This window comes from Dermacentor variabilis, chromosome 4 (genome assembly GCF_050947875.1).
Source record: "Dermacentor variabilis isolate Ectoservices chromosome 4, ASM5094787v1, whole genome shotgun sequence".
Classification (NCBI taxonomy): Eukaryota; Metazoa; Arthropoda; class Arachnida; order Ixodida; family Ixodidae; genus Dermacentor; species Dermacentor variabilis.
In genome coordinates, this window is record NC_134571.1 from 203,206,528 (window position 1) to 203,350,706 (window position 144,179).

Sequence of the window (144,179 nt, forward strand, 5' to 3'; positions counted from 1 at the left end):
TCAGCTTTTAAGAAACTTTGCTTCCTCAGGCACAAAAAATAAAAGCTGCCCCTACTAGCGCAAACCTCTTATCCTACACCTAAATCATCAGACCTAAACTCGAATATGCATGTACTGTCTGGGACCCTTACGCAAAACATAACAATGAGGCGTTAGAAATCATCCAGCGAAAATCTGTTCGACCTATCTTTAACAAATACCGCTCTACTGACTCCCTCACCGCTCTCGTGGCACAACATAACATACAGACACTGGAAATACGAAGGAAAATTCAAAGATTGAAGTTACTTTTCTTTATCAAAAATAACAAGCTCTCCATGAGTCCTGGTCCATTTATTAAGTCTACCGCAATACGCCTAACAAGAAATCATCAAGCGGAATCCCTAACACCGTACCACGCTAGAGTCAATGATTTTAAATACTCTTTCTTTCCGTGCACAATAACTCAATGGAATTTACTCCCGACTGATCTACTAACCATTATTTATGCATTTGACAAAATTACTTATTGACAGTTGCAGAGTTATTGTATTGTGTTCCTGCTATGTGTCAATGTTTATGTGTTATCTTTACTGCAATGTAATTTGCTGTGCTTCTTGCAGTTGTTATTGTCGTTATCTTTTTGTTTTAGCCCTCCTGCTAGGACCCGTTTAGGGTCTGCAGTGAGCTGTAAATAAATAAAAAATGCCTCCACTCCTTTTCAACCTGGTCATGCTGGGTCTCCCCAGTACGGGAAATCGAAGGAATCCACCACGCTATATACGCAGACGATATAACGATCTTGGCGGACCGCGGCAGTGACGGCCAAATTGAGAACGCACTACAAACGGCCATTCGCAAACTCGAAGAGTACTTCCAAGAAACGGGACTCAAATGCTCCTCGAGCAAATCCAAACTGCTCCTTTACCGGCCCACGCGCAGAGGCATGTCACCAAAGAGCTACACAGAACCCCGGGAGTACGAGGAAATCGGCCTGTAGACCCAAGACGGAAACTCAATCCCCAAAGCTAACAAGATCAAAATCCTCGGAATGATCATCGAGGTTAACGGAGCTAACGGCGACACCGTGAGGAAGATGGAAAGCAAAGCCACCAGCGCCACGAGACTCATAAACAGGATAACCAACAGACACGCGGGCACGAAGGAAGAAAACGTTATTCGACTGATCCAGTCCTTCATTGTCAGCCACATTGCCTACATAGCCACATACCACAAGTGGTACGTCGCGGAAAAGTACACGATCAACACGCTCATCAGGAAAATGTACAAGATAGCCCTGGTCCTCCCGGAATGAACGATCGCCAAGTCCTGGCCCAGCTGGGCATACACAACACCCTGGAAGAAATAGCCAAAGCACAAGGCCTCTCACAGCTCGATGGCCTGTCGCCCACCACGACGGTAAGGCACATTATGAACAAGCTCGGCATAACAGACCACAACCAGCATGCTCAGCAAATGCAAATCCCCAACAAAATTAGAGGCATCGTTACGGTCGCAAACATCCCAAGAAACGCCCACCCCGATTACAACCGAGGCAGAAGAAAGGCAAGAGCCGAGTCTCTGCTCCGTTCGCTCAGCAAAGAGTGAAACGCGTGCTTTGTCGACGCAGCCGAATATCTGCGGCCACAAATATACAGCCGTAGTGATACACATAGACTACAAAATCAGAATCGCATGCAGTGTATACACCAAACACTCGGAAATAGCGAAGGAAGTAGCGATCGCACTGGCCCTCAAAGAACAGGAATACGAAATCGTACTAAGCGACTCGCAAACGGCTATAAAAAACTACGCCAAAGTTAGAATTTCCAAGGAAGCCCTGGCCATTCTGGCCCAATCGGGCAGATCCAAAACCGCGAGCTCGATGATCGAATGATTCCTCGCGCACGTCAGCACGGAAGGCGACGCGGTCCCGAACCTAAACGAGACGGCGCGCCGGACGGCGCGAGACACGACCCACCGCGCCGAACATGACAACGCCCCTGGTACGATTGCGAACGCTTCTCGCGCAGAATGAGACAGGTTCAATAAATACAATGCCATAACCAGTGCACATCTAAACGCCAGTAGGATATACTCACCGCCTAGTCTCAATTTGAACAGGAGACAGGCCGTCACCTGAAGACAGCTCCAGACGAACATCTTCCCTAACCCATTCCATCTGAAACGTATCTTCCCAGATAAGCATAAGGACCACACGTGCATATTCTGCCATAAAGAACAAGCAACAGTCAACCACATGCCGTGGGAGTGCAATGTGGTTATAGGAAGGATGGCAGTTCCTCCTGAGACCCTGACATCGAGGTGGGCCGCCGCTCTTCGCAGCTTAGATCTCGGTGTCCAGACGTGGGCAGTGCAGCAAGCCCGTGAGGCGGTGTTCAGACAGGGCCTTGTCTACTCGAAGCAGCGAATAATACTTGCACAAGAAATCGAGATGGAAAACCGACTAAATAATAAAAATTCACCCATTATGTTTCTAACTAATTACATTACGGCTTATGTTGCAATTTACAAATTCTAGCAGTGGAGATCGCAAAGCGGATGCACTTTGAAAGAATTTTCAAGGTGACACCAGTTTTGAAATTTAAATTCCCGAACATTGCGGAGAAATGCATTGGCTGTCCAGTTAATTTTTAACAAAACATCGTTTCATGCACTCAAGCACACAAGTAATGGAACGCCAATGCATTTTTCCCCAATTTTCGGGAATTTATATCTCGAGACTGGTGGCGTCCTGAGAATTCGTTCCAAGTGGATCCGCCTTGCGAAGTCCACTGCTAGAATTTGTAAATTGCAATATGGGTCATAATATATTTGGCTAAAACTTAATAAGTGAACTCTTCTTAATTAGTCGATTTCGCATTTCATTTTTGTGCAAGTAGTATCCACCGCTTCGAGCAGACCGGCTCATAAACTAGAGTTGTGATATTTTTCATAGGCAACCTTCAAAAAATATCGAAATTCTTCGCTGGAACACCCTGTATATGGCTCGTCACTCAGCACGTTGCTTGGAAGTTCGAATATATATAAGAACTGTGCCCCACATATTTTACCGATAATACCGAGGCAAAAGAATTAATGCGTCAATAACACACAAAAATGGTAGAAAGTGACTATTGGTTCAGCAAACGTTTTCAGAGCACATAAGCAACCTAAACAGTGCAAATGCTAGGTACAACCTAACCAAAAAGTGGCCATAATTTTTTTTCTTTTCAAAATACGAAATATCTGCTGTTCTTGCTCCTTGCTGGAAACAAGTAATAGTCTAGCTCTGATTTATGAACAACCTGAAAATGTGTCACCTGAGGCTCACATGACTTTAGGAAAGATTTTTTACTGTTCCATTAATGTTGGCATGGTTCTGCTGGTTAGACCAAAGTCATTTTCACGAGAATATGTATAATAAGTCATGATTGCACAATGAAATTGGACAGGTAAACCTGTGCCAGGTTTGATTAGATTTTTGACGGTGATAAGGTACTGAGACTGCAGCGCTATGTAAGCTATCTCTGGACAGATATTACATAGCTCCAGCACTTTATAATCTAAATAGTTGCCGCACTTGGTAATCCAATTGTTTCATGCCATAAGGAACACCAGTCTTTGGGCGGTGCTGAGTATGATACTGTATCCGGACCTCCCCCTCACCCGCAGGTTAAATCTAGCAGGCCTATTCGAATGCAGATATAGTGGTCCCAAAAAAGTGGACGTGATGCAAGCTGCACAAGCTCACACTTGTTAGGGCGGGAACTGCTAGCGCCAGGCGTTCTCTGCAACGTGAGCGTGTACGGTGAATCCCGCGCGTGTACCGCTACAGGGCCTCCCGATAAGACACAAAAGACAATCCTCGCTGTCCAAGCAGAGGATGCGCACTAAAGATAAAGCATCAATTATGTGGTCACTCTAGTCAGAAAGAAAATGTAGCTTGAGCTGTAGTTTTGTTGGACTTTCCAGCGTGCAGTCGAAAGTCGACGACTGGGATTGGGAGAAGACCACCTTCATTACACCGGACGGCCTTTATGAGTTCAAGGTCATGCTATTCAGTCTTTGCTCATCGCCTGCAATGTTCCAGAGCGTCATAGACATGGTGTTAGCAGGGTTGAAGTGGCAGACCTGTCTCATCTACTTAGATGGCGTCGTTGCCTTAGCCGGGAATTTCGATGATCACCCCAGGCGTCTTGGATAGTACTAGACGCCACCAAGTCATCTGGTCTCACACTGGATCCAGAAAAGTACCGCTTCACTTAAGACGAGCTTCTGTTCTTGTGCCACGTCATGAGGAAACATGGAGTACGTTCTCATACGCAGAAGACATCTGTCATCGTGAACTTCCCACAGACAACAAGAGAGTGCGCAGATTTCTTGACTTGTGTGCCTGTTGCAGACGCTTCGTCAAGAACTTTTCGTGCATCGCTGGGCCATTACCTGCTCTCACGAAATGAGACGTCGATTTCAAGTGGCAAGTCCCGCAAGCCGAAGCCTTCCGAGAGCTTAAAGAGCGCCAGCAGTCACCACCATTGCTTGCCAGTTTCGACGAAGGCGCGGACACCGAAATCCCCACGGATGCAAGTAGCCTATAAGCTTCAACGCCGCCTTAGAGCAAAGGAAAGACGGATTTAAAATAGTCATTGCTTACGCTTGTCGGTCGCTGTCAAAAGCACAAGCCAATTATTCTATGGCGGAAAAATAGTGCATTGCCATCATTTGGGCTAGCATGAAATTCCGGCCATACCTTTCTGGCAGGCCATTTAAAATCGTAAGCGAGCACCCCGCCTTGTGTTGGATGGAAAATTTAAAGGACCCTTCCGGACGCCTCACACTATGGAAGCTGAGACTCCACGAATTTTACGCAACTGTGGTTTACAAATACCTACGGAAGCCCTCTGACGCCGACTGCCTATCATGTGGCTCCCATACACCCGCCGCCGCAAGGCGACGAGGATGACGACGCCTTCATAGAAACAATAAGCGCGGACGACTTCGCTGAACGGCAACGAACACACGCGGAGCTAAAAAACCTTGTCGAGAATTTGGAAGGCAACACTAACGTTATACCTAGGGTATTTAGAGGTATTTAGATGAGGATTGCCTTCGTTTTCCCTGCAAAAGAACGTAATCATAAAGAAGAACTTCTCACCAGTCCGCGTCAACTACCTTCTTGTTGTTCCTCCAGCCCTGCGTCCGGAAGTAATGCACGCCCTACATGACGATCCGACCACTAGGGACTTGGGTTTCTCCCGGATGCTATTGAGGATACGGGAAAGGTATTGCTCACTTCGCCTGACCGCCGACGTCGCACGTTAGGTAAAGACATGCCGAGACTGTCAACGACACCGCTGGCAAGACCACCGGGATTACTACAGCCGATTGAGCCTCCTTGCCGACCATTTCAGCCGATAGGGATGGATTTTGGGGATCCTGTCCGACGTTAACATCTGCAAATAAGTGGATCGTCGTGGCTACCAACTACCTCACCCGCTACGCCGAAACGAATGCTCTGCCTGAAGATAGTGCGGGCGAAGCTGATAAATTCTTCGTCGAGAACATCCTACTGCGAAATGGTGCCCCAGAAATCCTTACCACAGAAAGAGGAAGGGCCTACTCTGCAGAGCTCACCCAAGCTATTTTTGCAAAACAGCCAGAGAAGCCACAGAATTGCCTACCACCTGCAGATCGCGATCTTACGGAGCTACAGAACGAGACCCTCGCCTACAGGCTTGCAACGTAAGTCGACGTCGAGCACAACACATGGAATGCCGTGTTGCCGTACGTAACCTTTGCTTACGACACGGTGGTGCAAGTAACAACGGAGGTCGCGCCGTTCAAGTTGGTTTATGGAAGAAACCCAGCGACGGCCCTCGGCGCCTTGCTGCTGCAAGTCACCGACGAAGAGAATCTCGACGTCGCCGCCTATCTCCAGCGCGCCAAAGAAGCCCAACTCCGCGCACGCCTGCGCCTCAAGAACCAGCAGAGGACCAACAGCCGACACAACAATCTTCGATCACGATAAGTGGAATACGAACTTGGTGACCATGTTTAGGTTTGGACCCTGATACACCGACGAGGAATGAGCGCGAAACTATTACGACGATATATCAGACCCTACAAGATCAGCCGACCTATTGGCGCACTGGATTATCAGGTTGTGCAAGATTGCATCTCGCAATCACAGTGCCGTGGCGCACGACTTGAAGTCGTCCACGTGGTGCTTCTTAAGCCTTTCTGCGTCCGCTCACCAACTTAGGTACTTTCTTTGTTGCTGTTGTTGTGTTATCTTTATTATGCGTGGTTTTATTTTATTTTTGGTGATTGTATCACCGGGCCAACGCTTTTAAGGGGGAGGTATTGACATGTCTACTTCTCTGTCTTTCTCGGCTGATCGCTTTTCACCGTCTAACAAATGTTATCGCTTAACACACGACCTGGCCACATGTATCGCATGTTTTAGGAATGTTATCGATGGTTGTGTCCACTGTCGTCAGTGGACCTTGTGTAATCTGATTGTACGCGTGACGCGAATTGTTTAGCACTTTCTAGAAGGCACGCATGTACGAGCGATTACTCTCGAACATCCGATGACTCATGTATCAAAGTCGACGCGCTTGACCCGCTAATGAAATTTTTGACGATGGCCGACTGGTTTTCCCCGCTATCGTTGTGCTTTGAGTGTAACTTGTTTTTCTGAGCACAGGTTCGCCCAAAAGAGAGTTAGTTTCGCCATTTGCAGTTTTTCTATTGTGCTCTTCACCGCCCCTGCCACGTAACATTATACAGTCTAGCGACCGGCCCAGTCCGCGTGTCCGGCGGCGCTCGGTGCGCTTCAGCGCCAATGACATAGGAATAGAAGACGTCATATCTCACGACAGAGCAACTAAACCGGAGTGCATCGTGCGCTAACTCTAGCTCTAGACGGTAACATGCTCTCCTACAGTTTGGCTTCATTGTAGCGAGCCTGCTGAAGTTGCGCCTTCGCCAAACCCAAAAACGTCAGCTCGCATCGCAAGTGTGCACATACTTTGCCTCAATTACTTCTCACTGTGCTCCTGCAGGCCACCTTCAACGTGCAGCACTATGCAGGGGGAAACTTTTGTCGGTGCTGGCGTCGCCGCCGTGACGTATCGGCTTCGCTAGCCGCGCTGCCTGGAAAGCTTGAAACGCCGTACGCGAAAAACCATAAGAAACGAGCGTGGCACTGCTGTGTTGGCAACTGACCGGACATGTGATCACGTGGACTTAAAAATCGGTGACGTTGAGGACGCGCTTGTTGGACAGCGAGTTGCAAATTTTGTTTGCTAGCCGCAAGCATGTGACACCATGTCCGCGGCGTCATGCAGGACAGTGGCCGTCGTCATCGTCAAGTGACGCCCACAACATTGTGAAAGCTGGAATCGCTGCCATAGTGCAGATGTAGCGAGCCATATTTAGTCTGGCCCCTGCAGAGCAGCCGGTCGGAAATTGACAAGCTTGTAAGAAGGGGAAGATGGAAACTTGTGCATTGGCCACCCAAAAAATGAACTTTGAGCCAGTGTAGAGGAAAAAAACCAGATGAGAGGGTGGGGAGGGGCAAATTCGGCTGCTCTTTCCTCCATGCAGTGCAATTATTCCGACCATTGTTGTAAGCAATGTTGGCCAACTGTTGCCGGCGTCCCGCATGCGAAAACCAGTGATATAGCTACTGCTTTGCCATCTCTTCGGTACGCTGGAGAGTGCTGCACCCTGCACGAAAGTGTATACTATAGACGTTACTGTTATACTTCTACTCCGCCCCCCCCCCCCCACAGTGTGAAGACTATACTGCTACGCAGGGTACGATTTCACGTGCCATCCTTACAACGCGTGCGCTTGGACTTCCCGCATACGACTTAGGGTTCGGTACTCATGGAACAACACTGCGAGCAAGTAAGCGGCTCTGGAGAGATCCGGCAACATACATGCGCCATCGCTGCATTTAGGTACACACGGACAAATTCGTATCGTCGCCAGGAAGTACAAAACAAATTTCTTTGTGCAGCGTTTCTTTGTTGGATCAAAGCGTCGTCACAGCGAGCGACAAAAGGTTCACGACGACGCGTCATCCACTCACGTACGGCTGAGATGACAACCCACCGATCGCGCCAGTATAGACCACCTCGCTGGCCGCCGCTACCGGCGGCGCTTGCGACCCGGCCGTAGCTCGTCAGCAGACGTTTATTGTTGTCTAGAAGAGCAAGTTCGTACAAATGTTTTGTTCTTGAACAAATTAATTAAATTCTTGTTGTTGTGATGTCACTGATAGGAAGAGCGAGCGTGTAAGCCGGGCGATCTGCTTCACCGAGACAATCGGCGTGCGCTCTCTGTCCCCGAGGCGAAGTGCCCTTGCAAACGCGGCTCCCGGTCATGACGGTGCTTTAGTACGGCCGGCGCTGCTGCGCACTTTCAAACATAACTTTATTCAATCAATTACAATTTCTTGTCGCAAGCAAACTGTACTCGAGTTTTGTGTCTTCACAAGCGGCGACAGATGTGAGCTCTCTCACCTGTGATGACGGACCCTCGAAAAGCCAGCTGGCCGCCTGCGCCGGCTGTGTTGCAGGTCCGACTCAGTTTGAGAGAGTTGGTTGCTCGCACGGCATCTGATACGATGGTGCATTCTGTCGGAACATGGAAATGGCTCGGCGTGCTAGTTAGTACTAGTTTGACGCCAGATGGGTCACCCGATCGTACCACGTGTCTCATGGATGCAGACAACTAGCCCGAGATCTAAGCGAGGATGGAAGAGGCGAACCAGCGTCTCGTTGTGCTCCGCGCAAGTACCCCAATGAATGACGTCGCAAATATTCGCGGAGCCGGTAAAGCATCACAGAGAGCTCGAGAAGCCTCTAAATGCGTCATATTCATGACGACGCCGCGGTTTGCTGCCCACTCTGACCCGCTGCTACGTTGATTTTAAACCCTGAAAAATGAATATCTTCAGGGCAAGGTTCGTGATTAATACTCGGTGTGAGGTACGTGTGTATGCAGAATTGAACAACACAAATATGTCGACTTTGAAATTTTGGTGTCAGTGGTCCTTCAAAAGTTCAGCATGGGGAAAACGTGTAAGCAGCCGATATCAAAAGAACGTCGAACTCTACAAAGGCATGACGTTCATTAAATTATTAGTCGCGAATAAGGTGTCACATATCCCGGCTAGTGGAGAAAAATGGCTGTTTGCCTTGGCGAGGTACTTCTTATATCGCGGTATTCAATTTTTTCTTTGGTTTCATAGGTCAAAGTGTATCGGCGTGTCCAGATAAAAAATATGTTATTCATTAGAAGGAATGAATATTGGCTAATTTATGTGCCTCATCACTATGTTGAGTTAGCTGAGAGCGCTGGAACAGGCGAGAACGCAAGTGTTAGTTCTTGTCTGTTTTGTGGTAAAATGTCACTAAAGACTAAATGAACCATCCCGGGCTTCCATACCCGGAGAGGTGCTTCATGGTGTTTTTTTCCGCATCAATATGCCGATCATGTTGTGTTATCTACATCTGCTATACCTTTCAAGCCCAGCTAACGACTGTGGCGTCGAGTTTTGATGGCTAGCCGCATCTCTCCGTTTATTATATGATTAATTCATTCTTTGATTCATTTGTTCCTCGACATGCCCATAAGTCTAACAACGAAAGCGTTTTCTGCCAGCCGCCCTCACTTGAGTGCCGCTGTCACTGTAGAAGATATAACACAAGTAAAACCAGCAATCTCAGGTTTTGCCGCAAAAATACATCGCCGTTGAGCACTTGTGGTTTGTGCACTCATCACATAGTATAGGGCAAGGCAAATGCACAATTATTCTCCATTTTCAACCAGAACTATATTCTACCTTTGTGCACTGGGATCAAGTGTCGAATCCTCAAGCGCTTTCATATAATCTTGTGTCACGCTGGAATTTACATTCGTTTTATTCTTGTATCGAAATTGGACCTCTTCAATTTCTTGAGCGCTTTGCAGGTTGTCGGGCCCGCAGATGAGGACATATAACGTTCTCGAAACTACTGCGTACGGAGGATCTGCGAAGTCTGCGCCTTGCCACTTCATATAATGTATGTATGCAATGCACTCTCATGCGTTAAGAACGTTTCTTGTGCAGTTGTCATAGCAGCAGGGATGCTAGCACTCTTACACAGCATTTTAATGCTTCCTAGGAAAAAATTATGCGTGGTTCTGTTATCGCAAACACCAGAGACCAGCGGAGCTGGGGGAAGGCCAGTACGGCAGTGCCATTTTTTGCACTGCGAAAAACAGGCCTGCCGAAGCGAGGGCACGGGTTTTTATCGAAGAGCAATGACGTCACGCCACCTATGTTCCCGCCGCGCCGCTCCTTCTCCCCCGCTAGGCGGCAGCGAACCTTGACGCGTCTCTATGTTGCGCTATGCTATATTTATGCTGTCCTTTCAATCTCTCTCAGCTCTCTCTCTCTCCTCCAGTTCGGCGAAGCTGCGGACGTCAAGAGAAACCCAGCGAGCTTCTAACAGCTCCAGTGTAAAACTTATTTGATACTGTCATCTGGAAAATGCTTGCATTGTTGCAAAACTTTGTGTAAAAAATTACTGTCGCAAACATGCGGTGAAATTCATTGGCTTACCGACTTTCATTTTCCAACAAAACGCTCCCTGCATTCTTCAGACCTGAATTTTATGAAAGGCGGAACTCCAATTTATTCTGGATGAACATTCTTAAGCTAGTGCTAGTGTCGACACATACGAAGTACGATAGGAGGACGGCAACCGCTAACCTCCACCAGAATGTTACGTGTGAATAGACACAGACGAAAGAAGCTATTTACAGGCTATTTACTTTGGAGCCAGACAGCCAGGCTGACATTCGCTCGCGCCAAGGGCACAGACCCACTTCGTCGTTCTCGCGGCGGCTCGTCTCTTGAGCATCTCGCGGATAATATCTTAATACAATGTATACTAAATGCATTGATTATTGGCCTGACTGAACCCGAGAATCGCAACATCCGCACAAAAGCAATTACCAGTGCAAGTTTGTGCGACCTCACAGAATGAAAACAGAGCCAATAAACGCACTAAAATCGATTGCCACCGCTACCTGCAACTACAGAGCAGGCTTCAATTCCTTCTATAGACAGTTAGTGGAGAGCTGCGTCTTGTATCAATTTCTTCCATCACTTGCTGGCGCATGCTATTTCATTTATTTATATGATTGAACTAAGAACTAACATGTACTAATATGAAGCAATTGTTGTATTGCTCTTTTCGCGACAGCACGCTAGCGACCCAATCTGCTGCAGTGCCAACGTCATGCGAATGTCATTATGATGCAGTAGTCTCTAGTATCATAGCTGTTAAGCGCATTGTCGATTTATCCCACCCTCCAGAGATAACTAGTTTGGCAATCCATACTATGCTGGTCACAAGATGGGATCCAGCGCATTGTCAAGTGTCCGCAATAAACAGCTATTACTCTTGCACTCAGGAAAAATTTTTTTCTTGCATTCAAAGCATAGGCATTCTACAAGAATATTACGTTTAATGTCAATTGAACACACTGTCACTCGTGTCCTGTGTTCTCCTGCATGGAAGGCGAGTCATGGTTGGGTCGTGCTTAACATACATATCAGGTGCGAAGGATAATTAACCGTAAAGGTTTGGCACGGGCTTGAAACTGGGTGCTCCGCCACCGTAGGGGCCCATCATGGGCCGCACGTTAGCGCCGTATCCGCCGTAGTTGTTGGCAGGTTCCACGGGCCCACCGCCGTAGCCGCCAGATTCATAGCCTCCTCCGGATTCATAGCTTCCTCCGGATTCATAGCCTCCTCCTCCAGATTCATAGCCACCTCCTGATCCATAGCCTCCTCCTCCTCCCGACTTGAAGCCCCCAGATCCGAACCCGCCTCCGTACTGCGCCGTAGACTGGCCGAACAGTAGGGCCATGGCTGTTAGCACAAACCCCACGAGCATTCTTCCCATGGTCTCCTGCGAGGCGTGCACACAGATAGCATGCAAAAAAAGCTAAATTATGTAGCGAAAAAATTCGAAAGCTCACAAAAGAAAAATGACAAAACACAGCCGTTTACTCTACACTTGGTAAGCAGTTATTTTCCAACTAAAGTGCAGTTTACTGCACCTGCGAAGGTGACGGTCATGTCAGGAATACTGAGACGATGGCCACATTCATAGGTAGCGCAAAAAGCTATTCGTGCACTAGCGCACTTCTTGAAATTTAACGGCCTGAGTGATCGTTCCTAGTCCCTGTGCATCTTTTCGCGTGCACGGAGTGTTCACGCTGTCCATCTTTTCTTCTTTTTGCTGGCACTCGCTTTCGCACTCAGTCTAGGATAGTTATCCGGTTTATCTCCCTGCACTCCTACTTTCTCTCTCTCTCTGACCGCCGTATTCCAAGAATACAGGGGGGCGAAAGGGACGAATGCGAATGCTTGAGCTTGTAGTAAGATGGTTGTTGGCAGGCCAATTCTCATTCCTATGTTTTTCTTTCTTTTTTATTTTGAATATGGCCATTTATTGCGGCTTTCCATAGAGGTAATTCATCAGATTCATCCGCTGTAACTTATTTCATAGCAGCACACTTTATGCAACTACCATTCCCCTTGGGTCGTCAAGAATGAGGGCCACAAATCTCCCCAATTTTCAACTGGAATGCTTGTTACGTCTCACGCTCGAAATCTTACACAAATTAATCCTTTCGGCTGTAGTGATTATTGGTGGAATCATAACGCCTAGCGAAAGAAATATCCAGCAGGTATAAAAACAAATGCGAACTGATTTTTTTCATTCCGATCAATGAAAGTTTTTTTTTTATTTTAGCAATACAATTAAACCCGAGCGAGAAAGTGTGAAAAGAGCTTGCGCAGGGGCTCAGTTTTGAAGTGCGTAGGGAATTTGAGTACAACAGTTGGCATGCCTATATATTTCGGCGAGTTGTGCAATCTGCGGCGAGCGTGACTTGTTCCATATAAACTTGTTCCACTGTAAAGTGCCTGTAGAATTTCGCCTATCTTAACTACTGCTGCTTAATGTAGCGTTGTCTATCAGAAGACGCCAAGGCATTCTCTGTGAGCCTCCTTTCTGTTCAGAGCGCCAAATAGCCCTGCATTAGAACAGGTTTGCTCACATGCGTTAACAGCGCTGACAATATTCACCTTTTGAATTCACACACACAATCCATACCATTGCTGCTCTTTATGATCTTGTGGATAATACCAACGGAACCACATTTAGCGCTTCCAATCATCAGTGCTGCGTTCATCACACTACTATGTTTTACATGATGCCACCGATTTACTTACATCCCGTTTTAAAATGAGGCGAGCTTATATGATAGCCCTGCATTCAGAATACGTCACAGCGACGGGAAATGAGACAGTATTTCAACCTTGTTTTAGACAATAGAATAATTTATTATGAGTGAAACCGCTGATTTAACTCTTTAGGTAACGTAAGTGCGGCATAAAATTGTTACTTAAATGAACGCTTATCTGTGCTTTAAGAAGCCTGCATGTGCAGACACTTACAATCTTACGCCGCTATTTGGAAACAGCTATACAATGCGTCAGTGCTAGCGCCTTTCTGTTCTGTAAAATAATAAAGTAGGTTGGATTACTGGACTCAGTTCACGGTAAATATAGAGAGCGCCATAAAAGTCATATTCCGTATTTTTATGTTGGTACATAAACGTGTTTTGACATTAGCTACCTTATCGCTTTCCGGCCGTGTTATTGCTTTTACGTGACGAAAAGCCCAGCTGCAGCAATAAAGTAACACTCGGGGCTTAAAGAACAAAAAAAAACACATAAAAATATGCGGATCCTTTTGCCTCACTGGCAAGTTTTGAATGAGTAATCTTTTGTTCAGGCTTGGCTGTAACTTACAACACACTGCGTGGCACTTGAGAATGGATGGGCTAACACAATTACGGCAGCCACTTCTGCGGCGTGCAAGTATGCTGCCCAGAAATTATGCTTTGCTAAAAACGTAGGTAGCACAAACCACTGGCTGACCAAGGATGACACATACATCCACATGAACAAAATGAACATGCTAGGCAATGAAATTGACATTCAGTGACCGTGCATAAGCTCGTAGACAATTTCTTAATAATAATTTTCGCAGGCAAAGCTTCGTTTCTTTCTTGATGCACCTCGCATTGTACCTCAATAGACAGCCTCGTTCGTTTGATAAGCCCATCTGGTGATGTAGTAATTTCATTGAACTGAATTTTCATAATTTAATAATTTCACTGACATTATTCGAACTCATGTTACAATGCCTACCTCTTATATTTGTTGCGTTTCTAAAATACATTAAAGAAACTAAAATAGCAGCGGCTAACAACTCATGTGAAGTAACGCCGGCGCCCAATCAGTTTCACTGCTATAGGTGCAGGCGCCCATGACAAACCGAAGCAGAGAAGCATTTCCAGTTCCATGTGAGACTCACCTATCGTCGAAACAAAGCAGAAACTACGCATCGAAGAGACATGCAGGCAGTTTTATACCTTTCAATCATACGTCATAACTCTGAACTAAATACAAAGAGCGAGACAACGCGAGAAAAGCCTTAGGAATGGCGACATCCCGGAGGCAAGTTGTCGTCAACGGCCCGTAGAGGCATGACGAATTGATGTTTATCTTCTCTGTCCAACCTTACCGAACACCCGAAACCACCAATTTGTATTCGCCGGCTTTTGCGTGCTCGGTCTGAAGGCGAATTATGGTCTTGCGAGCGAAAGCATCCTGGAAAGTCACTTAGCCTTACGCTTGACGGCTGCTCTATCCTGCACATAGAAGGAAGGACTATTACTGCCGGCTTCTACAAGACGACGGCACTATGTCGTTGCGTTGGATACTTCAGCGTGACCCAAATGATAGCTCATACAATGGCGCTAAGTGATGGATTGATATTCCGCCATCAGGAAACCACGAGAACTTGCACAATTTTTGACATACTTCCTTCCAAGATTTGTGTCCAGAAATATGCATGGCATACGAAGCATTTTGTTTGCTCTTATGTACCGCTACGGAATGTGAAATTCTATTTATGAGTAGGACGCAACGTGAGGCCAGTTGGTTCGACATTACTTTCTTAAGAAATTCAGAGCACACAATATGGAGAGCATGAAAGAAAGGAATACAATGACTGGACCGCTGAGCCAAAACCATGATTCCTCTCTATTTTTTCATGGTTTCATGATTTGCCCTATTTTTTATGTGATCAATATTGTTAGGATACTTCAAGCACTTTATGGGTGTTGTCTGTCTGTCTGTCCGTCCATGCGTCCATCCGTCCGTCCGTCCGTCCGTCCGTCCGTCCGTCTGTCTGTCTGTCTGTCTGTCTGTCTGTCTGTCTGTCTGTCTGTCTGTCTGTCTGTCTGTCTGTCTGTCTGTCTGTCTGTCTGTCTGTCTGTCTGTCCGTCCGTCCGTCCGCCTGTCCTTCTGCCTGCCGGTCTGTCTGTCTGTCTGTCTGTCTGTCTGTCTGTCTGTCTGTCTGTCTGTCTGTCTGTCTGTCTGTCTGTCTGTCTGTCTGTCTGTCTGTCTGTCTGTCTGTCTCCGTAACCTTCATCCCGCCAACGGCGGGTCAGTGGGAGTGGGTAGTCCATGATCTAATGGGTAGCGCCACGCGATGATGCGCTGAGGGAAATAGTGTTCGAAACCATTCGCCAGACTAACTTGAGTCACTGGGTATGTTTCACTGGGTTATGTGCCGCTTTTCAATGAACCTGGCGCCAACTTGGGTCGCTATGTACATGCCTCTAGGTGAGTGCCGCTCTTCGGTAAACCTGTTTGACGTCAGCTTGGGTAACTGCGCGTGTGCAGCTGTGCATATTCGGCTCTTGAATAACAAAATAAACTTGTGGCAAAGCCAACGTCACGATCAGTGCCGTCGTTACTGTGTTAGCATTGAATCAACATAGCGAGACAACGCATAGCTAGACAAATATAGCGAGACAACGTGCGCTGCAGCGGCATCCCTCTTTCGCGTTTCCCTAAGAACAATCAGCACCATCTAGTGCAGCCGCCTCGAAGGCTGTGCGTGGCCTCTGAAATGTGTGCCGGTGCAAGCGAACGCTGAGAAACGTGTCATGGGGCACCCCGCTTATCTCGCGCTTTTTATCTGGACACTCTGCGTCATCCACTGGTGCTACCTAGAATTCCGCCCATGGTCTCCGAGACGAGAAGCGCGGCGTGCCGTTGCCGGCGAAAGCTGAGAATTGTTTCCTCCCTCGCTTGCCGCACACTCAGTGGTGTATACACAGTGACCAAAGTTGGCGAGAGGTTCATTGCAGAGCGGTACATACCCAGTCCCATTCATGGCACAGCTCGCTAAAGCGTTGGCGGTGAACGTCTTTTATTGAAAAGAGGCACATATGGAGTGCATTCGTTGCGCAGTAAGCTTATGCGTCGGGTCGCTGTATTTGAGGTACCCTTGTGACCTGGTTTCGTTTCAGCTCAGCATCGGAGACAACGAGGGATGTTTCCGTCATTGTGGAGCAGCACATTCGCAATGGCACATACCGACTGACCGAATTTGGCGTCGAGGGTGTTTATTGAAGTGTAGCACGCACCTACTTGCACATACCCATGGATCGAAGTTGGCATGAGAGTGGTTCAGTGAAGCCCGAATGGCACATACCCAGTGCTCCAAGCCGGCGTAAAAGAGTTTCTTCCTACCCAGTCCTACCCAGTCCCGTACCTACCCAGTCCCGCACATACAGTGGCCTAAGTCCACTTGAAAGAAGCTTGGTATAGTCTGGCACGTATGTACACATTGCCGAACCCTCAGTGGCACAACTTGGTCTCATGGTTGACCTCGAACCCTGATCACAGCAGACCGATGCGCTACCCACTCGACCACGGACAACCCAGGGACACGCGTAGTCGGCAAAGTGCTTAGATACACAGATACACAGCTCCCAGAAAGTGCTTGAAGTGCTCTAAAATTACTAATGCCATTCAATTATCCTTTAAGTTTCTCTCCTGCGTCGCAAAAAAGAACCCACGCCGTACGCGAACATGGCGCTGCGCCAGCAGTGGGAAGCGCTTGGAAACCGACATTACACGCTTCACCGCTGGCAATACGGCGTGGCTACATTTCTTCAATGCTAATTGCATTAACAACATTCATCGTGAGATCAGTTTTACAGGATTGTTTCGGGAACTAAATAAAATAAGTAGCGCGCCAGTGATCCCGTCCATGGGCTGGTTCCCTTTAATGCGTCAGAATTCTCAGTGTACTTCTCCACTTTCCGGGGGCTGGGTTTGTTTGCATGTAGCTCACGGTTGTGTCAGAGGAAGCTTCAGCTCGGCTGCTCCTATCTGAATACATGTAAAAGGAGAATTCGTTTTTCTCGGCAACCACTGAACCAAATTTCACGAGGTTTGCTGCATTTAGAGGAAAAACTTAAAAGCTAGTGACTCTTTGTTTCGAATGTTTGATTTATGCCGTCAATTCTTATTAAAATTGGCAAAATAAAAATTTTCAAATACCAAGACTATCAAGTTTACAACTCTGTAACTCATCAACGAAAAATGATGATACAATTGTGTGAAATGCATCTAATAGTACATACAAAGCAGACAAAATTTATATGTTACACATAAATCTCAAGGAATTTAATAACATGGCCATATAGCTTTTGCAGAACCCTTGTAAACAACGTAAAACATTCATTTAGGATGTGAAATGACAAATCCAATTTGTCGGCTTTCAGTGATCTAACGGATGCCGTTCACAGAATCACGATATCTGTTTTTGATGCAGAGCTATAAATTTTCAAACTTCGTGCTTCTATTTTTTTCAAACTTCAGAATATTTGAAAATTCTTGTGACGAAATTCAGGCCCTAAATCGAAATTCCGCTTCCAACAGTCACTATAATTTAACTTTCTCTATCAAATGCAATAAACTTCATGAAAATCAGTTCAGGGGTTATCATAGAAAAACGTTTCTTTTTGCTTTTTACATGTATTTGAATAGGCCGCGCCGGAATTGGGCTTGAGCTTAAGCTTCCTCTTAAGCAAACGTCTTTGATGCCAACTTGGGTAACTAGGTATGTACCACTGGGAATGTGTATGTGTATAAGGAGAAAAAAGATCCTTTACATTTCTCTGATAGTAGGGGAAATCGAATCCAGGTCACAAGCGCTATTCAAGCACAGCAATTCTATGCTTTAAGAGACCGTGTCAGAAACTCACTGAGTGTGTGCCGTTTTTCAATGAGCCTCTCGCCAACTTGGGTGGCTGGGAATGTGCCACTGGGTGTGCGACAAGCGTTAGCACGCACTGATCCCCCAATGCTCTCGTCTCCAAGCCACACGATGATTTCTCGGCAGAGCTACCACATGGCTCTGCATGTCCAGAAAAAAAGAGAGAGAACGGAGCCCGGCTGCTGCGTGACGCGTTTCTCAGCGTTTGCACGCACCACCGCTCTAGCGGTTCGTAGTCCACGCGCAGGCTTCGAGACGGCGCCGCTAGATGGCACCGAGTGTATTTAGGGGCGCTCAAAAGGCGGTCCTTCTGCAGTGCCCGCCCTATGTCTAACACGTTTGGACAGTGGCAATAACTTCGCATTCCATTAGAACGTTCTGAGTTATCTCCAAATTTTTGCTGTAGCTCACACATGCGTCATGTTGCGAGAATTTGCTGCGGTATGTATTTGTCCTTGGGCAACCACCTCGAACTTCAAATAGCTAGGCACTGTCCTTCGAGTTATATTGCAGAATTTCCTGTCGAATTTCTTTCTTGCCATTCGTGTCGCTCCACATGTTTCTTTCTTCTTTCCATTCTTTGCACACATTTCACTGTCTCTGTTTCTCACACTACATTTCTGATGACTCCTGGCTGCATATTAACACTTTCAATGGGCCTGTTGCCAACATTCTTGACCTCTTACTCTATTCTGTGCCCACTGCTTCCGAGGCATAGATATTTGTGCACTTTAGCCACACATTTATTTTCGTTCAAGTTATTGAGTCTTTCCTCAAAATTAATTTCTCTGCGCCTCTCTGACTTCAAAAGAGCCTCCCCCCCCCCCATGTCTCGCCGCCCGGTCTCATGAGTATTTTTACCGAGGGTTGACAAGACCAATGGGTTTGCCGACCTTTGGCTTACTTCCAGCACTGACACGATGTCTCACTTTAAGCACACAAGTGTATTTACAAACAATAGCGCGGACACCATTATTCCTTTCCTGGTTCTTCGCGTAGCCATATTTATTGTAGCCCCAAAGTGCTCTTTGTTTCATTATTGCTTTATTCCACCTCTCCTTCATTCTTACATTATCTTAGTGCATGCTTGAGTTCGTCTTTCACTCGTTTATGTATACACCCAAGCATTTACCTTGCTTGACTATGAATATGACTTGCTGCTGAACCAAGCGCGGCACCGTTGCGGTGGCAACTAACCAGACACGTGATCCTGTGGGCTTAAACATCGGTGACGTTGAGGGCGCGCTTGTTGGATTGCCAGTTCCAGAATGCGTTTGCTAGCCGCAAGCGTGTTACACCATGTCCGCGGCGTCATCCAAGACAGTGATCGTCGTCATCGTCAAGTGAGGCCCACGACTTCGCGAAAGCTGGGGCCCTATAACGTAAAACTATTCCAATCTGTTTCTATTCCAATATCCTGACGTCAAATTTGCGTAACCACCAGCGCAAGCACCGGGATGTCACCCGCAGGGTTGTCCGAACAGACCAATCAAACGCTCTCCTCGTTCATAGGAGGTCACTTTCGTTTGCTTGAAAAACGAATAACATTGCCTACACTGAGCGGCTTGTCGTATCTAATTGGTTGACAAGAGGCGAGGAGAACGCTCAAGTGGAGAGGGATTCGATGGGGCCGAGTCACTGCACTGAATGTCGATAACCGGATGAAGAGGGTGGTGCCGGCGTCTACGATTGGTCGGCTTTTCCTTACTTAGCTTGCGGTGGCTGGTCGAAAATCGCGGCGGCATGCAACGGAAGCTCAAGAATGACGCTAAAACGGACCTTCAGCAAAGAAGAGTTGGCAGAATGAGGAGATAAACGTGCCGAAAGTGCTCGAAAACGTTACACGGCCACGCAAGAAATTTTATTATACGCAAATACACCCATGCTCTCCGGCAGGTGCGAGTAGCCAGCGTCTGAGCGATCGGCGGCAGCTATCTTTTATTCCTTTCGGAACGGGGCAGCCTGCGGCTATTCCGAAGAAAATTCAGTTTTGTTCGGCATAATAATGCATCTTTATCGCGTACACGTCACTTTGACGCGCCGAGTTCTTGCGGTTTTGTGACGTCGCGTGACAGGCAGGTGAAGTGGGTGCAGCCCGAAAACTCTTTACCAATAGCCGAGGGCTAACGGCGAAGAGGGGTCGAATCAGATATAACTGTTTTTCTTTTTTTCTGTCAAATCATGCATAATCAGTGTGTACACATCATATCAGATGGGGAGGTATCGCGGTTTTCGTGACGTCGCGTGACAGACAGGTGAAGTGGGGGTGGTCGAAAAAAGTTTTTGACCAATCGTGGAGGGCTGATAGCAGAATTGGAATAGAAAAGTTTGGAATAGTTTTACGTTATAGTGCCCCTGGAATCGCTGCCATAGTGCGACTGTAGCGAGTCATTTTAGTCTGGCCCCTGCAGAGCAGCCGGTTGGAAATGGATAGCACTGCAAGCAGCTGGGAAGACGGAAACTTGTGCATTGGCCACCGCAGCATGAATTTTAGAGCGGTGCAGAGGAAACGAAACAAGACGAGGCGGGCAAATTCGGCTGGTTTTCCTGCATGTAGTACAATTATTCCGACCGTTGTTGTAAGCAAAGTTGGCCAACTGTTGCCGGCGTTTTGCGTGGGGAAACAAATGATATGGGTGCGGCGGTGCCATTTCTTTCGTACACTGGAGACTACTGCAACCCGCATGGATACCCCCTTACCTTCGCTGTGTTAGGAATACCTCTGCACAGTGTACGATTTCACGTTCCTTCCTTTGCACGAAGCGTGCCCTGGGACTTGCCGCATACGACGTGTCATTTGGCACACATGGGATGGCTGTGGGAGCAAGTGAACGTCTGTGGCCAGATTATATTTCGGATTTTTTCACTATTGTAGAGTACCACATTCCCAATGGCACATAACTAGTGACCCAAGTTGCGTCGAAGGCGTTCATTGAAGAGCAGCACACACGTGCTGACACATACCCACCGACCCAAGTCGATATCATAGTGGTTCAATAGAGACCAGCACAAACCGAGTGGCACATACCCAGTGCTCCAAGACGGCGTAAAAAGTTTCTTTCGGCAGCTGTACCTAGCCAGTCCCACATCTACGGTGACCCAAGTCGGCTTGAAAGAGCTTCGGTGAAGAACGGCACGTATGTACACATTGTTTCACACTTAGTTGCCCAAAGTGGCCTAATGATTGGTTTCGAACCCCTGTTTCCTTAACACAGCAGCCCCGTGCGCTATCCATTCAACCACGGAGTGCCCAGGGACAAAGGTAGGCGGTAAAATGGTTCAGCAATCCGTTGTGTTCCTATGTTGATACCATGCAGTCATTACCATCTGCAGTGACCATGCGATGTACCCTGTCGTATTTTTGTGCTCTTGGCGCTTGTGGGCGTTGAGTTTATGATGAAAATTATTTACAATTTATTGCATGTCACTGGAAATTGGCGTTATAGCGCCTCGTTTCAAGACATTACCTTGAGTAACAGGATAGCCAACAGCGCGAATGAATCTGTTCCCTCTATATGATATCTACAGGCCCTTCTGGAAAACGCGCGAATTAGGTGCAGGCAAGAAATTGCGCACCACAATTGTTTCCCTAGTAGAATCATTTCTCTTTACTTCTAACTCTCAACTTCGGATTCCCAAGTGGTCAGAAACTGAGGCCGGAGTAAGAGAACCTCGCGCAGTGTGTACACTGGAAAGGCAAGCGACCTGGCAGAGCGACGTTTAGAAGTTCCTAAAAACAAAGCAACAAACAACGATGCAAGCTGTAAGAAGTTTAATTTCCTGATAGAGTAGAGGCGGTATGTAGCCTAGGCGTCCGCTTTCATCTGACGACAAGAAACTACTGCTGTTGCTACTGCTGCTGCTGCTGCTGCTGCTGCTGCTGCTGCTGCTACTACTACTACTACTACTACTACTACTACTACTACTACTACTACTACTACTACTACTACTAGTACTACTACTACTACTACTACTACTACTACTACTGCTTTACTAATCACGTCACAGAAATGTGGAGGTATCTCCAATAGTGATCTGTCGGGAATATGGCCTCAGGGAGCGTATATTTCGCAAAGATTACTTCCCATCTATTCCATTAATTTCTGATATTCCACGTGGAGGAATGGCCGATCATGGCGATAGCGGGGCATGGATTTGTGCGAGCCAACGACGAAAGGTAAAAATGAATGAAAAGTGAAAAGAATCGTTGTACAATACGGGGTCTTCTGCTGAACATGCGGCGGCTACTGCTGGCGAGAAGGCGACGACGGCTTACTCTCGCCCGGCCGTCGGTTCGCACAGCCGGCAAGTGCGAGTTCGCTCGCACATGCTTGATCCTGTTCACCAGTTACGAATCCGGCTGGCCACAGGTGCCTTCAGAAGAACTCCTGTGAAAAGCCTTTATGTAGAATTGAATGAGTGGTCAGTTTATCTGAAAAGGTGTTATGCCAGTTTCATTTATTTTCTAAACGTGCATGCCAACTCAGAGCATCATTGTTATCATACTGTGAAAGAAGTGACATGCGCCATTGTGTTCGATATTTTTTTGTTTGTAGAATCATTTCTCTTCACTTATAACTCTAAACTTTGAATTGCCTTCTCTAAAATGGTTATTGTGCTTGCAGTAAACACCGTGGCTTCGTAATATCTTCGGGAGGTAACAATGTACGTTGAGTCGCTATGGCATAGTTTAGGAAACAAAGCATGATTTTTCTTCGTGGTTTCTCTCTAAATATTCTAGCTGCATCAGTGGCCTCAGCGCCACATGCAGAGAGAGAGAGGTTCAAGCTTTATGGATGTACTGGAGATAGAATGTGCAAGCGCTACCGAACGAGGACGTAAAATAAACAGATACACAGAGACAGTGCTGTCTCTGTGTATATGTTTCTTTCGACGTCCTCGTCAAAGCCCGCTTACACATTCTATCGTGGATTCAAAACAACTAGCACGCCAACGTGTTTTATCCAAATACTGGAGTTATGTTTGCTTGGCTGATCACCTGGCATATTGCTCTGAGTACTGGGTGATAGCTATTGAGACAGAGGGCTCACGTTAACACATGAACGACACACACAGTCACAGACACACACATATACTTCTGTCACCTCACCGCTGATCCGAGTTATCCGTGCCGACACTCCTGACCCTTAGACATCCGTAGAGAACGCTTTGCGTTCACTAGACAAAAAAATTGCTGGCTCTCACGTAATAGAAAGCAGATCTAAGTATTAAATGGTAACCGGCAAAGCATACTGGTTGGAGATGATATTAGCCGCAATCTGAAAATGGGTGTAATGCTTGTTCGCAACGCCACACCCCACCACACCACACCGCACCACACCACAGCACGCCATTATGCGCACTGGTTCATGTGGACGTTGCCCAGCTAGAACAAACCCGGCTGAAGGCCCCATGACAGGCAGCGAAAGACGCCAGGAAGACAGAACACACTGCGTGCCCAGCTAGAAGAAGAATGAATAGGATTATAAGCTTTTAAGAGTCAAAGCCACGATTTGATTATGCGGCATGCCAAAAGTTACACATTCCGGATTAACTTTGACCACCAGGGAATCTTTAACGAGAACCCAATGCACGGGAAAGGGGTGTTTTTGCATTTCGCCTCCATTGAAATGCGGCCACCGTGGCCGGGATTCGATCCTGCGACCTCGTGCCTACCAGCGCAACACCAGAACCGCTGAGCCACCGCGGCGGGTAGAAGCGCCTGTCGAGGCGACGCGAAACACGCACCGCCGAACTCACGGATGGTTGGATTTCAGCGCTCAGCGCCAAAAGACAATGAAGTGTATGGGGCCTTATTTCTCCCATTGGAGCGTCGCTGTAAGAAATGACAAATGGAGCTTCAGCGTACTAGAAGTTACAGTTTGAGTGATATTGTGAGCAAACATTAGGAAGAACTCGGAAGCAATATTTTTGTAACTTCTTTCGGCAGGGACTAGCGTATGTAATGCGGTCTTGTGCAAAGGTTTTTCGGCCAGAAACCACATTTTTTAAAAGTTTTGAGTCGTCTTGTTCTCGCAACTTGCCCGGTTAACGGCGCTGGGTTTTTTCGCTCAAGGTCACCTGAAAATCGCCGACAAAAGGAGCTCAAAGCATTTCATGCTTTTAGCTCCTTTTGGAGATAAAAGGAGGGGCGTCGATGGCGACGCAGTGCAAAGCTGAGGCAACGTTTCTGCGACCTTGAACATGCAGCCGACTCGGAGGATGTAGTGAAAGGCGCCTTCGATGAGGAACTCGAATAGCGATCAGGGGATTGCAACCAATAATTTTGTACTCTGCTGAGGGGTAATATGTTGGGCGTTTGCTTTTTATGACTCATCACTTGTTCTCTGCTGACGCATTGGGTCACACTGAAGCACGACGCCAACTACTTCTCTCTGTGTCATAAAGAAGGGTATACAACTACATCTGGGCCCCTTTGACTACCTTCACGATAATATTTGCTGTGGAATGCAGCGAACAGACGATGCATGCATATCTCCAGTATTACACTATCGTCGTATACAGTCGTTCTGTTCTGAGAAAAGTAGAAAGCAAAGGCAGGAAAGATATTGGTGCGCCTAGTTTGCTAACCTATAGTGGGAGAAGGGATACGGTGAGCAACAAAAGCAAAAAGAAAACTGACAGAAAGTCACGTACGTACACACATGATAGCGGTCACAGCACATTAAAATGCAGTTGGCAAGTACAAGTAATTTTTTACCACAGAAGCGGTTGTTTCTCCAGGGATATCGCACGCTTCAGTTTCACGGTAACTAAGACATCTCCCGAGATTGCTCAGCGCAATACTGCACACGTATATCTTATCGGCGTATAAGTAAAGCCGTACGTACTATCTACTATGCGTACAACATATATTTTTTTCGCTATCTTTAAGCGGCCTGTCGAAATTACACCGACCACCGATGTAAATAAAGAAAAGATGTCATGGACACAATGACCTCATATTGACACGTGTACATGCTGATCTTTCCCGGGTGACCATGTTTCACCGCTTAACAAATGCTATCGCACGGCGCAGGACCCGCCTGCATGTATAGGAAGTTTCTGGTATGTTATCGATGCATCTATCCGCTGTCTGTTAGCGCCGAACCTTCTGGTATCTGATTTCATCGCGTGACGCGAATGGTGCAGAACTTTGTGGAAGACACGCGGGTCCCAGCGATTAGTCTGGAACATTCGACGACTGCTGTATAAAAGCCGACGCGCTTGACCCGCTGATCAGATTTCTGACGATCGCCGACCGTGTTCGCCGCTATCGTTGTGCTATAAGTGTAGCCTGTTTCTGTGGGCACAGGCTCTCCCAATAATAGTTAGTTTTGTATTTCACCGCATTGCTGCTTTCTTCACCGTCACTACCACGTGACATCTGGTGGAGGTGCTTGTGCGTTTATGTACCGAACGCGCCCGCAAAGCCGCGATCCAAGCCCCAAGCCCGAGGAGAGAACCAACATGGCCCAAGACCAGCGTGCCAGCCGCAGACTGCAAGGACTGCCTCCAGAGCACGGACTTCTACCTGAGACGACAGTGAATATCATGGTCAAGGCAACCCCAATGGCTGCCCCAGCGTCCCCCGTTATCCTACAACAACCTCGGGACCCACCAACCTTCCATGGAGCAGCGACTGAAGACTCGGAATCATGGCTGGAGACCTACGAACGAATTGCGACATTCAACATCTGGGACTCCGACGACCAGCTGCGGCATGTCTACTTCGCCTTAGAAGACGCCACCAGAACGTGGTTTGAGAACAGGGAGTCGACCTTGACAACGTGGGACCTGTTCCGTAGCGGCTTCCTGCGCACCTTTACAAGCGTCGTGCGCAAGGAAAGGGCCGAAGCTATGCTGGACGCCGGAGTGCAGCTACCAAACGAGAACGTTGCCATCTTTACGGAAGAAATGAGCCGTTTGTTCCGCTACGGCGACCCGGATATGGCCGAGGAGAAGAAAGTCCGCCTACTGATGCGTGGTGTAAAGGAGGAACTTTTCGCCGGAATGGTAAGAAGCCCACCGAAGACCGCCGAAGAGGCGACGAACATTGAGAAGACACTCGAGATCCGAAACCGGCAATTCGATCGCCGCACGAACTCTACCAACTGCGCCGGGGTTCAATCACTGGCTACCGACGATCTACGCGAGACTATCAGAGCGGTCGTACGGGAGGAGCTGCAGAAGTTCTACCCAAGGTCGCTGTCCCAAGTAGATCCAATCGGTGAAATCGTCAAAGAAGAGGTTCAGCGATCGCTTGGAGTCCCTGAGGTGCAACCACGATCACCGCAACTTCAGCCGGAAGCGATGACCTACGCCGCCGTCGCCCGCCGTCAAGGTCCCCCTCCGCGACAACGCCAGGGCCCTGTAACGCCGCAATTCCGTCGTACACCGCCGCCGCCGCAGCACGCCCACCCGTCGCCCAGCGCAACTACGCGAGGAAGACGGACATTTGGCGAGCCCCCGACCACCGCCCTCTCTGCTACAACTGCGGCGAAGCTGGCCATGTGTACCGCCGATGCCCATGCCGCGACCTGGGATTTCGAGGGTTCGCCGTCGATGCACCGCGCCCTCGGGAAGGTGAACGCCCTCGTGAAATCTTCGACTACCTCGCCGCTACTCAGTGGAGCCCTCGACGACCGTCCCGTTCGCCATCACCAGGCCGCTACCTGTCGCCGCAGCGCCGACAGTTCACCGGCCCAGCGCGGGGCCGCTCTGCGAGCCCATATCCGGAAAACTAAAAGCAGCAACCGATAGAGGTGCGGTTGCTGCTCGTCGAACTGACGAAGATCCTCCGCCGCCGACGAAGACGATGAAGACACCATCTCGACGACATAATAACGACACGCCGCCGTCCCGACGAAGTCAGGAAGCCAAGACTACACCGACGAAAGACGACTTGACGACGCGACGTTCCAGCTTCAGTTCAACACGACGCAGCCGTGATCCAACGCCAAGATCTAACTGCAATGCTAGACAAAGAACCACCGACCTCGACGTACTTCTCGACGGCCACGCAGTTACCGCCTTTGTGGACACAGGGGCCGATTACTCCGTAATGAGTGGACATATCGCCGCCCAGTTGAAGAAAGTTAAGACCGCATGGGAAGGCCCTTAAATTCGGACCGCTGGAGGACACCTCATCTCGCCGACTGGAATTTGCACGGCAAGAATAACCATTCATGACCGAACTTACCCTGCCACCTTCGTTATCCTCCAACAGTGTTCACGAGACGTCATTCTCGGTATAGACTTCCTGAACCAACACGGCGCAATCATCGACCTGAAGTCGAAGTCAATAACGCTGTCGGAAGATAAAGCGATACCGCCAGAGAGCCCTCGTAGTCACCACGCCTTGAGTGTGCTCGAAGATCAAGTAAGCATCCCGTCTCGCTCCAGCATTGTTATTTCGGTCGGCACCGAAACACCCGCTGACGTAGAAGCCGTCAGTCATCGAAGGCGACCAACGTCTACTGCTAGACCGTGAAATTTGCGTCGCAAGAGGGATCGCTCGACTGCATGGAGGGAAAACTGAAGTATTGCTGACAAACTTCAGCCAGGAGTTCAAGCACATCAACAAGGGCACGACGATCGCGTACATCGAGGAAATTCTGGAAAGCAGTAATGCGTTTGTCCTCTCGGATTCCGCCGCATCTACCCCGACGACCATGGTTCCCGAACCAGACAAAGACATTAATCCAAGTCTCCCCGTGATTAGGCAGCAGCAGCTCAGAAGTCTGCTCCGACGATACAAAGGCTGCTTTTCGACGTCATCGAGGATTCGACAAACACCAGTCGCCAAGCATCGCATAATCACCGAGGAGTGCGCTCGACCACTTCGCCAGAGCCCTTACCGAGTTTCGCCGCGTGAACTTGAAGCTATAAGAGAACAAGTCGACGAAATGCTGCGCGAAGACATCATCCAGCCGTCGAAAAGCCCGTGGGCATCCCCTGTTGTCCTGGTGAAGAAAAGGAACGGAACCCTACGTTTCTGCGTCGATTATCGTCATCTGAACAAGATCACCCCCCCCCCGCCCCGAAGAAGGACGTATACCCACTCCCACGGATAGACGACGCATTGGATCGGCTCTGTAACGCTAAATACTTCTCGTCGATGGACCTCAAGTCTGTCTATTGGCAAATAGAAGTCGACGAAAGAGATCGCGAAAAGACCGCCTTCATCACCCCAGACGGCCTCTACGAGTTCAAGGTTATGCCATTTAAACTGTGCTCGGCGCCTGCAACGTTCCAGCGCGTGATGGACACGGTTTTAGCAGGATTGAAGTGGTAGAACTGCCTCGTTTACTTGGATTACGTCGTTGTCTTCGCCGGAAATTTCGACGATCACCTTAGGCGGCTTGCAACAGTACTAGAGGCCATCAAGTCATCAGGGCTCACTCTGAAGTCAGAAAAGTGCTGCTTCGCTTACAATGAGCTTCTGTTCCTAGGCCACGTCATCAGCAAGTCTGGAGTCTGCCCTGACCCGCAGAAGACAGCTGCCATCGCAAAGTTCCCGCAGCCCATTGACAAGAGGCCAGTGCGCAGATTTCTTGGCATGTGTGCCTATTACAGGCGATTTCTCAAGGAATTTTTCACGCATCGCTGAGCCACTGACACAGCTAACTAAATGTGACGTCGAGTTCAAGTGGGAAACGCCGCAGGCCGACTCATTTCGAGAACTCAAACGACGCATGCAGTCGCCGCCCGCACTTGTGCACTTTGACGAGCACGCCGATACCGAAATACACGCTGAAGCCAGTAGCCTAGGCCTCGGTGCCATCCTAGTCCAGAGAAAAGATGGACATGAACACGTAATAGCTTACGCTAGCCGGTTGTTGTCAAAAGCGGAAGGCAATTATTCTACAACCGAAAAGGAATGCATAGCCATCGTTTGGGCTACAGCAAAATTTCGCCCTTTCCTATATGGCAGGCCATTCAAAGTGGTCAGCGATCATCACGCGTTGTGTTGGCTAGCTAACTTAATAGACCCTTCAGGACGGCTGGCGCGATGGAGGCTCAGACTACAAGAATACGACCTCACTGTAACATACAAGTCCGGACGAAAACACTCAGATGCCGATTGCCTATCCCGCGCCCCCATTGACCCGCCGCCGCAAGATGACGACGCCTTGCATGGAATAATAAGCGCTCAAGACTTCGCCGAACAGCAGCGAGGAGACCCGGAGCTAAAAGCGCTAGTCGAGTATTTAGAAGGGCACACTGACCTTGTCCCTAGGGCATTTAAGCGTGGATTGTCTTTGTTCACGCTTCAAAACAACCTACTCGTGATGAAGAACTTCTCACCAGTCCGCGCCAACTACCTTCTTGTTGTTCCATCGGCGCTGCGTCCAGAAGTACTGCACGCCCTACATGATGATCCGACCGCAGGGCACCTTGGTTTCTCCCGGACGCTATCGAGGATACAAGAAAGGTATTATTCGCCGCACGTAACCGCCGATGTCTCCCGTTACGTCAACACATGCCGAGACTGTCAGCGACGCAAGACACCACCCACAAGGCCAGCTGGATTACTACAGCCAATCAAGCTTCCTTACCGACCTTTTCAGCAGATCGGGATGGACTTGTTGGGACCGTTTCCGACATCAACTTCCGGAAATAAGTGGATCGTCGTGGTGACGGACTATCTCGCCGGCTTCGCTGAAACTAAAGCTCTACTGAAAGGCAGCGCAGCCGAAGTGGCGAAATTTTTCTTCGAGAACATCCTGCTGCGACATGGTGCTCCAGAAGTCCTCATCACCGACAGAGGAATGGCTTTTACAGCAGAGCTCACGCAAGCCATTCTGCAATACAGCCAGACAAGTCACAGGAGGACAACTGCCTACCATCCGCAGACGAATGGTCTCACGGAACGCCTGAACAAAACCCTCGCCGACATGCTAGCAATGTACGTCGACGTCAAGCACAAGACGTGGGATGCGGTCCTGCCGTACGTAACATTCGCTTTGAACACGGCGGTGCAAGAAGCAACACATATCACGCCGTTTAAGCTGGTTTACGGCAGGAATCCGACGACGACGCTCGACGCCATGCTACCGCACGTCAGTGACGAGGAAAATCTTGACGTCGCTACCTATCTCCAGCGCGCCGAAGAAGCCCGACAGCTCGCCCGCCTGCGGATCAAGAACCAGCAGAGGACCGACAGCCTACACTACAACCTCCGACGACGCTTCGTAGACTACCAGCCCGGTGACCGTGTTTGGGTTTGGACCCCAATACGTCGACGAGGACTCAGTGAGAAACTATTGCGACGTTATTTCGGACCCTACAGCATCATCCCACGCGTTGGCGAACTGGACTATGAGGTCGTGCCAGACGGCATTTCGCAGTCCCAGTGGCGCCGGGCACGATCTGAAGTGGTCCACATAGTGCGTCTTAAACCCTTCCACGCACGCTGAAGAACTTCCTTATTTTGTTATTTCTTTGCTACGGGTGTTTTTGTTTATTCCTTTCGTTTGTTTACAGCATCGGGCCGATGCTTTTTAAGAGGGGGGTATTGACACGGTGTACATGTTGATCTTTCCCGGGTGACCATGTTTCACCGCTTAACAAATGCTATCGCAAAGCGCAGGACGTGCCTGCATGTATAGGAAGTTTCTGGAATGTTATCGATGCTTCTAGCCGCTGCCTGTTAGCGCCGAACCTTGTGGTATCTGATTTCATCGCGTGACGCGAATGGTGCAGAACTTTGTGGAAGACACGCGGGTCCCAGCGATGAGTCTGGAACATTCGACGACTGCTGTATAAAAGCCGACGCGCTTGACCCGCTGATCAGATTTCCGACGATCGCCGACCGTGTTCGCCGCTATCGTTGTGCTATAAGTGTAGTCTGTTTTTGTGGGCACAGGTTCGCCCAATAAAAGTTAGTTTTCTATTTCACCGTATTGCTGCTTTCTTCACTGTCACTACCACGTGACAATATGAAACAACATAGGCTGTTGTAACTTATGTCAAAATTGAATAATTAGACGCCGGAACTTAGTTGCATCAATAAGCAAACGTACGGTACTGCTTTCGACCCAGCGCATGCACCCAACACTTCGCAGCCATTTCTGCATCCTCACCACAGCGGCTAACCGCGGCAACGAGACGCCAGTATGCAATGAGCTTCGACACTAGTCACGTAGAGAGGCTCTAAATTTGTCGGGTACCTTGTTTTAAGATAGCAACACTGGGTTCAGGAAGCTCGAAAGAAATAGCCGCTGGCGCTTGCAACGTCTCGGTAATACGTGATAGAAGGTTCAGTTAAGTACGTTATGCTAGTCCTGATAGAGAAAATTGTCACCCACCCGAGTGTAGCATGAAGCAACGAGGGAAGCCTGTGTAGCTTCGTGCTCCATTCGGGTAGGTGACAATTCTTTTCTTGGCTCTTTCTTCAGCTTGCCAGATTCCGCAGAACCTATTTCCCTTATGCTAGTCCTGTACCGTTTTCAGCCGATCTGTTCGTTTACTGGGCGCCAACTGGCACCATTTAACTCTGCTGATGTAGTTTGCCGTGTGTATTGCATCACTGCTTCGTAAAATTGGCTGTATTATGTGTTTTCACCGACGTCTCGATGCCACAATGGCTGGAACTGGGCTCGTGGCCTTCGTCGTGTATATGGCGGCCTTATTTGTGCATAATTATCCGGACGCATGTCGCATGCCTGAATAACATTTTTTCCGGTAAGTGAAATTATTTACACGTGACCTTTCATCTGTAGACTGAATTTTTTTAGGTGTTTAGCTGTTTCCTATTTAAAACGTTTGCCGTAGCAGTTATTACTGGTCTGAATCACGTCTCTCTCTCTCTCTCTCTCAGTCGGCATCTGATGCCTTGCAGGTCTTCGTCATCTTTATGCTTTCTACGAGGGTTCTGCTTGTTTATCATAAACGAAACATCCCGACGGAGTAGAGAAAAGGATGCGTTGGCCGAAGTTCCGGACTACACTTAACTCGCCCTATTACGTATCCCTTTATCTCGAGGGGGATACAGCTTTTTTCTTTCTCTTTAAGTGTGTGTGTGCGTGATATAGAGATGTACCACATGGCTTCCAGCATTCCTACTTGATAGTAAAACAAAGACTTTAGACAGTAATGCTTCCTTGTGTCATACCATGTAAAATGGAGTTAGTCGCGGACATAAATTCGCGCTCACGCTTTAGGCCGAATGAGCGGGAAAATTTGTAGTAGGTGACTCATCTGTGATTGCAGTCATGATTCACGAGTGCTTGCCATTTATTAATCAATTTGTTATATAAGGCGTCGCTGCCTACCGCAGCGCCATGAGCAGGCGCGCGCTTGGAGCCGCCCGAGGGGGAAGAAGAAGATGGAATAAACGCGGAGGATGAGTCTTCATTTCTGTCGTACTGAATAATATGCACGATATAACATAATTGGCGACGAGGATTTAACAACCCATGTGCTACCGGCTTCCCCTTCATCTGTGCCGTCGTTTGCTGCATATCATCCTCTACGATGAGTATTTCGGGGCTACATCCGCCACCCCCGTTCCTGTCCTCACCTGGAGACCCAGTCATCCCATGGGAGCAATGGATTCAAGCGTTCAAGAACTACATGGTGGCGTCGGGCGCCTCCGACCTACCTGCCTTGCGTCGGAAGGCGATTCTGCTCAACTGCCTGGGCTTGGAAGGCCAACGCATCTTCCAGACCCTCACGTCAGAGGACGATCCGCGCTTTTTGGCTTCGAGCGCCACCGGAGGGACGTTGACGACTCCTGCCCCAGATGAGTTTGCCTGCGCTGTTGCGACACTTGAAAGTCACTACAAGAGCTCTGTCAATGTCACCGCAGCGCGTCACCGTTTCCGTCGGCGTGCACAGGCCCCAGGTGAGACTGCGCTCGATTACGTCACCGCGCTACGAGGTCTCGTAGGAGCTTGCAACTTCGGTGACTTGGCGGACGACATGATGCGCGACCAGCTTATAGAAAAAACTAATAGCGAATACTTGCGTGAACGTCTTTTACTGGAAGAGTCTCTTACGCTTTCTCGGGCCCTTACCATTGCGAGACAGCATGATCAGGCGACTAGAGAAGCGAGAGAACTTGCACGACATGAAGCACAAGTGCATCACGTTGAAAACACAAACACGTCAAATATGCGAGAAAAGCACTGTGGCACGTGCACGTGCTATAAGACGCCAACTGAAAGTCGTCGAGCTCTGAAAGAGCAAGCATGTTATCGTTGTGGCTATTTGGGCCATCTGGCGAATAGCCCTCACTGCAAAGCTAAGACACATAAGTGCCGCAGATGTGGAAAGACTGGCCATCTGGAAAAGGTGTGCAAGTCTTCCGGAAAGTCTGACAAGAAAATTCAGCAGGTCACAGAAGGCGACGCAGATACAGCTGACACGGACGATCACATAAGTGTTTGTCACATCTGGAGCCGTAAGAAGGGCATTTATGCAGTGTTGGAAATTGCAGGAATTTCCGTATCGTTCCTGATTGACACTGGATCATCGGTTTCAATCCTAGCCGAAGAACTTTACCGACGTCATTTCGATACTGTATTTCCTCTGACATCAACCTCCGTCCAGCTGCTCAATTATTCTAAGTCGGCCATTCCTATAAAAGGATGTTTCATTGCTCCAGTTTCATTTCATGGCCGATGCGCTTCTGTCCTTCTGTACGTTGTGTCGGGAGGGACAACAATTCTTGGTTTAGATGGCATCGCGGCTCTGGATATGAAGATTCAAGGGTCACCTCTCAGGTGTCTGCTAATGACGCAAGAAACTCCTGTGCTCCCTCCTGAATTACGTTCCGAGTTCGAGCACTTGTTTGAAAAGCAGCTAGGAACTGTCAAAGGTTTCACTCACAAGGTCAGAGTTCGCGCATCTGTGCAACCAGTGGCCAGCAAACTGAGACGACTACCACTCGTCATTCGTGAGCAAGTCTCGGCAGAACTACACAAATTAGAAGCTCAGGACATCATTGAGCGCGTCGATTCTTCAGAGTGGGTCTCGCCAATTGTCGTAGCCAGAAAAAAGGATGGCTCGATTCGCATGTGCGTAGACCTACGAGAGCCAAACAAAGCTATAGTAGTGGACAGTTTTCCCCTGCCACAAACTGAGGAACTTTTGAACAGCTTGGCTGGTGCACAGCGATTCTCCAAGCTAGATTTAGCTTCTGCATACCACCAGTTACCACTAAGTCCAGAGAGTCGTGATCTCACGACGTTTATAACGCACGACGGACTATTTCGCTTTAAGAGGGTGTGCTTCGGACTGGCATCGGCACCGTCAGCGTTTCAGAAGATGATGCACATGATTCTCCAAGGATGCAAATGCGTCTTGTTCTACATTGACGACATAATCGTGTACGGACGCTCCAGAGAGGATCACTTGGTCAATTTGCGCACTGTTTTGAAACGGCTCTCTGACGCTGGTCTCAGGCTCAACTATAAATGTGTTTTTGACGTCACTGAGTTGACTTTCCTGGGCCATGTTGTCAGCGCAAAAGGGTTATTCCCACTGATGTCATCTATCGAGGCGATAACCAAGGCACCATCACCTACAAATATTAATGAACTTCGCTCGCTGCTGGGCCTCGCAGGCTTCTACTCCAAGTTCATCCCGCATTTTTCTGATGTTGTGGAGCCAATGCGTGTTTTGCTTCGAGGAAACGCGCCTTTCGCTTGGACTGCGGCAGCCCAAACCGGCTTGGAGCAGCTGAAAACGTTGATAACATCTTGCGAAGTTCTTCACCTTTTTGATCCTGAGTTACCCGTGTACGTTACAACTGATGCCTCGGGATACAGATTAGGTGCTGTACTGCAGCAGGATAACGGAACATCACTGCAAACTGTCGCGTTCGCCTCACGCACTCTTCAACCGCATGAACGGAAGTACTCCGTCGGTGAACGTGAGGCCCTTGCCTGCGTCTGGGCTTGCGAGCACTGGCACGTTTACCTGTGGGGCCGACCTTTCACCTTGCGGACAGACCACGCTGCTTTGGTTACGCTCCTCTCAACGAAAGGCGCAGGTCACCGTCCGTTAAGGATTGCGCGCTGGTTGCTGTGCTACAACTACACCATGGAATACAGGAAGGGTAGCGAAAATGTCGTGGCTGACGCACTCTCCCGGCTGCCCGTACAGAGTTTCATCCAGGATGCACCCGAAGAAGAATTTATATGTCTCTTGTCCCCAGTAGTTACCATGCAAGAGCTTCAAGAAGCAAGTGCCGCCGATCAGGCTACCTCTCAAGTTAAGCAGTTTCACACTACTTCTTGGCCTGACAAGAAATCCTTGTCAAAAGAGCTGCTACCTTACTTTCACGTGCGATCTGAACTCTCTGTTGTTAGCGACATTCTTTGCCGGGGTGACAGGATTGTCGTGCCTTCCGCTTTGACCCGCCGTCTTATGGATCTGGCTCATGAGTCACACCCAGGAATTAGTCGTACCAAAGCTCGTCTTAGGGAGTCATATTGGTGGCCGTGCATGGATAATCACATTGAAGAACTTGTACGCACATGTGTAGCCTGCCAGTCATGTGACAAATCGGCGCGTACATCTGCAGCACCAATGCAACCCGTGACTTTTCCCGAGAAAGCCTGGGACAAAGTTGCTATCGACATTGTGGGACCTTTCACGCAAGCTCCAGCTGACTGTCGATTTGCCATTACGCTTATTGATTATCACAGCAAGTGGCCAGAGGTGACTTTCGTACGCGATGCGACCACGTCTACAGTGACCAAATTCCTACTTGAACTTTTCGCAAGAGAAGGATATCCCCGTGGTGTCGTATCCGACCATGGACCGCAATTTTCTTCAGCGAGTTTTGAAGATTTTCTGACAGAGCGCGGAATCGCCCATTACTACTCTTCTGTGTATTACCCGCAAGCTAACGGCTTAGTGGAAAGATTTAACAGGGTATTAAAGTCCTATATTCAATTAGCCCTGTTAGAACGTCGTGAGATAAGAACAGCGATGTTCGATTACCTACAAACATATCGCTGTGCGCCTCATGCGACTACTGGTGTTGCACCCGCTATTCTTCTTCATGGACGCCAACCTCGCACCAGACTTGACATTGTGGGATTTCCTACCAAATGTTTCACCGATGACCCTTCAAAAGCACTACAGCAGTTGAGAGAGCGCATCAAGAACAAGCAACTGACGTCGAAGCGCTACACCGATCAAAAACGCGGTGCCAAGGAACCCAACTTCGCCGTGGGTGACTACGTGCGGGTTAAATTACCTGCAGTTCATGGGAAGTTATCTTCACAGTTTTCTGCGCCCAAGAAAATTATTGGAAAGCGCGGACCCGCCTCTTACCTATTGGAGGATGGGCGGGTGTGCAATGCTTCCAAATTAGCGGCCGTTCACCCTGAAGCTATCAGCAGAATGAAATTAGGTACCACTGCTGTCATGACCTGGTCACCGGCATCCGATCACTCAACTAGTGCGGCTGTAAGCAATTCATCACAACCTGGCACATCAAGCGCAGATGAGGCACCCCTGATTCCTGAACCACCTGCTGCAGGGCGCACGCAAAAAGCTTCAGGTAATTTGCCAAGTTGCGAAGAGCGCGTGAGGAGAAGCGCCCGCAACAAGAAGACACCAAAGAAGCTGCATGATTACATCAGGAAGTAACGGACACTTTTTTTTTTCTTTCACGAGGGGATATGTTATATAAGGCGTCGCTGCCTACCGCAGCGCCATGAGCAGGCGCGCGCTTGGAGCCGCCCGAGGGGGAAGAAGAAGATGGAATAAACGCGGAGGATGAGTCTTCATTTCTGTCGTACTGAATAATATGCACGATATAACACAATTATTGTTCCTTTTTAACTGACCTGTAATGAAAAATAAGGCCTTCAACTAACTCGATACTCTCAAAACTTTTATTTCCACCCTTTCCATTGTATAGATGGTTCGACACCCTTCTTGTTTGTTGCTGCTGCCTGGACGACAGGACATCATTATTATTTATTTATTCATTTACTTACTTCTTATATATTTATTCATTTATTTATTTATTTTCATATATTTATTTATTCGTTACCTACATTTCGCCCGAGCTCATCACAGCAGGGTAGCTAGCAGAAACAACAATATTCGGTTTGAACCAAGGGAGTTATTGCATAGTATCCAATGGGTAAAGATCTAAGCACATTCTTCATGAAACACATTACGCCTATAGTCTTAATGTTACCGAGCACTGTGAAAAAATATTGCACATAAAATACCAAGTATAACAGAAAAACAGATACAGATCATTTGTTGTATGTATCAAGGCATCAGGATACACAAAAATGAGTACCCGTAAAGACAAAGAAGTAGTGTGCTGTGACAGTAAATGTAAATGCCAGTTCATTACACCAAAGAATCAGTAACCTGTAGTTTGCCCGACATCGACGGGCTGTATATTCCAGTGATTTATCGTGCGCGGAAAAGATGAATTTTTGATCAGTTGACCTGCAGTAGTCTTTACCTTTAGTGGGTGGTCACGGCGTATTGAATAATACGTAAGAGGAGAAAGATAATCATCTTTCCGAACCACACTGTCGCTTAAAAACATGTCCCGAAATCAGGTAATTCGAAGAATAGTGCGTCATGTAGAAAGGTCAGGCAAATTTATCTGCTGTTTTCTTGTAGTCCCGCTTCTTGGTAGTGTGTATTGTTCATTTCTAAATTGAGCGGCACGCCTCTGTACTTTTTTAAGGCTTGTTGCCAGTGATTGCATGTGCAGATTCCTTACTAAGCTTCCTTATTCCAGTGTCGTTCGAATTTTAGTCTGGCAAGGAAGAGCGTTTGCTGCTTGGAGACATTGTTTAAAATTTATTTTGACCAAATTCGTGAAGTGATCGGCTTTTAATGTTAACTCTGACGAGAATGATTACCCTAAAAATTTTGACTTGTTTAGTTCGGAAGCAGTCTCATTATTTAGATAGTAGGTGGACCTTATTGGTTTACGTCTGATTTACGTCTTTACGTCAAAAACAAACATGTTTCCATTTTCACATATTTGGCGATATGAGCCAGTTTTAGCACCAGGAATGCATAAATCTTAAATCTGTCAGCAGCACTGCACTCTCCAATTCGTCCTTATTTGCTCTATTTCGGTCAGGATAATCATTTGCGTAACGCATAATTTTACATGATGTGTTTAGCCCAATGTCTGTAATGTAAATTATAACTAAAGGTATGCTGCAAGTTAAACCCTGTGGCACGCGTGAAGAAACTTGACCAGGAGCAGATCGACCACTATTAACCCCTATTTTATGAGAACGCCCTGTTAAATAATTATAGAGGCACGAAATAATGTTAGCACAAAAGCCAAGGAACGAAAGCTTGTGTGAAAGAAGAGGATGGGACACTTTATAGAACGCCTGAAAATCAAGGAGAATGGCATCGGTGTCAAACCACTCATCAAATAAGCAAAGTACGCTGGTGGAGAGCTGTAATGCATAACACATTAACGTCCTAACTTATGGAAATGTGTGTTGATATTCAATAAAAAATAAAATATTGTGTTCCAGGTGTCGAAATATGCCTAATTACATGTTCAAATGCTATGTAACCGACATAGGCTAAACATATGGGCCTGTAGTTAGTCACGCTATCCCCAGACCCAATTTTGGTAACTGAAAATGCATTAGCAGTTTTCCAATCTTTATGAAGTACCTCGGTATAGGTGACTTTATATAGCGATTATAAGTAACGAGAATTGATGTTGGCGCAGCATAGTGCAGAACAAAATTCGAAATGCCGTAAGGCCCAAGTACGGAGTTAATTTACTTTTTAAAGCAACCTAAATACGTTGGTACACACAAAAAATAAACCAGACATGGAATTATAATAGCAGCTCGGAAAGACTGGAATCTCGTCAGTTGTTAAAGAGAGGAATCCTTACTCGAAGTACTCAATTAAAAACTGAGATCTGTCTGCATCACTGCTGACAGGTTTGTTGTTAAAATTAGATGCGGGATACCGACATCATCTTTACCATTTGATTTTGTATTGAAGAGTAGTTTGGGAATATTTTTAACCTTTGATTCCAAGGAGTCGAAAATGCCGGGTTTTGCTGCGCTGACATGAAATTTTATTTCCCTGATTAAAATCTGAAGAACGATTAGCCGTTGTGGCTTCGGCCACTTATCGCAGCGTTTGAAGACATGATTTTTCCTATTTATGAAACTTTTATTTCACATTGTAAACTATGCCTTGTTCTTGTCTTACTTGAGAGCATCTTGAATGGTATACGCAAATTATTAAGAAATAAGATTTTATCCTTAATGAGTAGACACTGACAGAACACGAAGTGTTTGAGTGTAAAAATGTTTGAAGTTATCCGCTCAGTTCCTGTGTAATTTTAGCTTAATCACGCCTTTCAGAAAATAAACATTTCATTGTTTATTTGAGCAATGCCGCGGGCGCGAACACGTAATGCAAGTAAGGTGTTCAGATTGAGATTGTTTAAGACAATCTGAATATTGCGTTAAATAAATTAATAAGAAAGAAAGAAAGAAAGTACAGCATCGCGATAACTGATTCCCGGCAACGTCTGATTGATGGACTGGGCCAAAGGAGAGGAATTAGAAAATGTCTAGAGTAGAATCTGCGCCGCTGAAACATCACGTATGGACATCCAAGGGACTTTTCACCATTTTACGGGCATTCCTGTGCATCCGTTGGCGGCGTCTAACAAGCACTTCGGAGACCACGCCTTGGCCTCCGGGGCGGCTCAGTGGCACTCGTCCGCTACCATCATGGAATATCAAGTAGAGTGAAAAAATATTCTCCCGGAGGAAGTCACTCAAGAGCAGGGATGGCAAACCGCAGGTGCTAGAAGAGCTGGCGCCAAATCGCGGGAAGCTAACCCGAACGCCATGGAAACGCCTTTGGCTCCCCATAGCTACAAGTCTAGCGGCGCAGCGCTGAAGACCAAGATTATTAGGGCAAGCCGAATGCCTGTTCTTTCCAAAGAAGACACGAAGATCGTTTTCAGACCAAGAGGTGGGCTGAATATTTCCAAAATTGGAGCGGCCATGGTGGCTGACGCAATACTTGCAGCCTCCGGCATCAGCCAGCACGAACTCACACAAGACACTCTGTGCCCGAACTTACAGCAAAACATCATGGTGGCCAGCACTCCCAGACGGGAGAATGCCGATCGATATGCCCGCATCAAGCAAAACCAAATCTCAGGAAAGATCCACGAACTCTGCGCGTACGAGAGAGCCCCGCACTCCACGTGCAAAGGGGTCATACGTGGCATACCGTTACAAGACGACTCAGCGACGGTGGATGGCAAGATTGTTAACCAGAACAACCCTCTTGCACTAGCAGCCAAGAGAATCGCTCAGACTGGGACTATCATCATCGCCTTTGACGTGCAGTGGGTACCGAATTTCGTCAGGTATGGAACGCTCCTGATGAAATGTTCCCTATATCGAAAGCAAGTGGACGTATGCCACGCCTGCGGAAGACTCGGGCATCACGCCGATGTATGTCCAGCACCGAGCGACGTCATCTGTCGGGGATGCGGCCTGCCAAATCCTGATGAGCAGCATCTATGCACACCAAAATGCAATACCTGCGGTGGTCCGCACCTTACAGCCGGTAAAGAGTGTGCACATAGATTCAAGACGTCGTACATCGTTCGCCCACGACGCTTCGAGCGTGCCAGGCAGCAAGAGCAGCTCCCCACGCCAGCACCAACAGCACCAACTGCACCATCCAGCACCAACCGTAGGGGCAGAAGACGCTTGCGCTCGAGAAGCCGCTCTACAAGGCGACGGGGCTCCAGATGTCCCTCTACCTCGAGATCGCGACTCACATCGCCTTCTCCAGCGCGCTCCGGCTCCAGAAGCTGCTCCAAGTCCCGTACTGGGAGCGACTCATCCAACAGCTCACGTTCGAAGACCCCCAATGGCGGTAAAGGCAAGTCCTCTCGAACGTAGGCCGATAGAGCCCGTGGCAACCAAACGCAGGCGTCCAACTCTCAAGACTCGCACGACCTGCGTCTCACGAATGAGCTCGAAGAACCTAGGCGTGCCAATGACAGTCTAAGGAAGGAAAACGCTCTGTTCAAGCAGGAAATCAGTCGGCTAGCCGCTGAGATGGCGGAAATACGAAGATTGGCGCTCACACAGCCAGCTTCTCAGCCTGCCGCACGCTCTTCGGCCATGGACACAGTGGAGGCCCCTCCCAGGACGGTTGCAGTTAAGCGGCGTGCCCTGGATTACTCAAGGGGAGACGAGATGGTAGAACTCCTGTCTGACCTCAAGAACGCCATCTCCAACATACAGACAGGTCTCTCTCACGTACAAGAAATGATCGCGCACCCTCAGCTAGGCCTGGTCGCTCTCAGCGCTGGAATACTTAGGCTGGAGGGGACCAGCCACGGATCTTTGCCAAGCACATCTACAGTACAAGTCCCAAAGCTGCACAGCGTCATTGCCTCACCGACGGAGGATGCCATTATGAATGCAGCACTTTCGCAATCCATTCCCAAGCCCAAACATGGATAACGGAAGTAACGTCCTAACAATGTGGCAATGGAATTGCGCGCGCAGGGTTCGTCAGCAAGCGGACGACCCTGCGACAATACCTAAAAAGCGTAAAGGACAAACCCAAAGTAATCGCCTTACAAGAAACGATCACATCATCACCTATCAAGCTCCCCAGTTTCCTTACGGTGGCTTCCACTGAAGGAGGAAGGGGGGTCGCCATCCTGGTCAGTAAAAAGTTCACGTGCCTTCAGCGAGACCTTGGTCCCGCGGACAATGGGATCGAGTAGGTCATGGCCGAACTCCTTGTCGACCCCCCTACGCAGCGCTTAAGAAGAAACAGTATCTTCATACTGAATGTTTACTGCAGACCCAGCGTTCATCCTGGTGGTATTCTCAAGAAGGCCGTGCATTTGGCCGGCTGTCAGCCTCTAGTCGTCACTGGGGGATTTTAATGCCCATCATCAGGCGTGGGGCTATTGTACCAATACGAAGAAGGGTAGAGACATATGGGACGCGGCAACGCAGGAAGATCTTACGCTGACAACCGATAAAGACTTTCCAACCAGGAGAGGGAACTCGGTGTGCGGAGATACGACTCCGGATCTTACCTTTGTCAAGAACCTGGAAAACTTTCCAGTGGACCAACACACCCATGGACCTCGGCAGAGATCATTGCATCATCGAAGCGGTGATCAAGGCTGCCCGTAACAAAACGAGGACGTTTAGGTTCACTGACTGGGACTTGTTCCGAGCCAACCGCTCCGAGCGCGTCCTTAACGATGATATGGACCTAGACTCTTGGTGCGACGAGATAATGAATGATGCGGCTAGAGCCACCAAGGAGGCGACAACCGATCTGGAGGTGGACAGGATGGACAGTAGGCTGGCGCATCTATTGGAAGCCAAGCAGGCACTGCTCGCGAGATGGAAGACTCAGCGCCATAACGGAAGACTACGCAAAAAAAATTTCCGATATAAACAAGATGATAGAGGCTTATTGCAAGGTGCTATGCAAGCAGCAATGGGACGAGCTGTGTGACTCGGTGGAGGGCCAACTCAAGAGCGGTAAAAGCTGGGGTCTCCTTAGGCACCTAATTCACGATGGCCACACCAAGTCCAACCAGAAGAGAGCTTTGGCGAAAGCTGTCCATTTGGCCACCGACTCGACTCCAGATGAGGCAGTCACGGAGCACCTCATAGACAAGTACCTGGCGGCCACGGATGATCCGGTGCCCCCCAGTTTCCTGAGTACGAAGGGCGTGACGTAGCATCTATGGACGAGGATTTTACCGTGGCTGAGGTCAAGCGAGTTCTCGCATCCCTCAACGGCAGATCTGCCCCTGGGCCCGACGGGATCACCAACAAAATGCTCAAGCATCTCGACGACGCCTCAATCGAGTTTCTTACGCACAAGATGAATGATATCTGGTGCAGCGGCCTCATTCCCAAGAGCTGGAAAGCAGCCTACACAGTACTCACACCGAAGCCAGGTAAGGCGCCGAGCATCGACAATCTAAGACCCATCTCCCTGACGTCGTGTATTGGAAAGATGGCCGAGCACGCCATGCTTAACCGCCTCACTGACCATCTCGAGTCTAACGAATGCTATACACACAACATGATTGGCTTTCGGTCGGGGCTTTCGACTCAGGACGCCATGAGACTGATCAAGCACCAGATCACTGACTCTACCTCTGCCGACACTAAGGCAATTCTCGGCTTGGATCTGGAAAAGGCTTTTGACAACATATCGCACGCCTTTATTCTCAAGAGCCTGACAGAGTGTAACGTCGGCAAACGGGCGTACAATTTTGTGCGCTCATTCCTTTCCTCAAGGTCCACTAGACTCAAGATTGACGAGTTTTTGACCCACGAAATCCAGCTTGGGCCAAAGGGGACACCTCAGGGGGCGGTGATCTCCCCGACGCTGTTCAACATCTCCCTGATCAACCTGTCGGGAGCCTTGAACAAAATCCCGAACATTAACCACACGATCTACGCGGATGACATCACCATCTGGTGCTCCAGCGGATGTGAAGGTCGAGGGTGCTTTGTAAGAGGCCATCGATGTGACGGAGCAGTATCTTATCCCCACCGGGCTAAGGTGCTCGCCCGCTAAATCCGAGCTCTTGCTTTACAAGAAGAGGCCCAGAGGTGGTTCACACCGGTCCTGGAAGCCAGCAACAGAGAGCCACATTACATTATTCACCGGTAAGGGCTCCCCAGTACCGCGGGTAGACACTATCAGGGTCCTAGGAATGTTTATCGAGTCGAACGGGGCCAATGCAGCCGCCCTCAAACCCATTTGTTCCAAGACCGAAAGCGCCCTCGGCCTGATCCGAAGAATGGCCAACAGGTGCCGCGGAATCAAGGAAGACAATCTGATCCGGATTATCCACGCCTTAGTGCTATGCCACCTCGCTTATTCAGGGGCTTTGCACAACTGGCTCGTATCGGAGAGCAACAAGATCAATGCCCTAATCAGAAGAGTTCAAGCTTGCCCTCGGCTTTCCCATCCGAACGCACACAAAAGACCTCCTCAATTTGGGAATTCACTACACGTTCGAAGATATCGTTGAAGCCCAAGAATTTTCCCACTTTGTCAGGCTCTCCGGTAACCCAGCGGGCCGAGCCATACTTGGCAAGCTGGGACGTAACCCCAGGGTCGTCAGTCTCGACGCTGTGAAGCTGCCCAGCGACGTAAGGTCCAAGATTTACATACACCGGATGCCACGAAATATGTATCCCAGCTACAACGAAGAAAGAAGACGAGCCAGGGGTAAAGCTCTGCTCGCCAGCGCCCGCTTGAACAAGGAACGAACATGCTTCGTAGACGCTGCTTCGTACGTTCAAGAAGAGGCCTTCTCCTCAGTGGTCATGGATTGTGATTCTAAAATCCTTAGCGGCGCTACCGTCCGCACTTCTAATTCCAGCGTTGCAGAGCAGGTTGCTATTGCTCTTGCATTGACGGACAGTGTACATGACACGATTTATTCGGATTCCAAGGCCGCTGTTAGGGCCTTTCAGATGGGAATGGTGGCTCCCCAGGCCCTACGTATCATCCAAAGTGCCAAAGACATGAAACATCACTCTTTGGCGTGGTTCCCTGCGCACCTTGGAACCATTGAGGGTGCCTCGATCAACCCCAACGAGGAGGCGCACTCGGCTGCATGAGGTTTGACTGACCGTGGGCGGGGCAACGCGTCCTCTCTTGGGCGACCCGAGCCTCTCTGCTCGTACAACGAAATCTGCAAATATAATTATCTGTAAAGAAGACTCCTACCTTCGCCTCACTCCTCGCTGTGCAGGGCCCAGGCAGTCACTCTCAGACTTCTGCAAACAAGCACTTACCCGAGCCCCGCGGCGCTGCACACCATGTACCCCGAACGGTTCCCAATCCCGGACTGCCCTCTGTGCGGTGATTATGCGGGCTTCGAACATGTCCTGTGGGGCTGCGCCTCTGCCGGTCCCCCTTTCACTCAAGAGGAAATGATGAAGCTAATTAGGGCCCAGGATCAGACCTCTGAAATCCTGGCAGTTCAGAGGGTTTCACCTGATGGTCCCCGAGTGGGCCTAGCCAGGTGACGTCGAGTTCGCTTACGTCTATAGTGGACCAAATAAAGTTGTTTCACTTACTCACTCACTCCCTGAACCGCGAGTGATAATGAGATCATTAAAGGCAGTGCGAAGGGAAGCAAAGGAAGAAAATATGGGCAACTAATCCACCCAGTGAATGTAAGCCCATGTTGAAATCCCTACCAATCAGAAAGTAGCCTGTTGACATAATGTTGTTGAATTAAATTGGAAATCAAATTCGATCGCATACCGCTCTTGCTACTAGGCGAACAATAAAAGGCCGAAGCCATGAGATATAGATCACCTTCCAGCAGAATCCTACATAAAAAAGACTTACAGACTCACAGCACATGGCACCCAATTCCACGCCGAGGCTTGGTATGTCTTCCCTTCCGACTACGAATAGTCCACCGCGATGTGCCTGTCTGATGGTTCGATACGACACGTATTCGGCAGGAAATAGGTCTGTGCTTCGCACCAATTCGTCAAGCCGCGAATGATAGCCAATAACAACATAAAGACATAAAGATAGTCAGAAGGCTTCATGTTCATCCCTTTTATTTTTGATATTCCAACAGTTCATCTTCAGTACACTGACAGCCGTATTGCATGACAGAACCTCATCATTATTATCAGCGCAGCCTCTCTTGACTAAATGCATATATAAGGCAGTACGAGGACCAAAGAGGACATTTCTCTCTGTTACTCACGCTGTTGTGTATATGCACTGAGACCAGGGATTCCTATGTTGTTTATTGAGACCAGGGATCCCTTTGTTGAAACATTTTTATCTGGCACCTGGGCATCAAACTTCATAAAATAAAGAACTGTGAAGTAACTCGAACAAAATGAGTCTTAACATCGATAAAATTAGCTGATGAGAGTGGCTGCGAATATGCCACGATCAACCTGAGGCACACGATGCGTTGAAAGGTTACACGACTCTTAGGACTCAGAAGGTGCCTGTGCGTGCTGGTCACCTCGCCTACTGGAGAAAGCTGAAAAATGCACTACTCTTTGCAACGGCAACTTTATTTTCTGCAGTAATACAGCGCGCGATGCGCGGCACGAACAGGTTGCCGGCGAGATTTGGAAGCACGGGAGAAACCATGTGAACTAGGGCCGACCGGTACACGGTATAGGCATGGCTTTGGTTACAGAATGGAAAAGAGCAAACCTACATTTAATAGTTGGAACGTACTATTTTCATAATACGTTCTCGGTCAACTTCGGCCAGAACATTGGTTGCCAAGCATGATAATCTTAGAACATGTTTGAATAGAATAAGTTTAATGTGGGCGCACGAAGAAATAGTTAGCTTCATTCTTTCGCAATAGTTGACCGACTCGAATGCGTAGCTTTCTTTCGTATCCCAGTTTTATCATGGATGCGCAGTTCCGAGTTCGTCGCCGAGCTCTCTCTGGGAGCAAAACTTTCCAAACATAAACGCTATCGTTTCGAGTACTTTCTGTTTATGCTGGCAATACAAAGCGCACGCTTCTCTGCTATCGCAGCGGTGTGGGTGAAGTCGCCGCGACTTCATGCTTCACACGACACTTCACGCTTGATTCCGAAAGTTATTTTTACAGCCGAATACAGCACAGCGGCCGCTCGTCGACCTTGAGTCATCTGACATCGCAGAAATCACAGACAGAACACGTTAGAATCGCAATAATTCGCAGTTAAACCGCTACCTTTCCAAGCTGTCGCTGGGAGAAAACGGAATCCGCGCATACCAGCGCGAGGAGGAGAGCGGCGCGGCGCGTTGGTTCGAGGCTACGTTCCTCCTCGTCGGTGGAACGGTCTATATCACATATACGGATTTAAATTGGCGCGGCATCAAATCGCGATCGAATTTCACCCTCATCGAAGTGCGGCTGCCGCGGCCGCATTTAGATGGGAGCGAAATGCGAAAACACCCATGTACTTAGATTTAGGTGCGCGTTAAAGGACCTCAGTGGGTCCAAATTCCAGGGTTTCCCCACTACGGCGTGCCTCATAATCAGAAAGTGGTTTTGGCACATAATAACGCCATAATTTAATTTAATTTCATTTGAAGGGGCCCTGAACCACCCCTCGGGGTTTGCGAAAAAACACATTCAGCGGATAGTACATGCTACTGTTAACATCTCGGCCAAATTTTGCACTCGCGCGCGACGCGTGGGGCTCACAAGCGGAGCGCGAAGTCACCTTTCTCTCAAACGCTCTCGTTTCAAAAGAAGCCACTTTCTCATTCTCTTCTGCGTGCTTTATTTCGTCATAAAGCACATTCCCTTAGACGGCTACTATTGGCTGACCGCTGACATCAATCAAGAAGGGTGTTTGCATCAGCGCACTTCTTCCTACTGTTACCATGAATATTAATTGGCACAGTTAACTAAACAGGCTGTCGTATAGCTGAAGTAAGCGAAAACTTCACTTTAAATTTTCTTATGGATTTTCATATGGAAATTTCACAGATTTTCACTTCGGGGCGAAACCAACTGTCGTCTGCTGACTATCAGCGGCGCCCAGAGCCAGCACGCCCGCGTGCGTTCGAACTGTTTTTGACCGCAGTGCCTGTTCGGCATCGCCTTCGAATAATATATTCGGGCAATGAGGACATAGCGGGGTTCCGAGGAAAGGTGAGGAGTGGGAACTCCACGTGCCGAGAAACAGTGAGCATTGCGCTTTTCAAGGCCATTGTTGCGGTCACAACCCCGTAGCTGCACCCAGCGGACAGTGGTACTCACACGTGACGATGTGGAAAGTACACAAATTTACTGACAAATAGGCAGAGAGAGAGAGAGAGAGAGAGTAATATAGGAAGGCAGGGATGTTAACCAGTCAATAGTCTGGTTGGCTACCCTACACCGGGGGAAGGGACAAGGGGAAGCGAGAGAAGGGAGAGAGAAGGTATAGACACGTGTCCGGACAGCGCTTGAGTTAAAGCCGCTCGCGCAAACCAGTAGTTCCGAGAAAGCACAAAAGTGCCTTCACTACCTTCAGAGCGATGATCGGTCGGGACGGTGTCTAGTAACGTCTGTTCACTCAGAGGACGATCATCTAATTTCTTGAATGTGTTGGACAAAGATTGTCTTTGTGCTTGAAATCGAGGACAATGGCACAATAAGTGTTCAATGTTCTCGTCGCATCCGCAAACATTACATGCAGGACTATCAGCCATTCCAATTAGTGCTGAGTAGACATTCGGGAAGGCAACTACAAGCCATAACCGACACAGAAGAGACGCTTCACGTCGGTGTAGACCGGCTGGATGTCTGAGTTGAAGTGACTGGTTTAGTCTGTGCAGTCTTGTGCGCCTTGTATGTGCGGTATTCCACTCTGCTAAGGAGATCGTGCGTGCTAGAATGCAAAGTTGTCTCGCGGCGTCCGTCCTTGAGAGAGGAATGGGGACGCAGCGGTCTTCTTGGTTTGATGTCCGAGCTGCCTTATCGGCGTCATCACTTAGCGTTCGTAACATTGTATGAAGATAATGTCAAGTGCCCCAACTGCCAAGCTCGCGCGTGTGCAGCCGATGTCCGCGATTGACTTTGAACGTGCTCTCGGTCAAACACAGTCCACGAAAATTCATGAGCGACTATGACAGTGGCTCATGGACCACCATCATCTCCTAAGTCATTGTTGCCGCATGAGCCCGAAACGGGTCGCAATGCTAATATGTAATTTAATTCTGGCATTATGCCACCTAGCATACCAGATGAATAAAGTATACTCGTTTAATCTGACATTTGAGAGTGAGTGCAGGGAAACGCAAAGGAAAGGACAAAGAAAACCCCATAAAGGTCCTTCCTCCAGGCTTCGTACGGCAGCTGCATGTTTCGATTTTTTATTTTATTTTCTTTCTTTTCTATATTAATGACATTGTAAAAATATATGAGGATTGTAGATATGTTATTTATGCCGCTGATTGCTCGGTGCTCGTTAAGGGAAAAAACATTGATACTGTAAGACAAAAGGGAAGTGCGTTCTGTCACAACTTGCTGATTTGGTGCCAGAACAATAGGCTCATTCTTAATGAGTCAAAAACTAAGTGTGTGTTGTTTCGCACCCCAGGTACCTTAGAAAATATAGACGACCATATTGCTCTCGGGCCATTCAAAATTAAATAGATAGATTAAATAGATAGGCCATTCAAAATTAAATTAAAATAAGTTTGTTAAAATTCTAGGTGTCATTTTTTCAGAAAACATGTCTTGGAATGAACATGTGAAAACTTTATTACCAAAATTAAGTAGAGCCGCCGGTGTATTAAGCCAGAACCGTCGCACTTTTCCAGTCAGCCTTAAAAAGATGTTATATTTTGCCCTCTTTAACTCTCACTTACATTACTGCATGCTAATATGGGGAAACACGACAGCATTCAACTTGCAGAAACTCTTCCTTATTCAGAAAAAAGCACTTAGATCAATAGAAAATTCCTCGTTCTTAGAACACACAGAACCACTCTTTCACAAACATAAAATTCTAAAAATCCACGATATATACAAATACAAATTATTAAGAACCTATAAAAACGCCACATTAGGTAGGGCGGAACTATTCCAAGAATTATCAAATCTCAGGAAAAGTACAATTTCCTACCCATTCCGATATCAACCGCCATACTACGTTCCCTCCTCGCGCACCCATTATGGGAAAGAAAAACTTGACTACGCCCTGGCAACTACACTAAATGAGCTAGACCGGAAAGGTGTGAACGTTCTGGCCCTTACTAACAAAACCTTATTTGACCTGTTTGTTTGACTTTATTGAAACTGCTTATGCTTCTAATTGTCCTCGTAGTTGTCATTTGTGATCGGACTGCCTGATCGTTTATTTGCTGATATGTTTATATAACTGAATCAAGATAATAAATCGACGTGTCACTGCTGTTGTACGGGTGGCTAGAGCTTAGTCAAGCTGCACAGATGCAGCTTTTTTCTCTGGCCCCCTATTTTCGCAGTAACAATGTACTGTCTGCGGCGAAAATAAAACTTGATTGATTGATTGATTGATTGATTGATTGATTGATTGATTGATTGATTGATTGATTGATTGATTGATAGTTACTCCTACCTGACCTACCATCATTAAATAAATACTTTAGCCCGGCTAACTACCCAGATTTCATTCTGCTGTCGCCGAATATTAGGCGAGAATTGTGAACGTACGTAACAGTTTTGCATCCTTTCAGCGCTGAAATGAACGAAAAAGTGTTTATCTGATTGTTTTTCCTATTGATTTTGTGGCGTGCAAGTCGACAAAAATATCACTTAAGCTCTTTTGTTGATTGGCTGAATTCAAAATATCAAAGCTGTTTTAATTCTAAGCACAACTTTGACTCAATGACAAATGCATGCGTGTTTTTTAGGCAAGACCATTACGTTATCTAGATTAGCGAAGCAATTATTGAGCGGACTGCTTCTTGGTTTCTCACTTTCGTTACAGTATGGCGTGCGTTCTTCGGCTTACATTTTCTGCCAAGCATTGCTAACAATTTGAAGAGTAAGAAAAAAAAAACATTAGGGACGTTGTACGGCAAGACCTGAAAACAAACGTAATGTGGCTCGTTGTCAGCTGCTTGAAGTGGCAAAGCAGACAGTTTATCTAGGCAAATTAGTCACAGGAAAGCTTATTGAGATTATGAAAATCCCATAATATAAATAAAATGGATTACAGTGGATATGGCGGGCTCTTTCAATTCATGAGCTACAGTTTAAAAACAATTTCTCGGGTTTTACGCGCCAAAACGACAATATAATTAAGAAGTATGCCGTAGTGGGGGACTCCAGGATAATTTTGACCACCTGGGGCTCTTTAGCGGGCGCATTTTCAATGCAAGGTACACGAGCGTTGTTTTATTCCGCTACCATAGGAATGTGGTAGGTGGTCGCGGCAGTGAACTCGAGTCCTCGACGTGACCCCGATATTCGTGAATAAACAAATTATATAATCAGTGCATACTGGCTCTACTAACCTCTTAGTAGACTGAACAATTCTTACAACAAGCTAAACACCACTCAACGAGTAGTGGGGCAAGAGATGATAGGCGCCTAAAAGGTTAAACGCCAGGAATATGTCAGAATGCATCGCAGAAAAAGCGGCAGCAGCTGATTTTCTTGTCGAGACTGATGAAGAAGTTCAATTCGGCACACCATGTATTTTTTCTCTTTTTATTTTTCTCTTTCGCTCACTCTGTTTTCCGTTCCCTTTCATTACGCCTTCCACCTTCCTTTTTGCTCTTCCTGAGCTGCGCTACAAGCCTAAGAAGTCATGACATACCAACTCGCCCAAACTGCCACGATTTTGGCACACCATGTAGTTCATGGAAGAGATACCTTCCGGTATATTAAAACAATAGGATTTGTGCCAAAGAAATAGAAATGGAGTCTAGAGTGTTAGCGTGTTAGCCAGTATGAAGTCATTAGAAAATTTGTAGGCATACCCCAAAGACGGCTGCCAGTAGACAGAGAAATTTGAGACTGCCAAAATCCCTTCTTCCTGCATGCTCGATGCATAAGGTAATTCTGCTGATTACAATCCATATTCAGTTATTTATTCAAGTTCGGTAAGCACATTTCCATTTCCGTTGCATTGGGCGTGGTAAATCAAGTTGTTCTTTACGCCAACGTAATATACGTATACCTGCGACAAGATTCAAGCTAATGGCGGAAAGCCAGCAATCATGTCCGCTCAACTTCCAACGCCAAGAAAAATAGAAATTTGTTACCTTTTGCAAAATCGTGAAGGTATGCGCAATGTTGCATAATGCTCGGGCCTCGTAGCGGTGTTCAGTCAGCAGAGCCGAGAGTAAAATGATGGTGCAGGGCAGCTGAACGGGGGAAGCTGCTCATCTTGCTTCCTTATCGCCGCTCTGTTGCACTGCTCGTCACGCGGATTGTACACTTGCCATGCAAACATGCCACTGCGCGGTGAGGCAGAATCTTTTGTTTTATAGTGAAAGATAACAAGCCCACCAGGACGTCGGGATCGTTTGCATTTGGCGATGCAGCATCTGCGTAACCTAGCTTAGGAGAATAAGTTGTTGGGCAAGTTCGTTCATCGTATTTTCGTATGGCATGCATCATATGCATCGTTTCATCGTGTGGTTCAGTGCTGACGGATTGCGCCTGCCCCGTCTTCTTCCTTGTGATCGTCTACAAAGCGCATCCAATCTTTCCGAATCTACGTAACCGTATAGTGAAGTATACGGAGGATTGGGATTTCGTTGAGTCTGCACCAAAAGCTTAAAACGTTTTCCTGCAGTAATGGAATCAATCTTTTTTTACTACCACAAAGTCGTTGCATTGAATAAGACTTTCTTTGCTTTCTGTCTTTTTTCTAGATTGAGTGCTGTTCCAGCCGACTATCTGTTTGTTTTTGCCACTGGGGAACATTTGTTTGTCAGTGGCACCATGAACATTTATGACGAGAAAATTAACTTCCGTACACTAAACCACATATACCTACCCACGTTGCTCGGTACTCTGTTAGGCTTAGTCGATCTTTCGCATAGTTTAAGTCCAAGCATTAAATGTAAGTAGACGTTTCCTATACAGTTCGGTATGGAGTCAAATAAATCTATAGTTAGTGTCCAAGTTCTACACGCTGCAAAAAATTGTTCTTCCTTTAGAGGACAGTAACAGCGTGCAGCTCTTGCTTAAGCTTCAGGGACGAGTAAGAAAATTCACCGTATGCACGCGGTTATTAGAATGGGATCAGCAGAAGTCTTAATCGCGCCGCGCAGTGTTTTTCTCATTTCATTTTCGAACAATGTTATAGAAACTGACGTTAGCACATAACAACAATGTGTGAGTCAGCGAGCGCGACGCCTGAGAGCCGTTCGCACCAACGGCAGGAGCAGCTCTTTTTAACGCGATAGCGTTAAGGAGCTCGCGTCGCAGAAAAGCCCATGTCGTCGGCGTCGGCGGCGTTGGCCGTGAGAGAAAAATGGCAGAAGGCAATACATAAACAGAAACAACTTGCAAGATGGGCAGGGTGGGAATCGAACCAGCGTCCCCGGAGTGTGAGACGGAGACGCTACCACTCAGCCATGAGTTCGATGGTTCAAAGCGGGACAAAACCGCATCTAGTGAATGCGGTGTTGCCCTTGAAACGAGCCGTATAAAGTTATACTGCGGTCTATATCGGGCAATTATGAGCATGCAAATTACAGAAGTCGCAGTTAAAGGCGTAGCGAAGTACGTTTCCGCTAATGTGGCGACGCCAAGGGAGTTCCAGAGGGCATTGTGCACATTCGACACGGTGGGATCCAAAGGCGTTCCTCCCATCGCCTTTCCTCTCTGACTCACTCCTGTCATGTATAAGCGCGCTCTGAGCCACCCTCCGACGCGGTGTGCCAGACAGCATCAGCAGCATCAGTGAGAAAGCCGAAGGAAAAGGCAAAGAAATATTCGCTTTAAAACCCAAGTAGGCACCAGGAGCTGCGCTGTAACTGCTTTAAAACGGCGCCGACAGCCGCACTAGATACAACGGTGATAAAACGCATTGGTGCAACTTGCATGGGATGTACCAGCAGGCTGCATCTATCAATGCGTTTTGGCAACTTGGACGGACTCTTCGGCGTAGGACGCCCCGGACAGTGGAGCGGATGGAGCTTTAGTGGTCTTGAGAAGTTCAGTCAGTGATATACTTCGTGCGATCTAGGGAAGAAACCTGCGGTGGAAGTTGGCCTGCCTAAGGAACCCACGCCGCTTTCGCAGTGACGTTGGGCGAGGGAACTTGCACAAGGCTTGAACTTTCTTTTCCAGCTATCTGATTCCTTCGCGAGTCACGTGATGTCCGAGGAACTCGATGTTGTGGACACCGAAAATACACTCTGCGGGGTTGATGAGAAGGCCCTATTCTTTTGAGCCGCAAAAATAACAGGCACAAATGGTTCATATGCTGCTTGAGCGCAATACTATCCACAAGCAGGTCATCATGGTGTCCGAAGACAAATGGGAGTCCCCGGGTGACCTCGTTGATGAGCACCGGCAGTATGCGAAGCAAGGAGATCCAGAACGCAAGCTTCACCATACAGGGAATCGGGAACGACAATCGTGGTCACGCTGACAACGGTGGGGCGATGACCGTAATGGAGTAATCGCTTCAAAAGATTCGTCAATGCCTTGCTCATGGCGAGACTGCCGATCTTCGAGGCCCGACAGCAGAACGGTAGTTGTTGCCGCAGTACATCTTGCTGAATTAAAGATTCTTGAGGGACAATTCTTCTGGTGCGGTAGCCAAGGCCATCACCAGATTCTGCGGTAGGTGCTGAAGCAACAGTTTACGCAGCAGCGGACTGTTTGCGTCGAGCCTACACTCACTCAGAAGCCATCGCAGACGACGAAGAAGTCGCGATGGTACACGCTCGCCAAGCTCCTCTTCTTTGAGAAGCTTCTGGAGGCGCCTGCATGATGTAGAAGTTGCAATGTTTGACAGTCGCCGAGCTACTCTTCGTTGAGAAGCTTCTCGAGGCGCCGGCGCAGAGACACAAACTTGAGTTGCCTCACCATCGTTTTGAAGTAGCCATAAGGGATTGTGTCGCGAGGTGCATCCACAACGCCTTGGCATTCCGCAACCACCTCTCCAGATAGTGCCGAGACAGCATGACGGAACCTGGCGCGCTGTGTGGTAGTGCGCCGAAGGTCGAAGATGGCCTCCACATGAGTGAACCAGGCTGCAGGATCTTGTGGCCAAAAATACGGCAGGTGAATCTACTATGAGGCGAGGCCTTCTGCGCTGGTCGTCGGTCTCGCGTACATGACTTCGTCCATGACGTCGTGCTCGCCGTATGATGACGCTCAGGCCACCACGTTATAGGGACCTGGGAGAGGTTCACTATAACAATGTGTGAGTCAGCGAGTAAAAGACCGCAGAACCGTTGAGGACGGATGGCAGGAGCCAAAGAAACTGTTTTTTTTATTATTCTTCCCTTTTTCTTACCTCGCAGCTCGCGACACCAGCAACGACAAACACGCGCCGGAGCGCGCCTTATATAAAAGGCGGCCGAAGAAAGTCAGGACGCCTGCTAGAAATGTAATAAGTATTCCAGTTTCTACGCATAATTCGGAGTGTAGCTGATATTCTATGTAGTTCATAACGACAGCAAGTTGGTAAAGCATTCACAGTGATGGTTCCTAACTTCCTCGTCCGCGCGGCATATTGCACAGGATTTGGAACTACAACTCCGTTCAGAACTTGCGTTCACCCGGATCACAAGGACAGATTCAGTACGACCAGTAAGGTATACTGGAAAACAGCTTATTTCACTGCAGCACACCATGGAAAGCTCTGTAAGATTCTATGGCATTTGTCGATCTCTTAGAACTGTTTACTTCTATTGTCATGCTGTACGTGGACGATTGTGTCATCTATAAATCTATACCCGGCCCGCAAGACACTCACGTCTTAGAGCGTGATATTGAAATTGTGGTATGGTGCTGCAAAAAAAGGGAAAATGCGTTTGAATTTAGATAAGTGTTCTTTTATTAGTTTTACTAGGAAACGCGAACCCAGACATCATTGTTATAGCCTGCCTGGTACATTGCTCGTGTGCGTTTAAAATATAAATACCTTGGTATCTCTTTGTCTTCTGATTTATCATCGAATAAAGATATAGGGTATGTCACTGGTAAAGGCAATGGTGTGTTAAATTTATTTAAACGTAACTTCAAATTTGCCGCAGAATTCCTTACAGGAGCTCTGTATGTCACCAATATGTGCATTCAATATTTGAATATGCTTGCACAGTATCGGATTCACATGGCCAAACGCTAATCTATAAACTTGAAGGCATGTAAAACGGTGCTGCACGCTTTGTAAGCGGTAATTATAACTTTACTTCCAGTATAACTCACATTAAGGATGAATTAGGTTGGAAACATCTTCAGCAGCGAAGACAATATTTGCGAATAAACTTTTTTCATTCCATCTTTATGATGAAATTGGTAATAAAAGAAGTTTAAACCTGAAGAGCCCATACTAGATAACACACAGAAATGATTATGCTAAAAAGGTTCGTGAAATAAAATGTCGCACGGATGTCCTTGCGTATTTTTTTTTCCTTTTACGAGCCCCGAGTGGAATCATTTGGATGGGAGTGTTGTCGATCTTTCCTAAAGTATGTTTTCCTCTTGCTTGCAAGATGTATGCCTTAGTTGAATGTTCAAGGGAGAGCTGTGCCTTTATTTTATACGTGGCTCTTGTTCCAGCCCCCCTAAAATATTGCTCGGTTGGGCGATGCAGGTTTCTGAATAAATAAACAAATAAAAATAAAGATGAACAGGCGTCCGCGGAACTATTCCATCCCCCTTTTCTTCTTACATGTTTCAGCAACGACAACTAGCATAAAGCCAGGTATTCAATGCCTTTCACAATTGGGATGTAATGATATGTTCAGTTCCCTGCAGAGTAAAATGTAGGCGTACATGTACTGGCTAACCACTCTTCTTTTCAATAAAGTGATTTCTTTCAACATCTAAAACAGTTTTAGACAGGTCAGCTGCCCGAAAGGCTTATAATTAAGATATGAGGCACCCCATGTACTTTTTGCGAGTCACGCTACTTAGCATGACAGCTGTTAGAAAATGCATTATTAATGCAAGTTCGAAGAAAATAAATAAACTACAATAATTAGCCCGTGTATAGGTCATCTAATGACGCAAATTCGAAACTCCAATTCCTCGAGTGGACTCCAGAGGTGCTTTCAAATGTAAGAAAATTTTGAAGAGGCTAAGGGTATGCAAACTCAGGCTCAATTCGCAGAAAAAGGGAAGATGGACGCACGAACTGTAGCTCGCGACAATTAAAAGAAGGCGACTCACGCTGACGAGCGAGTCTGGTGACACGGCACGTGACGCAGATGGTCGCTGCCAAATAATGTAAGCTTGGTCGCCATTAACAGCTACTGCAGTAACTGTTTGTCTAGCCATAAATTTATACTTGTATAGAATACTTTTCTTTCACGTGGTTTCGACAAGTTGAAGTTCATCTTGGTGCGACGCTGCATTGAGTTAGCACTGAAAAACGAGCCATCTATCTTTCAAGTTCTTTCTCAAATAGCTATATAAGGCGTGAGTTCAGGCACTACGCACGCTACTGCATTTCATGGCATATAAGGTTTGCCGTATTTTCCGAACTTCTTTTTATTTTTTTTTTTATTTTTTGGACCGGGATATCAACTAGAAGGGAGCGCCCGCGCAGACCATTACAATATTGCACAACGGAGATCCAGGAACCGCGTAACCGTGAAAATATTGGTATGTCAAGTATGTCTAAACATACAAATAAGGACAAAAGTAAGGAATATCGTTAATGTAGCACTTCGACAGTGCATATGATGAGGCCACGGGTGCTTATGCCTATATATAATTACCTTCTGTGCTTTCTTTTATTGCGCAATACATCTGGATAACTCGGAGGCTGCAGTTCCAAAATGTGTGCTCAGCTTTTCAATGATGACTGTTCGCTAAGATTGGGCAATCGCCATCGGGAAAGATTGGACACCTCAACAACCGTTGAGTTCCACGGTCACTGGATCACGGTACTGCTGAGAGTTTGATGTGGCAAATGGCCCCAAGGGCATTTGAAGTTATTCTTTTATTTCCCCTTGTTTGAATAAATTAAGGGCGATAATTTATATTATGGCACCATGAAGCCTTTTTGCGGAGAATTTGCTCTAGAGAAAGCAGATGGTGCTTTCTTGTTTATACCTTCATTGCGAGAATACGAAACCATTACCGTTTCTGCCCCGCTTTACTATGCGCTTATCCGTCGGAAAGTGAACTGCGTGGCCGCTAACGCAGTTCCGACCATTCATGCTGCAAAATGTGGAACGAAGGAAGGAAGACGTATGCAGTAACTGACTGCAGAATATAGCGACTAGCATAATAATAAATGGAATAGGTCTTTGGGATCAAATTCATGAACCGGTGGTAGGTAAAGACCCTCACCTGTCATACGCCCACTCTATCGCAAACGTATCAAGAAAGGCGAATAGGCGCATACTTGAATCAATGCGCGGAAGCATAGGTGACGGTGACTACACTGACAGGACACGAATGACCCAAGCTTAACGCTTCGTGATGGTGCACAGAGTAAGCGAGTCACTAGCGATAATAAATCTTTGCTACAAACTGTTACAAAATACGGAGCATCTGCCGGCCAAACTTTTCTGCGCAGGAAGAACAAATCTATCACAACCAAGCGCACCCATGAGCGGTTAAGCAGAAAATAATCAATCAGATACATACGGCACCGAGGAACTTTTCAGAGTGATAAACATTATAAACCGCTGCTTCAAAGTGTTTGCCAAAAAAAACAACGAAGACAAAAACACGCTGACCTTGATTATATTCATAAGCGGAAAATTTGGGCAGCTTGGAATACGTTTATAGCGACGCCTTTAGTACAACACTCACTGCTCGCGCCATTTATACAAGGCATAATTAGCTCCGCAAACGCTTACACGCACTGACGTCAGGCGAATACATTTTAAACTAGCAGGCAACGGAGGCATCTAAGGCAAGCAATGGACGCGCAATCACGGGATCAAACATGGCGGCGCCCAAGCGATCCCCGAGAGATGGGTCCATGTAAGGTGCGCCAGGTAGCACGAATTCAACCCTTCGCTCCAGCTCCGATCTCTACGTGGGCTTCACGGACGTGAGGCCTCACTTCTGTGCCTTCTGTGTTCGGAAGTGGCCTTCACGGAGGCATAAGCGGCAGCCACATGCAGGCGATATTCAAGCGACAAGCCACGCGACAGGCAGACCCTCTCGCGTTTTTGTGTCGTGGCGTGGAGCAAGCACATGGACGCGACATCGCCAAGTAGGAAAAGATTTATATTGTTTTCCGAATAAATGCAGCAGTATGCACGTAAGGAAACTGTAAACGTACCCCAAGGCCAACGATTACACCAAGACGCATTAGATCTTCTAGTACATGCTGCCATCACCAGTAGAAATCCGTTCTACGCTGCCAGCGTGAAACAGTGTGGCGCCAACTTGTGAGGCATTTTCAACAGATTTTCGCGGTTCTTAGTGACGTTTCAGGCCTAACAGCGTTAAAACAAAGTGATCTCAATATTAACAAGACAGCGCCGATACTTTGGCCTTACCTTGAGATGGAACGAAGTCATGGGTAATTTTGCTATTTATTTTTTGCTGTCACAGCAGTGTGCAAGTTGCAATAGCGAATTAAGATCAACGCGAGCGCACCAGCGCGGACTGGTTGCTGTCATGCTGTTGCGCAATCACGCTGTCCTCGGCGGAAGTCGCCGCGTACACTTCCTGGCGACAAGATAAATTTTCTGGCTGGCCAAAAACTAGTGACGCGACAAGCGCCAGTGATGGATCGCCTTCCACGACGGCAAAACCTGTCGGCCGTCACCGTCGCTTGTTGCCGTCACTCGAAAATCACGTGCATATGGTTATATCATAAGAAGCCAACAAACACTGACACCAAGGACAACATAGGGGAAATTACTTGTACTTAATAAATGAAATAAAGAAACGATAAATTGATGGAAATTAAAGTGGATGAAAAAACAACTTGCCGCAGGTGGGAACCGAACCCACTACCTTCTCATTCACAACACAACCTTCGGTTCGGTTCCAACCTGCGGCAAGTTGTTCTTTCATCCACTTTAATTTCCATCAATTTATCGTTTCTTTATTTCATTTATTAAGTACAAGTAATTTCCCCTATGTTGTCCTTGGTGTCAGTGTTTGTTGGCTTCTTATGATATGACTAATAAAAATCGGGACCCTCGGTTAGCCGCCTCTCTTCTCGTGCATATGGTTAGGCGTTTACACTACATTGATTGGAATGACCAACAGTGCTGCGTGCGACAACCTGCACCAGCGAAGAGAACATCGAGCATTTATTGTGCTACTGTCGTCGATTTTAGGCAGAAAGACAAACACTGTCTCTCTTGGAACGATGACAGCGCAGTCGGTCGTTACGCGTACAGGCGCTAATCGAGCACCTTCTTCATTGCTCGTCGGTCCACGAGAATTTCAATGCACTTTTGTGCTTCTTGAAGGTGTGTGACCTATTCGAATGCGTTTGACTTAGTTGTACCATCTGCGCGCGAATGCAATGCGTTTTTTTCTTCTCTCTCTAATCTTACTAGTCTTTTGCCCGCGTCAACCAGAAGCTTTCATGGTTGATGCCTCTGTCTTTTTCTTTTCTTTCTTGCTCCTCCTCCACAACATGGGCCACCGGCGAGCTTTTCATATAGCGTTCCTATTGTTCAGTGCTTCTCCCTGAGAGGCTAAAGGTATACTAATCTAGTCGGTTTGAGCTTTATGAGGTGGGAGGCAATCACAGATGCCATGTGGTCGTAGAAGTTAGCAGCTAGCCGTTCTTTGGTGACACAAGTCATGGTGGAGAAGGCATGACTTGTGACAGCATGACTTTAGCACAATTCAAAAAGACGTGCCTTACTTTTTTAATTGCGCTGAAGGCTTTGCCATAATGAGTAAAGGCATTACGCACTTTTGCGCTCAATTGATGCTCTCATGGACAGAAAGCTCGACTATTACTTTACAGCCCGATAATGCTGCTTGGCGCTCATGACCCGTTGACTTTTCAGTGCTCGCTCAAATTATCCTGCTAACGCTTCTATAGACATGCTCAGCCGACCGAAGTACGTTTGAAAGGTGTCAGTGCGTTTTTCTTTATATTTCTTTGCTGGAAGATATATTTGCCTCGCACAGGACACGCGCAAATAGGACGACATACTCACAACGTAGTAGTCGCTTCCTTTGGACGTATTCCTTTTTGTGCGTGTATTTTTGCGTGTCTCTCAGCAAAGAACAAATAGGCCAAGACGACCTCCTTTCTCTCTGCTGCCTCGGCGACAGAAGCAATGCGCTTTTTTTTTCAATTTAAGAACAACAGACATCACCTCCTTCATTAACCTGATGATGTTCGAGTCGCGCGCCAGCGGCTACGGCTGCCAAATTGGAGCGCACTTTATCTTGGCTAAACCTTAAGCCTAAAATCACCAAGGCATATGCATATACAACATACAGGAAGTGCACTAGGCTACTGCCGTACGTCTGTTAATTTTCTTTTCTTTATGTCAGAAGTTTCCCTGCGCCTTCCCTGCACGAGAATGGGAACAGAGGGGCTAGCTCGACATGTTGTTACACAAAAGCATATGAGTTCAACTGTCAATTAGTTAAAGCAAACGACGGGAAAACTTACCTGTGGTACTAATTGAAATTTATACATGATAAAATACTGAGGAATGAATTTGGATAAGAAAAACAACACCGGCGCTGGTGGGCATATTACGCACTGCGCCTTCAATACTTTACCAATTGAGTTACGGAGAAAGCTTTTTTCACATCCACTTTTTTTTTCTTCGCAGCAAACAAACACTCGCCAAAGTTTGAAAAAGAAAAACTGAGTTTATGACGTTTCGAGTGCCCTACGGGTCTCTTGATCGCATAAAAGCGGGGCAAGTTGGGCCGTGACTTACATACGTGGTAGATGGCGCAGCGATCGGGTTTACTTATTTATTTATTTATTTATTTATTTATTTATTTATTTATATTCGATACCCTCAATCGCCGAGGCATTGCAGAGTGGAGTGGTGGACAACATATAAACAAAGAAAAGAACAGAATGATACGTGCAGCGTTATGCAGTATTAGCGACAAATTGTAAAAGTGAAATAAAATATTACAGAATGGTACTAAAATAAATATTACTGAACTGAACAGAAATAAACACAGCATGTTATAAAATACTAGTGGCAAATATGAGCGTAAGAAAAATTTGGGAAAGGGAAAAAAAATACAGGAAAAATAAAAAAACGTGAAAAAGCAAAAGAAATTGCAGGCATGGCGACACATGCATGTAAAAGAAAAGAAAGAAAGAAAGGAGTGGGGAGGAGAGATACGCGAGATGATTAAGCAGGGTCAGCACAACGCAGGTGCGCAGATAAAGAATGTGAAAAAAAGAGAATAATCAGAAATGGGAACAATATCGTCAGGTAGGTGGTTCCAATCGTTTGATGTGCGCGGTATGAAGGAAAAATAAAATGTGTTTGTGTTAAAAAAGATGGCTTTGTGTTTATGGTCGTTCCGTGATGAGCGATAAGTGGGTGGCGTGATAAGCTCGGTACGTAGTGATAACTGATGGAAGACCCTATGAATGAGGAACAGGCGGAAATACTTACGACGCAGTGACCGAAATAGCAGTGACAGAGTTTGTTTCATTTCTGTTATACATGTTCTACGATGTTAATTACAAAGAATGAAACGGGCGGCGTTATTTTGAATTAATTCTAGAGACCTAACTAAATTTGCGTGGTAAGGGTTCCAGATAGTATCGGCGTATTCTAACTTCGGGCGCATAAGAGTTTTGTATAGAAGAATTTTGAGGGGAGGTGGGATTTTAGTGAAGTTACGTCACAAGTATCCCAATGTGCCGTTAGCACTGTTATTGATTATATTACTATGACTATTCCATGTTATATTCTAGGTATAAGTAACCTTGAAGTACCGGTATGATGATACACGATCAAGTTCGATGTCACCTAGTTTGTACGTTGAGGAGCTATCGTACTTCCTAGAAACAGTCATTAGTTAGGATTTCAATTCATTGGCCAGTTATCGCACCAACTTGCAATGCTATTTAAATCTGTCTGCAAGAAGTTTAAATCTTAATCTCAATCTCAATCGTTTCTCAATCTCAATCTCAATCGTTATTTAAATCTGTCTGCAAGCGGATTTCCCTGTAAAGTACACCATCATCTGCATACAAATGCACAGAAGAAGAAACACAGCTAGGCGAATCGCTAATGTATATTAAAAACAAAAGTTGGCCTAAAACTGAACCCTGTGGTACTCCCGAAGTCACATTTATTTTAGGAGAGTTATGACCATTAATTCTGACGTACTGGAGGCGGTTTGTTAGAAAGCATTCCAGCCAAGACAGCATATTACAGTCGAGATTGAGCAAGGAGAGTTTAAACATTAGTTAGGCATGAATAACTTTTTCAAAGGCCTTCGCAAAGTCTAAAGAATGCAGTCTACCTTAGAGTGTTTGCCTAGTAAAGTATGCAGATAATGAGTGAACAGAAGTAAGTGGATTTCACAGGAAACTGTATGCTTGAATATATTTATATTTAGTGTATATTTCTGGTAAATATCCACGAGTCTGATTTAGTGTGAGAGGCGTCGACTGGATTAATAACTATTCCAAAAGAAGGCGGGATGAAAAATGTACACTCTTCGCCACACGGTGTTCCGTCGAACCCTGGACTACATTTTTTGTGTACTTGTGTACGTATACAAGAATTCCCCTCGGAAGTCATGCGTTAGCGTTTGTTTTCATGTCCGTTAATCATGTTCCAACCCGTCCAGCATATAGATTTGTCGCATCTCATTTGTCGCAATAGAAGCTGCTACTTCGGATCAAATATGGTAAATATATAAAAAATTAATGTTGAAGATGTTAACACATATGGCAGTATTAATTTGTACGGCGATCCAAGGCTGGGTTCTAAAATACCTCGCACACTCTGCAAAAGTGACGAACAGTGTTATGTATTGCGGAAAGTAACTCTGATTTCTAGAAAGTTTGTAATCGCCAATTTACATGAAATAAATTATTTGGTCTAAACGCGCCTACCCTAAAGTCAAACTTTCGAAACACCCTCAGAGTCTTTTCAACTGGGGCATCCAACGTTGGCCTTGAGAGTTGAATTCTGAGGTCCCGTTATAACAAAGCAGGCGCCAACATAAGCTTCTCTGGAATCTCCGATCTGCAAAACTTGTCAGCACAGAGTTTACCGCAATTATGGTGGATTGTACGCTTTTTTATGATAAGATGCATAGAAATACGGTGGCATCAAGATGGCGGACATGATGGCGTACTCTTTGTACACTAGAGCCATTATTCCGTAAGGGTAGCGCGCTATGCCGCGGTCGCCAAACAAAGGAGGATTCAGCGAATGACTTCCCTGATAACAAAATTGTGCCAGTAGCGCTCCGAAACAATGATCCGCCTGCTTCGTCAGATCCGCATAGAAAGTCAAACTACACGTTGTTCTGCGTTCTTAATTTTCTTCCACGTGCGAGCAATTACGAACAAACATTGCAGCGTAGGACATCTCTATCGCTGTACACTCACAACCTTGTCAAGAACGCAGGGATGCATGTTAGAGCACACAGCCGTGCCTCAGACGTGTAAGAACTGCATCCTTTGATTTTTTTCCTCCTTCACACATGGCCTTTTCAGGCTCGAAACAAGGCTCAAAAGAAGCTATCAAAAAGATGCGTTCAAGCGTCAACGCACCAAGCACGCGGAAGCCGCACGCTGGCTCTACGCTGCGGAGCGACGCCGTAATAGCGTCGTTCTCCTCGACGCTGCTCACTGGCCTTGGTCGCACAAACGAGCCAGCTGACGCCGATCTCGTCTCGAACCAGGCCAACCCACGTGGCCGTAGCCGGATCATATGGCGGGCCACCTTGGCGAGAATCCTTCGGACACGTGCCGCTGGTGACGTAAGCGGCGAGGCGACATCGCTTCCCACCAGTTCGTCGTGCGTCAAGGGTGGCGGTGTGGTTTCTGCTCTCGGCTTCCAAGGGGCCGCATGCTTTCGCTTCCCGATGTCAGAGAACGCCGCAATGTTGGGGATGTGGCGGTGCAGATTAGCGCTTATTTGCCTTGTGCTAGCAGGCAGGTTTATTGTCGGCTTTGAATATAAATTAGCGACGCATTTCTAAACATTTACGGCGAAGCTGTTCAACTTAAGTGAAACTATTTTTCACGTTCACACAGCGTGCGTGAAGTAAGCGTTCGGAAGATTGCGAAAGAGCTAAAACACAAAGCCAGCATGAAACTTGCCATAAGTACAGCGGACAATGTACATCGCCTCTAGAGAAGTGCGTTGGTTATGCCGTTTTTAAAGAAAAAATTATTAAAGCCCTACTAACTGCAGAAAAGCGGCCTACAGAGTTTTTTCAATGTGATTTCAATTCTATTGTGCGTCATTTCTTTAATTGAATCGTATAGAAGTTGCGGTTTAACTTCCTGAAACCGCAAAGCAGGCATTCAGGGACGCCTGAGCGGAGAGCTCAACACGAATTTTCAGCACGTGTGGTTCTTCACCGCGCTCCCAAAGCATGGTTCACTAGCGCTTTCTGCCCTCTGCCCCATCGTAACGCTATGGCCGGCAATTACTGCGCTTTGAGCTCGACGCTTCTTCAGTTGCCCTGCATGTTGCGAGTGTTTGAAAAGTGCCAGCAGGCGAAGCGTGCGTAAGTTCCTTAGAACCGACGCTAACACGTTCGCATGCGCACGCTGCGCGAGAATGTGACGAGCACGGAAAAGGGACGATGGAACGGTACGGGACAGTACTGGCTTTTGCGAGAAGCAACCTTACAACTGAGGCTCTAATATGAAGGGCACTGCAATGCGGCTGACAACACTACTACATCAGTGGTCATGCCATGGTTCTATTTATTATTCGCGAACCTAACAGCGCTTTATAAATAAACACGCTATGCATGACAGTGGTTCCGAAGTTTAAGAGCGCTACGGGGCCTTCGGTTAATGATACGAATGATAAAATAATAAAACGTGTGAGAAGAGCAGCAAGCTAAGCAAAACGTTTTACGTAAAAAAAGGACAAGCACAACGACGTGAAATACATCGTAAGAACAAACGAACAAATGAAATGCAATATTAATATACAATGCTTTAGTTGCAGTTTTAAACAACTGTAGCAAATAGTAACAATACATACAAACTGCACAATGTAGTACAATGAGCTATGTAAGTTTAGTTATACAAGAAAAGATGTTGAGGACATGTTTTAATAGAAGCAATGATGATGAAGATTTCATGGAACTTGGTAAACCATTCCACACATTTACAGGTGTGAATGACGATAAACTTTAGTTATATGCAAACCTAGGGTAATTTCAGTGATAAGATACCTCTAATGAATCAATTCATGCGAAAATATGTAAGGTATAGAACAAAATTAGCAAATGATAGCTAAACAAGCTATCATTTGAACATGAACAAGCTATCACGGACAAGCTATCACAATAAGGTTGCTGTTTTCACGAAGTAACAACGTATCATTCGCGAAAAAAAGAATGCTGTTAGTTATAAGGCGTATTGCTTGGTCTTGTCAGTGCTGAATAGACTACATATGACAGTATAATATGCATTTTCGCAGGAAATGTTATCGTAACTGATGTGGCTTTGCGTGAACGCAACATATAATGCTAATAACACGTCTTCATAAAAACATGCGAGAGATTCGAATAATGCTCTAATACCAAATGCACAATTTTGCTTATCAATAGTTGATAAAACTTTAATTTACAATCTAACCTGATGGCCAAACATTATTGGTCTGTCATTACCGTTGAGGGCTCAGGGTCCTAGCATTAGAGCCAGTGGCCAGCTTGGGCTCCCAGAGACGACACAGAGCCGACATAAACGCGGAATAGCAAAGGACCTAAAAATAATTAAAATTAAATAATGGAGTTGTACGCACCAAAGCCACTTTATGATTGTGACGAACGCTGTGGTGGGGCACTCCGGAAATGTGTACCACCTGGGGTTCTTTAACGTGCACCTAAATCTAAGTACACGGGTGTTTTTGCATTTTGCCCCCATCGAAATGGGGCCGCCGGGATTCGATCCCGCGACCTCTTGCTTGGCAGCCCAACAACATAGCCACTAAGCAACCACGGCGTTAATAAAGCATCTAGTATGGAGCCTTGTGGTAGACCTCGATTATTAATTTCATGCACAAGAGTAAGCACCTCCTGAAAAAACGGTTTGCTCTTTATTATGTAGGTAACTTTTTAGGAGTTTTATAGCACTGGATCGCCAATTACTACGATGTCTTGCTCGGTAAAAATGATGTAATGAATAATGATATCAAAGCTGCTAACAAAGTCCAAAAACTATAAACCAACGAAGTTATCAGTATTACTAGAGTGTCGAATGTAATAGGTTCGTGGTAATAAAGCGAAGTTAGTCCAAAAGCAACGCACAGTTATCTTTCAAAAGTTAAGTTAAGGTAAGCTGAGAGCCAGTAAATTACTGTATCTATGGCTTTTGTCTGCAAGTGCCTCTGATCTTTTAAGGACTTGCTGCTCCCCTTCAAGTGCGCGCACAACTAGTGCTTTCGTTCTGTCTTCCATTCTGTCTCTATTTTCGTCTCAACATCACCTCTCCCAGAATGCAGCGTAGCACAGAGGACTCGTGTCCGATTAACCTCCCAACCATTCCTTGTTTCTCGCTCTTTAGCTCTAGAAGCTTTAGCTTTAGCTCTTTAGCTCTAGAATTCTTTTAAGATGAGACATGTTGTTGGATGTTTTTAGCATACCTAAATCATTTAATGGGTGAAAAAGCTGCAGCATCATAGCGGCAATAGTATGACAACGACAATAACGCCGAGAATAACTGCTGCGCTGAAATCCGCATTGAGAACGACGGCGCTTCACTTGCCTAAAGGGTGTCTACATTTGTGTCTACGTTTAAAGCTTTTGACGGAGCTAGAATCCCTACAGTTTTTTTAACATTCCAAATTGTATCTTCAGCCTTTGGACTGTCACAATACGAACTATTGACTTGAATTGTTGAATAGCCAGCTGATCAGAGCGATTTAAAGCATGTATTGAGCCAGACGCTGCAAGCCCTTAAGCGTGGTTTCTTGGGAAATTCATTTTCCGCAGTAACAAGAAAAGGAGGTAATGAAAAGCAAAGCAGGGGAGAAAAATAAGCATTACTGTGGCCGGGAGAGCAAAAGTGCATGTAAAAAAAGGAATCTTTCTCGCAATGAAATGCGACGCACATCCGACTAACGTGTCACTCGAAGGAGCCCAATAACATAAACTGTTGTACATGTATGCGGAGACGTGATGGCACAGTCGGAAAAATAGGCATCCCTCCACGCATGTAATTAAGCTGAAAGTAGCCAGCCATCCGATTAGGCTACGCACCGTTGCCCGTGTTTGCCATCGTTTTCTTTTCAGCTATACACCCCGCGCTAAGAAGGCCGGCTCACGGTTTCGCTGAGGCAAGGCGGAATGTGTCGCAGCCTTTGTGTGTTCAGTCCACCCTTACACTATCACTGTCCGGCACGTGGCGATCAAAATGTGTCGTTGCTTCAACGATCACCAAAGGACGCACAAGACTTGAAGAACAGCCAGGCTTCTTGGTCTTTGCAGAAAATAGGGAATGGGAACTCCGCCTCGCGCTGTTCCCGATTCTGTCTGCGGCTGCTTCCAAGCTGTCTTTCCTTGCCCAGTATAACAGGCACGGCTGCTTAAGGCAGGCACACAAGCACCCGAAATTTACAGGCGCAGCGTTGACAGACCGGATGGCGGAATTATTTACAAGAATGCAAACGTCGGTCCCTTATATTCCATTTGTAATGGGGAAAAATGACATATTGAGGCGTGCTTTATTTCTGCTTCAGTGTCTGTATTTTCCTATTCGTGTATATTTGTATTTCTTGCTTCAGTATTACAGCGAAGTGGTTAGCCTCTCGGTGGTTGGCATTTCTGGTGTCCGTCCATCAACAAAGTTATTGTCATCAGCAATGTCTGATAACCCCCTGAGCAAATTCAATGCCTAATGCCCTTCGTAATGCAGATGTTGCAAATACTCTACAAAGTGAAGTGAACAGTGCATGCATTCATTAGAATCACCCATACAACGTACAGAACAGTGTACGTTTCAATAAAGAGCCCGCTTAAAACAAGCACTTATCATCATCAACAAGGACTAATACACCTGTAAGCAAGCAAAAATAAAAAGGCTCATACTCCCGCAAGCAAGAAAAAAAATGTAATGAGTCATATTCCCGTAAGGCTGAGGCTACAAGCGCCCAGTATAGTGAAGCGAACAGTGCATACATTCAAAGAAATCACCCGTACAACAAACAGAAGTCCACATGTTGCAATAAAGAACAAGCTCAAAACGAGCAACTGAACCACCAATGAGGCACTGAATATCCCTCAGAGCACTTGTGGTGGTAGCTTTGCAACACCTTCGCTGGACATTCACTTTCGCAGGGCCGGGAGGGTGAGTCAATTTCTTTTTGCAACGTAACCTTTTTCGGCCTCATCGCAAAAGCCGTGTCGGTTGGCGATGGTGTCCGCCTTCACCGGTCTCCGTAGCAGCTATCGCTGGCAATTAGAAAAAAAAAGATGCTAGTTTCCGCTGGGATCGAGCCCAGGCCCGCAGCGTGTGAGTTACTCTACCACTGAGCCACTCCAGCGCTGGCTAGCGAGCAGAGGTAAAAATTCATTATAAAAAAAATAAAATGCATTATAAACGTGTCTTCGTGCATAGGAGACACACGATGTGACATGCGTGCCGCGTAGCGTCGATACCTGAATATTTTGCATGGCAGTTTCCTAATATTACACCAGGTAGAATGTCATGTAGCAAATGCACAGATAGCGGTACAAGGCAGTTAAAGAAGGTTTGAGGAAGATAAAGAAGCTTAAGGCGACGTATGCAAGAATTATGGAATAAGTATTATTGTGTATCTGATCATATAAAGCTGGCTGCCAATAAATCATCGTCATTACCATAATTAGCATCGCCTCGTGCCACTTGTCCAATCAAGCTGTATAGGTGTTTATGTCACTGTGACCTACGTTCGTGGGCCCAGGAGCTCAGCTCACAGTGAGAATGACATGGAGAGCTGGCATTGTCTTTGTCCCTTGTAAGTCAGTGTGCATATGGCATTTACAATACACAAAACACGTGAACACTTACAACACCTAAACAGGTCAAGGGCAGGCTTCGCGGTTCTATTTTATTGTTGAACCTCGGGTAAGTTGGCGTGACATTCTTTTATTAACAGCTCAAAGGACGATCACGAGACGAGTGCACATAAACAACGCTGTGTATGTACCTCGTATTCTATTCTTCCGTGTCTACGCGATGAAGTTTGTTGTATTCAAGTTACTGCTCTCACCTGACAAGCGACTAACGCAATCGAAATATCCTGGCGGTGTCCTTACAATACCTCGAATGGCCGCGGCCGTGTTGTCTTGTGGAGCTGCCACGCCTCGCACCGGTAGAAGGGGGGGGGGGGGGGGTAGAAGACGCGCACAGCTCTAGGCATGAGGGACGTGACAGGCCCGTTGGCATTGAGCACCCCTGGCAGTCTCCAGCGTAACAAGAGCACCTACTTTAGGGCGAGTTGGTTACGCATAGCAGATCATGGTCGATCGCGCACAAACGATGGCAGAGTAAGGTGCAGATAACACAAGCGTAACAATGACGCTTGTGTTGTCTACACTTCACTCTGTCTTTATTTCAGCGCTTGACCGTGGTCTCCTAAGCGGCAGCACTGCGGGAGGCCACGCGAACTGCATCGCTGTTCGGTTCCGGTAGCGGTTGTCATGTGAGACCACAGTCGCGGCCACGTACCAAGGCGCAGCCTCAGCCGCCGGAGTTGTTCCCTGGTCCCAATGAACCTCGGACGGCTGCCCGAGCGGGTGGGTAGTCGCTCCTGTATGAGTTGGCCCGGTTGTGTTCAGGAAAAGGCGCCAAGGCCTGTAGGACCGGTAGCCGTCTCGACCACCACTAGAATACATCCTTCCAAGTCGCCGCCGACTCGCGCTCGTTCTGCCCACCCGTAAGTAAGTAAGTAAGTAAGTGCTTTATTTCCCATATACAACATAAATTTGTATATGGACAGGTCTTGAGGAAAAGAGCTGCGTCAGCAGCTTGACTAAGTACTAAAACACATTTTATGGCAGCAGCAGGGGGAACAACAGTGCATGTGGAAATGATAACAATAAAGCAGAATAAGACGAATAAAATAACGCAAAAGAAACAAACACAAAAATTCATAAACCGAACCAAGTTACTTAGCTTGCATATTAGGAAATCAGCAGTATGGAGAAAGAAAATACGACACGCAGATCAGTCACTCAGATCAGTCATGCATACTAACAGCAGATGATGTTGCAAAAGTAATATTGTGATCTGCAAGTACAAAGTATTAAGCATAAAACCAGCTCAAGCAGCAATAATAATTATACAGACTAGTTAACAAAGACTGTAAAACATCGATATCATCTGCTATCAGTGTGTTAAGCAGGACAGGCAGCGTATAAGCAATCATTTGCTTTCCATAATTAGTGCGCGTGTGCATTACGTACCAATATTCTGGAGATCGTGTTTCATAATGGCGTATGTTCTGTTTAAGGTTAGCTATGGAACGGATACAACAATCATTGGATTTACGCTCTCTAACGTATGCACGGACAAACCTGTGAGTGTATAAATTATGTGCTTTGTGTATTTTCAGTTCCTAGAAAAGAGGTTCACTTGGGGAGTCCCATGGTGCATCACATATCACACGGAGAATTCTTTTCTGAGTTAAGAATAATCTACCTATATTTATGACAGATGTGGTACCCCAGACAAGGCAGCAATAATTCAGATGACTGATGATGACTGATGAAAAGCACGCACTTCCATATTATATATGCGACATGCAGCGCGCGCTCTCCTAGCATGTCACGTCGCTGCACGCCATCTCGCACATTTCTTCTTCGTCCACTATGCCCGTCCAGCAGACTCATCTCCACTCATCAAAGTCACCGCCGCGTTTCAAAGGGGTTGCGAATAAACCACCACCACCACAACCACCTCCATCATCATCATTATCATCGTATATTGTCACTTTCTTTGCGACGTGAGACGCGCGCCGCGTAACGACTATGCGTGCGCCCTTTGCATTGCAGTCGCATGTCGCTACGCCAGGTGACACTTTATGTAGCAGTTGCGCAGGTAGCGTCACATGGTACGAGGGACGTTCGGAAAGGAAGTTTCGTCATTTTATTTAAATGAAGATGGTAATCCAGATGAAACAAAGAATCGCCATAAGAATCCTCGCCTGTTGCTGGTTCAACGACTGAAGGAGCGTCACCGAAGAGTAATGCGCATGCGCAGAGTTGCAGAAGACCGGCTTGCCCAAGGTTATTCGAGTACAAATCACTATGGCAAGCAGACCTGTGCTGAAACGTGGTCACAAATGGAACTGCGTGCTGTTATCCGGTATGAATGGGCACCTGTTCCTTGTGTAATGAAGAAGAAGAGCACAAGGACAAGGCCAGCCAGGTCTGTTCCGTGCCTGCAGTGCAATCAGTGGGCCACCCGGATCGCCAGTGCTTAGCACGAGCGTGAGCCGTTCGGGCAACCAGCTGTTCCTGCTCTGCGTGACCTGCCTTTTCGATTAAGAACAGACGCTACCAACTGAACAGTTCAACCCACCCCAATACAACTGGTTGAGATGCTGGGTATTCAAAAACATCTACACCCTCGAACTCCGGTCTCGGGCTCTGCCTCCCGTCATACCTGACTCTCCCCAGCCGACGTCGCCGCCGCCCTCCGTGGCCTGCTCTGGCGCTGTCCCGCAATGCCATCCAGCGGTTTTCAGCGGTACATATGAGCAGCACGTCAATGACTGGTCTACCAACGAACGGGTGAGCTTGCACAATCGATGGGACGATACCGCCAAGTTAAAAGCCGTCATCTTCTACATTGCGGGAGTGGCTCACCTGTGGTTTAAAAATCACCAAGCCGACTTTCAGTCTTGGTCCGCATTCAAGGCCGGTTTCGCTGAAGTTTTCGGTCGCCCCGCCGTCCACAAGTTGCGCGCCGAGCAGCGGTTACGATAGCGAGCGCAACAACCCGGTGAAACATTCATGTGTTATATTGAAGAGGTTCTCGACCTATGCAAACGTGTGGATGCTTCTATGCCCGAAAATGACAAATTGAAGCACATTTTCAAGGGCATCGCCGATGACATTTTCCAAATTTTGATCGCCAGGAGTCCGCGCACCGTAGCAGAGCTCATAAACTTTTGCCGAAGCTACGATGAGTTGAGAAGGCAGCGCGATTTGACTAGGCGCCCCTCAGTGGCTGACGAGGCCCTCTCTTCCATGACAGTCTTCCCTGATCGCTCCCCCCTGTTAACACAAATCGAAGCTTTCGTGCGGGAGGAAATTGCACGTCAGCTTTCTCTACTCCCCTTCACTGAGCTACTCCAACAGCAGCCGCTGCCGCCCCAGCCTCCTACACAGCTCGCCCCTACGCTCCGGCGGGTTATTAAAGACCAAGTTGCGGAGGCTCTACCAATGCAGCACCAGCAGAACCCTGTCGCCGCTCCACTTACTTACGCATCCATCGCCCTGCAGCCTCAAGTTGCTGAGCCTCTACCAATGCAGCATCAGTTGTACCCTGTCGCCGTGCCACCTACTTACGCATCCGTCGCCGCGCAGCCTCCTTGTCAACCACTCGTTACGCTACATCCACGGCCGCTACCACCCGTTCATCATCCCATTCATCACCTTCTCCTGCGTTTGCTAATCCTTGGCGCACACAAGACAACAGGCCTATATGTTATGCCTGCGGTATTCCCGGCCACGTTGCACGACTCTGCCACCGCCGCATCCTGCACTCGGATGGGTTAGTGCAGTCGCCTCCCTACGCCGACGTGCAACCTTTTCCCGGCACTTTCCCGGCACTTATTTTAGTCGGCAGTCGAACAAGCCACCAGCCGAGCGCCCGGTCCTTACACGTCGTTCACCTTCCCCGCGTCACCGTTCGTTGTCCACCATGCGTCGGCGCCCTTCACCCACGCAAGGGGAAAACTAAGCGCCGCAGTTCAGGAGGTAGGAACTGCGTCACCATCGATCTGTACAAATCCTCCATTGTTGCCTTCGAACGATGTCGACCTTACTGTTGACGACGTACCTACCTTTGCGCTAATTCATACTGTAGCAGCCGTGTCTGTCCTAAACGAACGCCTCTCTCGCGCCTTACGAAAAGTTACGACGCCACTTTCTGGGTTGTCCCTTCGCACATCAAGCCCCCAGCCAGTTCAGCCTTCAGCAGCATGCACAGCTAGAGTTGTTATTCAGGGCGTTCTCTATATTGTGGAGTTTGTAGTTCTGCAGTCCTGCTCTCACGACGCATACTTGGATGGGACTTTCTTTCGCGAAATAACGCCGTCATCAATTCTGCACGTGCTGAAGCCTCTGTGTGACGTGCCCCTCGTCTGCGCCCGTTCTCTTCCCGCTAAGCTAGTCCTTCGGGAAGACATCGCCATACCGCCGTACTCGTCTGCCGTTATTCCCGTCTTCTGTGGCGCTGTCTCTGAAGGCACTGTCCTCCTCACTCCTACGGAAGTCTTCATAACCCGCAAAGATGCTCCCCTCCCTTTCACCACGCTTGACATTTCAGCCGGTCTCAGCGCCATCGTTGTCTGCAATCCGCTTCCTGCAGCCCTGACGGCTCTTTTCGCCGAAGCACTTGGCCATGTTCAGCCTCTTGATCACATGTTTATAATCGACGTGCCGGATGCTTCGCATGCAGTGCTCACTGACTTCTGTGCACTTTCCACTTCTGCTCCGCCATCCCCTGACTTATTCACACCTTTCATTGCCGATGACCTTACTTCCGAGCAGCGCTCCCAGCTTCTTCACCTATTTGCCCAGTTCCGTTCTTCTTTTGATGTCGCTCAGCCTACTCTGGGTCGCACGTCGACCGTCAGCCACCACATCGACACTGGCTCCAACGCGCCATTGCGGCAGTGCCCGTACCGCGTATCCGCCAAGGAGCGTCAGGTGATCAGTGAGCACGTGGACGACATGCTTCAGCACGGTGTCATTCGACCTTCCTATAGCCCGTGGGCATGCATCACCGGTGGTTCTCGTAAAAAAAATATGGTTCTATTCGGTTCTGCGTCGATTATCGCCGTCTTAGTAAGATAACGCGAAAAGACGTCTACCCTCTACCGGGCATTCACGATGCTCTGGACAGCTTGCAAGGCGCTGAATTTTTTTCTTCGTTGGATTTACGGTCGGGCTACTGGCAGGTCCCGATGTCAACAGTTGATCGCCCTAAAACTGCATTCATTACTCCAGATTGTTTTTACAAATTTAGAGTGATGCCATTTGGCCTATGCAATGCGCCTGCTACGTTTGAACGAATGATGGACAATATCTTGCGCGGTCTAAAATGGAGCACGTGTTTATGCTACCTCGACGACATCGGTGCGTGCGCCCCTGATTTCAGCACGCATCTTCTTCGCCTTAGGCAAGTGTTGACGTCCTTGACTAACGCAGGCCTGCAACTGCACCTGAAAAAGTGCCAGTTCGCCACACGCAAGCTCATGATTCTAGGTCGCGTCGTATCACAAGACGGCATTTGCCCCGGCCCATCAAAACTTCGCCCTGTTACAGAGTTTCCTAAACCTAAGACACTCAAAGAACTCTGCACCTTCATTGGCCTTTGTTCCTACTTCAGACGCTTTGTTCGCAATTTTGCCTCAATTATATCACCTCTGACACAACTCTTAAGTGGCGCCAACGACCTATCCTCCTGGTCTCCTGCATGCGACACCGCGTTCGTGCCCTTACGCCGTCTCCTGACGTCTCCGCCTATACTGCGACACTACGACCCCACCGCCTCAACTCAAGTGCATACCGATGCCAGTGGTATTGGCCTTGGCGCTGTCCTTGCGCAGCGCAAGCCTGGCTACTCCGAGTACGTCGTTGCTTACGCCAGTCGTGCGCTGACCAAAGCGGAACGCAATTACAGCGTCACAGAAAAAGAATGCTTGGCCATCATTTGGGCACTCGGGAAGTTTCGCCCTTATTTATATGGCAGGCATTTCCATGTCGTTACTGACCATCACGCCCTTTGTTGGTTATCATTAAACGACCCGTCTGGACGCCTTGCCCGCTGGGCTCTGCGCATTCAAGAATACGAGACACACGTCATCTACCGCTCAGGTCGCAAGCACACTGACGCTGACGCTCGGTCCGCTCTCCGCTGCCAGCCGACACGGCCTCCCTTTCCACCATTAAGGCGGTATTCTCGGTCGACATCGACACCTGCGCATCGGAACAGCGCAAGGATCCTTGGGTGGCCTTTCTTCTGGATCTCCATTCTGGCTCGCCTGCATCTCCCATCTCCCGCTCCCTGCGTCGCCAGGATGCCCATTTTGCTGTCCGGGATAACCTCTTGTATCGACGCAACTACCAGCCCGATGGTCGCAAGTGGCTCCTGGTTATCCCTAAGACTTTGCGTTCCGACATATGCGCGTCTTTCCATACTGACCCACAATGTGCACACGCAGGCGTTTTGAAGACGTATGAGCGCATGCGGCAACGTTACTACTGGTGAGGAATGTTTACTTTTGTCCAGAACTTTGTCCGCTCGTGCGCACAATGCCAACGCCGCAAATCTCCGCCTCATCCGGCTCACGGTTTATTACAGCCGCTTCCGTGCCCTGCTCGGGCCTTCGACCGTGTGGGAATTGACCTGTACGGGCCGCTACCACTAACACCCGCTGGCAAACGTTCGATTATTGTCGCAGTTGATCGCCTTACACACTATGCAGAAACCGCTGCTCTACCTGCAGCGACCGCCAGTGACGTTGCATCCTTTCTGCTCCATCGCTTCATTCTTCGTCATGGCCCACCTCGGGAGCTGCTGAGTGATAAAGGCCGTGTGTTTTTGTCGCAGGTGGTTGAAGCTCTGCTTGTTCAATGCCGCATAGTTCACCGGACCACCACGGCGCACCATCCACAAACTAACGGGCTTACAGAGCGTTTCAATCGCAGCCTTGGTGATAGGCTCACCATGTACGTTTCATCGGAGCATACAAACTGGGACATGATCCTCCCATTTGTCACGTACGCATATAATACGGCTACACAAAGTACTACAGGATTTTCTCCATACTTTCTTCTCTGCGGTCGCGATCCTTCCCATACCATCAATACGGTTTAGCCTTATACACCAGACACGTCAGAGTGTGCTCCCGTTGCAGCCGTCGCCCGATACACCGAGGAATGCCGTCAATTAGCCGGAAAGTTCACCTCCGCCGACCAACAAGGACAAAAAGCCAATCGTGATGGCAACGCTGCTAATCCGAACTTCGCTACCGGCACACTTGTTTTATTGTCCGTGCCTTCTACCACGCTTAGACTTTCGACAAAGCTTCTCTCGCAGTATGATGGACCATATCGCATCGTCGAACGCACCTCTCCGGTCAACTATGTCATAGAGCAGCTTACACCGACATCCGAAAAGCGCCGCCGTGGACGGGATGTTGTTCACTTTCACCGCCTGAAACACTTCTTTGACCCGCTCGTCTCCACGTCGTAAGTCGCCAGGATGGCTTCGCTTTTGCACTCTGGGTAATTGTAATGAAGAAGAAGAGCACAAGGACAAGGCCAGCCAGACCGTCTGTTCCGTGCCTGCAGTGCAACCACTGGGCCAGCCGGATCGCCATTGCTTAGCACAAGCGTGAGCCGTTCGGGCAACCAGCTGTTCCTGCTCTGCGTGACTTGACTTCTCGATTACGAACAGACGCTACCGACTGAACTGTTCAATACACCCCATTACACTTGCATTGAAAGCCGCAGTCTCTGGCCGTCACTTCCAGAACAATGCTGAGGCGGGGTAGGCTGCGCGACAATACGTCGTTTCGCAGGGTACCGAGTTTTACCACAGTGGTTTTATCAAACTGATTGCAGGCTACGACAAAAGTGAAGTCATTCATTCGATCAGTAATTCATTAAGGGATCGCGTAATTATTAAAAGAGACATCCGATTGTCTATTATAATAAACAGAAAGTGCATTATTGCAACAAAAAGTGCATTAGTATAAGCAAGAATAAATAAACTCCGTGGAAGGCGGCAAAGTCTTTGGTGGAGTGATGCAATTTCGGCCAAGTTCCAATGAAATATAAGTGAGAAAACTGTCGAATTGCGATGATCGCAATAGTGTTGGTACAGAAATGTTATGTGTGATAAGAGTTGTGTAATTAGTCCCAATCAAAAATTGCGCCCAACAGCAAAGCATACGTGAATATTCTACAATGTAACGATGCCAAGGAAGAATTAGTACTTCTTTACCATTTCTCAAAGATGACGCGGCCAAGTTACAAAATAGGTGTGAAAGTTGAAGACAAACAGTTGCAAATGCCCGGTGATACGGGCGCGGCTGCTACAATAGATTTGGAAAGAGGGTATACAGTTCTGTCTCGTGGCAACCAGAATGTCATCACACACATACGTAGTAGACCAGCTATCGTAGAAAGGGCGATGTGATATAATGGTTGTTTAAGGAAGTCAAAGCGTGAAACTGTAGCAGCACAAGATAACGAGCCAAGCTATCAACACCTCTAGAGCGTAAGTGGCTTGAAGACCTTCAGCTGAAGCGGCGACAGCTTGTCCAAATGTCTGACGAAAACTGCATACATGCACCCTGTTCAATGATTAGTGTTTTACAGCACGCTGCGCACAAAACGCAATTCGAAGGTGAAAATGATGGAGGAAGCTAATCCAGTCTTCAGTCGCACAAGGCCAGTTTCGTTCGCGCTGGGAGGAACGGTAGAGAGACAACTGGGTGAAAATATTCAGGCAGTGGTATGATTCAGCAAGATTGTAAAGGTGGTTGTAAAACACCACTTGTACTTCTTGAGTATACAGGAGGTTGAGTACATGTTGAGTTTATAAAGTTAATACAAAGACAGTGTTGAATGCGAGGCACTAACTTTTACTAAGGAATAGAGATTTCCATTCAACCCTGGCAGATGGCATCATTTTTCGCATGCTTCACCTATCTGCTGCTTGCTAGACAGTGCTGCTTGCTCCAGAAGCCAGACTGTTTTTACCAGAAGCTTTCAAACTCGGGGCTATAATATTTAACACCGTCCGTACATCGTGGCAAGCTCTCCTACCATTTTTCAATCAATGATAAATACAGTGCTGAAAGACCTTCCTCGAGATGTATACTAGCGCCATTTGGCAACTTGTGAAAGCGAATGGTACCAAAAAGCACTAGAGATTGTGTTAGAGTCATTTCAATGTTGTAAAAATAAGTTAAATGAGGAAATGTGCCCCTTTTTCAAAGCTCAGTGACGTACTTTATTCTTAAAATAACACTAACAGCGTCTATCTCACTCGCGCCAAAATGAGGGCAATTCGGAAGCCTTCGAACGAATTCCTGTTTTACAGCGAAGCTGGCTATGGTTAGCACCCCGGGATTTCTTCGTCGCGTAGAGTCGACAGGAAACTATGATCATCAGTGACTTATACCCCAAAACGCAATGGCTGGTGCCGCCGTAAGGGACAGGCTACAAATACTCTGCAAAGGGAAACGAACGGTGCATACCTTTCTTGGAACCACTCATACAACATACAGAACAGCATACGTTTCGATAAGCATGCGTTTCAACAAAGAAAAAGCTAAAAAAACCCGCATTCCCAGTCACATAATTTATAACAACACGCTGCAGCGCCTAAATGCAATGCGAAGCACGTAGCGCTCCCCGCATACGTTTCCCGGTAAATATTACTGCTGCGCAAGCGGTCGTGGCGACTGCAGCTTGCGGACAGTGGCTTCACTAGCCTTTCGTATACAACATGAGCAGACTATCAACTGATTTCAGTTTTGTTGCAACACCGCTATGTACTGAGGCGTGCTTTCAAAATTTACCATTACTTCTATTACTGTCATTACTATAAAGCCATAAAGTATGCACCCATCAGCAGTTGTAGTGGTGGTTTTCAACAGTTTCGCTGGACATCCACGTTCGCAGGGCCGGGATGGCGAGTCCATTGCGTATCTCGAGTGTCCAAGCTTCGTTTAATGCATTTTTTAAAATATTCTACCCACAGTGAGAAAGTCACGTTACAAGCTTCTTCAGAAGGATAAAAATGGCAATGCAAAGGAATGTAGGTATGCTTTCAGCAACACACGGACAAAAAAAATCCTTCTCAAGAGCGGCCACGTGTAGACCTTGTACAATGTCATTAGGCCCATCGGCATGCCCTGCTCACAGTATGGCTTTTGGGAGCTTTAATATCTGCGAGGCAGTAAACTGCAGCCAATTATATACCTGTAGCTTGTGCCTCTCAAATACGTAACTGTTGCGGAGACGAAGTATCTGCAATGTGACCGTGAAACTTCTTTTTTCGGAGAAGGGGAAAGAAATATCATTGCCACTTTTACGCAAGTAATTTACACTTCACTCCGACCACCTGCTATTCCTGTGGATTCTAGGCTTGGAAAAGCCAACGCGTATTTAGCCCCAGCACGAATGGAACCTTGGGCGATGCGGCTTGCTAGGTGCCGTTATGGACTTTTCTACTGCGGAGACAGGAATCGAAAGTAGCTGGCGCAATGTAAAGTTTGCCGCGAGTTAGCAAGGTAACAGATGTAACTGAATAATGTCAGTGAATGTTCCCTAAACAGTAATTAAGCCCGACGCCAAATGCTATTTATGTTGTCAAGTCCACAAGGAAAAAACGACTAAGCTTCGTTCTTGCACCTGAATTCATATTGAGCAGTTGGCCAAGCCAATACTTCAAATAATTAGCACTCCGGTATAAGATAATGGCATTACACCAGCAAGGCCCGAGTTTAGTGTTGAACTTGCTTTGAAAACAACGCCCTGGCACCACGTTCATGTAGGCGCTAGCCAGAAGATCTGCTTGCTCGTTTCAGATTGATCATGCTATGGAGATTTATGTTCGAACGTGGAACATCTGTGAAAGGTGTACAAACCGCAACCAAAAATTACAATCTGTTTCTTGTGTTGGTTTATTTTTATTTTCATTCTAAATAAGACGCATTTCTAGCGTATGTTATCAGAGTTAACCACAAAGACTATAAAAAAAACTCGGGAATATGTATTTCGTCTTATTATTTTTTTTGTGTGTGTACGGATCGCCTGAAATAATAGCAAGCGGCGATAATGTCTCGCAATTTTTATGCCCAGAGTTTTCGACTTTCCTAATGAACAATTGTGTATAAGGCCATCATCGTACAACCATCGTACACACCGAGTCTAATGGCGCTGCTCCGCGCATCGTACTGACTATGAAGCGACCACATTTAAAACAATGAGTTGAAATCAATGTAAGACGCTGGCAATGTTTGCTAAAACAGTGCATGGGTAGTCTTCCTTTTATTTTTATTTCTCGCCTACAGAGATTCAGCCGCCGTTGTAGGTCATTGAGTACACGGCGTTTAGCAGCTGAGCGTGATTTCGCTGGTTGGAACCCAACAGCTGCAGCCGCATTCTGGTGGGAGCGGAGTGCAAAAAACGCTCGTGTACCATACTTTGGGTGCACCTGAAAGAGCCCCAGGTTGTCAAGTAGAATATGGAGCCCTCTATTACGGTGTCTCTCATAACTCATCTGGCCTTTTCGGGACGATAAACCCGACAACCATTTTTTTTTCAAGGCACCTAGAAGCGGGAACAGAGCGCTCGGCAGGGCAGTTGATTCCATAACGCGAACCATGTACGACGAAGCTCTCTTCGCTCAAACCCAACTTTGTCACGGGAATGCTATAAAAAAGAAAAAAAGAAAAAGAAAAATATAATGTGTCACATGGTGCTCAGCTTGTGCTTCCTGAGGCTGATCATGTGCACATAATGACAAGGCGCACAGTCGCACAGAATAGATTCATGTGGTTTATTTAAAATGGCACGCTTCATTTACGATGGCTATACTGAAGGTGATGTTGCATTTGTTTTATTTACTTACTGCAATCAATGATTACACATGGCAATTTTTATTCTGACTAGAACATTTATTGCAGAAGAGTCATGCGGGAACGCGATAATGAGATGCGGCTGCACTCGTACGAATCGTGCGCCCCAAGTCAGAACGATATGGTGGTTCTTCTGCTGATGTTTCGCAAGCATTCCCCCTCACTTCGTTGGCTCGCTAATTTATCAGAAATGAAAGTCAGTTATTTAGTAACAATGCATTGCGAGGAGCTCCAATAAAAAGAAATAAACGCGAATAAGCACCCAATGCGCGTTGTAGTACTTCGCTTTATTTGGCTTTGGTGTCGCTGTTTGCAGTAAACAAAATGCAATGGAAGCAAAAAGGTAGGGAGACCGCAAAGAACGGAGGCGTACAAAAACAATGTTCCCAATAGTGGTTCGGCAAGCTTGATGTTGGTAATTCTTCGTGCTTTTTTTTTTTTTTTTGAAGATACGTAGGACATTAGCCAAACGAGAACAAGAGCTTGGTGGCGAAACCCACTACCCTCTTTCAAAGGGGCGCTCATAGAATCCATCAATACAACTATCCATCCATCGAAGACCTATATGCCCCGCAAAATAATCTTCAAGATGATCTATATAAAGTAGATTAGCTACTGGGCTATATATATATATATACATATATACACTGTAACTGCATATTGGTTTTAATATAAGTACTGGTAGGATTATGGGAGATTGGGGATGTCGTGCACGCGGGTTCTTTAAGACGGCAGCAGGCCGCGCCACGCTCCTTCATGTAAGATGGTCGAAGACACACTCACTCCATTGACACGCAACAGAGGTCTTGCAGCATGCATGTAATGTATAAACCATACATTCCGTCTTAACGACAAGTCTTGATCTCTAAAACAACAATCCCTTGTCGGTGTAGGCCCTCTCATGCGCCTCTCATCACAACACGTTGTCATGACGATAGGACAGTCATGCCTTCCTAGCTTGTGGACATGCGCCTAACATCAGTTTGTTTAAGGCGACTTAATGTTCTCTATCACAGCCATGACGAGTGCTTCGATTCAGCGGGCTCTACCAATGCTGCAATTTTTCGAGTTGCAATAAATCTCAAAAAAAAAAAGAAATTGTAATACCTGGCTACCCCCGTAAGTCCGCCCTATGTTTCTTCGTTCTGCGACTCGCGGCCAGACTGTTTTCAAAACACCTTCGAGAGCCAGATCATACCTTTATTTACTTATTTATTTAATTTAGAACTTTTATTTCGCCTGCATCAAAAGCGTCTATAAATAAGTTGAAATGTGATCACAACGTGATTGTTATCGGTGATGCAGCTATTTCAGCTCTCCATGATGATCACCATGCCAAACCAGGGGAGACAGTACCACCTGGCGAAGAAAATATGCAAGTCATGTAAGAAAAATAATAAGCTCACAGATGTGCACTCTGAAATGAATATATATTCAGCACTTCAAGTTACTTGAAGTGCGCTCGCAAAACAGTAAACAAGATAGGCATTCTGCGACGCGCTGTTCTGTGGTCGCTTTGTCGAGATCGGGGCGTATACAGAAACCAAAACATGTCGCATGTTTCTAAGTGCGGGATATGCCTATAATACCCAGGGGTGGTAAAATTTTCGACGCGCATTGCGCAAGTAGTCTGGCCGCGCACGCAACCTAGCGCACGCCACAACGCGATTCTAAGGTCGGTGCAGAGCCTGCGGCCAAATGGCGCAGTGCCCACGATCACAACCGCTCGGCATTTGGGCTCGCAGCTTCTTCGGACGGCTGCTCGTCCATTCAGGTTTCCGCTGCTCGCAAAGCGAGAACTTTCCCTGCGGCAGTTGTTTTTACCGCGATTTGGCTCCAAGCTGAACGCTTAGCGACATCTGTCGCCAAAAACATGAGAGGTGAGTCGGCAGACGAGCTTCGAATATGGCCGCAAGGTGGCTCTTCTGAAGCTCTGGCCTTCGGGCGCCTCGGTGTCGATGGGGAAGATCGAAGTGCATTAATCGTGCGGAAAAGAACGCCTAGTGGTTACGGTAGTGTCTGAGTAAAGCGACTGTTAGTGGTGAACTAATGCGTTCTGTTCTCTTCCACATGTTGTCTTCCAAAAGCATTGAAAACATGAATAACGGTTGATTTCACTCAGCGCTCAAAACAGGCTGGATTTAGAATTTTACATCCGGATTTAGAATTTTACATTTTACGAATACAGATTATATTCGTCTCACACAAGACTATCGAACCCTTCGAAACAACTTATTTGGTTAGGTATGCATACGGATCATAAAACTCTGGTCTAGTTAATAAAGGTAAAAGGCAGGCATGATAGCGTTGCGTAGTCAATACCAAAGGGAATTATCTGATTTTAAATACCATGGAGGATGCTAAAGCTACTGCAATGATTTGGTAGTCCGAGAATATTGGTTGCAAATTATTGCATACTAAGGAACGTAATCGACTGCGCGATGATAGAGGATGTCGCAGCGACCATCTATTTCAACATATCTGCGCCTCTGAACGAATGGAGCAAAATAATGAATAAACTATGTACCACATAACTTGAACTTTGTGGCTGAACACTAAAGTAATCTATGTATCGGGCCAAGATGACAAAAGACAGATCTGGTGGGAACGGGGGAAGATGAAGAAGAAGAATAAAGAGATCGTGCTTCGGTTCTCTGCCGGCTTGTCGTGGAATGTTGCAATGTACAACCTACGTAATGGTGTGGAAAAAACAGTTTTTAATTGGTAGTCAGTCTTTTAGAGGAGTGCAGGACGTGTATCTAGGCTGACTAGTCTTGGTACCCAGATTAAGAGGTCATGGGCAGATTAATGAAGGTGGCTTAAAATCTACCTACTAGGCAGTTGCACGTCATGAACAGCAACTTCCCGATAGCGTTAAAGAAGAAATTATAAAATTAGTGCATATTTGATACTGACATAGATGACAGATACGGCTGAGATACCCTTTACATATTTGTATAAAGGATATTGGAACAAAGGAAAACACAATTTTCCCGCTAGTTGCACCTGAAACCTAGGTCGCCATATGACATGTCCAGGACCTGATGACGCTATGGCAACAATTCTCTCCTAGCCTGCTCTCTTGGACACATTGTACATGAATATGATGCCGACCCATGGGAATGGGAATGAAAGTAATGTGAGCCCTCATAAAAGGATAATGATCAGTGAAGGTTGGACTGGAAATAATTATTGTGATTTCCCCAAGGAAGTGGAGACTAAAGTGTAATAAAAGATAAATTTGCGACTGTTGCATCCGCACACACACCACCCACAAAACTCTACCAATAGGTGATGGTAGCATGCCTCTTATCACTGGCGGCGTAACATAGGAAGAGTAAAGAATATACGTAACGTTCCTTATGCGGCATAAGATGCTCAGTGTTAAGTGGTTTGCCAGCAGAAACCAAAATTCTTCGGGAATGCAATAGTGGTAAGAAAAAAAGTAGAAGAAAAAAATACAGGGCAAAAGCCATTCACGCGTTTCAAAAAATTACTACAGAGGTTGATTGCACTGTATGGGCAGATCAGTCTGTTTTGCCTAGAAAAAAGAAATTCAAATTCACTGCTTCGCATAGTGTTTGGAAACTTCCAGAAAGACTTCCCTACGCCGTTATATGCGCAATTAATCGCCTGAACCGGTAGATTAAAGTCACCCCCCCCCCAGACATGGGTCATATAAATTTGACATTTCAGCCTTTGAAATAACGACTATGGTCGGAAACCTAAACTGAAGACATCAAGGGCATAGCGTTAAAAACTAATATGCATCACTTATAAATAATAACTGATTTATATATACATTAGTTTTTCACACTATGCCCCCTGTATGGCGTGTGGAAGCTTAGACTCAGCGTCTAAGCTACCGCTGAACCAAAAATACAAGAATTATGTCTTCGATGGTGGGATTTGAAACAGTACAGCCCCCCCCCCCCCCCCCCCGCGCAGTAGCTCGACGTTCTACTCATTAGGGCACGCATGGTAATAGACATATATAGATAGACGCATGGTAATAGTGGGCTCTCTGTGACGGCCAGCTTGTCAGGGTCAGGTTCAGGTAGAGTGGTCTCCACGGTAGTTACCGCTACCACGGAGGGCAGCGGTTGTCACCTTGAAGTGAGCTCCTTTGTTTGAGCGTCACAGTCTATGTCGGGCCCCATCGTCATGTGGGCTGGGGCTGATGAAGGGGCTCCTTTGTGGGAAGCATCCAGGGAATGCTCATCGCCGTTTTGAGACGTGGCCTTCTAGAATATTTTCACTTGCGTGAATCGTTTGGTGCGGGCCCGTGGCATCTCTATCGGGTAGAGGGGATGTTTAGTTTTACAGAAAACGTTATAAAGCATGGTCTACGCCAACCTACGCATGAATAAGGCTTTACTTCACCGCTAATACAGATTCAAAACGAGTGTTGATAATAAATTTGTTATGCTGCAACACAGCTACAAGTTATCAATTTTTTCACCCATGTCGAAACATTTGGAACATCTTGGGGGTGCGCTAGAGTTTCTCGAGGTAGTAGGAGAATTAGATGAAGAAGGCAGCGGGAAATGAAGAATCAGCGCTAACCTCAACCTTATCTAAGGATCTAAGTTTCTCTCATCGTTCATTCGTGACACCTAGCGCTTTGAAGAAAAATGGGACCCTTCGTAGCCTCCTAAATTGGCCCAGTTTACACGTTCACTACTTTCGGGAATGGCCCAGGCCATCGGCAGAAAGGACGCGATGCCCGGTGTAGCGTGTTGTGTAAGATTGCTATAGACATCAAAAGCAAGACACATGTTTGCTACGATCGGGATTGCTACGAAGTTCACGAATGGCTGAACGCTTCGCTGGATGGCTGCCCTAGACTTCGAGGGCACCTGTGACTGTGACCCGCACAAAACGGTGGCGCTGCGACTAGAGAAGAAAATAAAACACAGAGACAACAGCCATGCGGTTAAAAAGCTATATAAGGTTGGCCTTCTTTAGTAATAATCTTCATTGTTTTCTGCGCAATTAATCAAATTGCGTCGACTTTTCAGATATTTATCTACCCAAGCGGCATGAGTTCCGAGAAAATCCATAGTCTATTGGCTGAATAAGCTAATTACACAATTTGCATTCCAAATTATAGGCCTTACATGGTACACTTCATTTTAGAAAGTTGTATAGAATTGTCGTAAAAAGCTAGCTACGTGTTTCTCGGTTTCGAAAAAGACATGTCTATCGAAATGATTGCCTTTATATTATTCGTTCTTTTGACCTAAGATTCGTGCAGTACCGCGAATCTAGGCTCTACTGCGTGCGTAATGAGTAGAACGAAAGGAATAATTTAACGGCAACAAATTTCATGAACACAAAGCCATTCTTTTATGGCAGTTATTTTCAACTTTACGATATTAACATGTGCCATAGAGTTTAAAATAAGATCTTTAATTGATATGTTGGGTTTATTTTTATTTAGTAACATTCGTAAGATTTGCGTTCAGAAAAGGTCCCCCTGGGCAGGAAAATGATATGCAGAGCGCATTTCTTAGTACCTTTATTCAAGTGTTCAAACTTAAATAAACGGTGCGTATAGCATATGTCTAATACGCTGTCACTAACGGAACAAGTAAAAGCGGTCTCACCAGAGAGGCATCGGCTAACTAGAAAACACCAGATCCAATGATGTCTGTCGATTTCACAAATCGAAGTGAGTGACAGATAATTTTTTGTTGTACACTTATTGACACGTACCGCGTTGTTGGTAAATAAATCCCTGTAAGCATGCTGCGTAGAGAAACTGCGTAAGTTATTGTAGATAATATACTCCGTAATTAACTGGTCGTATACTCTGTGGGCTCATGCAACCTCTAAGCGATTTCTCTCTTGTGTTCTTTCTTTTCCTGTATGCAGTCACAGCACATGATGAGCTCCCGCTGCTGACGCTGGGGTGCAGAACACTTTCGGCACTTTCCGAACCTGTGAAATGACAGCTGATTTGTTTTTTGATAGCACACGTATTCGCCGTCGACCACTTCTCTAAATTTCACTAGTTGTGCCCGTCACGTTTAAAGTGTGCGACGCGCCTCCAACGTAGGTTCGCGGTGCTTAGAGACACGTGCTCGTCCGAAACGTTCCTCTCATATGTTATCCCCGTATTCTCAAATGATCCTCGACTCGAGGCTGTTCCTGGACACCAACGACTTGAGCCCAGCACCGCCGCATGACGGAAGAATACGCTGCGCTCCTCAAGAATTGCCGTGGAGCGTCAAGGAAGAGCACTGACCGCTTCTGTTGAAGGGCGGCACTGTGTGAAGGAATGTTCTATAATGTGGGTTCAGGCTTGTGCGCTAAACTGTGCACCAGAAGACCGCAATCCCTTCATGAAGTAACAGAGCGAGAAGTGTTCAGCATAGCCATGAATAACGGCATGTTAAAACACAAGTAAAAGTACAGTGTTTATATTTTTTATGCTTGCGTGATATTTAGGAGAGGCTGTTTCCTTTAAGTGACGCCGCTACTCTTTTTCACAAAGAATGGATACATGCGAAAAGTGAAATAACACGCCGACACTAAGCAAAAAAAAAAAAGATAGCTAGAATGAAAAATAACTTCAAGTCTGAGTGAGTCAGACCGGAAGCCCTGTGAAATCAATGCCCTGAATATACGCAGCTCACTACATTACGCCAGCTGACGTAAATGCATTAAAGGCAACACAAATTCAGAAAAAATCACCATTAATTCAGGCACAAGTGAGCACAAGATAACTACAATCAAACACACCCAGCTTGCTTTGTACGATACAATGTGATAAAGAACATGACAGTTTGTGTTAAAGTAAAGCACTCGCCGCTGTAGTGGCTGCGATGTTGTCCTGCTGAGGTCGCGGATCTCATTCCTGGCTGCAGTCGCCGCATTTCAAAGAGAGCGACGTGAAGGGAAGCTCCTGTGCGTACACGTTAAGTTAAACGTCCAATTCCCTGCAGAGTCGCACGTAGGCGAATATACGCCGGCTAACCATGCACTCCGCTTTTCGATAAAGGGCTTTCTCTCTCTTTTCACGGATGGACTAAATTTATCTGGAGCCCTGCACTATGGCGTCCCTTATGAGCCACTGCGCAGTTCGGGGTCCTTATAACCGACAGTGTTGTTAATTTAAGGTCGAAGTATACAGTTAACGCTCGAGAGACAGCGCTTAGAGCTCGCGGGCCTTCTACTTATACTGGAGCGCTAAGCCTTGGCCGAGTGCCCGTTCATGGTCCTCTACGCCGTATGGGGGGGGCTGGTGTAATGACCTTCCTCGCACGTGTGTTGTTGGAACTCAAACAAAAACATTAGTTGCGCAACGTGTGAGCACCTGGCGACCTACGAGTTGCAATCTCTGAAGCGTCCTTTCATTTATAGATGCTGCGTTTCGATGTTCATGGACGCTATAATTTATCCTTGCAACATGTAAAGGTAATGGAGAACATCGGGTGCATTCGCCAGATACGGCGCTCGTGGAACGTGACGTGTTTCATTAAAGAGTGAAGTCTTTCAAAGTTGCACATTAAGTCTTTGTTTAAGTACAGCGCGTTGGAGGGAGGAGAAGTGATAAGGAAAAAAGTTTCGTTACAACTTACGTCCTCTCGGAACGACAAATCCTTGCATTCCAACTCAGTTGAATCTGTAAAAAGAAGGAAAATCATATAGTGTCGGCTCCGAGTCTCTTAATCGACCATTTTAGAAATACGTTTTCCCCAATATATCTTTTTGTTAGTCAACAGGCGTTTTTCAGGTTTCGCATCTTGACATTTTTAGCAGTCGTCGAGGATAGTGAGCAAAAGCAATTGGTCGCCAGTGAATCTCTTTCATAAATCGCTATATCCAGGGCTCGCACTAACTGCATGGTTTTGTTACGCGTCGTTATACTTATCCACGATTAAAACGCTTCCTGGAAGTGGCAGTACAAGGTCTCGTGAAGTTTGCGCAATGAAAGAAAAAATTGCGACAAAATGTCGCTTCTCTGTGACCCGGCCAATGTCAAGAGCACTGACATTTGTAAATATGGATAAATTTACGTACCGGTCATATTATTTACGCTTACCGCACTTGGTTAGGCGCTACGCAGCAGTGAAAGCAGATGAGTTTGCTAGAGGTGCGCCATTCAGATGGGTTGCGGCAGCTGGCTGGAACGGATTGACGGGGACGAAGAGCGTCGCGAGAGAAGTGCTGCACGCTGGGTACGTGGGTCGACGAGCATCTGGAGTTGAGACCCACGTTTTCGAATTCTTATCGTACAGCGGTCGGAATCATAGCAATCGTGGCTGGTGATGGATCGGTGGGCGTCGTGGAGGAGGATAGCGAATAGACGGCATCGAGCTGGCGGGGAATGACGCGAGCTGCGTAGTTGCATGGGATTAGCTGACGGAGATGGCCCTCAAAAGTCGGCGTCGCAGTGGGATTTGGCAGGCGCACGATGCGGTGCGTGATACCTAAGCTGTCAGCTTGTTCGAAGCCGCGACATTCCTTGATGATGGCGTCAATAGTAGAAACGTTGCCGAAGACCAGCCAGTTAAAGGCGTCGTCTGCGATACTCTTCAATATGTGTGCCACATTGCCCGTTTCAGACATCTATTCGTCAGCCTTGTGTCAACCTCTCCTTCAAAGAAGGCATCATTTTGCATTTGTTGCCTTCTTTTTTCTCGATCAGATAGGCTGTCATCGTTGCAACATGACGGTCGGTTATCAAGTGGAACGCACGTGAGAGGATCGTTCTTCACGAAAATGACAAAAATCACCGGACGTGCTTCACACAGTAAAAAGAAAGGACAATAAATATAGCTGGAAACACGGGAGTGATTGACGCTTACCTTGAACAGCAGGTAGAGAAGTAAAGGCTGAAGGGGCTCGTTATTAAGACAAGAGTCGTCCCCTGTTTAAAATTCCTAGCTACTCAGAACTTGTCGATAAGAATGCGCCGAGAGCGTCTTCAGCCACACGACGAGCCCAATATTGGAAATTTCTCCAGCATATTAAAATTACTGGCAGTTTGTGACCCAGTTCTGAAAGAACACCTCGCATACGTTAAAGATCGCCCTCCATCCACATGTTATCTATCACCTGTCCAAAACGAATTCATCCACATGATAACAACCACTTTATTCCAGTCCTTGCTGCGAAGAATCCGCGAAGTCCACTATTGCGGCGTTGTTTGACACGACTGCCGACCAGGCACACCGTGACCAAATGCGAGGCGTTCTGCGATACGTGGAAGTTGATTTCGAGAAGAACTCAGTTCATGCTAAAAATATCTTCCTCGCTTTTATCCAGAGTAGAAAGAGAGACGCTGAAAGCTTCGTTGAAGTTATAGTAAACTAGCCAGAGGAGGAAGGAAATGGATCCACAGGACTGCCGGTCACAGTGCTACGACAATGATGCTGTGAAAGTTGGTCTAAGAAGTGGTGTCAATCGAAGAACAGCTCAAAAAACAAAAACAATTTGGCAATCTTCGTAAATTGTGATAATCACTCGCTCAACTTGGTGGGAGTACATACTGCTTAGGCAGACACTATGATGATTACCTTTTCTTGGTCTACCGACGCACTTTACGTGTTGTTTTGTTCTCGCTCAACGCAGCGTTGGGAGAAACTAAAAGACGCCGTGCCCATTTTTGTCACGTGATAGACAGGGACCAGGTGGAGTGCAAGGGCCGAAACGGTGAAGCCCGTCGGCAGGTACTTTGAGGAGATACTTGAAGTACTCCACGGAACGACAAAACAAAACGAGCGAAACCACAAGTGATGCGACACTGTTGTGTACCAGTAAATGTTAGGATTTTTAACTTTGCTTGGATTTTGGAACAAAATACTAATTCGTAAAGATCGTGTCCGAAAAAGACTGGGAGATTTTAAAAGTGAACTTTCACAAGGCTGCCTTAGACATGAATGCTATGTACCATTACCTTCATGATTGTGCTGAATCACTGGTGAGCGAGGTGCTTGATGAAAGGCTTGGTCGTTGTGAAGAGTGGGACACCGATGTTGAAAGGCGTTCGAGACCGAAAAAGAAATGCCTGATGAAAAGTCGAATGGAAGCGGGTTGCTAACTAAGCAGTAAATGGAAAGGATCATGAAATCCACGCTCGACCGTCTTCATGTCCAAATCGACTAGAGGTTCGCACACCTGCAGGACATTGGTGGCAAGTTTGGCTTTCTCCTGGATTTTGGGCAAGCTGTGCTATGGCAACGACAAGAAGGAAATAATGACAAAGAGTTACAGTTTTGGAGAGTTTTACCGTTCTGACGTTGAAGCACAGGATCTCTATGAAGACATTTTAGATTGTAGACTGCTGGCTTTCAAGGTGGGTTGACCTGAAGATCTCCTCAAGTTTATTGTTCAATATAGAGATGAGAGCGGCTTCACCAAACTTCGCATCACTCAGATAATGCTAAACATAGCAGTTTCCATCGATGGCTGTAAGAGGTCCTTAAGCGAACTGAAGTTCATACTGTCGCATTGGCGGGTCTCAGTGGTGCCGGACAGACTTTGCGACCTTGCTCTGCTGCGTGTAGAGAAAGAAAAAACAGAAAAAATTGACTTTGATGATGTTATAGCTGGATTTGTTGCAGCCAAAGGAAGAGATGTTCTGCTGTAGTTATTATCGAGTGCCATAATGTATAGATTCCTTTTTGTATTTATTTGTTTTGTAAATGACCAAACGATCTAAAAAAGTGATTTTATTTACAGTATGTTCATGAGAAGTCACAAATGTCAGCACTGGCGTCACAAGACGCGGCGGCATAGCGATAGGGCATAGGGGCACCGTAGCGATAGGCTCCAGAATCGGTCAGACCACCCGGTGTGATTTAGCCTACACTAAAGTATGCGACAGGGGCATTTTTTGCATTCCGCCCCGTCGGAATGTAAAAATGACTACAAATACAACTTACAGGAATCATTCAAGTTTTCGCTTCTGAGGATTTACCGTTTAATGTACATCGTTCACTTTGGTCGTATTCCACCAAATGTGTAGTAGTGGCTGAGTGCTCGTTTTCTTCGTGGCGGCTTGCTACATAGGTAACGAAAAAAGTCTGGGCCTTTCGGTGATGCAAAAGGCTCAATAATTAAGTAGGAGTTTGCCTTTCAGTGCCTTAAGCTGTGGAGCATCAGGCACGTTAGCATCCTAACAAGGTTTAGCGACAGTTCTCCCTTGCTGAGCAATCTTTACATTTTATAAAAAGAAAGCGTCAGGCATGAGCTTCTCGATGCATAGTTAAACGAAGCAACATGTTTCTGCACCAGCTGTTTGCCACGTTTAGAAAAATGGGCTTCCCCCCTGCACTCATTGTCAACGTCACATATTAAGGTTAACGTGCGTATGCCAAGAGCTCAGTCTGTTTCAACAAGACAGCAATGAAAAGAGCATCAGTACTCTTGTACTGGGGCATATCCTTAGATCACTGTAACAGAAAAGCTAAACAGAGATACATTTAAACTTAAATGCGGAGATCGCTGCTGGTTTGTATATATCCTCTTATATTATGCATTGCGTGTGGAAGCGTATCGGATGGAAAGGCACTACCAGAAACGCATCGAAAAAAGAAATCCATCGAGTAACCAATAGGGAAACCAGAAAGCTCATCGTGTTATTTTTTGAGGATGACTGCCTTTAGCTCTGCAGCGATCTTTAATAATATTCAAATAAATACATTTCTTCACGCTCCACTAACCCTGCCAGGCATTTTATTCTGTCGCGTATTCTGCCTAGCTTCAGACATTGAAGTACTTGTTTTCTTTGAGCAACAGTTGCTTTCCTTGCTTGCTTGACAAACTCTAAAAACTTGTTTGTCCTCCCTCATAACAGCGAAACTTCGTTCTTACATAGCCCCACACGCCACGGATCACAGAATCACCTTGTATAGTCCTTAGGGCTGCTAAGCCCACGTTGAAACCGCAGCTCGTAACAGCCACGAGAAATTAAACTTAATATGTACAGTTCAACAGTCACGCAGAATTGTGATGGAAGATCCGGCAACGCATTTGACCAGCAGATCGATTATTGGTGCTCCCATAACGACGTCATCACTGTGTCGCACGGCTCACGCGTGGCCTCCACTTGACGCTGACGAAGTTGTACTCCTTTTGTATTTCCAGATTTAATTAGATGAAAATGATCGGCCTTTTTTTTTCGCCTTCTCAAGGAATTGGCAAAAAGCAGCTAGAAATTATCCGCTATGGATGTCACGCAGTACGTGTAACAAATAATTCTCGGTATGTTTCATATATAGGAAAAATATTCGAAAATTTTTCACAGCATAATTTTATATTTTTTAACTATTCTGCTGGACGTAACCTTAAGTTTATGCGTTGCATATCTGTGTGCGCTACTTTTCCTCTTTTTTAAAAGGAGTCCACGTGGAGAATGTACAACAATGTCTCTTGTGCATCCTTGGCGTCTCTAAAACTTATGGTTAGCCTGCGTTTATTTATTATAATGTTATCTTTTCTCATATTAAAGTAAAAGTGGGTAGCTATCACCCAATATAAAATATTTGGGCATGAACATCCTTTTATAGAATGCAAGAGAATGCAGCAACTCTGCTTGGTTAATCGAAAGTTATAGAAGATGGTAGTAGAGTTAATTTAAAAACTGCATGAGCTACTTTCCATCCAGACTATTTGCTTTACTATGTTAGTCCTGTGCAACACAAACAACTTCCGCATGTCGCTTTTGCGAAGAGATGTAAAATTAAATAACTGCATTGGGATATCGATGCCATTTGCAACTAATCAAACAAACACTGCATTTGCCAGCTCCCAATAGGTAGTGCAAATTACATGTAGTGTTCGGATTCATACAATAAATTGAATGGAATTGAACTCCTTTATTCATGAAAACAACTGGTACAATTGGCACACTGTCCAATACAATACTTTATCAAGTATCAATACTTTATCGATAGTATAGTATACAAATATGCACTACATTATCATTCATTGCCTTGTATACGGTAACCTTTAGATCAGACAGAACCAGCAATGGATACAACTGAGGACATTTATAATAAGATGTCACAGATGATATATGGAAGCAAATGCAACGCATCCATACCAGCATGTACTGGAGTGCCAGGGCACTTTAATAATTATCTCAGTATTCTATGATCAAATAAACACGATCTCATATTGATGAAGCACGTCAACGTGATTGACACAAACTTACAAAAATGAACAGTTATTATGAATTTTCACCAGGTTCCAAATACGCCCCTGTTGGTTCAGTATAAAGAGTGTTTCAGCGTATACTTTCAAAAATGTTTAAAGGCTGCCTATGGCAGATAGCATAATTGTAGTTCATGAGGTGACCTACCCGAAGTGGCGGACACTACTTGCACGATAACTTAAAATGCATAACTAAGCTAATTGACAAAAACTCACTAATTAAGCATTTAAATAATTACCATATGTCCGATACCGCAATTACAAATTATAACTCTGCATTTGACAAGGCGGATCCACTTAGAACGAAATCTCAGGTATTTTTTCCCGAACCTTGCGGAGAAATGCATTGCTTTCCAGTTACTTTCTTATGAAAACGTCGTGTATGCATTCAGGCACAAAAGTAATTGAAACTCCGAGGAATACATCTGCAAAGTTCGGGAATTTATATTTCGAAGCTTGTGCCCTCCTCAGAATTCATTTCAAGTGGATCCCCCTTGCGAACTCCACGGCTAATGCTAACAATGCACCTGTTCAGTTCCGACTTTAATTGTCAGTTAGCCGACAGTGCACCTGCCGTATATGATTTGGATCTTTCGTACTATGCGTACAGGGAAGAAGGTGCAGAATTTATACATCCGTATGGTAATATAATGGCTCCTTATCATCCACCATTTTTTAACTTTGGAGTTTTGTCAGTGCAAACAAGCAGACCCCCATTCAACCCTGCTCCAGACTTTGAATCAGTATGTGGTATCTGGGTAATCAAAACTGAGCTTGAAATAGAATACAATTATTCTCTGAATACCGCATAAAATATTTTTTATTTGAATATACTGCAGGCCCTTCACGGCCCATGCAGGAGTGGCACAGAAATGCAATGAAAAAAATTATGATGACAAGTCAATACACCGAATACGGTTAATAAAAGAGTCGATGTTATTGCAACACACAATATCGTTAGTTAACTTGTTACACTGGGAAATGGCTGACGAAAAAAGGGAATGCTTGTGAACATTAACGCGACTTGGGGGAAGATAGACTGTTTTGGAATGATTTAGCCTGGTTGAGCGTTTGGAGGATCTTGCAGGTAATGAAAACGTGCTATCTGGAAATGACCATGGTATAATTGATAAATGAATTTTAGTCGCGAAATTGCTCTTCTCTGCAAGAGGGATTTTAGGCTTGCCCTTGCTAGCAGACCTGAGATACTGGACTGCCTTTTGTAGTCCGAATGTACAAACCTAATTGCAAATTTTTGTATGCGTTCTGCTTTATTTATCAGGCATTTTTGATGAGGGCTCCAGATTAGATTCGCGTATTCTAGGCATGGTCTTATTAGTGCTTTGTACGCATTTAGTTTGAGGTGTGGTGGTGCTGCGCGCAGTTTCTTTTTGAAAAGGATAGTTTGCCTATGGCTTTTCGACACTTGGTCGAAATATGAGGCTCCCAGTTAAGGTTAGGCGTGAGTTTAATGCCTAGGTATTTTACCTGGTCGCTTTTGTTGATTGTTCACTTTCCGATCGAATATGTAAAGTTAAGCGAAAGTTTCTTATTAGTGAAAGACATGTAATGTGTTTTTGATGTGTTCAGTTTCATGCCCCAAGTGTTGCACCAAGAGTAAATTGTTTGCAGTGAATTATGAAGTTCTATCTGGTCTTCTTGGTTGTGTACGGCTGTGCACACGACACAGTCATCAGCAAACAGGCGCATTTGAATTGAGTTTTTAATGGAAAACTGGATGTCGTTAATGTACATCAAGAACAAAAGTGGTGCCAGAACTGATCCTTGAGGTACTCCGGAGTAGACATCGAGTGGTTGTGAAAGATTATTATCGATTGAAACGCTCTGTTTACGATTGGTTAGAAAACTGTTGATCCAGGATATTATTTATAACCAATACCGAAAGCCGATAATTTTGTGAGTAAATCCTGGTGCGGAACTACGTCAAACGCTTTAGAAAAGTCTAAAAAAACTGCATCTTATTGGCCATATTTATTAAGTACGTTAGCTATGTCATGAGTTAACTATGCTAGTTGGGTTATAGTTGACAGGCTTGATCTGAAGCCATGTTGTTGTTTATATAGAAGTTCGTTTGTTTCTAGGTGAGTTATTATGGCCTTACATATTACGTGTTCCATTATTTTGCAGCATGAGCTTGTTAATGACACTGGCGGTAGTTATTTAAATCTAATTTCGAGCCCGATTTATGTATAGGAATTATTGCAGCCTTGCGCCAATCCCCTGGTAACACTGATGTTTGAAGAGAAAGAGTGGATATTTTAAATAGATACTTTGATGTCCAGCTTCCGTATCGACTTAAGAATGAGTTAGAAATCTGATCGGGGCCGGTAGATTTTTAAGATCGAGCTCATGTAATAGAGGCAGTATGCCCTCCTCACTTACAGTTAATTCTTCCATTGGTATTTTGACATCGTAAGGTGTTAGTCCGCCTTATCCGTAATCTTAATATAATAATAATAATAATATTTGGGGTTTTACGTGCCAAAACCACTTTCCGATTATGAGGCACGCCGTAGTGGAGGACTCCGGAAATTTTGACCACCTGGGGTTCTTTAACGTGCACCTAAATCTAAGCACACGGGTGTTTTCGCATTTCGCCCCCATCGAAATGCGGCCGCCGTGGCCGGGATACGATCCCGCGACCTCGTGCTCAGCAGCCCAACACCATAGCCACTGAGCAACCACGGCGGGTTCATCCGTAATCTTAAAGAAAGCATGTTTGTTCGCAATAATTTCCAAGACTACCCAACCACGTGATCGTTGTGTCGTCAGATACGTTCATATGGTGGCATTGAATTTGGTATTGCTAAAGTAAAGAAAAAGCTCTCAAAAAAGGAGTACGGAAATACTTTCGCTAAATTTTAAGGTGAAAAAGCAGAGACAGTTATAGCACAACATGAATTTAAGAGCTCGTATGATGTTTACACAACTAGTCTGCGACGAAGATCCGATGATAGATATGCGCAAAGCCTACAGTATAGCTTGGCGCAACTGAACCTCGTCCAGAAGGAAGCGAGGGAGCATTCTAATCCAGAGCTCCTGTCAGTGTCCCCGCCACCGATCAAAGTCGGCGACAAGGACCTGCTCCGCAACAACCTCAAGGAAAAAGAGACGAAGAAGAAACGAGACGTACATTTTAAACGGACAGACGCTACTACACAGCTGTTAATGAAGTTGCAAGACGACCAAGAGACATTGATGGTGCCTAATAAATATGTTTATTCAACCTTAAAGAGGTATTTTGCTACTAAAGCTCTCCAAATAGATGGATGCCGATTTTTTACATTTTCAGTCCACAAGTGAAGGCGACGTCAGTCGAAGAACAGCAACGGTCAGTCCACACAGGTATACGAGGGAGTACTTCATTGTTAGCATAATTACGGGTGCCCTGCACATTTCAAAATGGTCCTCATATTTCCTATTAGCTCAAAGAACCTCCCCTCCAAGAAGCACTCATAAGCATCGGCCTCAATTTTTGGTTCATTCTAAAGTATAACTCATCTAATGTCACAATCTTGTAAGGGGAAAGATAGTAATGCGGTTAATGTTACCCATCTGACCCGCATTAATATAGAAAGTTCTGATGACATGAACGACGTAGTTTTCTACCAGAAGAAAGCTCTGAAATGACATATATACAGTTTTTAAATGGTAGCTTTTCTTGATTATGTTAAAAACTTTTCAACAAAGTCTCATTTTACTATCTGATTGAATTTCAAGAATCCGTTCGAGCCTTTTCAATGCTTCTGCAAAAGAAAGTGACATCGGTACAAAACTGGCGCTTCACTGTAAATAATCACAATTATGTATGAAATCTGCAAAACCCCAGTCGCACAACTCGGTTTACCACTTGCGAACAGCAAAGTTATATTCCGTATCTTGCTGAAAATATGAGGCTACAGTTGAGTTCATCTACTCTAATACACGGCCGCTACATTTCGGAGGACTGACATACAAATACTTTAAAAACCTACATACATTGTCAATTACTGCGTCGCCTTTTCTGGGCATCACAGAGAGTTCGTTAGTGACTTCCGGCAGAACTGTTGCATCCGCGCGATCAGTTCTTCCAGCTCCTTCGGCATATTTGCTCGACTCGTTGTAGTGTGTTTGCACAGCAACGGGCCGAACTTCTTCCGATTCCCTGTTTCCGCTTATCTTAGCTCTTCGTTAGCTTCTTTTAGCGTCCTGGTTTACAGACGAAGTGCCTTCGAACCAAGAAGCTATTTCTCTAGCTAAGCTATTTTCTCCTGATTTCTGCGTACATCTTTGGAGAGCCGGCATGGTTCATAGCGTGGATGCACGTTGAAGTCCCCGTGCCTCTGCCGGGGATGGCGACTTCAGTGGCGACTGCGTCTAGGAAGCGGCCCGGCTTCCAGAGCGACACTAATGGCGATGACACCAGCGTCTACTCGCTCAGCAATGAGGACGTCTCCGACTACGCCTTCGAGCTGTTGCGGAGCCGCTAAGCGAAACGAAGGCACACACCACCAGGGCATTCGCGTCTTCGAGCGCGCCAACGGTAGAACCAACTCGGAATACCGCAGTCAGTACAATTCTACTTGCACCAGAACCTGCTAACGACTACCTGAGGTGACTCAACAGTATATCTCTTTGGAACTTGATGCAGTGGCGCCAAATTATGTCACACACGTTAGAGTCAACCCATAAAAAATGTGCTGGCTAATGATGTCACTCGTGAGACTGCACTGAGCACTTTGATTAAACTTACAGAAGCTGCTGGCACAAAGCTGCGCTTGTATATCCCCCTGGACAGTGGTTCCACTATTGGTGTCATCTACGACGTGGACGTCTCCTTTTCCAGCGCTAACTTGCCGATTCTAGTGAAGCCTGCCGCTGATGGCGTCGCCATAACCCATGTTATCGCACGTCAAGGTTGGGCAACTTTAGGCAATATGTGCGACCATTTATCCCAAGGCCCCTCCAATGGGGAAATTGTTTGAGGCTGGGCCATGTGAACACCATGTGCGACAACACGAGATATTTACACATGCTGCAGCGAGCCCCACGCTGTAGATTCCTATGCAGCAACGGTTCTGAAATGCACCAACTACTTTGTGTCCCTTGATGCTTAGTTGAAGGACTTCTCCGAAATGAAGAAGGGGAAGGCGGTCTTGAAGTAGATGGCGATAGAACGTTCACCTCGTCGGGAAGCTGTTGCGGCCGTTAGAAAGCGACGCTCCAGACTCCATCGGACTACAAAGAACGCCGATGCCTCTCTGAAGAGCACGCCCCATTCGACAACACCTCCTTGTCTGCCCCCTAGCCTGGCGGAATCCAATCTAAATCTGAGAACAATGCCACGGCGCTGAAAAATAAAACTTGGTCCGCACCGCTAAAACCACAGGCAAAACCAAAGCCACATCGGAAGTCACAACCGATGCCACAGCCGATGCCGCAGCAGGAGCCGGAGCCAAGTCAAGTGATACATCTACGCACCGCTGTAGAGTGCACAGCGCGAATTCCTGACAAATTGCCCGATGGCCGGCAAGTGGTTGTTATGCTGTGGTTTCTGATGAATACTTTTACCCTTGAATAACCTGCAGTTTCCGTCAGCGGGAAGTGCAATGCAAGTACTGGATGCTCTTATTCAGTGCTTGCAAGTCCTGAGTAAGCATCATGGCTCACACGCAGCATTCTATTCATACTGGAGAGAAAAAGGCCGGGGTTTACATTAACGATATGCTGGGGCATGTTCCAACGTACCGTTGACGGCCACTGGCTCCTTAGTCTTCCCAGGTGACTTCAACGCGCCTCACCAGGTATAGGAAAGCACCCATATTACCTTCAGACAGCAAAATGATGGCAGCCCAATGTATCGGCGGGGCACTTCCTTGGAGTTGACTTATTTCAAGGTGCTTTGCTGCCTGCCCATGCGTTGTTCCCTCCACCTCGCTTTCCTCTTTTTATCCTCTCTTTCCCTTCCCCCAGTGCACGGTGGCAAACCGGACGCTCGTCTGGTTGACCTCCCTGCCTTTCCTCTGTTTGCTATCTCTATTTCACTCTTTTAACTTACAAGCATTAAGTTTTACCATAGAATACTGGGGAACTTCCCATATACAACAGCAGGTGCTGCAAAATTTTCAAAATGTCATTAATTACATATTTTAATTAAATAATTGACTACTCATAACTGAGAGCAAACATTGTATAAGACTTTTGTAGTGCAGGTTAGTGATTTCTGACCACTGCCTCAATGATTGTGTCCGTCGCTTCATAGGGGCTGCCCCGAGTCCCTTGCATCTACAGTAGTTTCCGTTCCAGGAACATAGATGTATGATGTGGCTGTATATCCACTTTCCACCAACAACTGACTGTTCCTTCCCTTCGGCGTAAGCAAGCGCTTCTCCACACCTCTGCATGAACTCAAATCCAACCATCCCATCTTCAGGATTCCCAGGACCGACGTATGCATGTCCAGGCAGAAGCGGCATACTGTTAAGAATGCGCTCGACCATTTCTTTAGCCGTACACTTGACTGATAAGAGAGAATGATCTGTGCCCGCCCGCACCGCCAACCCACACTAAGACATACCACGCTCCATGTGTCTCGGTAACTGCTCTCGTATTCAAACTTAAGCTGGAACGGCTACCCCGAAGGGGCACTTTCGACAACTGCACGGCCGTGGCACTGCGGTTCCCCAATTGTATGAGCAATCTTATCCAGATTAATTAATCAATTATTGCAGATATCATATCTTATCATGCGCGCGTGTCCGTAAATTGAGATGATTAAATAGCCAAAGTTAGAGCGGGTGGCAATTGTGAATGGAAATATTGCCGACCGAAATGAGCAGCCTCTAAGGGCATCCCATATCTCGAAAGCGGCTCTCAACTGAGTGCTTACATGATTTGCTGATGGCCTTCCAATACCCTCGTTTGCGATGCTTCTCTTGAGCGGTTGACAATGGCATGATTTGAACCGCAGGAACGTCTTTTTATCTCGCGGCGTATTTGGCCAGCAGATTTGACTGGTCGAAATTAGCCTCAAAACTAAAAACCGCATTGAGCCCTTCACCGGAACTCATGTGTGAGTTTTATTTTATGAAGGGTTTCATCAAAGAGAATTAGTGTCTGTTGAAAACAAGAGACAGAGCAAATGATCAGTGTCTAGTGAAATCAAGAAATCGTCAGCAAACCTCAAAACTGTCAATCTTCACAAACCTAGTAGCTCTGAGGCAAAAACCTTATCAGTGTGAGTAAGGATCAAGTCGCTTAACAATGGTGCGATAAACGAGCCAATACAAACTCCTCTTTTTACTGCGATAGCAATTATAGGGACACTCAAGTCTCACTTTCATCGGCGTCCTCGACGTCACCACAATGTTCCGTAGAAAATTCAAATTCGATAACTTCGCGCCCGCTCACCGAGTGCGGGGGGTGCGAACGAAAGTGTGCAAAGGTGAGACGAAAAGGATGGTGGCAGGATGTGGCGCCCACAAGGGCGCAACGAAGGAAGACGGGAAGGAAGCGTGCCATCTTCCATCGCACGCAAGGCAGCAGGATGGGTGGGGGGTTGGCGTTATCCTCCGGCGGTGGCTGCGTATGGCACGGCTCAACTCGGCCGCGCGTGCCCTATCTGGAAAGCAACCTGGGGCGCTATAACGTAAAACTATTCCAAACTTTTCTATTCCAATTCTGCTATCAGGCCTCCACGATTGGTCAAAAACTTTTTTCGACCACCCCCACTTCACCCGTCTGTCACGCGACGTCACGAAAACCGCGACAGGTCCCCATCTGATATGATGTGTACATACTGATTATGCATTATTTGACAGAAAAAAGAAAAACAGTTATTTCTGATTCGACCTCTTTTCGCCATTAGCCCTCGGCTATTGGTAAAGAGCTTTAGGGCTGACCCACTTCACCTGCCTGTCACGCGACGTCAAAAAACCGAACAAACTCACCGCGTCAAAGTGACATGTACGCGATAAAGATGCATTAATATGCCGAACAGAACTGAATTTTCTGCGGAATAGCCGCAGGCTGCCCCGTTCCGAAAGGAATAAAAGATGGCTGCCGCCGATCGCCGAGACGCTGGCTACTCGCACCTGCCGGAGAGCATGGGTGTATTTGCGTATAATAAAACTCCTTGCGTGGCCGTGTAACGTTTTCAAGCACTTTCGGCACGTTTACCACCTCACTCTGCCAACTCGTCTTTGCTGAGGGTCAGTTTTAGCGTCATTCTTAAGCTTCCGTTGCATGCCGCCGCGGTTTTCGACCAGCCACCACAAGCTAAGTAAGGGAAAGCCGACCAATCGCAGACGCTGGCACCACCCTCTTCATCCGGTTATCAATTTTCAGTGCAGTGGCTCTTGCCCAGCGGATCCCTCTCCTCTTGAGCGTTCACCTCGCCTCCTGTCAGCCAATTAGATACGACAAGCCGCTCAGTGTAGGCAATGTTATTCGTTTTTCAAGCTAACAAAAGTGACCTCCTATGAACGAGGAGAGTGTTTGATTGGTCTGTACAGACAACCCTGTGGGTGACCGCCTGGTGCTTGCGTCGGTGGTTACGCAAATTTGACGTCAGGAGATTGGAATAGAAACATATTTGAATAGTTTTACGTTATAGGGCCCCTGCAATTGGTAAAGATTCTAGGCATGCCGTAGGTTGATGGCTTCGTGCGCGCTGTGTTCTCGCCGCTTAGTTCGCGTTGAAGCTACAGGCAGCACGAAGATCAATACGCCCGCTGCTGCTGCTCTTTTTCATGCCGACGTTTCGACAGTGAGTATCGACTGTCATCGAGGGAGACATGTTTGTGTTTGCCTGTGCGCGCATGACACCACGCTTGTTAATTTAGTTAGAAAGCGAGCGTTTACGTGTTTATGCGGCCTATAACACGCTAATTCTTATCCTTAATTTGTATGGGTGTCCAACCATTTGTCATCGCAATCGGTGATTCGCCCTTTCGTACAAACACTTCCCCGTTCACTAAGCAAACGTCGACGTGAGGTGTAGCCGCAACCGGTCGAGGAAGTCCTGAACTAAGTACTGCATCGACAGTAAATGCTCTTTAAGGACGATGTCGCAAATAACTTGTTAGCCGCATTGTTCTCAATCGTTTCTGATAAAGCAAGAAAGTGTATTTGTGCTCCACAAACACAAAGAGGAAGCATGCTATTACTGCACAATCAGCCGACACTTGAACATTGCAACAAGAGCGTAAGAGAACTTCAAACATTTCCAAGCACGCTCTAACAAAACCATTAGATATATGTCCACTTTCTTTGCGTCGTTTTCTCCACGAAGCCTGAATAAGTTATGGCCGCCTGTCATCCACTTTGAAGACTGCAACAAATGACATTGCACTTGACGAAGCCAATGTGCGTTTTCTTGTTATTCACCAAAGTTACAGACCTAATACATTCAGACCATTCTTTGGGACAGTGTTGCAGTCCCCAGCAGCTGCGAAGCAACTGACCACGGTGGCGGTCAGACCTGCGACACAGCAGAGGGGGCTAAGAATGCCAGGCTCGGGACAGGCCGCCATTGGAATATGAACCTGGCGACGTTTAACGCTAGAACGTTATCTAGTGAGGCGAGTCTAGCAGTGCTATTGGAGGAATTAGAGGGCAGTAAATGAGATATAATAGGGCTCAGTGAAGTTAGGAGGCCAAAAGAACCATATACAGTGCTAAAAAGCAGGCACGTCCTGTGCTACAGGGGCTTAGCGGAGAGACGAGAACTAGGAGTCGGATTCCTGATTAATAAGAATATAGCTGGTAACATACAGGAATTCTATAGCATTAACGAGAGGGTGGCATGTCTTGTTGTGAAACTTAATAAGAGGTACAAAATGAAGCTTGTACAGGTCTACGCCCCTACATCGAGTCATGATGACCAGGAAGTCGAAAGCTTCTATGAAGACGTGGAATCGGCGATGGGTAGAGTGAAAACAAAATACACTATACTTATGGGCGATTTCAATGCCAATGTAGGCAAGAAGCAGGCTGGAGACAAGGCAGTGGGGGATATGGCATAGGCACTAGGAATAGCAGGGGAGAGTTATTAGTAGAGTTTCCGGAACAGAATAAGATGCGGATAATGAATACCTTCTTCCGCAAGCGGGATAGCCGAAAGTGGACGTGGAGGAGCCCGAACGGCGAGACAAGAAATGAAATAGACTTCATACTCTGCGCTAACCTGGCATCATACAAGATGTGGACGTGCTCGGTACGGTGCGCTGCAGTGACCATAGGATGGCAAGAACTCGAATAACCCTAGACCTGAGGAGGGAAAGGAAGAAACTGGTACATAAGAAGCTGATCAAAGAGTTACCGGTAAGATGGAAACCAGAGCAATTCCAGATCACGCTACAGAACAGGTATTCGGCTTTAACTCAGGAACAGGACCTTAGCGTTGAAGCAATGAACGACAATCTTGTGGGCATCATTAAGGAGTGTGCAATAGAAGTCGGCGGTAACTCCGTTAGACAGGATACCAGTAAGCTATCGCAGGAGACGGAAGATCTGATCAAGAAACGCCTATGTATGAATGCCTCTAACCCTACAGCTACAATAGAACTGGTAGAACATTCGAAGTTAATCAACAAAAGTAGGACAGCTGACATAAGGAAGTATAATATGGATAGAATTGAACATGCTCTCAAGAACGGAGGAAGCCTAAACGCAGTGAAGAAGAAACTAGGAATTGGCAAGAATCAGATGTATGCGTTAAGAGACAAAGCCGGCAATATCATTACTAATATGGATGAGATCGTTCAAGTGGCTGAGGAGTTATATAGAGATTTATACAGTAAGAGTGGCAGCCACGACGATAATGGAAGAGAGAATAGTCCAGAGGAATTCGAAATCCCACAAGTAACGCCGGAAGAAGTAAGGAAAGCCTTGGGAGCTATGCAAAAGGGGGAGGCTGCTGGGGAGTATCAGGTAACAGCAGATTTGTTGAAGGACGGTGGACAGATTCTTCTAGAAAAACTGGCCACCCTGTATACACAATGCCTCATGACCTTGAGTGTACCGGAATCTTGGAAGAACGCTAACATAATCCTAATCCATAAGAACGGGGACGCCAAAGACTTGAAAAATTATAGACCGATCAGCTTACTGTCCGTTGCCTACAAAGTATTTACTAAGGTAATTGCAAATAGAATCAGCAACACCTTAGACTTCCGTCAACCAAAGGACCAGGCAGCATTCCTTAAAGGCTACTCAACAATAGATCATATTCACACTATCAATCAGGTGATAGAGAAATGTGCGGAATATAACCAACCATTATATATAGCTTTCATTGATTACGAGAAAGCGCTTGATTCAGCCGAAACATCAGCAGTCATGGAGGCATTGCGGAATCAGGGTGTAGACGAGCCGTATGTAAAAATGCTGAAAGATATCTATAGCGGCTCCACAGCCACTGTAGTACTCCATAAAGAAAGCAACAAAATCTCAATAAAGAAAGGCGTCAGGCAGGGAGATACGATCTCTCCAATGCTATTCACAGCGTGTTTACAGGAGGTATTCAGAGACCTGGATTGCGAAGAATTGGGGATAAGAGTAAATGGAGAATACCTTAATAACTTGCGCTTCGCGGATGATATTGCCTTGCTTAGTAACTCAGGGGACCAGCTGCAATGCATGCTCACTGACCTGGAGAGGCAAAGCAGAAGGGTGGGACTAAAAATCAATCTGCAGAAAAGAAAAGTAATGTTTAACAGTCTCGGAAGGGAACAACAGTTTACGATATGTAACGAGGCACTGGAAGTGGTAAGGGAATGCATCCACTTAGGACAGGTAGTGACTGCTGATCCGGATCATGAGAGTGAAATAATCAGAAGAATAAGAATGGGCTGGGGTGCGTTTGGCAGGCATTCTCAGATCATGAACAGCAGGTTGCCATTACCCCTCAAGAGAGAAGTGTATAACAGCTGTGTCTTACCAGTACTCACGTACGGGGCAGAAACCTGGAGGCTTACGAAGAGGGTTGAACTTAAATTGAGGACGACACAACGAGCTATGGAAAGAAGAATGATCGGTGTAACGTTAAGGGATAAGAAAAGAGCAGATTTGGTGAGGGAACAAACGCGCGTTAAAGTCATCATAGCTGAAATCAAGAAAAATAAATGGGCAGAGGCAGGACATGTAATGGGGAGGGAAGATAACCGATGGTCGTTAAGGGTTGCGGACTGTATTCCAAGGGAAGGGAAGCGTAGCAGGGGGCGACAGAAGGTTAGGTGGGCAGATGAGATTAGGAAGTTAGGAGGGACAACATGGCCACAACTAGTACATGACCGGCGTAGTTGGAGAAGTATGGGAGAGGCCTTTTCCCTGCAGTGGGCGTAACGAGGCTGATGATGGTGATGATGATGATGATGATTGACTGCTGGCAATACTGACCGCTCGATACGCTTTTGGATTTGAGGCGAGTAGGATGTGCTGCAAAGAAAGAAAGTGATCGCAATATTATATTTTAGTAACCATAATGCGCCACGTTTAAATGGAGATTTAAACTGAAATGAAGATTGTTTCACATATAGGAAATTTGCAGGATCTAAAGGTGACATGCATCATGACCAAAATGATTCGTTTTGAATGAAACTCTATGTTTTCCCATTGGAGCAGGCATTTTACGATTTACTAGCACTTTAACGATGAGCTAGTTGCACGAGATTACACGCACCAATACATAATGAAGATGAGTAACAAATGCATTTCAAGTTGAGTAAGTTGCATTGCGGAACTGAAAGAAAGCATTGTTTCGCCATTTAAATATATAAACTATATTAGGCCCTTGTACAAAATTTCTTCGGGAGTATAGTCCTAGAAAAGTACCGCCATTTATCGTAGCGTGTTGCTGAGTTTCAAGAAAAAGCGTTTCGGGGCTTCTTTAAATTATCTCCCCTTATCGCATGAACCTCCAACAGGTAGGTACATATCGTATCGAGCCCAGATTACTAAGAACAAGCAGCCAGCTGCATATGGTAGCCAGATAACTCTGCCAGTTCGTTTTTTTTCTCGCAATAAACACAAATAATGGTCTCGCAGTAAATGTTTTCGGTTGGATGCCAACTTTGCAAGGAAGCTGAGATTTTTCCATATGCTTTTCTTTAAAAGGACTGCCTATCGTTTTCCAAGGGCCTGCTATTTGGCGGCGCCATCAAAAACCTATCCTTTTGAAATGCGAGAACAAATATTCAGTACAACATTTTTTGACCTCTGCAGTCTGTTCTCAAAGGGGCCTTGCAACACCGCTTTGGGTCACCATATTTTCTGTAGATCTATTCTCAGTGCGTCATAGAGCACAGAGTAAAACCAATTTCGTAGTTAACCCAGATAAACCGAAGTTATCGGTCAAAGAAAATTCAAAACCCAAGCAAATTGAGAGCAACCCTCCCCTCTAATTTTCGCTGTTTTAAGGTGCACATTTCATTCTCCCATGACCTAATATAGTGCCACGCAATCGCAGCAGGCCATTAGCGGATGCTGCCAAGCCTGCTCAGCCTATTGATGACGTTCCATTGGGTTCCCATGGCCTCCGCGATCGTGCAGCGCCTGGTCTGATCTCGGAGTATTTGACGTAACAATTATGGTGAAAAAATCACCCTGGGAGGGGCCGTCGTTGTTGCAAAGTGCTCGGCATGTGATGCACAACATTCCGATGTTTGCAATACTTCGCGCGCAGCTCTGAAAAACCTTGCATTGTTTAAAAACGTAACGCCGTTCCATTTGTCACAGTACTCGCAAGATCGTGTGAAAGTAAACGGCACTTTACATTTTTTTTGCAATCGTCATATAGCAGCACTCTAAGACGTCAAGCCCTGTCTATGAAGTATACAAAATCGCCGGATCGAGGCAATGTCATCGGCGCTGCTCAACAAGCCACTGGTCTAGAGGTCAGTGAAACAACCTTTTCTTCGCGCTTTCCAGGGCTCCCTTAAAATTATGTATGGACGCCCTCAACTCTGATTACTGCAGGCGATGGCACTACCATGCCTCAAAGTCAGAAAATGGAAGTACATAATGTTTCTGCAGAACTGGTCGCTTTGTATAACATAAATTATGACTAATAGCCGCCCTCATCGCACAATCGGTTGCGTAATCCATTAGTATTTCTTGTTCGGTTTTTTCTTCTCTCATATCTTATGTCTTTCTTGCATGCGAAGGCTGAATAATACATCCAAGACTTTTGTGGTGATAGTCAAGCAGGAGAGCCTACTTGTGCCTGTGGGGACGCTCAACTATCACGCATCCCAATATGTTGTTTTCCCCTCATGGCCCTTGCGCCTCCTGTAATCCGCCTTCTCCGCGTGCCAAGCACCGGTGGCGTGCAGTGTAGTTACAGAATAATACAAGGGGTGGTGCGAGTCTTGCGCAGCTAACAGCACCGAACGGCGGTGTTCCACGGTAGCAAGAGGGGATAGCAAGTTCCTCTGGTGGACGTTCCGCACGCTCACCAGCCGTTCGCGAGACGGTCCTGCGAAAAGCTTAGGAGTGCGCCACCAGAACGGACGAACACGATCGTTCGAACCCGCCAACGTTCGCGTGACCGTATGAAGTACGATTAGGCACCGGCTTCCAGCACTGGGGCAAGCATATTCACTCGCTGTCCGGTCGCGGTGAGTAGGATATCCTCGATTTGTCACGAGTCCATCGTGAAGTTCTATCGGTAATAATTCGGCTGGCTAGATTGCTGTACAAAAGGCGCAATAAATAACAGTGCGATTAGTGTTACTACTGTGTTGTCATTTGTTTGTCCCAAAAGCACGTTTAAGACCCCAAACACCGGAAAAGCTCGGGGTCGCAGGACCTCAGCCAAAGTATCTTCGTGGCTGTATATGGCAGTAGCTGTGGCTCAAACTAGCTTGTCTCGATTAGCGGCTCAGTGGTCAGATGACTAAAGAAAACACATCATGCTTGGAGGCTCGAATGCAACGAATGCCTCGTATCTATGGAGTAGCGGTAATTGCTTTGAGCATTCTAAAACTCGGCGGATGCATAGCGGCCTAGCCTCGTGGACGGCTATGCCGCGTGCATGCGCGTGACGCTCTGTGATCGCTTTTATTCATCGTTGCGAGTGATGGACCACGGTAATAATTTGAACGGTTCGTGAAAGCTTGCGAAGGAGCGCTTCAAGAAACTCGACCAAACCAATGCCACTTACTCGCGCACAGCCGCGCCTTGTGTTGCTTCGTACGTGTGCGCGTTAAGCGTGCTTTCGAGGTGCGGAGTAATTAACGGTGGAACGCCTGGGAACAAAACAAGAAGTTCTTACGGCTGCCGGCATTCGCGGATGGTGCGATTTGCACGAAAGGCAACGTCGCGACCTGCGATCACCTATGAATATTTCCGAGTGCACTAGCTGTATTTACAAGGCAACATCGAATAAACTGCTGGAGCCTACAGCCAAAAATCTTCTTTTTAGTTATACCGGAATTGATCCACGACCACCCGGTAGCCATTGTGGATACTCTCATGACGTCATACAGACAGCAAAAGTTTATACAGATAAAATCAGCCAGTTGAGTCCGCATACCAGTTCAATTTCTTTTGATATATAAGTGCTATGTTCTAAGGCTTGTATAGAACTGTAGTGCAAGTAAATACTGTGTGGTTGATTGACAGATCTCATCTTCGATGCACCTGCGTGATGCGCTTTGCATGCGCCTTGAGTTAAACTCCTAGCCCGAGACGGGATCCTTCTTCACGTAAGCACGCCCACGAACCTTTTTCCAATAAGCGACCCCTCTAGGGACCGCAGCTTCAACTAAATTTAATGGCAAGACTCGTCACACTTTCGCCCCTTATCGCCTCTACGCAGGAGTATCATTTCACCAAGTAGCCTTTCCCAGCATCCCTGCGTTCTTTGTTTAGTTTTTTCCCGTCCTGTTGTTGAAGTAGCTAAAGAATGGTGGGGTTTTAAGTGTCAAAATCCCGATCTGATTTTGAGACACGCCATAGTGGGGGACTCTGGAAATTTCGACCACCCGGAGTTCTTTAACGTGCACCTAAATCTAAGTGCAGGCGTGTTTTCGCCCCCATCAAAATGGGGCCGCCGTGGCCGGGATTCGATCCCACGACCTCAGGCTAACCAGCCCAACACCATATCCACTGAGCTACCCGGGCACATTTCCCATCGCCAACGCAACTTGCCGAATGCGACGTAGGCCGTTCTTCAACGAGAAAGCATGTGAACAATATTTTATAGATGCACCAGCATTTATTCTTGAATAGCTTGGCTAGTAGTTTAATACAACTGCTGAAAACATGTGGGATCTTCAAACTTGTAGTGACAGGAACGTTGTTTAGGATAAACTCGACCTCCTTTAGGAGAGGCTCGACGCGAATGAGACGGTCAGGACACGCATGTGCGTTCTTGCCCTCAAAGTAGAGCGCACGCTAGAAGCTGCTCATTTTATTGAAAAAAAAAATCTTGGAAAGTTTGCACGAGCTTTGCGAGTGCTGTGCAGGTTATGTGCAGTTCTCCGGTCGAGAAATGTAGCGTATAAGGTATGGTACCTGGGAGCTGTTGTTTCGTCAGGCGTGTGACGCTTCATTTGCCTACAAATGAAAAATAATCCAAGTTCTGTATAATGTGCCACCGCAAGTGTGGCGGTTTGATCTCGTGAGATGCATTCTAACGGACCGTGTGGCGAATTTCGATTTTTGTTTCGTCCCGCATAACCATATGTATGCTGTCGCGAGGCATGCGGTAGCACGTCCGTCAGCCAATGGTAAAAACCCTGTGATGTATACATACCAGTATACTGAAAGAGGGCGATAGCTGCCGAATTAGTCGTAAGATGTCAAGTGCGGCTTGAATGTTTGCAGCGCTTGTGTCGCGCCGTTACAGGTACGCAGGCTTGTCCCACTAAGCAAGAATCGCATGCAGGCTCACTGGTAACATAGCGAATTTTTTTTTGTGATTCGAGTGGGCGCGCCACACCAGTTAAACACGGCCAACATTTCACGCTGGTCCGTGCATTGGACCGCACAGCAAGTATACGGCACGAGACCCGTCGGAAGTGTTCAGCCTACCGCTGGAGCGATAGTTAATGGAGCCGCTATCGTCGACAAAACTCGCTTTCCTTCCCGCAAACTGCTGAATTATTTCTTAAACCAATATTATAGTCCAGAAATATGTTCAAAAGGTTTCTCAGTTTCTCAAACTCAGAAAATTACTGCTCATCATAGAAGGTATCACGCACTGACTCCACGCACCTAACGCGCGATAATAGCGGCACAACTCGGCTACCGTTGGAAGTGAGGGTACACGCAGGTGCATAGATTATTTAGAAAGAAAAAAAGGTTTATAGCGTTCGTCATTCTCGAGGCGCAGGAGATGGGTGATCTTAACAAGTGTTTCATCGCTGAGTGATGAACGACAAACTATCAGTATTCAGAAGAGTAAGCTGTTGGGCTAGTTTCATTGACATGATTTTTGCAAAGGGGAGCGCAGAAGCGTGGCGGAAAGAAGCAGACGTGGACAGCAAAAACGCTCAACTAAATTTGTTTTCAGAGGCAAACTACCAGCATCATCATTGCGTATGCGCTGTCATCGAGAATTGTCAAAAATCTTTAAACTTTTTATATATATAAAAATTCGCCTGCATGAATCATCACTGCATAAATTATCATCATCATCAGCCTAGTCACGCCAACTGCAGGGCAAAGGCCTCTCCCATACTTCTACAAGAACCCCGGTCATTTACTAATTGTGGCCATCTTGTTCCTGCAAACTTCTTAATCTCATCCGCCCACCTAACTTTCTGCCGTCCCCTGTTACGCTTCACTTCCCTGGAATTCAGTCCGTAACCCTTAAGGACCATCGGTTATCTTCCCTCCTCATTATATGTCCTGCCCATGCCCATTTCTTTTTCTTGATTTCAACTAAGATATCATTAACTCGCGTTTGTTCCCTCACCCAATCTGCTCTTTTCTTATCCCTTAACGTTACACCTATCGTTCTTCCTTCCATATATAGATCGTTGTGTCGTCGTCAATTTAAATAGAACCCTTTTCGTAAGCCTCCAGATTTCTGCCCCGTGCGTGAGTACTGGTAAGACACAGCTGTTATACACTTTTCTCTTGTGGGATAATGGCAACCTGCTTTTCATGATCTGAGAATGCCTGCCAAACGCACCCCAGCCCATTCTTAATCTTCTGATTATTTCAGTCTCAAGTTCCAGATCCGCGGTCACGACCTGCCCTAAGTAGATGTATTGCCTTACCCCTTCCAGTGCCTCGCTGTCTACCATAAACTGCTGTTCTCTTCAGACTGTTAAACATTACTTTAGTTTTCTGCACATAAATTTTTCGACCCACCCTTCTGCTTTGCCTCTCCAGGTCAGTGAGCATGCATTACAATTGGCCCCTTGAGTTACTGAGCAAGGCAATATCATCAGCGAATCACAAGTTACTAAGGTTTTCCCCATTAACTCTAATCCCCAATTCTTCCCAATCCAGGTCTCTGAATACCTCCTGTAAACACGCTATGAAGAGCATTGGAGAGATCGTATCTCCCTGCCTGACGCCTTTCTGCATTGGGATTTTGTTGCTTTCTTTTTGGAGGACTACGGTGGCTGTGGAACGGCTATAAGTATTTTTCAGTATTTTTACATACGGCTCGTCTACACCCTGATTCCGTTATGCCTCCTTGACTGCTGAGGTTTCGACTGAATCAAACGCTTTCTCATAATCAATGAACGCTGTATATAAGGGTTGGTTATATTCCGCACATTTCTCTATCACCTGATTGATAGTGTGACTATGGTCTATTGTTGAGTAGCCTTTACGGAATCCAGCCTGGTCCTTTGGTTGACAGAAGTATAAGGTGTTCCTAATTATATTTGCGATTACGTTAGTAAATACTTTATAGGCAACGGACAGTAAACTGATCGGTCTATAATTTTTCAAGTCTTTGGCGTCCCCTTTCTTATGAATTAGGATTATGTTAGCGTGCTTCCAAGATTCCGGTACGCTTAAAGCCATGAGGCATTGCATATAGAGGGTATCAATAATGACAACTATATGTAGCGTAGGTGATAGGGACAACGGCGCGTGCAATTAGCCTAACAGAAATAATTTCAATAAACAATATCTTCGGGCGGAGAGAAACAGAGGAGGGTGCGTAGAAACTTCAGCCAAGGCGAGGAACGTAAATTCGTTATCCATCCGATGCACTGACGGCGCACTAATACATGAGCGTGAATCTGACCAGCCTCGAGAATTTTCCTTTCGAGTCTGCCTTCAAACCTACTAATAATCTCTGTTATATTGAAAAGGGGTTTACAGCCACATTCCCTGCAGTGCGCAGTAAGGTGCGCGGTTGTTGCTCAGGGCCTCGAAAGAAGAAGAATGTTCTCTTAGCAGGTCATTTAGACAGCGCCCCTTCTGCGCAATATAAACTTTCCCACAGTCGAGTGGTATGTTATATGCCACTTCGGTGGCACAGGAGACGAGGGGTTTTGGGTGTTTCTTTTCACAGGTCTTGTTCTCCTTATGGCCGTTTGCGAGGGCGCACAACGAAGAAAGCTTGAGAGGAGCTGTGAACGCGAGGCCAACGCCGTGTTATTGCCCCATCCTTTTTAGGTTGTGTGAAATCCTGTGGATATATGGCATCACGACAAACTTATTTGGCCTCTGGCGTGGTATAGAAGTGGGTATAGCATGGAGCTTCTTTGAAGAGTTGAACCCACTGCGACTAGGGCACTTGAGGTGAATCCCGAGGCTTTTAGACGAGACACTTGTAGGTCAAAACTATGGCCGACCCTGTGGTTCAAGACTTGGTCAGGGATGACTTGAGGCACGACGACGCTATACCCGGTTTTTCTTGCCCGTCTTTCTTTTCCAGTTTTTACCCCGTTTTTCCTACGTGTTTCCTGTCCACGTCACATTTTTTCCCGCAGCGCTTCTGTGCTCCCCTTTGCAAAATTTTCAGTATTGAGCGTAGCGCACAAGATCAAGAGTGCGTTTTAAAGCTCGAACAAATGTACGCCAAGCGCGGCGACAAGGCTCAAACAAGTACACGCCCAGAGCGACAAAAAGCTACGTGGTCATGAAAATTGCCACGTCCCTTTCTTTCTTGAAGCCCCGTGGTCGCTAGTCGTTGAAAAAGACGCAGCCAGTTTAAGCTTTTGCCACAGCCGTGCACAGCTACGCTCACGTTTTCTCTGAGTTCACGTGAACCCGAGCGCTTGAGGTACAAATATACTCTCCCCTGTCAACATAGAGATTTCTACAGTAATCACTAGAACGAACTCTGGCGCTGCAATCGTACGGACACTGTGATAATGATGGGTAGTCCATAGATTTGTCTGATATTCGTGCTTCTGGATTCAGACGTTCTTGTGGCTTCGTTTATTACGCTTCATCTGCCTTCACTGTCCTAGGTTTCAGAGCAAGCTATGCTTCTATCAGTGCAGAAGACGCTGCGAACACGCGCAATCGCTACTAATCACAGCGGCTCAGCCAGTCGAGGTGACCAAACGGCCAAGCATCTCAACGTGCTTGCTTTCCGCGAGCGATGCATAAATGCGTTCGATGTCGCTTGCCGAGGAATGCGTCCGCGGCGTAATGGTTACAATATCCACCTTTTTCGAATCGTGCCACCCGACAATGACACAGCATTTTGCTGAAAACGACTAGTTTACAAAGTCATGAGCCCGTTAAAAGCAACAAGGACGAAGTTTAGTGAAATTCATGTACCACCCATCATTCCCATGCTGACTGAACGACCCCGCTTGCAGCTCCCGTAAATGCTAGCGCATGCGTTCCCTCTAGTGATTACTGCTTCAAGCTCTATGCCTGTCAAGTAGGCGCCACCGTAGCAACGAATCGATACACTCATGTCGCAACAACGGCACGCCTTAAACTCACAAGGCATTTTTGACATCGTGTACAAGACAGTGACCCTCGCACGACTCCCGCGACATTTCAGGACCGATCCTACTTCCTCTATTCATTCCGTTCGTCTGCACGAAGGCAACGCCATTTTTCAGCTCGCACTAACTGAACACAGGAAAGAAGCTACTCTGGTAGCGTGAAGAAAAGTTCGCAGAAGCGCATAAACTACATTTCGAGAACATACATCAATATATGCAGGCCAAATAAGTCATCCTATGCGGGTGTTTGGTTAGGTCACGGTATCGGTCTGATCGACATTTTATCACTGTCGAGAGACGCCACATGCCATTTTTGCACCGCTTTCACAGTCAAACTAATAATATAATTCTCTCTTAATGCAAAAATATCATGCTCATTTCTGTCAATGTGACACGCCATCTTCATTTTCCCATCACAAACCAAAGACACGTTTTGAGTGGTAGACAGTACTTTTTCGACGAAGTCCTTCACATATTCAGAGTTACATACATACCGCCCATAAAAAAAAACTGTGAAGCCTGGCATTTTTGTCGTGCGTCGAATTTTATTTGAACACCCTTAACATAAAGGGCTTACTGCCAGCAGTAACATACAGGAAGCTTGACTTTCAGTTTTTCAGCCTCCACGCTGCAGAGATTCATCAGCGCCTGCGTAAATCCTGTCGTAGAAAGAATTGCATTGACGTCTACGGAGCAAGAAAGCATGCTCAAAGTCGATGCAACCTGATTCTAGTGGTAAGAAATTGTTGTAACTGTTACGTAGGTTAGTAAATGCGATCCCGTAATAGAAAAATTTGTGTTGTTCAGCACATGGAGATAGGGCCTACTGCGCGTATTGAAATAAGTATTATAGATGACTAGAGTTCACCTTGTGTCGTTCTTTGTGGCACCGCCAATTTAGCTGTGGTAAATTGCAGGGCACGATCGTTGCCGCCGACTCAAGTGCGTTTGGGTCCTCCTCCTCCACCGCGTATGATGTCGCCACATTGCGCTTGGGCAAGCAGCAGTATTGCAGCCAGTATGGCTGCGAACAAGAGGAACTTCATGGCAATGGCGGATATTGGCTGCATCTTAGTGTCGTTCGAGTCCAATCTGACGATTCACGGGAGTGAAGTTGGCTCTGTGAGGCAGCGGCGTACACCTCACAGTTTTTTCGGTGCATGAGAAAGGGAAATCCAGCGAATGGTTACGAAGCTTACGAAGCCCAACCTTTGGTTTCGACTACGTCAGATGGCATCCACCTGTACCCCTCCGATTCCTCTAAGGCGAGAGCGTGGCACATTCGCACTTTACCACAGTGTCAGGATGCATGGCATTCATATAGCAAAGGCTAGACATGCTTGCACACAAAATTGCAGCTGCACCTATGGCCCCACGCACGCACGCACCCACGCGCGCGCGCACACACACACACACGCACACACACACACTTGGCTCTTGCTCGGCCTTCGGCTCGGTCACATAACCAGGCCAGCTCCAGTCAAAGCTTAACGCCTTTGCAACTTCTGTCACGCATTCGCACGTGTTTGAAGGAAACGCCTCTATGAAGGTGCGACGCTTTTGAGGCATTCTTGGCTTGCGGGAAACCTTTTATTTATTTCAGTGGTCCTTCCTGCTGTCATGGCCTTTCTAGATGGGTTTGGCTGAGATGCGCAGGCCAGATATATTAGGCGCATGGCATGAAAACATTGTCTCGACCTTGGGAGGAAAACAACACAGTTCGAGTCGGTTATCACCTGGACTGGCTAAGCTGGACCATATATATGTGTGTGTGTGTGTGTGTGTGTGTGTGTGTGTGTGTGTGTGTGTGTGTGTGTGTGTGTGTGTGTGTGTGTGTGTGTGTGTGTGTGTGTGTGTGTGTGTGTGTGTGTGTGTGTGTGTGTGTGTGTGCGTGTGTGTAAGCAAAAGCAATTTTCCCAATGTTTTCCTTGGTGTCATCGTTTGTTGGCGTTGGCTTCTTATGCTATGATTAGCACAAATCGGGCCTCTCGGTTAGCATCCTTTCTTCGCGTTTGTTACATAACTAGGGTATCCAGTTCGGCAACATTGATGCCTTCAGGTACCGTATGTGGGTTTATTGAGTGGACAGCCTTTACCCAAAAGTATCACGCACTCGTGACGCCTGTGGCAGAAATGTTATTCATATCCGGCGCCGAGGTTTGTGAGTGGTGGTGTTGTCTAAGACTTCCAGTAGTAAGCCCTAAATACCCAAGAAAGTGGTTGAGAAAGCGGCGCCGTGGTAGCTGATTTGGTTAGAGCATAGCACGCATAATGCAAAGACGTGGGATCGTTCCCCACCTGCCGCAAGTTCTTTTTTGAACCACTTTCATTTTGAATCATTTAACATATCTTTAATTCAGTTCGTAAGTACAAGTAATTTTCCCAATGTTTTCCTTGGTGCCATCGGTTGTTGGCTTTTTATGATATGATTATTAAGATTCAGCCCCTCGGTTAACCCCCTTTCTTCTCGTTTATATATATATATAAAAACTTCAAACAATGTTTTTTAGGTCTGGTAGCCGCGTATTTCAGAAAAAAGGAGCACACATACGAGAAAACGTATTTATTTGCTGACGTTTCATCCGTGGCACTGCGTAAACTTTTCGAATGTCTGCTCCTTTGGGCTGGACTACCTTATATATATTGACACGTGTACTTGTCTTTATCGGGCGACATGTTTCACCACCTAACAAATGTTATCGCACAGCGCGGGACGCGCCTGCATGTATCGGAAGTTTCCCGAATGTTGTCGATGCTTCTATACACTGTCCGTTGTCGCCGAACCTTGTGTTATCTGATTTCATCGCGTGAAGCGAATGGTGTAGAACCATAGAGAAAGGAATACAACAAGAGCGGACACTCCCATAGAGCCCAGCGGCCGAATTGACTGCAGCGCACCAAGCCGTGGATGTTAAAACTTGAAGCACACTTCCGGTTTCGGTTTTGTGCGCGCGCGTTTTGAATACTAGCTGGTGCGCGCCACGCCGGCTCCGTTTTTTTTTCTTTTTTTTTTGCTTTTGCAGCAAATATCTATTTATTTTTTATTTATTAAATATTTATTTGCAAATCATTTTATCAAGTAAAATTGATTGCGAACGATCTTCACAAGGCTCCATTGAATATGTGCCACGTGCAGTTTCATAAAGACGCAAGACACCTTGTGAAATGAGGCAAAATTAACGTTTATTTTATTCTTTGTAAATGCTCGTCGCGGGCTTTTTGTGCATTCATCCAGCGTTGTGGCACCAGGTAAGCAGCAGTAGTTTCCGCAGGAAGCTCCACCAGACGACGTGAGCTGAAAAAAAATACAAGCGTTATTTTGGTATTAACATGTAAGAATAATGCCTGTAGAGGCGAAGCGTACGAAAGTGGTGAGTGGGCGGCATTACAAACAAAAGCAGTTCGTATTTACACACACGGCGTAGAAAATACCCGACTCATCCCAAGCAATACCGCACATACCGCAAACACATTCTAATTCCAAGCATTCTCCTCTTCCCCCTACTTATTTCCTGCACTTTAATATCACGAATGCGCGGGCAGCGGAGCGTTTCGCGAACTTCGCTACAACCGACGCGATCGTACGCTACGAATACACAGAGGTGGCCTCAATACAGGCTCTCAACCAGAGCATGCTGGACGCTCGCAGAATTCCTACTACTCGCACTCAAGACAAGATGCGTGGGTGCCGTTCAGAAGACAGAATTTTCGAGTTACTAGTTCCTGGCGTTTGAGCTCCTTGGCTCATCTCTTGTGCGTTCTGCAGGCGCAAGCAACGCACTCCCGTGTTATCACTCTTGACGATTGCTCTTTGCGTTTTCGACAAGCGTGGGTACCGAAAGAAGGCTTAAATTGTTAATAATAATAATATTTGGGAGGCTTAAATTGTTGCGAGGACATAAAAATTGCCACAAACTTGTCGCGTAAAGATTCAGTACGCACCAAACTGACTCACCACGGCCGAGCTGCTTTTCGCTGCGTCACAACAGGCGCGGCGAGCGGGCCTCATAACATAAGAGTATCGAAAATGATTTTCAACAATGTTGGGCGTCAGAGAAAGAAAAGCGCCATGAACTTGTCAGTGCATTAAAGCGCGAAACCGCGCACCACGGCCGAGCTGATTTTCGCTAACCGAATGACTGCGCTCGAAAGATAGCCCAAAAAGTAATGAAACTAGTTTCAATAATGTTTGCAGTCAGAGAAAGCGCCAAAACTTGTCACAGTGAAATTCAGTACACGCGAAACTGCGTCACAGCACCCTGTGCGACTTGCGTGCCCAAAAACTACCGAAATTAGTTAAAATAATATTGGAGCTCATAGAAAGCGTTGCAAACATCTCCCAGTACGATTCATTAATTCAAATTAACTGCTCCACGACGGCCACGCTGTTTTTCGTTAACTGCGTCACAAGTCTAGCCTAGGTGCCGGGCAGTAAGCCTAATTGCTTGAAGTGCGTCGCAGGCTGTCGAACAAACTTTCTCACCTTGCCGTAGTCCAATAGTGCAGTGCTGCCATGTCGAAGTTCCGAATGAACTCAATAATTCACCGGGAGGCCACCAAATCAGGCTAAATACCAAAATAGAAAAACAGGCAGACGGGTGCCCGAACAGTCCAACGCTCAGATGCGCGGCCGGTTTCTCTCGCTTCGGCGGTGCGTCTGACGAATGACGCAAACATCTGGCTCGTCATTCGCCGGTTCGCCTGTCGCTAGGCAACGGAAGTAAGCCGCAAAGTTTAATTTAATTTATACGCAGATATGTCTAATTTTTCCGGGAAAGAATAAAAAAAATTAAACAATTTCTGTTAATCTCATTTCACATACTTCTTTTTTTCGATGCTCGCGGCCCCAATTCGTCGATGTTAATACTATAGCGTGACGTGTTTCCTGTTTCCAATTTTCGCCGAGTGTCCGCTCTTGTTCAATCCCTTTCTCTATGGTGGAACTTTGTCGAATACACGCGTGTGCCAGCACTTAGTCTGGAACATTCGACGACTACTGTATAAAAGCCGACGCGCTTGACCCGCCGATCAGAATTTCGACTGTCGCCGACCGTGTTCGCCGCTATCGTTGTGCTGTAAGTGTAGCCTGGTTTTGTGGGCACAGGTTCGCCCAGTAAAAGTTAGTTTTGTCTTTCACAGTATTACCACTGTGTTCTTCAACGTCACCACCACGTGACAATATCAATATATATCAGATGCTTTTTCTAGAGCGTCCAAAATTAAAAGAACTGTGGCAGATAGCACAATTCTATCCCTTCATCTAAATTACTGAATGAGGCGGCCAATAATTCTAGTAAAAATCGAAATGCCGAATTAAATAAGTAACCTGATTATTCTAAGTTTCTTTTATGTTTTACTGTACGCATTTAAATCTACGAATTACAGCAGTTGTGTTCGCTAGGCGTATCCACCTAGAACGAATTGTCTGGAATGCACTCGTTACGAGATATTACTTGTCAAGCACCCGACTTTAATGCTCCAATGCATAAAACAGCGTCTCCTTAAAAACAGTAACTATATAACGCAAAATTCATTTAGTCCGGCACTTTCAAAATTAATATATCGAAACTGGTGCAATGCGGAAGATTCGTTACAAAAAAAAAAAAATTATGGACGTTTACGTGCCAAAACCACTTTATGATTATGAGGCACGCCGTAGTGGAAGACCCCGGAAATTTTGACCACCTGGGCCTCTCTAACGTGCACCTAAATCTAAATACACGGGTGCTTTCGCATTTCACCCTCATCGAAATGCGGCCGCCGTGGCTGGGATTCGATCCCGCAACCTCGTGCTCAGCAGCCCAACGCCATAGCCACTGAGCAACCACGGCGGGTATAGGATTCGTTCCAGGTGGATGCGCCTTGTGAACTTATCGAGTATAATTCGTAGCTTTGAATATGTGACGCAATAAATTTAATTTGAAACTTAATGCGCGTAATTATGTTAATTATTCAATTAAGCGTTTTCATTTCTCATAGAAATAATGGCCCCTCATGTAGTAGTTTAGACCAAAGGTTAGAATTGTGCTGTCTGGCACAGGCAAGATGAAAAAGATGTTGTACCTCTATATAAGTTTTTGGCAACTGTAAAGTTATTTGCAGGAATCCACGTTGAACAGACTACATTTAGTTTGTACGTTTCGGCCGGTGACTGTCCTATATGAAGAATAGTTTAACATTCGTAACGACAGCTCTTTCAATAATATCGGCTAGTGTTGGTGCAACAATGCGCAATAACTAATTTCCGGTACAATGGAGAGTTAGCAATCGTGAGAAATTGTGACGATACACAGTACCAGCGTAGTGCGTGGACTTGAGTGTGTCCGAAGCGTAGTAATACAACCCGAGGCGTACAGCGTTGAAGGCGCACGCATTTTCGAAGCCCTGATATCCTAGGAATGTACGAAGGGAGCGCTGCAGTGAACAGCTTCCACTCTGCACCATTGACAGAACTAGTTACCGCAGGTAACTTGTAGGAGTTACCTGTGACATCGCCCATGCCGTTGTCGATGTTTCTTCCTTTTGTGTGTGTCTTAATTTGCGTCAAAAAATATGTCCTTCAACACATAAGAGTGAGCAGAATGAAAGTGACAATATACTGCTGCAACAAAGAACCGGTTGCAAAAAAAAAAGTTCCAAACGTAATCGTCACCATCATCAGGTGACTGCTCGCAGACACACAGGAAAGGCACACATAATATTGTAGCCACAAAATCCTAGAAATATGCTTTTTTTAAGATACCTACGGTACATGCACGTGGCGTTGCTAGGCCTTCACCCACGGGGTGTTGCCTACTGCTTGGCGAAGTATATTCGCAGCCTTATGTTGGGCTTATCGTACAAAATATATAGATACATAGTAATCAACGAATGTATGAAAACAATGGCCAAAATTTTTTTAGAGGTAATGTGTTTATGTGTTTTCGGTATGTGTGTTCCCTCTGCGTTAACGTATAGGTGTGCAGATATAACTATATTATTCGGGGATAAATGTGAGCCTTCCGGTATTTTCTTTGGTGCCCCTCGAACGCGTGTTGAATTTATAGATTACGTATGACTCTGAAGGTACTCTGATTGGGTGGGTCTGATAACCAGACTGTAGAACCCTGGCTTTAAACACCTCAAAAGGGCGCCCATATGGGTTTATTTGTGTTGAGAGTGGTAATTGCGGGATTTATTTTACCTGCGATTTGTCGTTAATAAAACATATTAAGAAACAGTCGACCAAATTTGTTGCATGCTACAAACTGTGCATTACGGCGACAACATTATAGCTATCGCGGTCAAAATCCCCTCGTAGTTTGGAACACAAGAATGACGCGTTCCTTTTTGCGATTAAAGTGGTGTTCATCTATGGACAGACTTTAGATCAAGATGTATTGCAGGGCAAATAGCCTCTGAAGGTTTCACACTTTAATTTGGGTTAAACTACGATGCCTTTAACGTTTGGCGCCCGCCTAAAACAGCCCAAAACGGTTACGGGCTAATTTGATGCATATTGTTGTGATAAATTGCGGGAAAACATCGTTGCTCCCATCTTCATATCTCGTATCCTCTTTTTTTAACAGCTTGACCATCGTTAATAAAGACAAGAACTGATTCACGTGGACACACGGTTTGTGAAAAGTGTGTGAAACCCAGTCGACACCTAATCAGGACATCATCCAAGACTCTTAACCATTCTGTTCGATGTTACTTTAGACTGATGCGTTGTGTGCGTGGATGCGCTTGTTTTCGTTGTTTTCAGGAACGTCTTACGTTGAGGATCTGTGTCACAGCATATATTGTGTTTCCTTTCGCTCCTCAAATATTGGTAACAACCTACGGATTTTTGCATCTTTTAAACCACAACTCTAGGATTTCTCATATTTCGAAATGACAACTGGTAGCCCTGTAAGGCCCTATAGGTTTCACCATGTTCATCACAATTCCAAATAGTAAATTCGGAAGCTGAATCAGCACCTCACGCATTATGCGTGCGATGCTCTGTATAAATGACTCTACGGTGACGGCTATCCTCTCGTGCACTTTGTTTGGTATTTGTATATGTGTGCTTCATAAATTTGGCGTTGCGTGTGTGAATGCCCATGGCGGAGGTTGCTTAATACCGAAGATGTGGGGTTTGCTCCCATCAGGGAAAAGTGACTTTTCATCCAATGTAAGTTCATTGAGCTTAATTATGTCTATATTTCCAATAAAACCACAGATAATTTCCCCTATGCTCTTCTTGGATTCATTGCATGTTGTTCGCACAAGCTCTTGACTACGAGAAATAGAACTCCTCGGTTCCCCATAATCTGGTTCAAGCAAGAATTCTTCGGCGAACGTTAACATTTGGGTTTTGACGTGCCGCAACTACACGCGGCCGATGAAGGACACAGTAGTGGAGAGTTTCGCATGTAGACCACTTAAGCCTCAATTATCTGCACCTGAATCTGTATAAACCAGCCTTCCTGCGTTTCGCCTTCATCGGAAGGCGGCTGTTTCTGCAGCTGGCATTCGGACCCCCGACCTTTTGCTCAGTAGCAGAAGGCCATAAGTACTGAGCCAAACAGGAGAATAAATGATTAAAGAAATAATTGTAAGCTGAGAAAATTGAAGGAATCCAAGAAGGAACTAGCAAAAAAGTGCTCAATTAAAACAGCCATCTTGTGAATGAATTCCAAATATTTACTGGCGCAGTACGTTTTGTCTTTGCTGGGGTGTCTTGCATCTACTCAGCATTTTTCAACCATGGGGAGTCATTTGTAGATTGCTGACGCCGCCGACATCACCCAATACCGCAACACATTTAGCCTCTGAGGCGATGATCTAATTGCCACATGAATATTTATCACGATCGATCACGTCGTAAAGAGATCACGGCTGTGTACCCTCCGATGCGATATCGCTGAAGAACTAACGGTATTTCTAAAAGAACGTTCTTAAAATTTATATAACAAATCACTTTTTGTATCTATGTTCGAGCCACTTCGCGGTGATATCATAACTTGCATATCTTAGGGAAACCCTCTTGCACCACGCCAGCATTTATTTCTGCCAGACGTACGAGTGACTCAGAAATCAAAAAATCAGAAACTATCAGAAATAGAGAACGCATTACGGATACCGTTGTTCAAAGAGTATCATATCTCGCTCAAAAATCGCTCAGATCTTGAGAATTATTAAATTGGTTGAAATAAGCAGATGATTAGCTTCTTTATGGGCGTGAATAACGCGTTCTGAAAAATAAACCATGGTTTCTTTTATTTATTTTTCGAAGTTTAATTGAGACCCACAGTATGCATGCTCAGTTTTCCTGAGTGGGCTTCATTACCGACATACATTTCACACTGTGCCCAATGAAGGTTAACGAGTGTGAACGGATTAGAAAATTCAAATGTGTTTGCAAAATGCAATTACAAACACGGGCAATAACAAAGTTGAACTGTCTACAAACTGCAGATAACAGCATCTACAAATAACACCAGCATTTAAGAAAAGTGCATGCGCGTTCCCAATTAATTTTTTAATTATGGGGTTTTTAACGTGCCAAAACCACTTTCTGATTATGAGGCACGCCGTAGTGGGGGACTCCGGAAATTTCGACCACCTGGGGTTCTTTACCGTGCACCTAAATCTAAGTACACGGGTGTTTTCGCATTTCGCCCCCATCGAAATGCGGCCGCCGAGGCCGGGATTCGATCCCGCGACCTCGTGCTCAGCAGCCCAACAACACGCGTTCCCAATGTACAAAATAGCAGATAAATAAGTGAAGTAGTTCACATAGTGGCTGTGTGTTTAGTGAAAGTCAGATGCTCCCAACAAGATTATCCTTATTACCCTTCCAAAGGCACAACCCGACAAATATGCGTTGGCGCTCCAGTAGCAAGAAATTATGGCTAATTAACCGCTAATTTGACAGATAACCTTTGCTTTTGTTAGCCTGCAAGCTCACACAGTGACAATTTTGTTTTGTCTCGAATTATAACTAATGTCTGTTATGCAGGAATATCCGACCGTAGCTGGTAAGCCTGAAGGGCGAGCCTGTATATGAAAAATTTTTTATTGGAAGTATACTTTGTTTTATAAAGTTAGGTTTCGTGGGCTAACAAAAAGCCGAGTTACATATGGAGCGTATAGTGCTCCTTTGTTATCTTAATTACAGCGTAAAGTTAGTTTTTGACGTCGTACCACATGCAAGAAAACGATGTCAGTGAGAGTGTATCAAATCGTAATTGAGCTGCCTTTAAAACTTACCAGAGCAAAAGCTTCTACCATGTTAATTTTTCATGTTGCTCTAGAAATAGCTTTGCCAATTAATTACGTATTCATTGTGGCTAAACCAGATTCATCATCATCATCATCAGCCTAGTTACGCCCACTGCAGGGCAAAGGCCTCTCCCATATTTCTCCAACTACCCCGGTCATGTGCTAATTGTGGCCATGTTGTCCCTGCACACGTCTTAATCTCATCCGCCCACCTAACTTTCTGCCGCCCCCAGCTACGCATCCCTTCCCTTGGAATCCAGTCCGTAACCCTTAGTGACCATCGGTTATCTTCCCTCCTCATTACATGTCCGGCCCATGCCCATATCTTTTTCTTGATTTCAACTAAGATGTCGTTTACCCGCGTTACTTGCCTCACCCAATCTGCTCTTTTCTTATCCCTTAACGTCACACCCATCATTCTTCTTTCCATAGCTCGTTGCGTCGTCCTCAATTTCAGCAGAACCCTTTTCGTAAGTCTCCAGGTTTCTGCCCCATATGTGAGTACTGGTAACACACAGCTGTTATACACTTTCCTTTTGAGGGATAGTGGCAACCTGCTGTTCATGATTTGAGAATGCCTGCCAAACGCACCCCAGCCCATTCTTATTCTTCTGGTTATTTCAGTCTCATGATCCGGATCCGTGGTCACTACCTGCCCTAAGTAGATGTAGTCCCTTACCCCTTCCAGTGCTTCGCTACCTATCGTAAACTGCTGTTCTCTTCCGAGCCTGTTAAACATTACTTTAGTTTTCTGGAGATTAATTTTCAGACCCACCCTTCTGCTTTGCCTCTCCAGGTCAGTGAGCATGCATTGCAATTGGTCTCCTGAGTTACTAAGCAAGGCAATATCATCAGCGAATCGCAAGTTGCTAAGGTATTCTCCATCAACTTTTATCCCCAATTCTTCCCACTCCAGGCCTCTGAATACCTCCTGTAAACATGCTGTGAATAGCATTGGAGATATCGTATCTCCCTGTCTGACGCCTTTCTTTATAGGGATTTTGTTGCTTTCTTTGTGGAGGACTACGGTGGCTGTGGAGCCGCTATAGATATCTTCCAGTATCTTTACATATGGCTCATCTACACCCTGATTCCGTAATGCCTCCATGACTGCTGAGGTTTCGACTGAATCAAACGCTTTCTCGTAATCAATGAAAGCTATATATAACGGTTGGTTATATTCTGCACATTTCTCTATCACTTGATTGATAGTGTGAATATGGTCTATTGTTGAGTAGCCTTTACGGAATCCTGCCTGGTCCTTTGGTTGACAGAAGTCTAAGGTGTTCCTGATTCTATTTGCGATTACCTTAGTAAATACTTTGTAGGCAACGGACAGTAAGCTGATCGGTCTATAATTTTTCAAGTCTTTGGCGTCCCCTTTCTTATGGATTAGGATTATGTTAGCGTTCTTCCAAGATTCCGGTACGCTCGAGGTTATGAGGCATTGCGTATACAGGGTGGCCAGTTTCTCTAGAACAATCTGACCACCATCCTTCAACAAATCTGCTGTTACCTGATCCTCCCCGGCTGCCTTCCCCCTTTGCATAGCTCCTAAGGCTTTCTTGACTTCTTCTGGCGTTACCTGTGGGATTTCGAATTCCTCTAGGCTATTCTCTCTTCCACTATCGTCGTGGGTGCCACTGGTACTGTATAAATCTCTATAGAACTCCTCAGCCACTTGAACTATCTCATCCATATTAGTAACGATATTGCCGGCTTTGTCTCTTAACGCACACATCTGATTCTTGCCTATTCCTAGTTTTTTCTTCACTGTTTTTAGGCTTCCTCCGTTCCTGAGAGCCTGTTCAATTCTATCCATATTATAGTTCCTGATGTCCGCTGTCTTACGCTTGTTGATTAACTTAGAAAGTTCTGCCAGTTATATTCTAGCTGTAGGGTTAGAGGCTGTCATACATTGGCGTTTCTTGATCAGATCTTTCGTCTCCTGCGATAGCTTACTGGTTTCCTGTCTAACGGAGTTACCACCGACTTCTATTGCGCACTCCTTAATGGTTCCCATGAGATAGTCGTTCATTGCTTCAGCACTAAGGTCCTCTTCCTGAGTTAAAGCCGAATACCTGTTCTGTAGCTTGATCCGGAATTCCTCTAGTTTCCCTCTTACCGCTAACTCATTGATTGGCTTCTTGTGTACCAGTTTCTTCCGTTCCCTCCTCAAGTCTAGGCTAATTCGAGTTCTTACCATCCTATGGTCACTGCAGCGTACCTTGCCGAGTACGTCTACATCTTGTATGATGCCAGGGTTCGCGCAGAGTATGAAGTCGATTTCATTTCTAGTCTCACCATTCGGGCTCCTCCACGTCCACTTTCGACTAACCCGCTTGCGGAAAAAGGTGTTCATTATTCGCATATTATTCTGTTCTGCAAACTCTACTAATAATTCTCCTCTGCTATTCCTAGAGCCTATGCCATATTCCCCCACTGACTTGTCTCCAGCCTGCTTCTTGCCTACCCTGGCATTGAACTCGCCCATCAGTATAGTGTATTTTGTTTTGACTTTACCCATCGCCGATTCCACGTCTTCATAAAAGCTTTCGACTTCCTGGTCATCATGACTGCATGTAGGGGCATAGACTTGTACCACCTTCAATTTGTACCTCTTATTAAGTTTCACAACAAGACCTGCCACCCTCTCGTTAATGCTATAGAATTCCTGTATGTTACCAGCTATTTCCTTATTAATCAGGAATCCGACTCCTAGTTCTCGTCTCTCCGCTAAGCCCCGGTAACACACTACATGCCCGCTTTTTAGCACTGTATATGCTTCTTTTGTCCTCCTAACCTCACTGAGCCCTATTATATCCCATTTACTACCCTCTAATTCCTCCAATAACACTGCTAGACTCGCCTCACTAGATAGCGTTCTAACGTTAAACGTTGCCAGGTTCAGATTCCAATGGCGGCCTGTCCGGAGCCAGGTATTCTTCGCACCCTCTGCAGCGTTACAGATCTGACCGCCGCCGTGGTCAGTTGCTTCGCGGCTGCTGGGGACTGAGGGCCGGGGTTTGATTGTTGTATTCATATAGGAGGTTGTGGCCAAGTACTGCACCAGGGTGGCCAATCCTGCTCTGGTGAGAGAGTGCGTTACCGGTTCTGGTCACCGGGATCAGGCCGCACTCCAGGCCTGTTTGTGCAATTTTCTCAACACACTGTTTTTTTTTGTATTTCCCGGAGGAGAATTGCGCGGCACCGGGATTTGAATCACGGTCCTCTTGCACTGGAGACGGATACTCTACCGTCCCCGCAGGAGTTAAATTAAAAATTGAATTATGGTGTTTTGCGTGACAAAAACCACTTTCTGATTATGCACGCCGTAGTGGAGGACTCCGAAAATTTCGACCACCTGGGGTTCTTTAACGTGCACCTAATTCTAAGTACACGGGTGTTTTCGCATTTCGCCCCCATCGAAGTGCGGCCGCCGTGGCCGGGGTCCGATCCCGCGACCTCGTGCTCAGCAGTCTAACACCATGACCACTGAGCAACCACGGCGGGTCCCGCAGGAGTTGTACGCCTCATTTAACCTACAGTGGTGCCCTATTTGATCAGTCAAGGTGGACCAATCTGAGCTCGGTTATACCGCATGGATGGCACTCGGCTAGAGAACCTGGTATTTATGACCTGCACATGTGTGGCCACACATAATTGAGGATATATAATTTTTTTTTAGGAGGGTTTCCGTACAGTGATAAAAGGAAGGAAAATACCTTAAAAGAAAGAAAAAAAGGGAAAAAAAAGGAACATAACACGTGATTTGAACTCGTGATCCTTCAATGTTGTCCGGAAAGGTAGCTCAGTCGGTTGGTTCGTCAAGCCAGCGGTTACTTTCAAGCGCTATAGCTCCTGCTCCGAGCCTCATACTTATGTGGAAAGGGGTTGGTGTTTTCCGCGACAGTTGGTTGGAAGGCATAATTTCTTGGAAAAATGGCCGCCAGAGGAGCAGCGTGAACTCGAGCGGCTTTAGAGACTAGGAAAACTGCCTTAAAATATTTAGACTTGAGGGGAAGCTTCGTTAACAAACTATAACACGGCAATCAGCACTCGAATATAATTATAACCCTAATAATAATTGTAAATATTCATCTCATCTATAGGATCTAAAGCGCGCGCTGTTTCTTGCCTCGGCATGTAGTAGTTAAGAGAGCCAGTTTAAGGGCGGAGAAGAGGGAAGGAAAAGAAAGCAAACTTGCAGCGCCGTGGTTTTAAGGCGCAACCGTGGTAGAGAAACGGAAAGGCGATATAAGCATGCGTGGCCATGATACGCACACGACAAACTGCCTTACAATATTTAGACTTGAGCGGAAGCTTCGTTAACAAACTATAACACGCAATGAGCACTCGAATACGACGAGAGAAATAATTGAGACGTGGAAAATTCCCTTGAAATAAATCTGGTTTGCGAGACAAATGCTTGTATGTATTGAATCTCTTAAAAGATGAGGGGGGAAATATGCGCTCACCGAGAGGGCATCGTCAGCACGAGACCACCACCAGGCTCCTTACGGGGATGTGGAGAGCTTCGCGGCCGGAACGAAGCCTCCCCTCTCCGCCGGCCAGGCGTGGAAAACGCGCTTTCCGATCGCTCAAGGTTGCGTAGGAATAGTACGGTTCTAGCGTCTAGGAAAAGCTTTAACAGGTGCGAGGATGGCACGCATAGCGTGGGAAGCTAGCCGCCGGAATAGCTATCTTCGAGAGCTATTCTATATTATATTATATTATACTTCGAGAGCTATGACTGATGCTTTTCTATATATATGTATTCATCTCATCTATGCGATCGCATGCGCGTGCTGTTTCTTTGTCTTTGCGTGTAGTAGTTAAGAGAGCCAGTTTAAGGGCGGAGGAGAGGGAAGGAAAGGAAAGCAAACTTGCAGCGCCGTGGTTTTAAAGCGCAACCGTGGTAGAGAAACGGAAAGGCGATATAAGCATGCGTGGCCATGATACGCACACGACAAACTGCCTTACAATATTTAGAATTGAGGGGTAGTTTCGTTAACAAACTATAACACGGCAATCAGCACTCGAATATAATTATAACCCTAATAATAATTGTAAATATTCATCTCATCTATAGGATCTAAAGCGCGCGCTGTTCCTTGCCTCTGCGTGTAGTAGTTAAGAGAGCCAGTTTAAGGGCGGAGAAGAGGGAAGGAAAAGAAAGCAAACTTGCAGCGCCGTGGTTTTAAGGCGCAACCGTGGTAGAGAAACGGAAAGGCGATATAAGCATGCGTGGCCATGATACGCACACGACAAACTGCCTTACAATATTTAGACTTGAGGGGAAGCTTCGTTAACAAACTATAACACGGCAATGAGCACTCGAATACGACGAGAGAAATAATTGAGACGTGGAAAATTCCCTTGAAATAAATCTGGTTTGCGAGACAAATGCTTGTATGTATTGAATCTCTTAAAAGATGAGGGGGGAAATATGCGCTCACCGAGAGGGCATCGTCAGCACGAGACCACCACCAGGCTCCTTACGGGGATGTGGAGAGCTTCGCGGCCGGAACGAAGCCTCCCCTCTCCGCCGGCCAGGCGTGGAAAACGCGCTTTCCGATCGCTCAAGGTTGCGTAGGAATAGTATAGTTCTAGCGTCTAGGAAAAGCTTTAACAGGTGCGAAGACGGCACGCATAGCGTGGGAAGCTAGCCGCCGGAATAGCTATCTTCGAGAGCTATTCTATATTATACTATACTTCGAGAGCTATGACTTATGCTTTTCTATATATATGTATTCATCTCATCTATGCGATCGCATGCGCGTGCTGTTTCTTTGTCTCTGCGTGTAGTAGTTAAGAGAGCCAGTTTAAGATTTAAGATTTAAGTTAAGAGAGCCAGTTTTAGATTAGGTTGTTGTAAAACAACATATCTAGAAATTTCATCGATGGTGTGCTTAGAAAATTTTATTTCTAAGTTTAAGTTCTATATGTTTAGCAACCGACCTATTTTTTCGCCTTAATAGGACATTTTCTTTCGTCAATGTTTATTTGCAGTTCATTTTCACCTAAACAATAGGACAGTTCCTCAAGCCAATTGTTTGAACGCGCAAATACACCATAAAGATTTACAGAACACCAATATACAGGAGTGTCCTCAGCATATACTACATTAAAAGGGGTGGTTGAAATGTCAAAATGTCGTTTATATGCAAGGTGAAGAAATATGGGTCTATAACGGGGCCTTGAAAAATCCCACAAACCAGTTTCACAACGCTGCATTCGAGCCGCGTTAGCATACGAATTGTAGTGCAGCTGAATAGTAGTGCATGTGGCTAACCTCGTATATCGTATGAAAGTAATTTATTCAGTAAAATATAGCGTTTAACCGAACCAAAAGCTTTCCGGAAGTAAAATAAAAGACAATGAGTGTGTTAATTTGTTTTTGTTTTCAATATTTTATCGCAGTTCATGCCCAGATGATTTAATTGTCTGAAAATGTAACTGCTGCGGAAGAATGTCATTATGCGTTTTCAGGTGTTATATTAATCTTTTGTTGAATAACGGTTTAGGAATTTTAGATATGACAGGAAAAAACAACATTGGACGGCAGTTGTTCAAGTTCTCGGCATGGCCACTTCTTATGAATAGCACAGATATTGACGACTTTTGTATAATCAGGTAGAGCACCAGTCGACCAGACCAGGTTGCATATGTAAGGAAGCGGCCTAGATATAACCTGCGGCACACATTACATAGGTTTTGTTTTGATATAATCAGATCCGGCTTGGCAGGAATGTTTTAGCGATGCTATAGCATTTTCAACTTTCGCAGGATATGTAGGACAATAAGATTATCCAATAATTGGTACGTGTATCCTAAATTCCTAATATATCCACAATTGTTAGTATATTCAATTATTCGCGCGCATTTCGCCAAGTATAGTTGTAGTATCATTGCTGCTAAATCCAAATGGACCGTGCTAGAGGTAATTAAAAAATCGCTCTAAAGCACACCGATGGCAACGCACTAAACCAACCAATTGACTGCTCGACTAACTAACGGTGTACAGCTTATGCTGATAGATTCCTTGCTTCGATGCAAATTACAACGCATAAACAATAAAAATTGCACAATCATATAATTGCACAACCACTTACGGATAACTTACATCCATAGCGACGCCTTTAAAACCCGCCATATGCTACAAAAGTAAAGTATTCGGCGATGTATTAGATAAAAATTTATTGTGAGTGCGTCGTGTCACCTGAATTTTGATAGGTGCATCAAGGCTCTACTCCGCCACTCGGAGAAGCATGTATGGCAATATGACGTAGCATGGCGATCTTACCATATCGGGAGGAAATACACAGTGTAGCTCGCAATTTCCGATTCTTGCAAACCGGTAAGACGCTGATAGCCGGACGTCGTAACAGCCAAGCTATCGCTCTTTGAACAGCCTTTGTATGTAATACCCAGATTTGGGTAGCAGTAGCGTGTGCACACACATTTCTTTATCAACACTGGACAATACGATCACGCATTTTCCTGTATGACGCTTTGAAAATCACACTTGCTGATACGCCACGTAAAGCTGATGACTGAAATAACTTATGTAACGAATGCAGAAGAGGCTCAAGTCGGTACGTGAACGTAAAAATGTGGGGAAGATGAGATGTAAGTGGATTGCCAATCGGATCCCCCAATAATTAGGAATCGCCGAATAATTCAAAAATAAATCAACTGCGATCAACCAGCTATATGCCATTGCCATGCCTGTCTTCGCAAAGTGAAAAAAAAGGAAAGAAAGGGAAACATCCGCCTCTCTTTCTCTCTCTCTCTCTCTCTCTCTCTCTATTTTTGTTTTTCGCTTTGTTTTACTGACATTGTAATACACCTCTGTACGTTCGAGACTTCCTGTCGGTCACTACCTGCTGACGGCTTAAAAGGCCTTAAATCTATCCGTGATTAGAACACGGATGCATTTCCGCGATATATACCACCTTACCTTCCACCATGTGGTCTTCGTTGGTCAATGAAACATGACGCCGAAGGCAAGAATGGCTTCCCTCGACTGCCCTGAGACATTTTGGTCGAGCTGTGGATTGTCGTCAAGAGCCAAGCAGCAACCTATCCTCACGTGACCGACGCCCTGTAGATGTACCAATGCTTAACAAGAAGCAGTAACTAGTCACGATGCTTACTTTCTTGGATTGTTTACCTGTGTGAGAACATCTAGAGTTGCATGAATGTTTTTATTTGTCCTGGCATCTTGCTTAGTTGTGTGTGTGGCGGCTTGTTTCGGTATGCTCATGTTCAGTTCAACGAACCCGCTTCGTTATTTCTTTTGCCCATTGCAGCTCCGTCTCAATAGCGGCCAGAATATTGAATTCTGGGGTTTTACGTGGCAAAGCCACGAGTTAATTACAAGGCACGCCTTAGTGGGGGACTCCGGAGTAATCTTGACCACCAGGGGATCTTTAACGTGTCTCTAATGCACGGGACACAGGTGTTCTTACATTTCGCCCTCAGCGCAACACCGTTGCCGCTAAGCCACCGTGGAGAGTGCCAAACAGTTCGAACCGTGCAATTCTAAACACACTCTGACGCAGCCACCTCTGCGTGAAACTAAGAAAACCAAATAATAACAAACTTGAGCTCTGTACTTAAAAATGTTTGGCGGCCCCGCAGGACAATCTTTCGTGAAGATGTTACCGCTATTTGTTGAGTCAGAAGGCTGAACAATCATGTTAACAAAGTGCGGTATTCGCTGAGATTTCTGAAATAGCAAGCACTTGTACGTCGCTCACAGCGCAGAAATGCAAGACGAGCCAAACATTCCTAGTATTAAAAATATTTATTGGGTGCATTCAGCGCCAGCCCGTGTGCCACCGGACTGCTTCACTAATGTCGTGTGAGGCATTCCGTAACAAAGAAAATTACACGTTTATTGTAATGCCTAGTAAAACTACACGAACATTATACCAATAAAATAACCATTTAGCTCCAGAAAACGTAATATTGGGTGCAATAGTTCTGAAGTTGTGCACTTTAAAAGAGGCATTCATCATCACTTGCACTAGTTTCATTAATCAAGCCTGTAAGAATGTCACTCCGACAAATGCGTTTGCCCCCCGCCCCACCCCCAGAGGTTGAAGACGTAAAATATTCATGTAGCGGGAGTCTAAGAAACAATGTCTAATAATCGTTACTAGAAAGGTAATCGTTCATCATATATCAATAAAGGCATAACGACATGGCATATTTTCACGTGAAGTGACCTTAAGTGGGCTTGAATGAAGTCGCCTGCTGAAACCTATGTAACAGAAACACACTACAGCATTATCGCTAATATATATACAACCACAATATATACGCAGCTTACTTTGGTATCCTTGAGTAGAGGAAATAAACCATTACTCGACTATGCACGCGTAGCCCGCGCAAATGAGGCCGTTGTCGCGCCTATCGCGACCCAATCGTAACTAAATTTAGCCTTGCCCGAGGCGTTCAGAACCTCATAATGGAATTCTGGAGTTTTACGTGCCATAACCACGATTACGTTATGAGGCACGCCGTAGGGGTGGACTCCTAGTTAATTTTGACCACCGGGAGATCTTTAAGGTGCCCTCAACGTATGGTACACGGGCGTTCTTGCAAATATTTTCCATAAAGCTTTATAGAACATTCGAAACACTGTAGAATTAGCCCAACTTTGTAATTTTTACGAAAAATTTGGGGTAGTACCTCGTCACCGTTCAGTGGTCTGGCTTTGTAAGTTAGCCTGTTGCAGCCTCTCCGCTTTCTGTAGCTTCAATATCACTGTCGTACAGCGCTTGCTTTTTTTGGCGCGCATGAAAACGACGCTCAGCTGCATGCGCAAATGCTTGCGAATTCAAGCTCGCCTTTCCGACCATGCGCACTACGACAACTTTGCCCATTAAAGTGCTTTGCGCAAACGTAACCAGAATAGTTCACGCTAAATCTAGCTAAGGAGGCAGGGCACGACCGCAATAAGTCTACCTCTCACGTATGGGTGTTTCGAGGTGGAGGCGAAGTCCTTTTGCCGAATTCAGCGGAGCCACGAAGAACGCTGCATACGGCAATATTTACCTCTCGCGATGAAAAAAAATAGTAATCTGTATCTCCAAGCGACGGCAAACAACGCTACCTTGGTTCATTTGCATATATTTAAATCTTGGTACATGATAGTTGGGCCACCCTGTATACACGCTCTGAAGCACATCCTGACGCGGTGTGGAAGACAGCAAGGGCAGCAGTGTAAAAGACGAAGAAAGAGGGAAGGAAATATTCGCTTTAAAAGCTGACTCACCTTGTCTTCTTCTTTGTGGCGCTGCTGGTAGGGCGCTGTTATATTGCAGAGCGCTATCGTTGCCGCCGACTCAAGTGTGTTTGGGTCCTCTTCCTCCACCGCGTATGATGTCGCCACCTTGCGCTTGGACAAGCAGCAGTATCGCGGCCAGTATGGCTGCGAACGACAGGAACTTCAGGGCGATGGTGGAAACGGGCTGCATCGTGGTGTCGTTCGAGTCCGATCTGACGGTTCAATGAAGTTCGCAGTGTAAGGTGGCGGCATAACCTCTCTGTCCAGAGACTGCCACTCGTAGTTGGTACTGTACCGAGGACCGAGTTGAAGGACTTGGAAGCAGCCTTTAAACAGTCGAAAAAGTTGCGAATGATCGCAAGGCCGGGTGACAGTCGAGACACAACTGGGCGTTCCTCGAGTGCATGAGAAAGGGAAATTCAGCCAATCTCTACGAGGTTTGCGAAGCGCGACTTCATGTATCGACTACGTGGGAAGGCTTCCACGCGCACACCTCCAATCTTGAAGGGGAGAGGAGGGCACATTCGACCTTTATCGCAATTGCATTACGTATGGCGGCTCCCTGTTCATACCAGACGATATGGGAAGCCAACAAAGACATCAAGGCTTGTTGGCTTCTTATTATATGGTTCCCTTTCTTCTCGTTCATTACAAAAGGGGAAGGGTAGAATGTTTTCCCACGAAATGGCTGCTGAACCTGTCACCGCATAAGTAGTGTGTATATATATATATATATATATATATATATATATGAGGGTGATTTTGATACACATGCTCAATGCTCTGCCTTTCCTTTCCTGCATCCTAGTTGTCATGCGAGAAGCAGTCATTCTTTTTCTTGAAATTTATATTCGCGTGTGTTCACACACGTGCGCGCGTCAGCTTTGACAAATGAACAGAAGGAAAACTGGTCCTCTCACACCGTCTAGAAGCTTCCGCATTGCTTTGTTCGATGCCTTGAATCAGCAGGGTAGGCTTCCCGCGTAACTCAATGTAGTCGCAAACGAACTGGGTAACTTCCGATCTCCCCCTTGCCATGGTATTTTCGCCACTTTCGCCGCGTACCCAAATTCATGCGTGAGCGTCGCGGTGATTCTTCTGCTGCCGAGGCAATGAATGGCTGCGCGCAGAATCGTTGCGATTATGTGCGTCAATGTCTGGCACGCAATCCATTGACGTGTTCGCAAGATGAAAACTATTTCAGGATTGCCACACTCTTGCAGCGCGCGCTGGCACATAGCGACCACCCCTCATTCGGAGCTTAACACTTTGCCGGCGTATTTTTTGTGACGCAGCACTTAACTACAAGATACGCCTCAGGCAGGACAAAACTGTAACGCTCCTCAGGTATTCTTGGCTCACTGGAAACATGCTAGTTATTGAAGTTGAACTTCTTGCTCCTGCTGGCGTTTCTAAACGGGCAAGCCTGTCATCATCATGTGTGTGCCCTTCTTCTTCATCGTGCGGGTAGTACGCATCGTCATAGGGGTATGGGCCGAGGGTCTTTCGCCGCATCTCTCAGGCTCAATGAAGGTCGGCCCTTACTGTGACGTCACAAGTAGTGGAGGCGCTTCTTGGTCCCTCGTCCTCTGCACGCCTGCCATACTCCCTGGAGCTTCGTTCAAGTCGCCGCTTGTGCCGACTGTCAGTCAGCATGTCGCAGGACGAGCAGCCTACTGCTTCTACCGTAACCCTCTCGAAACCGCAAGCCGCACCTTCTCTGATCATCAGTGGCCACCAGCGTGATCCCCATCTGTTCGCTGGACTTCGCGTTGAAGATGTTGAGGACTGGCTGGACGATTGCGAGCGCGTAAGCTTTGCTAATCGGTGGTGGGACCTACTCAAGCTCTGCCATATCACGTTCTATCTGATGGGTGCGGCGAAGATCTGGTTAACCATGAGATTGATTTCTCCCTATTGTACCACCTTCAAGCGGCAGCTTCGACACATATTTGGAACGCCGGTGGTTCGCTCCGCCTTTGCGAAGAAAACTATTGATAGCAAACAACACTCCAGTAAGTCCTTCATGTCGTACATCGAGGATGTGCTTGCACCCTGTCGCCGTGTCAATGAGGCTGTGGCTAGTCAGACAGGGTACGTCCTATTCTAAAAGGTATTGGGACTGTGGCCTTCAACCCGCTCACCGTGAAGAATACGGCTACCGTCGCCGACATCGTCTTGACGTGCCAGCGCCTCGACGAGCTCGAGTCCATACGCTTGCAGCTGGACTGCGAACACCATTCTACGGCTGACCCTGACCTGCGTGTAATGATTTGGGCGATTATTCGCGAGGAACTTCAATCCCTTGGCTTCTCATCTCCGCTGGTCCTTCCTCCTCAGCCTTATATATATATATATATATGCACTTGTAGGTTTATGACACTCGTATGCAAATAAGATCACCGCCCCTTAGAGTCCGTAAGCATGGTCAAACAGCGAAGCTGTGTTATTTTACACCGCGTGTTACAGCATACAAGTCAAACTTCGCAAGCAGTCTACAGTGCAGATCATTTGATTTACCATTCTTTTGCCTCATTTTCGCTTTTGCGTGCTTCGCGTGGTGAGCATGCTTTAGGGGTGCTTTTTTCTTTGCGGTTCTGCCACTGTTCTTTTTTTCTGCATTTAACCGCCAACTATTGCTGACCCTCGCAGTAGGCAGCTTCTTCCTCAAGAGCACGCAGTACTCGTGGTCTTCCCATCGTTGTAGCTGGGATCCAATATGCGGCACCAGTAATTCAAAGCTCCGTATATTGGGCGCAAGTCCCACCACTGGAGATGCGGGCGCTGCAATCGTTTTGACGATTCGTTGGACGATTGACGCGGCTGCCGGAAAACGTAGCTGGCGCAAGAAGTGCTGGCAGCCACGCGCTCCTAGAAGCGGTTTTCAATCTCTGGGCACTCTTCGCTGGCCGAAAAGCGCCAGCATAACATTGGCTTCTTTCGAGACAGGGTGGAATCAACCTTCGATAAATTCGCTGCCGATCAGGCTCGATCGTCGAAAATGCACCGTGTGGCAACTGTACAAGGTTCGCGTATAAGATAGCATTCTCACAGGGGTTTCCCCTTGTTCAGCTCTTTTTTTCCTCCACCGCCAGTTCATGTGGCTCCTTTTTAGCAAAGTGCGACAAAGATCGACCGCCCAGAGTCCGCATAAAGAGCTTCGCTGTAAAAGATGCTGGGGTCCTGCCTTCGTCAGGGAATACATGAAATGGTATGGCGTTGTGCTTAAATACGTACATGGGATAGGGGGCCTCTATACGCTTATCCACTGCCAAGAAACATTGTTGATGTAAGGAGCTTGCACTCGTGACGAATCAACACCACAAGCAAAAAAAGAAAAAACATTTTAATGCTCGACGGGACGGTCGTAATAGGTACGCAGATCATACTATATACAATAATAACAGGATTTATAGAAAAGATGACACGTGGTTAGAAGAAAAGCGAGGAAACAAGCATACAAGAAGACAGATTTTTCCTGTAAGGTAACTGCGCCTATTATGAATCATCGGTATTCATGTCAGACGTGGTAAAAATGCATCACGGTAGGGGATGACCGTAACAGCAGGTTCGTAGAGCGACAAATTTAACAAACGCATGTTTTACAAAAGGGCTTAGCAAAATAGGTGTGTACACAAGCTTTGAGAAAATGTGACAACAATGATTTATGAACATCGCTCGTCCTATGTCAAATGCAATGAAATGACACATCGACAACCAGAACATTGTTTGGGTGCTACCAGTTATGCATTGGTGTGGCAGCATTGGTGTGCCAACAGCTATTCTGGCCTCGTGGCATAAATGATGCGATGAAATACGAGCTTTTATTATGAAGGCAAAGAGTACGCGATTCTCTATTTCTCGACAAAAAGGTCAATATACCCGTGTTCTCCTTAATCCAAGGAGCTACAGCACCAAATTTATCGATTAGAAATGATTTGCCAACCTCCCTTTCGTGGTGCGATTTGAAACCAGATACAAGTATGGTGGCGGTTAGCTTGTATAACGTATAACCGAGGATAGTGACATATGTTTGGATAGCGGAATATTAAGTAGGCGCCCGGGCACGCGATCTATGACTGTTAAAACGCAATCTAGAGGCTTTTTCCGCTTGTCAAATGTACTGTACCTTCCACGCTATGCATTCTAGCATTTAGATCACATTGGTCGTTTCACAGTCGAAGTAACATTTTATCTTAAAGATAAATTTTGACCCGGTGCTCATAACACTTAGCAGAGACATCAAACGAGCGAAACCTTGCAACGTGACTTGTTGCAAGGATAACAGCCTATGCGAATATGGCTAGTTAATTTAGATCTTTGTTGTGTTTTGGTCTTTGGTATTTTTATTTTTTTATTTTTTGATCGCCGGTAAGCAGCGCATGGCAGCTCTGGAGACATGCCTCTGAGGCGATTACTCTACATGAATATTTTATGAGCTTCTTAAGAGGTTCTTAACCTCTTAAGAAGTGTCGCGGCTTCGGAAGGAAGAAGGCAGTCATCCAACAGCACATCGTACATGCCGCGCACAAGCCAGACGTTATACTACTACAAGAAACATTAACCGACGCACCATCCCTCCCCGACTACAGAGTGCACAAGGGACCGCCCGATGGCAGAGGCCTGTGAACCCTAGTCAGGTCACCCTAGTCACGTTCGTCGAACACGAGCTGCAAAGCAATGTCAAGATCGAGCACACATTCACCGAAATCATCCCGGGCAAGAAGAGAGAAGGAAGCATATTTCTGCTCAATGTCTACAGCAACCCATCGCAGAGAAAACAGAGATTCAAGACATTACTGCCAGAACCAGCACCGCAGTGGGCCGCAACACACTGATCGCGTGCGGAGACTTCAACGCGATGAACCCTGCCTGGGGCTACAACAAGTACACAGCAAAGGGCCGCGACCTGTACCAAGACGCCACGGAACTCGACTTCACCCACATCACCGACCCGACACATCCCACGAGAATTGGTAACTCCATCTCCGGACCTCACGTTCGTCAAGAACGACATCCGGGGCGTGATCACCTGGAGAAACACGGTGACCGACCTAGGCAGCGACCACACCATCGTGGAAATCGGCATACCGAAACACAACGACACCAGCATCAAAACACACAGATGGATAGACTGAGATGCCTTTCGAGACGCCAGAAGCCAGAAGAGCGACGGCGATGACGAGATCGAAGACATCGACTCGTGGACGGCCGAAATCACCAAGAGCGTACGCGACGCGACCAAAGAAATTGAAACGGGCGCGGAGATCGACAAAGTAGACAGCCGGCTTGCGCATCTCCTCGAAGCCAAACAGTCGATACTCAATCGCTGGAAGAAACGTCGGCTTAACCGGAGACTGAGAAAGAAGGTGGCGGAGCTGAACCGAGCGATCGATGATCACTGCCGCTCTCTCTGCAGGCAACAGTGGAACGAGATCTGCAACGCGGCAGACGGGCAGATACACAGCGAGAAGACGTGGAACCTGCTGCGGCACTTGCTCGACGAAACCAAGACCAAGTCGCACCATAGTCGCACCAGACTGGCCAGGGTCATACATCGGTCGGTCTCAGCACACGGCGTTGACGAAGTCGCCAGGCACATTAACGACAAATACCTGCCGACTACACCCACCGAAGAACACGCGCCGTACAGCGGCCTGCCTAACGCGAAGCTCGATCGTGACATCGACGTCGAGGAGGTACGCGCGGCCCTGCACGACCTCAACACCGGTCGGCAGCCGGCACGGACCTCGTCACGAACAAGGCGCTCAAGAACCTCGATGACGGCTCGATTGAAAACCTCGCAAAATACTTCAACAAGTGTTGAGCGGGCGCGCTGCCAAAGCTGTGGAAGACAGCCAAGACCATCCTGATCCCCAAGCCGGGGAAGCCGCCGGACACGGATAACCTGCGGCCCATCTCGCTCACATCCTGCGTGGGCAAGGTGCCCGGAGCACGTCCTGCTCAACAGGTGGCAAGACTACCTGGAACGAGAAGGGCTGTACCCGGCCACTTTGATCGGCTTCAGACAGCACCTCAGCACGCAGGACGCGATGCTGCAGCTCAAATACCAAATCATCGATGATGGCGGCAGCGCCTGCGACAACAAAGCAATCCTAGGGCTCGACCTACAGAGCACCTTCGATAAGGTGAAGCACTTGGCGATTCTGTCCCCAGTCTCCAAGCTCAACATGGGCGAAAGATCCTACAACTACATCAAGGACTCCCTCATGGACAGGACCGTCGAGCTACGAGCAGGCGACCCACAGACGCAAGAGAAGAAGCTCGGGAGCACCGGCACACCGCAGGGATCGGTCATTTCGCCGATGCTGTTCAACCTGGTAATGATCGGAGTGGCCGAAAAGCTCGGGCACATCGAAGACGTCAGGCACACCATCTACGCGGACGATATCACGCTATGGGTGACCGGTGGCAGCGACGCTCACATCGAGGGCGCGCTGCAAGCCGCCGTCGATGCAATAGAAGACCAGTTGGAAGGCACCGGACTGAGATGTTCGCCGAGAATATCGGAGCTTCTCATACTCCCACCTACCAAAAACAGCAGAGGCAAGACCAGACAAGGCGAAAACGAAAGAATCAGAAACGTCACCAAATCCGGCAACGTCATCCCCGAGGTCGGCAAAATTAGGATCCTAGGCATGGTCATCAAAAAGCATGGAAGAAACGGCGAAACCATCACCCAGGCAAAAGCAGCCAACGCGATTCGACTCCTCAATCTAGTCACTTCCCGGAAGGCTGGCATGAGAGATGAGAGCCTAATTAGACTCGTCCAATCCTTCGTCATCAGCCACGTCGTGTACGTTGCAGCCTACCACAGATGGCTGCAACACGCACGAAACAAAATCAACGTGCTCATCAGAAGAGCGTACAAGACAGCGCTGGGCCTGTTCGAGTCCACGAGCACGACCCGCTTGTTGCAACTCGGGATACACAATACACTCCAAGAAATAGCCGAAATGCAACGGACCTCTCAACTGGAGCGGCTGTCCATGACCAAAGCCGGGAGGAAGATACTGGACGATATGGGAATTAGACGGTCGAACGAGGTGGAGATGAAGCTCCCCGTCCCCGAAGAAGTCCGATGCCAGACCAGAATCGACTCCATACCGAAGAACATGAATCCCGAGTTCAACAAGGGAAGAAGAGCGGCGAGGGCCAAGGCTCTTATCGACCACCATGCTGACGACGAACACGCGCGGTACGTGGACGAGGCCGAATATCAACGGAATGCCTTCGCACCGGTCGTCATAGAGGCGTCAACCAGCGCCACGAGGACGGCAGCGATCGTGAGAAGCGCCGGAGCGGAACAAGCGGAGGAGGTAGCCATCGCCCTGGCCATCGCCGACGCATACTGCCACACGGTGCTGAGTGACTCAAGACAGGCGGTGCGAAACCTCGCCAAAGGCCAACTCTGCAGGGAGGCTGAGCGCGTACTGCGAGCAGTTAAACTAGAAGAACGAAAAGTACGACTGAAGTGGTTCCCGGCGCACGCGGGCGACGCGTCGGAACGCAATGAGAACCATAATGAGACGGCACACCCAGCGGCGCGAGCGCTAACCAACCGCGCCCCGGCGACAGACCGTCCGACGTGGCTCGGAACCAAGGACCGCATGACGGATTATAATGAAATCACGAAGGCCTACCGCCTGGCTCGTAGGACTCTCCCACCCCCGCACCCGAGACTGAGTCGAGCGGAGGCGGTAGTAGTGAGAC

At 46.5% G+C, this 144,179-nt stretch overlaps 1 protein-coding gene and 1 long non-coding RNA gene across 3 annotated transcripts; both read right to left on the reverse strand.

Moving 5' to 3' along the window:
- Positions 1 to 11,494: 11,494 nt before the first annotated feature.
- Positions 11,495 to 89,895, reverse strand: LOC142580058 (uncharacterized). Of its 2 annotated transcripts, XM_075690824.1 has the most exons (3): positions 89,874 to 89,895; positions 89,432 to 89,475; positions 11,495 to 11,960 (listed from the first exon to the last, which is right to left on the reverse strand). In XM_075690824.1, exons 1-3 carry the CDS (start codon positions 89,878 to 89,880, stop codon positions 11,619 to 11,621), a joined length of 393 nt encoding a protein of 130 aa, XP_075546939.1. In that variant the 5' UTR covers positions 89,881 to 89,895; the 3' UTR covers positions 11,495 to 11,618. The 2 variants fall into 2 exon arrangements, with proteins under 2 accessions (XP_075546939.1, XP_075546940.1); XM_075690825.1 differs by lacking the exons at positions 89,432 to 89,475; positions 89,874 to 89,895 and adding an exon at positions 14,442 to 14,526.
- A 29,157-nt stretch (positions 89,896 to 119,052) lies between these two features.
- On the reverse strand, positions 119,053 to 120,521 carry LOC142578135 (uncharacterized). Its single transcript, XR_012827184.1, has 2 exons — positions 120,378 to 120,521; positions 119,053 to 119,189 (listed from the first exon to the last, which is right to left on the reverse strand). It is a non-coding gene; the product is annotated as an uncharacterized LOC142578135 (long non-coding RNA).
- Between the last annotated feature and the right edge of the window lie 23,658 nt (positions 120,522 to 144,179).

What these genes read in the sequence shown, in the direction of transcription:
- LOC142580058 (XM_075690824.1), bottom strand. An exon ending in ATTTGTCGTTCCGAGAGGAC is followed by an intron (nt 11,961 to 89,431) that starts GTAAGTTGTAAC and finishes CACGCCTCGCAG; the next exon opens with GAGACCATGGGAAGAATGCT.